At 41.9% G+C, this 108762-nt stretch overlaps 1 protein-coding gene across 1 annotated transcript; it reads left to right on the top strand.

Annotated features, from left to right (window-relative positions):
* Positions 1-23797: 23797 nt before the first annotated feature.
* LOC124594386 (circadian clock-controlled protein daywake-like) lies at positions 23798-90459 on the top strand. Its single transcript, XM_047132755.1, has 6 exons — positions 23798-23915; positions 33448-33540; positions 47090-47237; positions 57493-57626; positions 68587-68736; positions 90210-90459. The coding sequence occupies exons 1-6, from the start codon at positions 23798-23800 to the stop codon at positions 90359-90361; spliced, it is 795 nt and encodes a 264-aa protein (XP_046988711.1). The 3' UTR covers positions 90362-90459.
* The last annotated feature ends 18303 nt before the right edge of the window (positions 90460-108762 follow it).

The following is a 108762-nucleotide window of genomic DNA, read 5'->3' as shown; positions in this document are numbered from 1 at the left end:
CTAGTAGTTTAGATTTCTGTTTTCACTAGTGTTAGAGATTCACTTACACATCATAGATGGGATGACTATTCTCCAGAAATTTTTTAATAACGTTTCCAGCATTAACTTTCTATTAAGTAATAACTTAGTTTGTTACAACGGTTTCGCTGATGTATTTGTTTGTAACTACATTGTTTTAGGGTCATTACTCATTCGTAAAGAATATTTATTCTTTTACTTTACTGTTGTTCGATGTCATTGGCCTCGATGCTGACTCCTATCCCTCAAAAGCTGAGTAATTCACACAGGTGAACTTCGCCAGAAAATATTATAAGCATTCTATGTAAAAAAAAAAAAAGTTGCTTGTATGAGAGAAAACTGAATATAATGATTTCTAAAACTTTCTCTTCATGTAACATGTAGGGAAAAGCCGCCTAATTTGGGAAGGAATTTTCAGTAGATTATAGAAGAAAATAAAAACCATTTATGTTGGCACAAACACTAAAAATACTTTATTTAACACGTTAGAATGATGATGCATATTCAGTTTCTGCTTTCGTTACAGCTGTGAATTATATATGCTGTAAAACAAATAATGTTGCAAAACGGTCTCTCTTGAAAATAGGTTCCTATTTGGGGAGGCCTTATGAACGTTGTATATAAACCAAGAAGCACCTGCAGTACCTTCAAGACACCTATTATAAACACATGTCTTGCTTGTAGAGCCAGCACATGCTGCGTGTGCCCATTTCATGCATTTTGAGCATGGAATCCAGTTATTCCAAATTTGATCGTCCGAGAAGAGCCATGCACGATAGACGCACTCAACATCTTCACTGTAGTCGCTATCTTCGCTTTCATCAGACAGTTCAGTGTCATTTGCTTCAGACTCTGATGAAGATTCAATGATCCTCCGTTTCTTGCTAGTCGATTTATCACTGCCAGGTGCATGGTTTGATGCTCCGTGGTTACCATGTCCTGCATTCGTAATTTGCTTCGGTTTTACCATCATTTGTTTTGAGTTCACAAATTGACGCTTATGAGAAGACCCAGTGATAAGCTGAGCAGAACCAGTGCGGGATCTTCTGGAACCTATTTGGCTTCTAATTTTTGGAAGAGGGTGCAGATTCCAGTGTTTCAGGAACGGCTTTCTTTTAGATCCCCACGGAGTCCCTTGTTATGGATCCTCATTTGCAGATGGACTATTCTCAGGAAGATCAGCCAGTTCTTCTATAACAGCGGATCGGAAACTCTGATTATTGATTGGGAACAGAGGTGCGTTCCGGAAATAGTTTGGAAACATGCTTACACTGGCCAAATTAATCACGTCGATATTTCTGACATGGGTGAAGTGTTCATCCACCTTTCGCTGGTTTCACATGGAGCAAGAAGTGGCGAAAGTATTGCGAAAAAATGCCTGTTTGTATCCACCATGAAAGATAGCATGCAAAAATGGAAGAGCGCCGTACATTAATTCCATCTTCATTTTCTTCCGTGGGAAGATCATCAGAGGCGGTATGAAATGCCCCAAAGGGCTCATGCATGTGACTACAGTAATGAATGCACCCCTTTCAGCAGCCCGTAGAGAATCAGTCTGCTTTTGCCCCTTCAGTGCAACAATTTTAGTGTGCTTATGCTGCACAAATATGATGCCAGTGTCGTCAGAGTTAAACAATTTGGCTGGGTTGCTCTTGACTGAATGTAAGGTTGGCTCATAAATGTCAAAAAACTTGCTGACAACTTCAGCTGTGAAACCCTTAGCTTTGGCGAATGAAAGTCCTTGGGGAGACCTAACAGAGAGTTCGGGATTCCTTTTTAAGAAGTTGCGTAACCATTTTCTACCAGCTTGCTGTTTTCCTTTCAAAAATGGGATTTCAATGATATTTCTTATAGCAAGCTGATAGGCAACTCTATGGACATATTTCTAGAGAGACCACAGGATCGCCGCTCCATCAGGATGCGGTAATTCTTCAAGTCTTCTTCCAGTTGCAGAGGAGAAATAAGTTCCCTTCCTATTTTGGTATCTACAGATTCATCTGGGCATTTGTTGCCTTTAACACAGCGTTCCAGCGTTGTTTGAGGAACACCGAAGATGTGAGATGCTTTATAGCTCCCCATGTCTTTACTGAACATAGCTAAGCCAGAATGGCAGCCTTCATTTGTCTGTGATCAGAACGTTTTCTAGGCGCCATCTACAAAAGAAATGTAATTGCTAGGGACTCTTCCTCTGTTTAAATTAGAATATTTTCTTTGGTATGCCATTCAGAATATAAAATGAAAACATATTTACAGATATATAAGCAGGATTTATCTAAAACTAATTTTATAGAAAGGAAATGTGATTACACATACATGTAGACAAACGGAAAGCTACAGTGAATAATTTGGGATCCCAATTTGAGAAGCTCCATATTAGCAATTTTAGGCTTCTCTAAATTAAGGTACCTGCACATGCTACCAATACATGTTCCATTAATGTACTTCGCAGTTCGTGAACAACGAAACTGTTTATGTCATTGGAATCCTAAGGCGGTATAGATTTAATGTACGTATAATTATTTAATCATGTGCTCAACCTCTCATAACATATTTCCAGCTTTCTGACGACAAACAAAACATTCAGGATGTAAACAATGCTTTTCTTCTTGTAGCAGCGCAATACAAGGTCAATCTATTGAAAACGTCAGCTTCCAAAGTCACTCACATGCCTGTCCTCTTGTTCCAATGTTCGTTCCAAGATGGCACCGTTTACTTCACAGAAATACCTGACCTCGCAAACTGAGGAACCTCCCCAGAACAGGGGACTTTTCCCTACTTAGGTATTGTATTCTATTGCTGAGCAAAACTGACTGTTGTTTGGCCTTGTGTTACGCAAACGAAATGTGTCGTGAAATAAAATATTAAACTTTTTGAATACAAAATTTGAAAGAAAAAATTAATCTAATTAAATGCCAAGAGAAATGTACTCAATGAAAACTATGGAACTAAAACTCAGTACCGAAGCACATTTTGGACGATACGTAATATGAATTACAATGTTAGACTAAGAATATCCACAAAAGTAAATTACTGCTCTACTCGGAAAAAATAACTGTTTTCACTGAGAAGTAATGTACTTGCCAACGCGACAGCCAACAATCCTGTCTAGACACTGTTTGCTCGAGAATGCAAGGTCAGACCTGGGCTGAAATAAAACTGACTTACCTCTTGCTCAGCAAGTTGATTTTGTGTCTGGAGTACTAACGATCTCGAAAACAAATACAAATCAGCAGATGCAGAAGCTAAAGGTAAATAATCTGCTCCAAATTATTTTTTGTCAGAAAGAATCTATAACCTCGTGTGGCGTAAGGTGCAATGCACAAATAATAAAAATTCAAAACTGTTCTGTGAACCACGGAGGTGGGTTTTGCTTTAAAAAATCGTTTTTGCGAAATAAAACTTTGATTGTTGAGAAAAAGACAGCACAACATAAGAAGATTAACAATTTCAAAATTATTGCATTACAAAAATTGCAAACATACTTTTAAAATTCCTCCAAAATCTTCTCCATCAATATAAATAACAAGAAAGTGTTATAAATGTGTTTTCATCTCGATGATAAAGTATTTCAAATAATTTCTCCGAGATTCACAAATAATAAATCTCTTTCACTGAAACTCAACTTCTCGCTACTGTGGTCCAAATAAGAATTTTTCAGCGCCGCATAGCTGACTGATTAACAAGTCAGTCACAGATCGAAGTAAACACAAAGTCAAGGATCTCATTCACTGTTACTACAGTGATCTCATTCCTCTTTGTCCCAATACATTAAAGGTGAATTATTTACAACAGCAGAAAATTTATGAGAACCTTACAGTATTTCTCAATAAATATATTTAAATTACAGATACATCTATTCAATGATCTCACTGTTAACTACAATATATTGGACGTCAACGAAGACTGATATCATCAGAAAATTGATAGAGCTAAGATGATGAGTGCAGAAATGAGGTTCATTCGTAGGTTGGTTACAGGGAGGATTAAAGAAGCAAAGTACGAGGTCTTCAATCAGTCATTCATGAAGCAGATCAATGAAGAACCACGTTGCTAAACAGAAGCGAAACCCGTCTAGGGGCGGAATCACATAGTAAGTCACTCGCTTATCCGTTTATACAATGTCAGCAATGCAAAGCATCAACAACATACCGAATGCCAGATGTAATCCATGTCCGAACAGAATAACTCTCAATGATATAGAAAGTAAATTTTTTTTTGTTTGAATTATGTAGCGATATTTTAAACTTTTTTGGTTTTCTACGTCGAAAATTTTCGAGTAATCTAGGACATAAAAGAGCTTCCTATGTTTCGTTCAATGTTTCTCCTCATTCTGTCTCATTGCAGATGGTTTTTTTCTGCAGAAAAACTAGCTTTCATAAATTATAGTTTTGCTTTCGACAGAGTTCAAGTTTTGAGGGTGTTACTTCGGATCACATTTTGCATTATATTTGACAGAAATATATGCCTATATGCCTGAGATTACATCGAGTATTTCATGTACCTAATGTAAACAGACAACCGCTGTATGCAATGATACGAATGTTTCATTACCACTCAGACAGGTGTGCTAATGAGACGATATTACTTATTTACAGAAATGTTTTTGAAACACTTAGTGATGTAAGCGAGAGAGATGAGCAACATCATGGTGCATATTTGACGACACATAGCCTCTGGTTGCGTTCCGAGACGATTTTGTACAACGTCAGCCTTTTGGGTTAGGAAGTGTGAGGGAGGCCGCTAAGTCCAAACTGTGTCGAGAAAAGAAAAATGATGCCAGTCTCAGCCGTTCTGTAGAGATCTACTTTACCAGGAAGGATACCTAAGACAGAAGTTTTACTGTCTTCCCTGTGCTAAGGGCAGGGGAACAGCGTACCTACAGTGACCAATTGGGTTAGCAACATGAGAGAAGCCGAACAGGAGACAGTACCCACCTGACGAAAAGAAGACCAAACAAGCGGGTCTTCTACACCAGTAGTGTTGCATGTACGTATGTAACGACACACTTTGTGAAAGATGAGCACTTACAGGAAACCTTATTCACGGTAATTGTAACACAAAATGCGTAATCAACATCGATCAGAAGTATTTCCACGACGAGTCGTTAAAATGCCATACGCACTTGACAACATCCGCATAGCACCTGGCTCTGAAGCCTGCGCAATCGAGTTACACAGTCGCTACTGCAGACCACGTCACAGTGTTCAGGTAAATACTCTGTGTGTAGCAAAATCCTGGAGCAGTAGTTTTTCTGATTTCTTCCACATTCAATAGAATGTAGTGCATTTCTTTTTGCCACACTTTGTTCATACGAAATTCGAAAAGAATATATATAATTTTTACCAGGCTTCCCTTGTCGTTGTCCATAAGACCAAATACTATGCAGGGTCTCCCAGGAAGAATGGTCAATATTCAGGGACATGACAAAAACGATAGTTCGAAGCAGAAGGAGTCTAGCAAACAAGGAGTGTAAAATGCATACCTTAAGAGCTATGAGCACCTTTTGATACCCGATACTGTGAAACAAATCTCTTCCATCGCAAGCTTTTGCTTTACATATTTCGTGAAGCTGTTTCGTGAGGAGATGATGGTGGAATTTGAACTTGCTAAATGACAGAAGGAAAACTGACTTTTAAAAAATTGTATTGCAGAAACTGAAACTTATTGTCTAACTATCACATTCATCTTTACAATACTTATCTTGGCAATTTTACACTGCCAAGTGATTAATTACTGAAATGATAAAAGAGAGGTAAAATCTGTAACCTCTCAGTGCAAGACATGTGAACTGATAACTCTACTCACTGTCGTATGAACAACCAGCTAACTAACCAAAACCAGTTAAGAAAAAATTAAACTAAAGCTTCTCGTTCCAAACACAATTACACTCAAGCGAGGAATGCAGCGGCAACTTTACCTCACAATCTTCACTTGTCCAGTTAATCTTTGCCAAATCACATTTCACTATTCTTCATTGTATGGATCTTTATCTCTGTGCTCTGCAAGCTATTTGCAACCGCTCAGTAGCACAGCCTACAACTGACTCTCTCACTAGCTTAGCTTAGAATGCCAACTGTACTGCAGCGGCAATACTACAGATAGCCAAAGATCACAGTGCTTGTGCTCAGAACCTCTGTGGCGTCAAGTATCGACCATCGAAAACTATTGTTTCAAAAATGTTTAGCGTACAAATATGAAATATGTCAGATCCAACGAAAATATAAAGCTCACATTGCTTTCCTTGGATATCAAAAGTAAACTAGAAACATTACGCCGCCTAGCATCCATTTATGTCAATGGGGTAAACACGCACTGTCGTATGAAGTATTTTATGAAGAATGGACCATTTAATTAATCTCAGACGGAGATTGACGGAATGATAGAACAACTTGTCACCATGTTAGATTGTAGCTAACACCATGACCCATCACAAGACTTACAACGCAAGACTTATCTGTTAAAGATTGCGTGATATGTCGCCAATAGCTTCACTGTTTTATAAGGAATGAAGCGTTTCTACCCAGCCCCTGGCCCCAGTCTTTAGATGAGATCCAGATGAGACATTACTCAAAGGGGCGGCAAGAATTTAGCGGTTTACAATAGGAATAATTTAGGACAATCGAACTGTCGCGACATAGGGGATGGATGATTTTACTAAAAACTGCACACGACAATTTACCTTATTGAATTCCACCCTCTTTATATTTACCTGCAGATCTGCCTGGTGTTAGGCCATTGAGTAGGCTGGCAGACGTCATTGTTAGGAAACAGAATCCGATCAGACCGCGCAGTTTAATTGCAAAATATTGCATACAGCCGAGACATGATAGGAATGAATATGTCCTGCGGGTTCGGGAACTTAACTGAAAAGTAGTTAAAAAGGACATTAATTATTTCCGATCGTTCTTGTCCATTCGCCGCCGCCATCTCCTACGTTTGCCGCTAACATGTAGAGAAAACAGCACAAATGACTAAAAGACAAGGCAATGGCTTGAATTAATAACGTAGCGGACACAACACAGATTTAAACAACCTTTATCACACAATTATAGATACACTGATCAGTCAGAACATTACGATCACCGAGCTACTACCCGTCTAGGCAACAGCAGCGTTACAAGACTCCTAGTCAGGTACAAGCACGGAGCATGTTGTACCAGTGAGCGTGCTGTCCGTGTGTAAAATGGGGAAGGCGCGCGATCTATCTGCGTTTGACCGAGGGAAGATTGTGATGGCCCGGAGGCTCGACACAAGCATTTCGGAAACTACACGACTTGTCGGGTTTTCGAGGAGTGCTGTGGTGCCGTCAAGTGGCGAAACCAAGTAGAGACACGTGCATACGCCGTCGGTTTGGGCGGCCACACCTCATTACAGATTCGGACGTCGTAGTCTGGACAGATTGGTGTATCAAGATATGCAGCGAACTGTGGCGGAGCTAACATCATACTTTAATGCTGGGCAGAGCAAAGTGTGTCAGAACACTCAGTGCACCCAACACTCCCAATCATTGGCCTCCGCAGCCGACGACCCATACATGTGTCACTGTTAACACCACGACTTCGGCAGCTATGACTGATATAAGCACTTGACCATCGGCACTGGATGCTGGTACAATGGCAGAACGTTGCATGACGGCCAAGGAGTATCGTACACTGGTTGCAGACCACGTACACCCCTTCATGACGATCGTGTTTCCCGACAGAAGTGCTATTTTTCAGCAAGATAATGCGACATGTCACAAGGCCAAGAGTGTGATGGAGTGGTTTGAGGAACACAGTGACGAGATCCAATTGATGTACTGGTCCTCCAACTCGCCAGATCTGACCTCGATCGAACAAATATGCGATGTGATTGAACGTGGCGTCAGATCTCATCGCCTCCTTTCCCGGAATTTACCTGAATTAGGTGACTTTTGTGTGCCAATTCCCTCCATCGATCTATCAAGACGTCATTGCATCCCTTCACAACGCGTCGCTTCTGTTATCCGTGCCACGTGCCAGAGGTGGACCCACAGATCATTAGGTATGGTACGTGGACCCCTATTCGTACCACACTTACCCACCACATCTTAGATGCTATAAAAGAGGAAGCGGGATGGAATCATGGTTGGTAGTCACAATTTGTAATTAAGACAGTTTATTGACATTACATCTTTTAAGGAATTTGACAATTACAAATTGTGGACGAGCCACTAGATAAAGCTTTGCAAATAGAGTTAGAAACCCAGCGTACTCAGTACTCAAATAAACAGTCCCTTAAGAGAAAGTTATAAAATACTTAATGTGCCAGGCATTTATAGAAACCTTAAGCATAGCAATTATCAATTACTTCACATAGCCACTTCATCAAACTCCTTAAAACCAGTTATTACATTAATATGGCCACACTTAACATTCTTCACTAAAGTACCCCTATAAACTTACTATTTCAATCCGTTAAAGAAGCACTTGTTAAAAGGTCAGTTACAAACTTAACGTTGCCGCGCACTAATACCCCTCGCTTTATTTTCCCTTACTAAGAAAACAGAATTACTGACAAACTTCAGAAAATCAAACTCCCATATAGGATTTCCCATAAAATACATATAATGAAAACAGTTACCAATAAAGGATGACTTAATGACACTTCAACACTAGTGCCAAGCTAAGATCTAATTACATAACATCATAGAACCACTTACATAAAAAACTACAGCAGAAACACCGATCTTTAAAAATGGATGTTCACGTGCTCAGACATGTTAATAAAAGGCTACTAGAAAGAGCTGCGCAAGGAACCCAGCAGATGCTATGCAATTTAAAGTTTATTCAGTTGCCAGTCGCTAATATTTAAGGAAACAGGTTCGTATAAGAACAGGTTACATACAATATATATTTATATATCCATCAGGTTAACCTGCCTTGGTGGAAGGAAGATAAATACTAAACTTTAGAAGGCGGTATGTGAACAACTCCCGGTAGTGGCCAGGTTCTTAAACACTGCCAAGCCTAGACCTTCGATGACATTTCACTCCCCGCCAAGGAGCTAGCACAATTAAAGGTTTTTGCTCGAGTAACAAAGACATTCCAATAACTCTGAAACATAGAAACACTCGGGAGAACTTTTGACTCGATGTATGGGTAAGCGTGTAAAGGAACACGTTACACTACTGACAAATTCGCAACTTTGACCTTAAGCATTTTACACATGGACAACTGTATTGATAGAGTGCAGGCTTTGAAAATACCAACATAAAATCATTTGATTACAAGAAACACAGAGCACTAGTAAAACTTCTGAGAAAACTTTCAAATAACGGCCACCATTAAACTAGGCCAACTGAACTCTTCCACATCATCTTAAAGTTCGACTATGAAAGTCTCACCATAATGATAAAATTTAAATGCCTCTGAGTGCGTCGGTCAACAAAACAATTACGACCACTTACTTCATATCACGTACACAATACGAAGGAGCGGGTTCCGCAGCTTCACCGCTTCACTTCAAATTTTGTTCCCAGTGAAGTCACAGAACTTTTATCTCCAAGCTGCCCATGTCGCCAAAACGCCCGACCAATTTCACACCACAGCATATAACGGTCATCACGCTCGTTCGGCACCCGTTGACATTCGTCTCCCAGCGAATGTCACTAGTTCTCCAGGTTTACCCGTCGAAGGCTCACAACCCCCTCGCTTCGCCCGCCAACCCGAAAGATAAGACACGCGAAAAGCATATTATTTTCATGTTGCCTTTTAGTAAAGAAAGACAGATGTAAGATAAGAAATAGAAAACAAAATATTTGATGAATGAGTTGTTAACTAAACTTTACAAATACACTAATTTCTTAAAAAACATTCAGGATAGTTGCTTGACTGATAATTATGCAAATGAAAACAAAATAACTTTTGTGTTTCAGTATTTGGTGAGAAGTCAGTTTTTCTAATCTTCTTGGTTCATTTCTGGTTTTGAGTTATTTGCCTCTTCCCAAATGGGATCAGCTGAAGGGAAAAAAGAGCCAAGTAGAAAAAACCAACCGAGCAAGGGATGTCTTCATGCGTTCTATACATTTAGTCCTCCGACTCAAAGCTGTATATTTACTAACGTATTCATGAGGCATAATCGTGCTTACTGCACACGCAGAATCTCAGATTTTACACACTTTTCACTATTTACACACATAAAGAAATCGGCGCTTTGAGTGTTCAAAATTGTGTTCTATCTACACGGAACTATTTTTTTCGATAGTTTATTTCTCGAGAAACATTTTGTACATAACAATAAAATGATGTCGTCGGGGATTGAATAGAGGTCGGGTATCGTTGTGCGGCGGCGAGTGGCAAGCGAGCGTCGGGTGTTACAGGCGACAACAGGTGTCAGCTGGGGTGCGGGGGCGTGAACAGGTACGGCAGCCGCGGAAGACAGCTGCCGGTCGTTGCACAGGCCGGCTGGCCTGTTGTCCTTCAAACCGCTCGTCAAGGCGTACATGGAACATTCATAGTGGCAGTATCAGTTTTTCATTAAGACTTGGCACTCAGTGCTGCCCTGTGACGAATCTGATTAGAACATTGTTAGAAATAAAGTATAACTAACACACACACACACACACACACACACACACACACACACACACAAACATACACAGTGTGAACATAAATAAAACCGACTAACTGCGCGACGGATTCCTGACAGGAAATGGAGGGAAAAAGGTCCGGTGAACATGTCATGAAAGTTCCACTGACCACTTGCCGTGTGTTCCTTGTGTGTTACAAACCGCGTGACTGACGCAGCGTATTATAAGCGGCAGAGTGACCCGGTATTCATGTCGGGAACAAGCCTAGTGTGCGGCCAAGTAGATGGAAACGGTCGAGAGGCAGCACGGCCATACCAAAACAAGTATCCTCGCAGACGCCAATCACATCGCACAACATTTTTTCAAGTCCTTTCAGACAGACGAACGTGCGTACAGCAGATTTGGAGGACGGGATTCTACTACATATTGCGACGAACCCTAGTACAAGTTCCAGGCAATTGGACCGCCAACATGGTGTATGCCAAAGTACGATTATGTGCATCCTGCATGACAGCCGCAACTATTCCTGCCACCTGCAACGAGTGCAAGGATTATCAGCAACGGATTTCCCTCCCCGTGAAGGATTTTGTCGATGGTTTATGCACCAGACCATTACAATTATGGGACTTCTGTGATCAGTCCTCTTTGCCGACAAATCAATCTTTACCATAACAAGCATCATCAGTCTGCATAATCTCTGACCACGTGCCTTGTGTGTTACAGGCTGTGTGGTTGACGCAGAGTGCTGTAAGCGGCAAAATGATCCGGTATTTATGTTGGTAAAAAGCCGAGATGGTGTTTGTGTGCTGCCAGTCAGATGGAAACGGTGGAGATGCAGCACGGGTATACCAAAATTAGTACTCTCACAGACACCAACTACATCAAAATCTGCTCAAACTCGTCATGTGTAGGACATTAATCGGTAGCAGCAGTTGCCCATAGGCCTTCTTCGCCCTGACTACGTGTTGTGACTAACTGCATTTACTGCGCTTTGATCCACGATCCAGGCAAAGCTTCTCTAAAAGTCTCTAGAAAGACAGCGGGGTGTGGGGAGGATTTTCTCTCAGGCGAATATACCTGAAACTGGCGATGCTTAAAAAACTTTCTTCGAGAAGTATCTCCGTTTAAGTGGGTGCTGCTCCCATCAACTCATTCATATGTATGCTCTGAATGGAGAGTAACAGGTTTCACTTCATTGCGGTAAGGGGCAGCTGACTTCTACATTTCTTGAATGTAATTTGCTACGAGCGCGCTGTGCAAGTCATTGACTTGAGTGACCCGTGTTCGCGGCTCTCTGGAATATCATGCTCCAATACGCGCTTTATATCTGCTAGGTCAGTTTGAATGGTTTCACCCACAGCATCTGATTCGAATGTTGTCTCTGCATGAAGTCGCTGCACAGTATCTTCCCGCTCGGTATTTAACTTATCGTTGACCTCTTTGTTCTTCTCTTACAACCATTTAGTGAAATCGTTGGAGAATTTTTGACCTTGAGCGTCTAGGTGCTCCCCTACCACTTCTTCAGGTTCAAGCAATATTCGAGCAAACAAAGTTGACACTGGGCGCTGTGGTTCATGGGAGCGACTGTAAATGGGTCATCCCTTTACGGTCGCTCCCATCAGCCACCGCGTCCAGTGTCAACTTTGTTTGCGCGTGCAACGAAAATCAACTCTATGAGACAACTGGTGCACAGTGGTTTCTATGGTTGACTGCGCTGTCTATAGTGACTGTATATCACTTGTTAACTCTTCCACTGCCTTCTGTATGCTTTCGTAGGTTTCCTCAAGTTCCGAGACTTCGGTAGAAATACTTGACAAAAGGGAATCAATGCGAGAATTGCGTATGTCAATTCGTAAGAGTGCTATTAACTTGGGCAGCGAACTGTTAGTCACGCTCATCCTTACTCATTAACAGTTCCCTGTCATGTTCGGCAGCTGTTTGCTCGGAAAACTGTTTATCACGCTCTGCTATGGTATTGTCTATTTGCGTGAAAATTCGCGCAGTCATCTCTTTGTCACGTTCGACAAGAGTGCTATTAATTTGCTCGGACAACTGATTGCGACGCTTATTTATTCACGTGGCCATTTTCTGGTCCCGCTTATTTATAATAATTGCAATTATCTTAAATAACATTGTGAATGGATCTGCATTTTTACTCATTTCCTCACTAGATACTGCTTGTGGGTTTGACTCCGTTTCAGAAATCGCTGGGTTCATTTTCTCTGTTGGTGGATCAGTATTACTGCCGGCGTCGGCATTAGATTCAATACTCTTTTGATTTTCAGGATCCATTGGTACGTCTTTCCTTATTTTGGTCATTATATGGAAATATCAGTATTATTTGATACTGATTTATGTTTTGATAGAAATTGCAAGTGTTACAATCAAGAGCAGCTAAAATTATTTCTTCTTGCTGTTGGACAAGGCGGACGCTCCTTTTTAAAACAGTAGAAAGTCATCTACGGTCCATTTTACGCACACGCTGCCGAAATGCTGCCATATTGGCCATGATTTTTGCAATAATGCTACTAATAGAATTCAATGTCTCTTAACATAGAATATATTTAATATGAAGAAAGGAAAATATCGTGAGGGGCGAAACGCAACCAATAGAGAGCAGTATCCTCTACTTTTAAATTTTCCCTTTTATTTGGTGATGTGACACCGCTTTCAAATATCATGCAGTAAAATTTATTCTTTATGTGTTTTTCTTAATACATGTTTCATTCAATCGATCTTCCTTCATGTACTACAGCATATCGCTCCAGCATTCTTTTTGACGTGGAATAGAAAAGACACAATATGTGAATATAAACAATGATGGAAATTCTCAATTTCGTGCACCACACTTTGGGAATCTAATGAAGGGTCCTCCCCCCCTCCCCCCAGTCTTTACATGAGAGCCAATGAAGCAAAGGGGCGGCAAGGATTCAAAGACTTAACAGTTTACTATTGGGTCAATTTAGAACACTCGAACTACCGCGATATGGATTGAACCTTCATTGAGGATGGATAGTTTTACTAAAACGTGCGCAATGTAGTGCGTCGCAGGAGAATTCTCTGCTTTAACACAACAATTTATCTTACTGAATTCCACCCTCTTTATACACTCCTGGAAATGGAAAAAAGAACACATTGACACCGGTGTGTCAGACCCACCATACTTGCTCCGGACACTGCGAGAGGGCTGTACAAGCAATGATCACACGCACGGCACAGCGGACACACCAGGAACCGCGGTGCTGGCCGTCGAATGGCGCTGGCTGCGCAGCATTTGTGCACCGCCGCCGTTAGTGTCAGCCAGTTTGCCGTGGCATACGGAGCTCCATCGCAGTCTTTAACACTGGTAGCATGCCGCGACAGCGTGGACGTGAACCGTATGTGCAGTTGACGGACTTTGAGCGAGGGCGTATAGTGGGCATGCGGGAGGCCGGGTGGACGTACCGCCGAATCGCTCAACACGTGGGGCGTGAGGTCTCCACAGTACATCGATGTTGTCGCCAGTGGTCGGCGGAAGGTGCACGTGCCCGTCGACCTGGGACCGGACCGCAGCGACGCACGGATGCACGCCAAGACCGTAGGATCCTACGCAGTGCCGTAGGGGACCGCACCGCCACTTTCCAGCAAATTAGGGACACTGTTGCTCCTGGGGTATCGGCGAGGACCATTCGCAACCGTCTCCATGAAGCTGGGCTACGGTCCCGCACACCGTTAGGCCGTCTTCCGCTGACGCCCCAACATCGTGCAGCCCGCCTCCAGTGGTGTCGCGACAGGCGTGAATGGAGGGACGAATGGAGACGTGTCGTCTTAAGCGATGAGAGTCGCTTCTGCCTTGGTGCCAATGATGGTCGTATGCGTGTTTGGCGCCGTGCAGGTGAGCGCCACAATCAGGACTGCATACGACCGAGGCACACAGGGCCAACACCCGGCATCATGGTGTGGGGAGCGATCTCCTACACTGGCCGTACACCACTGGTGATCATCGAGGGGACACTGAATAGTGCACGGTACATCCAAACCGTCATCGAACCCATCGTTCTACTATTCCTAGACCGGCAAGGGAACTTGCTGTTCCAACAGGACAATGCACGTCCGCATGTATCCCGTGCCACCCAACGTGCTCTAGAAGGTGTAAGTCAACTACCCTGGCCAGCAAGATCTCCGGATCTGTCCCCCATTGAGCATGTTTGGGACTGGATGAAGCGTCGTCTCACGCGGTCTGCACGTCCAGCACGAACGCTGGTCCAACTGAGGCGCCAGGTGGAAATGGCATGGCAAGCCGTTCCACAGGACTACATCCAGCATCTCTACGATCGTCTCCATGGGAGAATAGCAGCCTGCATTGCTGCGAAAGGTGGATATACACTGTACTAGTGCCGACATTGTGCATGCTCTGTTGCCTGTGTCTATGTGCCTGTGGTTCTGTCAGTGTGATCATGTGATGTATCTGACCCCAGGAATGTGTCAATAAAGTTTCCCCTTCCTGGGACAATGAATTCACGGTGTTCTTATTTCAATTTCCAGGAGTGTATTTACTTTCACATCTGCGTGGTATTAAGCCACTGAATAGGCTGGCAGACGTCAGTGCTCGGAAACGAAATCCGATTAGACCCGCGCAGTTTTAATTACAAAATATATCTCAGGCAGGGTTCGGGTACTTAACTGAAAAGTCATTAAAAAGGGCGTTAATTATTTCCGATCGTTCGTCTTCTAACAGTTTGCCGCCAGCCTCGCCTATGTTTGCCTGTAACACGTAGAGAAAATAGCATAAATGATTAAGACAAGGTAATGGCTGGAATTCATAATGGAGCCGACACAACAGATAGATTTAAATAACCTTTGTCACACAAATATAGATATGTTTACAACACAGCTCGAGCTCCAACGAGAAAAAGGTGGTAGACCTGGACGAACATAAAAGAACAGCGCTCTTTTCTTTTCTCAGTAGCTTTGCATTCACCACTTTTACAAGTTGTGAAAGCTTTGGCATGTTAAATGCAAGCTTTGAACATATATCAAAATCATAGTTCCTTTTAGAGTTACAATATAGTTTTCCTTTTATACACGTCCTTACGTTATCCATTATTGGAATAAAAATTAGGGCAAAAAATAATGAAACATTTTGGGAGGTTGATCTCTTTGAACTTAACGTACTCTTCTTTCGGGATGTTCAGTGATTTACCTTTCCCGTTAGGGGACTTTATTCCTAGAATTGCAACCATGTCCTACGTAAAGAAAAGGTGTGTGAAATCTTAACTGCTAAGGTCATCAGTCCCTAAGCTTATTCACTACTTAACCTAAATTATCCTAAGGACAAACACACACACCCATCCCCGAGGGAGGATTCGAACCTCCGCCGGGACCAGCCGCACAGTCCATGACTGCAGCGGCGAAGACCGCTCAGCTAATCCCGCGCGGCCCTACGTAAAGAGATTGATGATTTGGTCAGTATCCTTCATCGGTGCTCTAGGCCCGTGCATCATCTCTTACGTTCCTCTAGTACCCCCTTCAGTAATTAACACACTACAGAAATGAAATGCATTATACCATGAAGTATCAGCTGGTTATAAATCACATATATATATATATATATATATATATATATATATATATATATATATATATATATGTATACGCAGACTGAAGCGACGAATGAAAATTGAGCGAATGCCATGATACCTGGGTCCGAATCCCGTCCTTGGTACAAATTTTCATTTGTCGCTTCAGTGTGCATATACAAACACCAAAGGGTGTTTCGCATCACCTCAGTTCTGAGAGTTCCAGAACTTGTACAGAAAACTGGAATAGAGACCAACATAAACATCATCTCCGCCCTTTTTGTTGCTCATGAAAACCACACATTGCATGTTGTACCAGCATACAGCGAGACGTTCAGAGGTGGTGGTCCAGATTGCTGTACACACCAGTACCTCTAATACCCAGTAGCACACCGGACCTCGACCCAAGTCCGCCGCGCGGATTCGTGCCGGGGACCAGGCGCTCCTTCCCGCCCGGAAAGCCGTGCGTGAGACTGCACGGATAACCGGGCAGGGACCTATTTATCTAAGTGGTCAGCATGATTGACTGTCACTTGTAAGACCAGGCATTAATCGCCGGTACTACCAAAAATGTTCACCACAGCGACTTGATGCATTAAGACTTCCAACAGCATCTGAAAAGTTACTTGAGGGAGAAACAGCGCCGCCGCATTGGAAAAGCCGACGTTAACGGGTATGAGAGCAGTGTGCGTTCGCTTGCCCCTTCATACATACGTTAAGTGACGCCCTAGCTAGAGGATCACAACGGTCGATCGACACCTCCTGCGCTTGGGCGTCGAATTACATTTTAGTATTAGTTTTGTTCCTACGTATTCAGTTCCTATGTTATCTCATTTGATTAATTTTCCACTCTTAACTGGTGCAACACAGTACCTTTGAACTGTTAGTCATTAGATAAAATTACGATCTGAATTTGGTAGGAATGGTGTTCGTGTAGAAATTACTTAGACTCACTTAATGCCCTCTTTGATATACTACTTGACAATAAAAAAAACCGCTTTAAAATAAATGCAGAGAAACATTCTATTACCATCCTCGATGTGTGGCAGCTTACGGCACTAGCCGTAAATGTGATGTTACAGTAATATGCGAAGTTATTCGGATCACAGTGGAACGTTACCCTGATCAACACTGCGCTGATAGTTAATAAGTGACTAAAATTTCCCCTCACATAATCCTGAATAATGATCAACGCAGCATTGACATACTGCTAATTTTAACGGTAATTTTGAGATACCACACAAGACAGGCAAGACAAATAATAATATGACGCTGTCACACACGGAACCTGCAACTGAGGTAAACTGGCGCGTACTGTACGCTCTCAATCGTCTGACCACAGTTATTCACTCAGTTATTCATTAAAACTATATAAGATAGAATAAGTACATTGGTTCGTATCACTGCTTCTGACAGCAGGTCACTTTTTTCTGCAATGTGGAAATATTTTTGGTTAAGCTGTATTATTTAATGATAGATACAAGGAAATTAAATTAATGACTAAATTATTTAAGCTTTCAGTAATTTTAATGAATGACATGTAATCTAATAGAGACAATTTTATTGCAACAGAGGTTGTTAAGCATACAATTAACAGAAACTTTTAAATCTAGCAACGTTTGGGAATTAGAAACTGATTATAGGATAATTATAAACCGGATACACGTCATTCTGCTCCACAGAATTTATTGTTGTACTCTTAGCAATGTTATTTCTCATTTGTTCTGTTTATCTGGCATTCTGATGGTGGCTGTGGCCAATACACATTAAGGTGCATATTTTTAAGAAATAAAATGTCAATAGCGATTAATACGCACGATTATATCGACTAATGACAACGATCGCGGCTCGTAAATGTCATTTATAGACAAGATTTGTGTTGCAAATCAAATTCATATCTGAACGTGTTGCATACGAAGCTGTCAAAACAACTGCAAACGTTGGAGTAAATATATGCTGCTTGCTTTCCTGTGTTCTGTTTGGCGCCTTGACATCATTATTCAATTCGACGGTATCCTTAGAAATGTTCTGGTGTTCCTTCGCAAATTTCAGCCTGCTGAAGAACGTGCAATACTGCCTGGCCTGCGAGATTTGTTTATTTACTTCTGTAGCTGTCATTTGAGCTGGTGAGCTAATGAAGATGCGGCCAAGAAGCTAGTGTTTGGCTTCGTTTCCTTTCGCTTTCATTCAAAACTCTGTTTAGCTTTCTACTCATTGTAAGATACTGCTATTGTTGTGTATAACAGTAATATTTTTTGCCTCGGATGCTTTGGCACCGGCAGATTTCTCAGACATTTACTGGACATTTTTTAAATATTTTCATTGTTTTTAGAAGTCTCCGGCTGTTGATATTTTCTTTCTTTTTGCGTTCGGAAGTTTCATTTGAGGTTTATGCAGTGGTGCGTGCTTGGCTCCCCAGGGACGAGATAGCTACTACTTCGTACTGCAACTCCTGCCTATTTAGTCAGTCACAAACCATTTTTCGTACTAACAGGAAATCGTCGTGTTCAGCAAGCTGATTTCGTCGAAGCTGAATGGACGGTGTCTTGAAGGGAGGGTATAGGATGAACATCAATAAAAGTAAAACGAGGATAATGGAATGTCGTCGAATTAAGTCGGGTGATGCTGAGGGAATTAGATTAGGAAATGAGACACTTAAAATAGTAAAGGAGTTTTGCTATTTGGGGAGCAAAATAACTGATGATGGTCGAAGTAGAGAGGATATAAAATGTAGACTGGCAATGGCAAGGAAAGCGTTTCTGAAAAAGAGAAATTTGTTAACATCGAGTATTGGTTTAAATGTCAGGAAGTCGTTTCTGAAAGTATTTGTATGGAGTGTAGCCATGTAGGGAAGTGAAACATGGACGATAAATAGTTTAGACAAGAAGAGAATAGAAGGTTTCGAAATGTGGTGCTACAGAAGAATACTCAAGATTAGATGGGTAGATCACATAACTAATGAGGGGGTATTGAATAGAATTGGGGAGAAGAGGAGTTTGTGGCACAACTTGATTAGAAGAAGGGGTCGGTTGGTAGGACATGTTCTGAGGCATCAAGGGATCACCAATTTAGTACTGGAGGCCAGCGTAGTGGGTAAAAATCGTAGAGGGAGAGCAAGAGATGAATACACTAAGCAGATTCAGAAGGATGTAGGTTGCAGGAGGTATTGGGAGATGAAGAGGCTTGCACAGGATAGAGTAGCATGGAGAGCTGCATCAAACCAGTCTCAGGACTGAAGACCACAACAACAACAACAACATATTTGGTGCAAATATCTTTCGAATAACTGAGAAGGTATTTATCCTATTATTTCTCTCCGCAGGTTTTGAAACAGGTATTAAACATGGACATAACTTCAAAAAATAAGCTGCACATCACCATGGCAAACTAAGTAACTTTTATCGTATGCGGCACTATACGTTGAAGTGACACATATACGTGGTCTTATTCTTCAGTACAGTCATCAAGCCTCTGGAAACAACGGTCGTCCAGTTTATCGAAGATGGAAATCCGCTCCTTGGTCCAGTAGCCATTTGATAACCGCTGTGTGAACGTACCCAGCGTCGGAAAATCTGCAGTTTCTGGAACTCAGTTTCTCGAATGCCTGGACATTGTTGTCTGTGGTTGACGTAGATGGTCTTCCTTCGCGATCAGCTTCGCCCTCTTTTATGCGGCTTGGGTCAAATTGTTGATACAAATTCACTACTGGTGGACGCAACGTTCATTTGGTCCATATACTATCAAAATTTCATTGTGAATCTACGTGCAATTTAGGCGTTTTGCCCACAAGAATCGTACTGTCCTACGTACTTAAACTTTGACTACGTTTCCGTTGCCAACTGCTTTTCTCACTGTGACGCATCATCCGTATAGCAGCAGAGCTGTGTCATCAGAAAACCCTGAACGTGTATTCTGTTCTGACAATACACCACTCTTTCCCTGCAACCGTGGGGCTGTATGTGTAACTGACTTTCTGAAGTCATACGTATGTAAAATAACCTATTTATAAACACTTGGCACTCGGTCTAGCTTTCCCCCAACCTGATTATATTATACTCGTTAGAGCTATAGCCATTTTTCCGATTTCAATCATTAAGATGATTATATTTGTAAAATACATACCGTGAAACGTGTTGATCATGTCTATAAATAGGAGGTAGATGTTTCAAACTGAAAAAGAAATTTCGAATACAAATTAACGAAACGGAAAAACGAAAGATCTTGGGATTCCTTGTATGCTCGTAGACAAATTCATAGCTAAAACGTGTTATTTTGCAAGTGGAATAGTCAAACACAAGCATAAGTTTATTTCCATAATTTATGCGGTGACAGCTATCCTTTTACCTTCCTTACTTTGTCTCGTGGTGTACATTCAAAAAGCTTGAAATTCACGGCACTAGATAGTTACTCATGTAAAAACAGTTAGCCTGAGGCGGTGGTAAACACTATAGTTGCAATATTTACCTGTATCTACCCAGAATTTCCTAGAAAGTGTGTTCTAGGAGACACACTGAACTCGAATTTACTTTTAATCTGATTCAGATGCAATGCCCCAAAAAAACATTGTGGCTATAACCATAAAATAACTGCTTACGCTGTTTCTTAAGTTTACAAGTACTGTATCTTGACATAATGTAATGTAACTCTACAATAACGTGGGTTAAAGCCAGTTTATTTTACAATGTTAGTATTGATGAAGATCGATAACAGGTAACTTTCTGCCACAGACGTTTTAGCGATAAACTTGAGAAGGAGCGTAATGAGAGAAGGCAAATGAAAGACTGCTCTAACATGAAGAATACGAATATGTAGCCTATGTAGTATCCACTACCATATGTAGATAACAAAAACAGCTAACAAAGTTGTCAGATCTTTCATAACTATGATTTTGAGCGTTAATGTAGGTTGGCATCAAAAAAAGTTTATGCTAAAGTAATGAAATTTGAGTATCGATTACGATAATCTAAACTTTGCGAAAGAAAAGCAACGAGTAAAACAAAGAAATTATGAAGCGAAATACCACCAAGTATATTTCCATTTGGCATATTTTATACGAAATGTGATAATTAGGGGAAGAAGACACTAAAATTATGTTCCTCAGACTTGATTATTTACAGTCTAAGAAACTATGTAGAAACATTTACGTTTGGGCAGGGCTGATTTTTTTTCATAAAAATACCCATTTGTTTCCAGTATGGATTTTTACTCTGCAGTGGAGTGTGAAGAAATGAGGTATTAGCAGAAGTAAAGTTGTGAGCGCGAATCGCAAGTCTTGTCTACATAGTTTGATCGGTGAAGCGTTTGTCAAGGGCAAAAGTTCTGGATTCGAATCCTTGTCCGGCGCACAGCCTTAACCTGCCAGAAAGTTACTATGTATTTGTTGTTCGGATGTTTAAAAATCGCTGTTAATAAGAAAAGAAGAAAAATAACAACAGCTACGCAACTTGCCGTGTATGAGTACAAATTACTCCTTAATGGCTGTACTTAACACATTGTCATTAAGAACTGTAGGTTGTTATGAGAGCGATCATGGGTGCTCTGTTTCGTGATTCTATACTAAAAACCGGACAAGTGAGAGCAGGACTCGCGCTTTAAGAGTTCAGTACAAACGTAATTGTGTATGTATATGATAATAATAATAATAATAATAGCAATAATGTCCGTCCCCGGCAGCTGAGTGGTTTGGTGTTGTGTTGTCCTAATCATCATCATTTCATCCCCATCGACGCGCAAGTCGCCGAAGTGGCGTCAAGTCGAAGGACTTGCACCCGTCGAACGGTCTACCCGACTGGAGGCTCTAGTCACACGACATTTACATAATAATATTTTCATGTGGCTCAATGCCTGGTGCAACTCTTTCGACTGGACGCCATTTCGGCGAATTGCGTGTCCCTAACTAATCCAAGTTGTCCAATTGGGGAAGGGGGACCTACAGTTTAATGTGGAACCCGAACCACGTTTTGTTACTGGTGACTTCTCACATCATTGAGAGATGAAGCCTAGGCTAAAACGAAAACTGAAAAATCCGTGGTCCGACCGAGATTCGATCCCTCAACCTCTCGGTTCTCAGGCACGCATTTAACAGCTTTCTTTTTTTGGATCCTTCTGATGTATGCGTTTCTTTGGCATCCTCTAACAGCTCTGTGCGCATGCCGCATGACACCTCTTTCATTCCAGCGATCAAAACTTCACTCTTTTTACTGCAGAGAATAGACAGATATCTGACTGAACACGTTGAACTACCACGCCGGCTTTTCTAGTGGACGAAACCGCTATATCACCAGGACTTTGCGAGTCTCAAAGTATGTGATTCATATGCCCATATCTCACTGCCTTGACTTAGAAGCTTCAATTATTTATACCTCCAAGGGAAGGTAAACTTAAGTATTGGACATAAATTTGAACTTGATATCTCTATCCCTTCTTAAGAAACAGGACTCTTAACAGACGGGCAACAAATGCTAAAAAGAAAAAAAATGATATAATTGCAAATTAATAATTTTTGGATTTTGTCCTTTACTTTTACAGTGGAAACTTGCTTCTTGTCAAATTTCAGCATTCTAGGTTAACAGGAAGTACTCTCTATGTTTTGATGAGTGAGTTTGCGATTATCGAAATATTACGTAGATTAGCTTAGATGTACTTTTGGTTCCAACTGATCCTTAGTGAGGAGATCCTCTAGAATGTAGGACATGTCAGGAGAATACACAATAAATATTTAAAACGAAAAAAAAATATGAGTATGGTAATGTATCTTCCACAGATTCCTAGTGGAACGATTGTCATGAATGTGGAATGAGTAAAAATTTTTAAATATATTTTCATTTATGAGGTGACAAAAACTGAATACAGGAATTATTTTACAACACTTTCTCACAGTGATCTCATTACTACACTGAATTTGTACAAAAGTCACATTATGCTAATATTAGCATTGTTTTGCATTATTGGTTACACACACAACGAGTGTTTCTTTAAATCAGTTCATCAATGGAGTAGAAGGAGCTGGCCACCAATAAATCTTTTAGGCTCCTCTTAAATTGAACTTTACTGGTAAATAAACTTTTTATGGCTGCTGGCACGATACAGAAAACGTGTATTTCTCAATAATGGACACCTTTTTGGACTAAAATAAGTTACTTTAAACCTTTGTGAAGATTAGTCTTATATGTAGTACTGATTCCATGAACTGAGCTGCTGGTTTGAAAAAGATAAAGCCTATAGTTTCGATAACAAATTTCTTTAAGGAATAAATATATTTATGCACCATACATGGCCGTAACTTTTGATTGTACTGCCTCAAAAGCTAAAATTTTTCACACCGCCAAGGGACCGTAGCCCTTAGTATGTGACAAATTTCATCAAGATACCTCCACCCATTCTTCAGAAAAAGGGGCTTAAACTTCGGACAAATAAACAGACAGACAGAGAAACGGAAGGCCAACAAAGAGTTCCGTTTTTACCGGTTGAGGCACTGAACCGTCAGTACCGGCCACGTACATTGCAGAATTACGATTGCCAGGGGCAGCCTGGCGAAGTGGAGCAACGCGAAGCAGCGGCACGGCGGGCCAGTGTGTTTGCCGCGGCTGAGGCTGGTATGTGTGTCGGTCCTGAGCCAGCAGCGGCGGGGGCGATAAGAGGGCCGGCTGTGGGGCGGCGCCGCCCACACGCCATGGCGCAGCCCCGACCGCGATCGCCACACCAGCTGCTGCAGCACGGCCGCCTCGCCGCCGCCCTGGCGGTCGCGTTTGCCGCTCTCGCCGCCGCCCATCACCTGCCGCCCACCATACGTAAGTCGTTGTCTGCACAGGCACGACTCGCCACTGCACGCTGCAGCTGCTATCAACGAAGCTTAGTCAGTGGTCGTGTTATCTCAGTATTTTCGCACAGTATGTTAAAAAACTCAGTCAATAATGTCAGACTTATGTAGTGATTGTATCAGTATACATCATACGCTGGGCTAGAGAAAGCGCGTAGGTCTATTTCAATAAACAAAGTTGATGTTTCCAGTTCGTTGGTTAAGAAGGTTGGGGAAACATGTCAATCATTCTAATTGCCGTTAGAAAGCAGTTCGTCTAATATCATATAACCGTCTACATATCTACATATATTCTCCGCTAGTCAGCAAGCGGTGTGTGGCGGATGGCACAATTCGCGTCAAAGTCATATTTCCCCCCTCTGTTCCACTCTCGGATCGCGAGAGGGAAAAACGGCTGTCTGAACGCCTCAGTACGAGCTCTTATTTCCCTTATCTTTGAATGATGATCATTACGCGATTTGAAAGTTGGTGGTAATAATATACGCTCTACATCCTCGGTGAAGATTGGATTTCGGAATTTAGTGAGCAGCTCCTTCTGTTTAACGCGTCGTCTATCTGCAAGTGTGTCCCACTTTAAACTTTCTATGAGATTTGTAACGCTCTCGCGATGGCTAAATGTACCAGTCACGAATCTTGCCGCTCTTCTTTGGACCTTGTCAGTCTCTTGAATCAGATCCAGCTGGTAAAGGTGCCATACAGACGAACACTACTCTTTAACAACATTGGAGAGGGGTAAGTGTGCTATATACAATTCTGATCCAACTAGTTTCGCGGCGTTAGTGCCACATCTTTAGGGTTACAGCTGTCTGCAAATAAGAGTAAAAAGAATAATGATCCTGTTCCGGTTAAAATTTACTTTTACTATACAAAAAACTATGTAGCAAAAATTATGTACTCACATTTATAATGTATTCAAAATGATAAGCAGTAGATGATGCACCATTCTTTGTCCAACTGTGTTAAAACTGTTTGACCGTCAAAAGGTCCGTAGTCCAATTTAAAACAGAGCAAGATGCAGGGAACACCATCCAGAAACAGGAAAACTAGAGTAAGAATAAAATGGTAAACCAACCGGATGTCGAAGATAAAACAGATGATATGTGTAGGTGGTGAAAGCTACATCCACAGAGGCAAAGTAAAATAAATCTCAAACCAGTCTTTATATGATTGTGCGATAAGTTAAGTTTAGATAAAATGCTGCGTACAAAATAGACTGTCATCTAAATAAACGAGCTGGAGAAAGGAAATGATAATATCTTGTGTAGACATACCTAAGGCTTAACATCGTCTCACAATACTTAACATTTCTAGAGGTCAAACACCGAACGGCGGATTAAACAAAGGCCATTTCATGGACGACTGTCAAATAACTGCCTGTAAAAATGATTTGGATTAGAAATAGGACGCTGTAGTAGGTTATTCTATCTATGCAGTCGAAGTTTGCTAAAACCTTGTGACGGCGCAACTGTAGTTGCCCCACTATGGATGGTTACTCCCTTGTTTTTAATAAATAAAATAGCGCTTGCATTTCAGGCTCTTCTGCCTTTCACATGTAAAATTACTTGTAAAGATGGTACCCAACTTTCTCTGCCACTGTTCACAACCTATTTCCACGCCACCTTCCGCGGCATAGGTTCTAATGCGCATGCGCCCGTTTTCTTTATCGGCTTATTAGTTTCTCTAGATGATCTCTGCGGACTTCATGTTGTCTCGATCTCTTCGAGAATGTTGAGATTATGTAGCTTTCTTTCCCGATGAACAATTTTTTAATTATTTTGCAAATTTGTAATGGTGTGTCCCTCCGCACGCAGATGATTACTTAAAGCTGCCTTCGAGGTAGCTAGATTAAAACGTTCTTTAAATGTCGTGTAGAAGGTTCTGCATGTTTATTCAATATATTTCATAGGACAATTGTTGCACGAAATGCAGTATATCCCAGTAGTATTTCCTACTGGCATAGTTTTCTTTGTGCCTATAGTTCATCCCAACGTTCTGTGATATAGAAATCGGCAGTTGCATCTTGCTCTCCCGTAATTGTAACCGAACTTCCTTTTCAACAAGCAGGATAACAAATGAGGTGGGAAAATGGGATTTTACTCTTATATATAGCGTCATAATATGAGCTCTATCTACAAATCAAAACAGGTCATTCAGTGGCGTCTGTTAATATGATTGAAGATTAGGAACCTATGGTCTCCAATTATGCGTTGTGGAGTAATCTGCAGCTCATGTATTACAAATGTTACGTATTACCACTAAGGGATGTGGATTTTGATACCACAGTACATCAATTAACAGACTATTATACTTTGATGAATGCAGAAAGAAGTTACAAGACCTACACTGTATGTGCAGTGCAACAACTGCCAGGCAAAGCACATTCACTTTTGTTGCAGATTTCTTGTATGCAGCTGTTGAAACTGGTCTGCATCATAACCACGTCAGACCGTGCAGCGGCACTACATGAAATGTCTCACACTTTCTAAATATCCGAGGATACTGGTGTAAAAAATCAACAGCTGCGACGTTCTACAGACCAGGTGCATCAAAGTGTCGATTGGAATCTCTGTTAAGAAGCTTTTTCAGTAACAGAGTAGATATTGAGTGACATTGCTGGAACTGGGCTGCAGCGTTATGTATGTAATTTTATTTGAACTCCTTGGCTGTTATTTACTTCTTAAACAATACTACAGTTATAAGTTGACAGGTTTATTTTTGATGTCAATATGCATCTGTTACGATTCCAGAAACATGTATAATACGCAAACATTCAATTATACTGCAATTAGACGTTAGATACCTTTCATTAATAAATACCTGCATTTACTTATTTCTCCATTACTGTATTACCTCTAGGTGACTGCTCAATATATAGAGCGAATTATTCACATGGGTCAACTAGTTCAGTTTTATTTAGTTATGCATTTACTTCAGGTTGCAAATATTATATACTTCAGGCTCTCACTTACATCTAGCCAGGCATCCTTAGTGAGTTAATACCGCGTTATGTACAATACATGCGCTGAACACACTGTTGCTGCTGCTGCTACTACTACTACTGCTACTACTACTACTAATAATAATAGTAATAATAATAATACCAATAGACATAGTACTGAATACATGATATTTCAATACTATCAGTCTTATTAATATTGTGAAGAGTAATTTTCTCTTTCCATTCCTATCGAATGGTAGGAATGACACACTAAAAGAAATGCATGACAACAGAATAAAAGCAATCAAATGTGGACAACAAGCTGACAGGTCCAGGGAAGAGAGAGAAATAATGGGATAAAGTTAGCAGCAAAAATATAGCGGAAAAGAAAAAATTAGGTATGGATGATAAAAGTTGAGGTAGTAATGACGATGCGGCAGAAATACCGACTCAGTGTTGGACAGAAGAAACACTGTCGGTATATTCCAAAAGAAAAGCTTGGCCGAAGACAGGAGTTAGAGCTTTAATCTCTTATTGAAAGCACCATATTTTTGAGTCAGTCACAAGTTACTGGGTAGTTTGTTCCATAGTTGTTGGGCTGAAATGGAGAAAGAGATGGAGAGAGACTTTGCGTTATGCAAAGATACAGCCAAGGTCCCAGACTTAACAGATCTTGTGCTGCATCCACGGAATAATGATAGGTATCAGATATGCGGAAGAAATGTCGAGTACGTAAATGCCTATCACGTAAAAGCATCAGAAAAACTAGCTTGAACAACACAGAAAACATTCCTGGTAAGGCATGTATAGTAGTTAATACTATCGCATTTCGTTTTCGCTACGTCCCCGATGGAGAAGCAGATAAAAAAAGAAAAAAAGTAGAACGTACGATATCTTGCGTGCCATAATTTTTCTGATTGTTTCCATTATCTTTGTTCGTTACATGGATTGTTATGAAGCATCAGAAGAGAACCAAAAGAGGTTACGTATTACATAAGCTCAGTAGAAAGTATAGCGAGAGACTTGAAGGGATGGCTGTTCCGGCAGTAAAAGTAACGAAAAAGATAATATCGATTTATGTAATAAATGTGTATTTCTTGTGGCTTACTTAAGATATATGTGTAACATTCGGTTGTCTGATAGCGTCCTATCTTCCGATGTTTAGTTTAGAGGAATGCTACATGATAGAAAACGTGGTTTTGAACGCTCTGTTATCTTCATCGTTTTGAAGGCATTTACGTCCTCAAAATTTCTTCCGTATATCTGATACCTATCATTATTCCATAGATGCAGCACAAGATCTGTTAAGTCTAGGACCTTGGCTGTATCTTTGCATAACGCAAAGTCTCTCTCCATCTCTTTCTCCATTTCAGCCCAACAACTATGGAACAAGCTACCCAGTAACTTGCGACTGACTCAAAAATATGCTGCTTTCAATAAGAGATTAAAGCTCTAACTCCTGTCTTCGGCCAAGCTTTTCTTGTGGAATATACCGACGGTGTTTCTTCTGTCCAACACTGAGTCGGTATTTCTGCCGCATCGTCATTACTACCTCAGCTTTTATCGTCCATATCTAATTTTTTCTTTTCCGCTATATTTTTGGTGCTAACTTTATCCCATTATTTCTCTCTCTTCCCTGGACCTGTCAGCTTGTTGTCCACATTTGATTGCTTTTATTCTGTTGTCATGCATTTCTTTTAGTGTGTCATTACTACCATTCGATAGGAATGGAAAGAGAAAATTACTCTTCACAATATTAATAAGACTGATAGTACTGAAATATCATGTATTCAGTACTATGTCTATTGATATTATTATTATTATTATTATTATTAGTAGTAGTAGTAGCAGCAGCAGCAACAGTGTGTTTAGCGCATGTATTGTGCATAACGTAGTATTAACTCACTAAAGATGCCTGGCTAGATGTAAGTGAGAGCCTGAAGGATATAATATTTGCAACCTGAAGTAAATCCATAACTAAATAAAACTGAACTGATTGACCCATGTGAATAATTCGCTCTATATATTGATCAGTCACCTACAGGTAGTACAGTAATGGAGAAATAAGTAAATGCAGGTATTTATTAATAAAAGGTATTATATTTTTAATAGAAGTAACAAATACTAGTCTCATAGTAAAAGAAATCGATGTCACTATATGAAATATGCTAAATTGTAAAACATATAAAAAGCAGATATTGTCTTTGACAGGTTTATTTTATTTTTGAAACTTTTGTTTTTTACAAAACTTCTTTGAAAACAACGTTAGCAGCTACAATGTGATCATCATTTATTTTTCGGCTGTATGTGTCTTTAGCACAAACATCAATATCACCGAATGTGTGAAAAATTTCATACGAAAATACAATCCTAACCTTTGAAGCGCCTGCCCTTGTGATTTATTAATGGTCATAGTGAAGGCTACTTTTGTTGGGAGTTGTTTTCTTATCTTTTGGAAATGCATGTCTGGATCAGAAGGTGTGAGGTCAATGCGCGGTATGAGCTCACTTTCCTCGGAGTCAATGACGTTAACAGTGATGATGTATTCGCCTAAGTGAGTTACCACTAACATTGTGCCAATAATTAATCCACCATTAGCGTTAATATTTCAAATTCAAATAATAACAGCATTTTTCTTTAAAAGAAATTAATGAGGTAGTAAACCGGACTGATTTAAAGAGTTCAAGAATCCAATGGGATACTTATCAAGTTGGACAGAATCAGAACTGAGGTAAACTTTTGTGTCTTTAGATAACAAACTGAAAATGGTATTAATTAATTCTGGTACAATCATCCATTTTTGGATATAGAATAGCCGTTGAATAGAACTGTGTAACATTTGTCATTGATTTCTGTGGCTTTGATTAGGATGATAATAAGACTTATCGTAACTACAGTAACAATGTCTAGGAATTTTGATCTCTTCATTAAAGCAATCCTATTTTCTAAATCACAGTTACCCAGCGTAAGTAACCATTCTGTGAAACAGGGATCGTAATTTGGCCTCATATTTTGAATCTACTTATGAATTTTAACACTGAGACCATAAGGGTGATCTTTTAACTGTAGTTTCGACAATGTTGTTCTATTGGCATGTCTAACAAAAGGTAATACTAGATGGAAATCTCCACCAACCGAGAAGTTGTGCAACCTTGGTGTCAGTGCGAATCTATGAGACCGATGTGTTCAACATGGGAACAGGCAGTTTGAAAGTCGAATGTGATGTGCGCTCCTAAGTAGAAGATTGGCAGCAAATGCCTACCCGTACAACTTTTAAAAGCAACCTTTTTTCATCTAATAAAATATGACACAAAGTTTTGTAAGCAAATGTCTTACCTGATCCTACCGGTCCGTCTATGAATTAACAATCAGGAGTCTTATTTTTTAGTGAATGTAAGACTTCTTCAGCAACCGCCTTCTGATTTTCGTTTAACCTTTCGTAAGCTGTCTTGCGTTCGTACGTTCTTCTTCTACGTTATAGATTTCTGTCGTGCTTTGTGTGATGATCACAACAGAGGTACTGTGCATAAGGTTATGCGTATCAAGCATTACTTGCAATGTATTCATTATTTCCCGGCCGCAGGTTCTACTAGATTTATGCTCTATACGCTGTTGTAGTGCAGTATCAAAATGTATCGCGAAGAGGACAGAATAAGTTGGTGCAAGTCCTGTAGGATGCTGCAAACTTCCTACCATATGATACACGTGGCCATATATTTTAAAACAATAGCGACCACTGCCAGGAATATCAACCGAGTTAAACTGAACGGAAGCAAATGAAAGAGGTTGTTAAACTGTCTATATTTTCTAAGTAGTTCTTAGTATAGTCAATATTCTGATCTGTGAGGTTTCGAATCTCTTCCATATTTAATTTTGATGGACCCAAAGTTAATCTTTACATTGTAGCAACACATCCTTTACACTGACGTGAGCGGCAGAGAACACAATCTAAAATGTAACAGCTGTCGTGCATGGTTAAACAGATCGTCGGTAGATGGCATCTTCTACATTGTTTTAATAAAAATGTTTTTAATGAAGATAACAACTTCAAACTCTTTGTGTAATTTTTGTCATTGTTGGTAAACAAAATGTTGAAAGTGATGTCTCAATCATTAATTTTGATTGAACAGTACGAGAGATGTGGCGCACCGACAAAAAAAACCGTTGATAAATAATATGTATGATGATAATGATTAGACCATGCAGTTGCAACTTACTCTATTTTGGATAATTACAAAGCTCACCACACCTCATTCCTGCCGAGCCCTTGCGGGCGTTCGTGGAATAACTTTTTTGTCTCTCATCTCAGAATTGTGTCCAGGTCGAAGCACTGTTCTTAGCAGTATCACAGCGCTTCTGTCCACATGTCATTCAACACCTTCACGTTAGATCGCTGCTATACGAGGGTATATACGAGGATGTTAGCATTGTTATGCAAGTTTCACTGAAGTGGATAACAACTGGGGCTACCGCGCCACTTTTCAAAAATCGGTATGTTTGTATACAATAAATCGTAAAAACCGAAATGCTAGATTTTTTAAACAAAAAACAAAGTCACCTCGGTGCATGGATTTTACTCCATTCGGTATTTCTATACATAACTTACCGAAATTTTAGATATTTTAAACAAAGAAATACGTGTATCTCGGTGCACGCAATAAGAAAACACTAGATCACGAGAAAAATGGCGGTAACTAATTAAAGAAAAAATTCGATATCGTGAATTTCATTATCATTAGTTTTAAGTCTCTTCATTCCTTTATATCTTAGTTTAATATTACCTTCTTCAAAACGTTCAACGGTTGCATTCAACGTTTTCGTTCAATGTTTAAGTTCGCAGAAATTTAAATGTTTAAAAAAAGTAGCTGAAACTGGGTAGCTGAAAACATAGTGATGTTATTTTCTTACCTATATGAAGACGAGATATGGAGAAAAAATTTTTGAGAAGCGGTGCGGTAACCGCGTTTTTAATCTAGTCGCTGCTCTATTGTGTGTGTTTTCGGCTGTGGGTCATGAGGACTAAAGATCAATAGTAATGCTCTGCGTAAGGCACTGGGCAGTCAGTTAGTTTTAGCTGTTTGTGCACACACTGAAACGCAACGTCCGAGTCTGCAAGTGAGAACATAATTAACAAGCATTGTACGTAACAGAAACATTGTTTACTATAGATGAAAATAGACGCTTGCGTCCATAATAATCGGAAGTAAAAATTATGAATATGTGTGGGATGTTTTATGCAGACAACTGAGAAATTTTCAGTGCCATTGGAGAGAAAGTTTTATTGTATTCGGTCGATCAGCTAGCGAGGTAGTTGTCAACATGCCGTTTCTTAACCTCAGTCTGGAAGAAGGATGAAACTGTGATGTATAGACGACAGTTTTGTCGCGAACGTACAAAGTTATTTTTAATTGCTAATTTAGTTATTATCTTGTGAGAGATACAAAGTAGACAATCAACAAAAGGAAATCTATCGTTGACATCAGTTTATAGGTTGATTGACAAGAAATTGGCCACTTCATCTGCATTCGGTGTCGGCCACATCAGGGTGCATGCGGCTGGAGACACTGTAGTAGACGGTTGTTAGTCTGCACAGCACCTAACTTGCAAAAAACTGACTCCACCGGAAGGCCCATTTTTGCAGGCTCGTATTGCATATGCTGACATTTCCACCGCCTCTGAGTCGATATACATCTAGGGCTGGCGGTGGTCTTTTGTGTGCTGATGGATACCATATACGAGAAGAGTAATGCTCGAGAGTACAGCGTGTAAGATAGGCAAGACTTCATTCGTTTTCTCCATCTCCGCCCCCCCCCCTCCTCAATCGCCTCGCAGTCTCTCTCTCTCTATCTCTTCTCTCTCTCTCCCCCATGCGCGGTCGGCCACAGTGGCCGTGCGGTTCTAGGCGCTTTAGTCCGGAACCACGCGGCTGCTACGGTCAGCTTCGAATCTTGCCTCGGGCATGGATGTGTGTGATGTCCTTAGGTTGGTTAGGTTTACGTAGTTCTAAGTATAGGGGACTGATGACCTCAGATGTTAAGTCCCATAGTGCTTAGAGCCATTTGAACCATTTTTGAACCTCTCCGTGCGCGAGCGCGCACGCTCGTGTGTTTCTATGTAACAGCTGATTACATATGGTATGCTTACCGTTTTATTTTTTTAGAAATTACCATTTTCTACAGCTAAAGGTATAGCAGACTGTTCTAGAAATGGCCGATTAGGATTCAGTGACTTTTCCAGCCAATTACCAGGAAAGCTGATAGAGAGGGAAAGGGAATATTTGCGGCGGGGTTACCAGTTCTAGCGCTTGCTGCAGAACCAAAGGAAACTTCCCGAAAACCTTTGTCAGAACTGGTGTATTAGAAATATTTTCAATTTAATTTTGGGTCTGTATGTCCCAGCCAAGAAATATGAAAGAGTAATGTACTAATATGTGTAAGGAGTATATGTTTATGTGTAGACAGAGTAAAGTCGATGACTTGCTCGACATGTCTGGTACCCCACCAATTGCACGCATATGCATACTTTTCAGACGCCAAAGGTGAACTATTACCCCTTTGTTTTCCAGCTGCGTTCCTGAAAGTGTGTCATCGCAACGATCCTCGACTCAACGACTGCGTGAGGAATTCGGTCGACGCTCTCAAACCATATCTTAAAACAGGTGAGTACTTTTCGTGCAGTTTTCATATCCTTCTGCACTCTGCAAGCATGACTAACTACAATAGAGAGTAGATGCTACCTTTCGAGATAAACTTAATTTCTCTGTACTCCAAATAAATAATTTGGGGTAGCTCCTTCTTTGTCTAAAACTTACGCGTGGTCAAGAACTGAGCCGATATTTTATTCATGGGATGTTGGAACGGCTGCAGGACAAAGTCAAGTTTAATCACATGAAATTTTGTATGCAAAAGGATCCCAAATTTGCAGATAAAACAAGTATGAAAGTATATAAATACATGTGTAAAGAAGTTACCTAAGTGGTGAAGTCTCTTCCACAAACACAAAACAGTTAATGGAATTTGGTCACCGTGAGCTAATAAATATGCTTAGCACCAACGTGCCGGATTCTCAGTGAAGTTATCCATGAGATCTATTGATAGTCGATGGTGTTATTACCCATACCTGTGCAGAATTACAGGGGTTCATGGTGGGAGAAGAGGCGCAGCAGTTCCTTTTGTCAGTGCGTCACAGTCTTGCTTTAAGGGACTCAGCCTTAGATGACCAGTATGATGTGTGAATGTCTCTATTACAAGAAGTTCTTTTAATGAAGCTGCTCTGCATTATGATATACGAATAGGATGTTGACACAACTGCAACTCTGAAATTTAACACCTATGATTGCAATACCTCTGTTTTTTCGGACTTTAACGGTATTCTTCCCACCAATTAAGCTACTTATAAACATCTAATATGAAGTCTTCTCACATCCTGACCCACACTATCAATTTCCTTAAGAACGCAAACCCCGGAAATAATTCCTGTCTATTCATAGAAAGAGAAATGCTAGTTTCACTTCTGGGCTTTCCCTTCCCAGTGCCGTGAACGCGGACAGGGGCATCCTAATTATTGAGCAGCTCGTTAATATTACGAACCAGCTGTATTCCCTTGAAATTATCTGTTCCTTTATTTCACCACGACTAGCTAGTTGCAGCCCTGTGTCTACCATCAGGTGTGTATTATAGCATCCGCCGTCTGTGCATCAATCTGTGTAGCTTTCTAACTTTCAAATCATTTCGTCGAACATTAGTGCTGTCGTGTATTCGTCGATTTTATTTTCTGATCTATAGACTTGCAATCCATCTACTCAATACCAGATCTTTTAAAAAATTTTGGTTCTGTTTATCGCATAAAAATATGAAAGTTGTGTGTTGTTGATTACCGGTTTCGGTTGACTAACAACGACTTTCGGATCATTCTTACCAAGGAATCAGTAGCTAATTAAAGTGCTGGCCATAGCACCATCGTTATTGAGAGTACATCAAACCATCCTTACTGAGGAATCTGTAATAAGCACGATCTGAGGAAACCGATAATCAGCAAACTAATTTTATATTTTTTATTGCAATCAAGACTATTAATTAAAAAGTATTGCATATCGCTGAGGGTCTTTCACCCGACGATGTCAGGTCTTACCAAGCCTAGATCAGCCTAATTTACTAAATTCCTTCAGATTTCAGAAATCTCGTTTCTGCTGCCTGAATTTTAATAAATGTTTTGCATAAAGAAAGTGATTTATATTTACCCGCTTTAGTCATTACCTAAAAGAAGAAGCAAGGGAATTCATTTAACGAATTAGGGACATGATTTTATAATGCAACACTTGGCTGAGAATCAAAGAGCTTAGCGTATTTTACTTGGCTTCAATACTTCTATTTGAGACGAATAACACATAAATTTACCAGTGATTTATGACCGTCAGTACTGGTGTAGTTCCCAGTTCTGCTGATTTAGTTTGGACTTAGCGAGGGAAATGATGCAGAGGTGACACACTGGAGTCGTCTTTGGCAGAACAGCTGTTCAAATATCCGTCTATCATTCCAGATATAGCTTTTCCACAACTCCCCGGAAGTGGTTGAGGCTAATCACCGAATGTAACCTTTGAAAGAACACAACCGATTTCCTTCTCGATCTTTCCAGAAATCGAACTGGTGTTCCATCTCTTATCACTTCGACGATGACGTTAAACAATGATGTACCTTCCTCCTTGAGGGGAGTCGTAAACTTTATAAAGCATCTTCAGTATCGAAGTAGATCTTTCGAAATTTGTTGGGTTAAGGAAGGCGAAAGATACGGATCACCTGTCACCTAAGCTCCTGTGCAACTTTTTTTCGTCATACTCGTGGCGTGCGTGCATTAAGAATTGCCGTGTTTCAGAGGCGATTAATACAGGTACCTCGGCTCCCTCTGAACAGTTACGGCTGTACTAGTCTCACTCGTTGATAGAACATGATAGATACGTAAATTCGGTTAAACTATTGGTAAAATATTCGTAGTACATGATGCCTTCTTCATCGTACAAGACGCATGATATGTGTTCTTGCGGATGTACGGAGTCTTGTGTGCTCTCCTTCTTTATGTTGGCATAAGGGCACAAATCAGATGGTCGACATCAATCTTCATACTTAATTCGTTCAGAACGTTTTTATCAAACTCTATCGGTCTTACTGGACTAGGAGACGTAAAAGTGACAGAATTTGAAATAACAGCAAATAGCATAAATTATTTCTGTTGTCTCCACTATCGTCACTCGCTTATTAACTAAAGAAAGAAGAGTAAGTGCGATCTTACTAATTTAATCAATTAACTCGACAAATTTCATGCTGTAATTGAAGAACAATGCAGCAGATGATGAGTGTGAGACATGACATCCCAAACAATGTCCTAGCAACGCGGTAGTGTGCTACATAACTATACTGTCCACTGCCAGAACACTTCAACGTCGCCACCGATGGTAATTCTTGAAGAAATTTCAGACAGTTATTTTTATGCCTGTAACGTCTGTTTCGTATTAGATGGTTTACAGGTTCGAACAGCGTTATGACGGGCGATATTTACAGGAATTATAGCAAAACATCACAGAGATATTTAAGAAACTCGGAAACTAGAGTGATCCAAATATTTGGAAATGATTGCAAATGTCATCATTTGTAGAATGTGATTAGGCTATAGGACCACAGAAATTGGGACACCAGCTGAGTAAAACAGAATTTGATGATACGTTCATTGAATTATAGAAACTTCCTGAACGGATAAATAAAAAGAGCGAGAAATCGTTACTGAAGTTGCGGGATCCAATGAAAACAATGGTATTTACCAAAGAGAAAACATTATAGCCAACAGTAGAATCGAAAATCACAGAAAGAATGGAATATTGTAGTGCAACGTTGCACTGACGCTCAAATGATTAAGGATGGAGCGCAAGCTCGGATTTCTCAACGATATGGAAGGAATATGGTCATGGTGTATTCAACGAAATCGTCTCAGCATTCGCCAAAAGCTACGAAAAATCTGGACAGGACTTTCAAAAACTCACCACCCAAAACACATACATGCTCTCCTAACCACAGCTTAGACTACTTTTGTGATGTTCAGAGGACGAGCACTGTTTTATGGTCACCTCCATCTCTAAGACAGCACACATCGACACAAAAAGCAAAATCGTAACTGATATGTAAGCACAACAGAAGACATCCAAACATTAAGCATCAAATTTTAAAATATCTTCCTCGCAGATTAATTCACAAAGAACTTGAACTGTTATCAAGAACCAACAATAAGACGATGTGCTCGTTGGACAGAAAAGCATGAGCGGACCTCGCATGCAGAACGACGGGAACTCAGGATACAAAAGGGGACGAAGTTCATTGTGAAATGCAGGAAGTCAAACGTAAGCCAGCGGACTACGAAATCATGGCGATAATAACACACAGACAGTAACAATAAAAATATCAACATTTAAAGCAAGGGGAGCACCCTAGATTAGTGCTTCTTCAAGAATTTTTTTGAAAACCTCTACTAACTCATGTTATTGTTTTTGTCGTTGTTGTGGTCTTCAGCCGAAGACTATTTGATGCAACTCTTCATGCTACTCTATCCTGTGCAAGCATCTTCATCGCCGAATAGCTACTGCAACCTACATCCTTCTGAAACTGCTTACTGTATTTATCTCTTGGTCTCTCTGTTTTTTTATGCCCCACACTTCCCTCCAGTGACTGGTGATTCCTTGATGTCTCAGAATGTGTCCTATCAACCGATCGCTTCTTCTAGTCAGGTTGTGCCACAAATTTCTTTTCTTCCCAGTTCTGTTTAGTACCTCCTCATTAGTTATGCGATCTGCCCATTTAATCTTCAGCATTCTTCTGTAGCGCCATATTTCTATTCTCTTCTTGTCTAAACTGTTCATCGTCCATACTTTATTTCCATACATGATTACATCCACACTATTACTTGCAGAAACGACGTCCTGACAAACCTTTGTTTCATGTTAACAAATTTCCCTTCTTCAGAAACGCTTTCCTTGGCATTGCCAGTTTACACTTTATATCCTCTCTACTTCAGCCATCATCATTTATTTTGTTGCTCAGACAGCAAAACTCATCTACAATTTTGTTTCATTTTCTAATCTAATTCCCTCAGTATCACTTGATTTAATTCGACTAGATTCCATTATCCCTGTTTTGTTTTTGTAGATGTTTGTCTTATATCCTCCTTTCAAGATACTGTCCATTCCGTTCAGCTGCTCTGGCACGTGCGTTGCTATATCTGACAGAATTACAATGTCGGCGGCAGACCGCAAAGTTTTTATTTCTTCTTCCTGGACATTAATTTTCAACCCCAAACTTTTCTTGTGTTTTCTTCACTGCTTGCTCAATGTGTAAGTTGCTCTCATGTATTAGTTCCAATAAGTAATTAAGCCCAACTTTACAGAACCTAATATGAACTGAACTGTAACTGATCTGAAAGCAGCTTGACTTTGTATTAAATGCGCAACGGAAGTAAAACAGTTATCTGCCCTTATAACAATTTGCATTTACCTAGCGTCTTGACAACATTGTTGCAGATTTCTCGAAAGCACAACAGTAAACAGCAAGCAGGGACCGGCTAAGCTAGATTTTTGTGTCTAAATTCATATTCAAACTGATGCATGTGATAATACGTGATGATAAACAATGGGACGTGGAGAGTGACTATTCCTATGAAATGATATTCCAAGACAAAGATTTTAGAAAGAAATACATATTCAAAAGACAGAGTGAAACTTCACGTGACATTCACACATAACATGGGTCTGAACAATACCATGCTTAATAAAGGGAACAATGATTTAAAAAAAGGGTTCAAAGTTAGCGGAGAATTTTTATAAAAATCAAACAGCTTAATAAATTAATATGTGAGTCAATGACTTAGGGAAGTGGGGCGTCATCCATGCCGTCCTTTCTTCGTCTAACAGATACAATCACAAGTCCACACAGCACTACTAAATACGTCCATCACCTACCACACTTTAACTAAGGAAGTATCAAATTGCACAAAGACGAAGACTGTGCCTTGACAAGACCAGAGATTGTTTAACAGTAAACAATAATGTAACTTGCTTGCGTACATAGATAATGACGTTTAAAAATGTACAGATTCAATAACATCGAGGATAATCTAGAGCCATGCGTTTTTAACCACTGCTTCCCTTTCACTTCCTTCGACTCTTATAATGGCCGCCGGCCGGTGTGGCCGTGCGGTTCTAGGCGCTTGAGTCCGGAACCGCGCTGCTGCTACGGTCGCAGGTTAGAATCCTGCCTCGGGCATGGATGTGTGTGACGTTCTTAGGTTAGTTAGGTTTAGGTAGTTCTAAGTTCTAGGGGACTGATGCCCACAGATGTTAAGTCCCACAGTGCTCAGAGACATTTATAATGGCCATCTTGTTTCTGTACACGTTGCAAATAGCCTTTAGGTTCCTGTGTTTTACCCTGCTACCTTAAGAATTTTTCAGTCAACAGTGTCGAGAGCTTTCTCGAAGTCTACAAATGCTATAAAGGTAGGTTGTGCCTTTCCTTAACCTATCTTTTGGAGAAGTCGTAGAGTCAGTATAGCTTCACGTGTTCGTACATTTCTCCGGAATCCGTATTTATCTGATGTGACTTTTCATGCTTTCCCGACAGATCCTGATGTCGAGCAGTTGCATCGATGAAATATTGTACGATCCGGCGGCAAACTGGAGAAGCGTATTTGCACACTTATCTCTTCCGAGGTCGGCTTCTACCAGTTTTCCCATGGTTGTCTAAAGAATTAATGTTATTATTTAGCAAACATGACTTACCAAATTGATAGTTCGGTAATATTCACACGTATAAGCACACGCTTTGTTCTGCAACTGTTATATGCTTCTTGAAATCTGATGGTATTTCGCCTATCCCATACGTCTTGCACACCAGATGAAATAGCTTTGCCTTGGCTGGCCCTTAAGAGGCGGTCAGTAGTTCCCGTGAAATATCGTCTACTCCCTCATATATTAAAGTATTATTTATGTCGCGAAATCACTGTCATTAATAGACGAACGCATTGCGCCGTTGGACATCTTACGTCAGAACGAACAAGAGCGAAAAATGCCTCGAGTATAGCGTAGGTGAATGCACCCGCATCGGAGCCTCGGCTTTTTCGTCCAGTATGCGCGAGACACGGGCTCGGCAGCTTCGGGAACCGGGGCGGAGGTGCCGCAATGCGCTGACCACGGGCGCGTCTGCTTCGTCGGCAGTCTGAGCCCGCAACGGACAATGGCTCTTACGACAACGCTGACTGCTCGCGACGGTATTTCGTAACGCCAAACTTTCAACCACAGCTTAAACTGCACTTCTGTTTCGGTCACAAGTGTGCGGGCGTGAGTGTTGTCTGATTGTCAACATGCTGTGAATGATCCATTTAAGTCGTTACACAATCATCACTTTTCCATATAGGGCCCGTAATTAGTTCGCTTTCTATACCACGCGACAGTTAGTAGAATACGAAAGCGGCGCCCATCTACAGGGAAGACTATGTGGCCAGCAACGCACATCAGCTGTCTGATAAATTTCCATTACAGGTTCACAGGATTCATTTACAGAGAGAGCATTCTTATTGGTAAAGGCGGAACCGAGTTAGTATTTCCGTCCGACTAGCTTGGCTGAGCATTTCCGTGGTTTTCTTAAATCACTTCAGTCGAATGTAAGGGTAAAGTCCTTTCGCACCTGAAACTATATTCTGCAAACGATTGGCTCTGAGCACTATGCGACTTAACTTCTCAGGTTGGTTCAAATGGCTCTGAGCACTATGGGACTTAACATCTGTGGTCATCAGTCCCCTAGAACTTAGAACTACTTAAACCTAACTAACCTAAGGACATCACACACATCCATGCCCGAGGCAGGATTCGAACCTGCGACCGTAGGAGTCGCGCGGTTCCGGACCGAGCGCCTTAACCGTGAGACCACTGCGGCCGGCAACTTCTCAGGTCATCAGTCCCCTAGAACTTAGAACTACGTAAACCGAGCTAACCTAAGAACGTCACACACATTCATGCCTGAGGCAGGATTCGAACCTGCGACCGTAGCGGTCGCGCGGTTCCAGACTGTAGCGCCTAGAACCGCTCAGCCACTTCGGCCGACGCAAACGATTGGAAAGTGCTAGGGAGTACTTCTTGCGGCACACTTTAGGGTTTCCTTTCGTCCCATTCACAGACAATGTGTAGAATGACTGTTCGTATGTATTAATGTACGCTTCACGAGAATGACATATAAGGGGGCTGGATAACATTCCCAGTTTCCATTAAAAGCTGCTGAACTGGTGCTCTCAATTTTCATAGAATACTGTCAACACGTCTAATGCATGTCTGTCATGGATAAGATACTGAACTGTCTGTCTTCACTAATTTCCCTTCCCTACTCCTCTTCCTCCTTAATCTGATGCTCTGTCTCCTGTGACCTCTATGGGACGTAAACACTACATTTCCTTCCTTATGGGGCATTTTGTATGAAAAGTAATCGATCTAGTAGGCTGTTCGGATGAATAATAGTGAACAGAAATCATTGTGATGCTTAGTAATGAAAACAGGATATTACAATCTGTACACACATTTTCACAAAGTGAATATAATAGTTTTTACTCGGCGTATGAATCAACATTTTCCTCTTTGTTTTACGCGTTCGTACAGAACGATGGTCTTTCAACATTTAGCATTAGTATGTGCTCGGGAGTGGAGGTGCAAACAGTTGGTTCAATGTACACTGTATACGTTCTTTTTATGTGTTTGACAAACGAACGTGATGTCGTTTCCTGTGAGTGGAATGTGTTTTCATTGTAGTGGTAGCATGTATGCGTATTAAAAAGAATTATCTGAAGATCCGATAACGACGGAAAGATTCTGTTAAGCCGTTCATTGTTAAACAAAATAAAATGCCAACTGGTCTTGACTGTAAAAGGTTTTCCTGTCCACCAATGAAAAATCGCTCTCTACGAACATGTACAACCTGTATTTAGTATTAAAATCATTCTTTTCTTTGTTGCCACAACAATACCGACATCTTATGTTCTTCTGCAGTAAGATGGAAATGCCGTTTGGCTAGGGCTTCCCGTCGGGTAGACCGTTCGCCTGGGGCAAGTCTTTCGAGTTGACGCCACTTCGGCGACTTGCGTGTCGATGGGAATGATGGGATGAAATAATGATAAGGACAACACAACACCCAGTCCCTGAGCGGAGAAAGTCTCAGACCCAGCCGGGAATCGAACCCGGGCCGCTAGGTGTGACATTCCGTCGCACTGACCACTCAGCTACCAGGGGCGGACTGTAGTAAGATAACATTGTGTCAGGCATGGATATGACGCTGTCATCTGATGTTCCTACACAGCATTTGCCATTTAATTTTAGTGTAGCACATTTACGGACAGATTCCTTTTAAATCCTCTAAACTGCTTAGTTCGAATAATAGCTCCAGTGAAAGACGTCGTACGTGTTCGAGACCAACCAATTTCACCTCTTTAGAAATTATTCGCCAACGTTTAAGTACGAGTAAAAGTTTTCATCCCAAGCTAAGATTATCTGGAATATATTATCTTAAAAAAATATGTAGAATTTATTAAAAACAAGAAAGACTAGTAACAAGTGAAATGGGACTTCTACTTTTGACTCATATTCCTCGACATTTTAAAAAATTGCTAAGGTCGAAACAATCATCATGGTTAAGATATCATACAGAAATTTCGGTTTGTTTTCCCAGAATATTCCAGAATGTTCCGATGGCAATGAAACTCGACAACTGTGAGGAAGACTTTTATTGCATCAAGTCACGGGACCATTTACAGATACTTCCAGCCTTGTGAATCTGAGCACTGTAATACTGGAGGACGCACTCCCCCGTTGGGAATAATTAGTTCCTTCAGTGATCAGTCACCATAGCTGATCTTACCACTTAACTTTCAAATTAAAATAGCACCCACTGAAAACTATCGTATTACAAAAACCGTTAAGGGATCTCAACACTCTTTCAAAATTGGAAGAAAACAATGTGTCCTTTACCCCTCTCCTTGTGTTTTTCGTAGGCAATCGCGTACTTCGGTAAGGATCATTGTGAAAGTAAACTCATTCGACGTTATATTGGTAGATTATTACTAACTGCACTGGTAGTCTGGAATACTTCCACCACCGAATCCGTTGCTTCCACCTGCTTCATAAAAGTTTCACAGAGGCAGTTCCACCATGTACGAGTACTTTTTTGTTTTTCCCGTTTCACTGGATTCATTGATAGATGTTCAAAGTCAAAAGACAAAAATGAATAATCTAATAAGTAAAAATGAATGAAACATACCATAAGAAAGGCGAGGCATTACAGTAACATGCCTGATGTGCAACCATAATGTATGTACAACTTAGAATTTGTGTGACATGAACAAAACAGTTAAATTCCGCATATTGTCGTCTCACAGTTGACAAACGTTGCAGCGTGAGTGTTTTGACCTAGACCTTGAGCTACATTGTAACAATACACTGAGTCAAGGTTATTAAAACCACAGTTCCACTACCATCCTTATCACAACATATATGGGCGATTCTCGCTAACCAATAGATTGTGAACCGAGCTGATGATACCATAGACTGCATATACAGCGTGTTGTGCACTCTAGTTACTTAGTTTGTCTACACTGTTTCAGGTATGGTAACGACATACGGTTGCTTCTTTATGTATGAAATCAATGCTCACCATTTTTCATGAATTTTCATCTTTACCGTTAGTATTCTTTTGGGATTTGATTTAGGACGTAGACCTCGAACTAAAGAGCATCACTCCGAATTCGTAAAATCGTTAGCAAGCCACAGGATGTACATTAGTAATAATAAAATATTCTCGCTGTGCATATGTCGCAGGTTTTATGAGAATAGCAGTAACACAATACCTGTAATGCATGATTGATAAGTGCTAAATATGTAACTCAAAAACCCAAGAGTACATGACAGATAACGCCATGAATACCGAATAAAAAATGTTTTGCTCATCATGCCAAATTATTCAGGACGTGAAAATAAAGTATCGCTACAGAAGTGTAACTTCTGGTAACTTCTCTCATATAGCTAGTAATACTGTGTGTTTTCAGGAATTGTGACTAATGGTTGTAAACCAATTACAGTTTTACTCATACAGTGATAGCACCTTGATCAAAGATGTAAGTTTAATAAATATATATTTTATATATATTTTGAGACTCATGCATGTTTCCTAAAAGGCTTTCATGTATGAAATTTATTTTATATTGCTATCCTATATTGCATGGTGGCTTGTTTTACAGTTTCCGTTTATAAAATAGTTAATTTTTGTCATAGTTCGCTTGCAGTGAAACCTTTCATAAAGTTAACCCCTATTTGGATTATCTGTAAATGATGACTACGTAGCTTTCCTTTTGAGGAAACCCTGTTGTATATCTTGTGTGACATAGTTCGTCTATATTGAATGTACTGTACTAAATAATCACTACGCAACTTTTTAACAATGAATTATTCGTATGTCGTGGGCTGCAGCACTTTGCACTACGCTTTGGCCCTTTACGTACAAGTTGTGTAATTTTGCCGTTATGATTACTTGTTGCACAGTACTTTTGATGTTAAATTACCTTTTGTTAATTCTAACGTTACCCAGACGTGGGACCTATTACATTATTTCTAACTGACGTCATGCAGAGCAGACTGTCATCTGGTAGTACCTCTCACCACTTAGCGTTTCCGTTGTGTTCTAGGTATAGTCGTCAATAACTTTGTAATAGCCAACATAGCCTTAAACCATGAAACGATAATCTGCAGCATGTATCTGTTCTGTTCATGCCATACAAACTCTAAGTTGTACAGACATAACGCTTAAACATCTGGCATGTTATCGTAATGTCTCAACTTTCTTATGATGTATTTTATTTAATTTTACTTATTAGATGTTTTCATTAATGTATTTTGACTCTGGATTGCATCAGTCTGTATGAACAAAATTTTATGACATTTATTTTCTTACATAACATGGTACGTTCTTCTTGTGACAGCGGTTTAAATCATCGTGTGGGGTAGCTACCACTGCCTTCTTTTATGGGTACGTAATTTTTTTTTGTCACTCACTTTTTGTTTGCCATTCTGTTTTCGTAGTGCTTGAAGCCTATAACCTCGGAAGAAGGCAATTTATATTCCCGAAACAATCCACTAATTTGTTAACATAGCGATCTTGGCAAATAAATAAGTCTTCAAAAGGAGACTACAGTATAAACCGAATAGGTCGTGTGTTACCGAAGGAATTTGAAACACCCCCCTTATGTCCTTTATTGGGTTTTGTGTAATTTACCGAAGCCGCCAAACAATTATTATAATTATATGACCGTGTGCTTAATGGATAAAGGCTATCGGTTTTCCTACTGTGGTTTCGAGGGTATTTCAACCGAGTGCGGCTGTTCCGAGGCGGACTAGTTAATGATTGAAAGTTTATCTATTATTAAAGACCATAAAGTTTGCGATGTACAAACTGATACATTATAGATTTTCTATAATAACACACAAATTCTGAGGCAGTTGCTACCTTCGCCTTACACGTCTAATAACGGTTATATCTTTTTATTGGTTGCCGATTTTAAGTACTTCGTCACACGCAATGATGATGGTTAACATCCACAACAATCCTCAGTGCAATCCATGGTTGTTGCTGGCCGACGCGGTTGACGCGAATCACGTAATTCGGCACTTGTCACTTTTGTTTTCATATCACTTGCGAATCGGTATCGATGAGGGTCCACCCAACGACGATCAGGGGGACGCGCTCATTTGTCATACTGCGGTGAATTTTACCGTTTACAACTCACTCCACCACCATTCTTGCCCGTCTCCCCAGTGCCACTTCTCACTCGACATTCTCCAGTACTACTTCTCACTCGACACTAGTCTCACTACCTCCTGCAGCGCTCGACAATCGATTCCTGTCTGATATCGACCTGGGCGTCGGATACTAGCATCTATGTTCGTGAGATCACGGATCCCTTACAGATTCTGCTGGGCCTTGTCCCTTTACATAGTTGTTCCCCTAAGAGTCAAAATTCCAAAGAGTGTATTCCAGTCAACAGTCAAGAATACCGTTTCTCCCTTTTTTTTTTAAAAAAAAGGCATGGGATTATTATTGACTGAAGCGTCTTGAGTAATGTAGTACTGTGAGGTAGCAACATTTCGAATATTATAAAGCCACGAGCAGTACTGGGTGCCTGGGCCAGTATGACTTGCTTCATTGACATCGCACCGAGTGAGGTGGCGCAGTGGTTACCACACTGGACTCGCATTCGGGGGACGACGGTTCAAAGCCACATCTGGCCATCCTAATTTAGGTTTTCCATGATTTCCTTAAATTGCTTCAGGCAAATGCCGGAATGGTTCCTTTGAAAGGGCACAGCATATTTCATTCCCCATTCTTCCCTAATCTGAGCTTGTGCTTCGTCTACATCTACATCCATACTCCGCAAGCAACCTGACGGTGTGTGGCGGAGGGTACCTTGAGTACCTCTATCGGTTCTCCCTTCTATTCCAGTCTCGTATTCTTCGTGGAAAGGAGGATTGTCGGTATGCCTCTGTGTGGGCTCTAATCTCTCCGATTTTATCCTCATGGTCTCTTCGCGAGATATTGGTAGGAGGGAGCAATATACTGCTTGACTACTCGGTGAAGGTATGTTCTCGAAACTTCAACAAAAGGCCGTACCGAGCTACTGAGCGTCTCTCTTGCAGAGTCTTCCACTGGAGTTTATCATCTCCGTAAAGCTTTCGCGATTACTAAATGATCCTGTAACGAAGCGCGCTGCTCTCCGTTCGATCTTCTCTATCTCTTCTATCCACCCTATCTGGTACGGATCCCACACTGCTGAGCAGTATTCAAGCAGTGGGCGAACAAGCGTACTGTAACCTACTTCCTTTGTTTTCGGATTGCATTTCCTTAGGACTCTTCCAATGAATCTCAGTCTGGCATCTGCTTTACCGACGATCAACTTTATATGATCATTCCAGTTTAAATCACTCCTAATGCGTATTCCCAGATAATTTATGGAATTAACTGCGTCTCTAATGGCCTCGTTGTCGATGGGACGTTAAACACTAATATCCTCCTCCTCCTCCTCTTCCTCTTCGCCATCGCCGACGTGCAGTGGAGGGGCTGCAGGTGAGAGTGTGACGTCACGTGTTGCAGGCATCCCGGAGCTGAGCATCCCGGCGTGCGAGCCGCTGCAGATCCAGCAGCTGGTGATCAACCAGGGCCGCGGGCCCGTGAGCGTGCGCTCCACCTACAGCGGCATCCGCGTGCGCGGGCCCGCCTCCTTCAACCTCAAGAGCGTCAAGTGAGTTCCTACTACTAGCAAACTCTATTTCGACCTGATCCTGAACTTCGTTCTCTCTTGTCTCGTGTCAGAACGATGTGCAGCGATAAGCAGTAATGACAAACACCTAAAATGTTAACAAGTTGTTTGTACATTGCCGGCAAAAAAGATAGTGAGCCAGATCGCTGGTCGATCATCAGCGATCGGCTTGTTATCTTTGGCGCGTCCCCGGGCATGAGCATCTTTGCTTTTTCGGCTGGGGCGCACGGGGTGGCGAGAGGCAGTCGGTTTGGGGCGGCCGGTGAGACTGGCGGAGTTGTGGCTCGGGCGTAAGCACACGTGTGATGTCTGTTACGCTGGGGCTGTCAGCTAATCGTGAAACCCCTGCGGCGGTTACTGGTTGCTTGGAAGGCATTTCATATAGACTGTGCCAAGCCTCGCAGTGAGAGGGGAGTCCGGAGTTGGTGTTGGCCTAGATGTTTATACAAATTGAGATGCCTGTGTGAGAAGCACGGCGTGCCCCTGTTGGTTTCTTCGTCCTTCTGGCAGCCACCGCAAGCGGATGTTCGGCCGGAATGTCTACAGTTTGTGGTGAGTATAGTGTGAACAAGTTCTCGTAGGATGTGCTCCCAGCCTGACTCTTAGCCTGTGTTATTTGTGGGTGCCGACCACTTGTCTGTAACTGCTTCCGGGTGTCCTGTAAGATTTCACAGCAAACAGTGTTTTTGTGGCATTCTGTGTTTCTGGCTCAGCCTCCGCCTAGAAATGGGAAAGATCTTTTGCAATTCCTTAATGCTGTGATTTAAACATATAAAAATTGTTCTTTCAGAATAGCGCCTGTTTCTTTGGGACACTGCAGTTCAAACAGGAGTGGCGTAATGTTAATGAGTATTTGTTATTCGTCAAATGAAGTGTATTTAATGTCTTTCAGTTTTCTGGGGCACGCAGCTGTGTTATTGAACTCATTTTGAAGTGTTCTGTCGGGTGAATGACTGCTCCCCACTTCAGTGTATTCTTTTGAATAGTATTGTAACGTTTTTTGGATATTTGTCAGTGGGGTGTATTGATTCAATTTTGTTTTTCTCTTTCTTTTGAATTACGGTGAATAGTTTAGTTTATCTGATTATTGGCTTAACCCGCGCTTCACGCGCTAAATCAGATGATATTGAAACTTTTTTTTATTCCAGTTTAATGTCAGATAGATTCAAATGCAACTTCATTTATGTTATTTGAAATAAATGTGTTGGATTGACCCTAATGAATTATGTGCAATCGAAGTAAGGGACCCAGTCCTTCGTAATGCTTAACAGTGGCGTGTGGTTCGGGTTGTGAGCCCCGTGCTTGGACCAAACAGTACGCCCTATTAGAGGCTTCCAATTCACTCAAGATTTGTTGCTGTAACAGTGCAAATGGAGTACATGAAATGATTACATTTGCAGATAAATAGCACAAGCGACTCTCAGGTACTAGGTGTCAACCCGTGCTGAAACACCCATATTAATACGTGGTGTAGCCTGCACAGGGGGCAGTGAAGGCGCGACTCTGGCATCCAGTCGAACGTGCAGATGGCGAATACTGTCCTGGGATACGTTATACCACGCCTGCTCGACCTGTTCACGTAGTTCTACAAGAATTGTTGGCTGAGGAGTCGCAAGAGTCACTTCTCGTCGCATCATATCCGACATGTGCTCGATTGGAAGCAAGTCTGGGCGTTGTGCCAGCCAGGGAAGTTGCTGCACATCTTGCAGAGCACGTTGAGTTTCTTAGACTGTGTGTGGGCAAGCACTGTCCTATTGAAATAACATAAATCTTCCCGTTACAAGAACGGCAAACCAACGGGTCTAACAACTTCCTGCAAGCACCGAGCGCTGGGTAGTGTCACCTCCACGAACGAGACCTGTAGCTTATCGCACCCCAGGTCAAAAGGCCTGGGACGGGGGCAGTGTGTCTCGGACAAACGCACTCTGCTAGAAAGTGCTCTCCAGGTCTACGTCGTACTCGCAAAAGACCATCACTTGCAAACGGCCAGAATCTGCTTTATCACTGAAGACCAAGACTCGCCATCCCGTCTTCCAAGTGATCCTGTAATGCCACCAGCTGACCCGTGGACTTCGATGCTGTGACGTTAGTGGGAGATGGGCTAGAGGTGTGTTTGCCAATAGTCCCACTGCTAACAGTTCATGTTAGCACGTATGGGTTCACAAGTCCTCTTATATAAGCTGTCGTAGCTACAAGATCTGCCACAGCTGCTGTCACACTAAGACGGTCCTGGGGTGCGTCTGCAGAGGTCGTCTACAGGTTTGAGAATGATCACATGACCAGTTACCAGCGTCGTTGCACAACTGACGCAGCCTTCCAACTTGTGTGGCAGTTCTCCCAAATGACTATCTCGCCACTCGGAAGGCCACAATTTGCCACTTTTCAAATTCGCTCAGCTGGTGTAGGAAGCACGAGTGCATCTCCATACTGTGGATACCTGCTTGTTTCACACGTTTGCAACAAACTGCACCTTCTGGCTGTGAGCGTTCCCTATTAAAGTATTGACACAGATGGCGCTTTGTTACCTATGCCGCTCCGCTATCTGTTGGCAGACAATGTTGAAGCTATTATCCGTGCATATGTTGTAATCGTATCGAAATCGACGTCGTGTTTCCAGGTGTACTAATTCTTTTCCTGCAGTGTATTTCCATTGAACTAGAATTAATTTATTTCTTTTCGATTTGTCATTTAATAATACGTTTCCTAGTGTTCTATGGGACGTCAAAACATAGCTATGCATTCATGTTTTCATCACTGTCATGCATGGTAACCGATTTATTACCTGTGAAATTTGAGCTTCCTGCCTTTCTCTCCCGGCGTCCTTCCTATGTCACTATCCATAACACAGATTCCTACACCTCTTTCCCCCTCCGCCGGTGTGCCCCAAGGCTCCATCCTCTCCCCCCTTCAGTAACTTTTGTACACGGCGGACATGCCGCCGCCGTCACCCCCCGTCCACCTTCTCCAGTTTGCCGATGACACCGCCTTCCTTGCCCTTGCCCCCACCCTGCAGCGCTCCCAACACCTTCTCCAATCCCATCTTGACCGGTTCACCGCTTGGTGCAACCAGTGGTTACTCAAGGTCAATTCCTACAAAACCCAGGCGATCATTGTAGGCAAAACCACCCCTTCCTTCCGCCTCCTTGATTTCTATCTCACCATCTATGGCCGTCCCATCGCCCTCACTCCCACCCTTAAGTACCTTGGCGTCACCCTCGACCGTCGCCTCTCCTGGACTCCCCATCTCCGGACAATCCAAGCCAAGGCACGCTCCCAACTCCGTCTCCTCAAGCTCCTTTCCGGCCGTACGTGGGGTCTGGACCCCTCTACCATCCTCCACACCTATAAATCCCTCATCCGCCCTATCCTTTGTTACGCCCATCCGGCCTGGATCTCCACCCCCCCCACCCTTCATAAATCCCTCCAAATCCTTCAACGCTATGCTCTCCGCCTTGCCTATCGCATCTGTCTCCCCTCCCCCACGCGGATCCTGTACGATCTCATTCCCTTCCCCCACCTCCTCCTTTTCCTTGAAAGGATACGGATCTTTTACACCTCCTGCAAACTCGATCCTCCTCATCCGCTTGTCTCACGCATCCTCTCCCACCCCCGCCTGTTGCCGCACCTGTATTCCCACGTATCACCCGGTCTCCATCTCTCCACCCTCCTTACCCTCTCCCAAGATGGCTTCCACCAGCTCCCCCTCCCTGATGATGTCCTCCTTCCCTCCATCTACCCCTCCTATCAAATTTGATCCTCCCCTGCCACTTCCCATGTCCTTTCCTTTAGGCACCCCCCTCCCTTCCTTTTCCTTTTCCCCCATCCCCTCCCTCCACCCCTCTTCCCCTGGGCTTCCCCTCCCCCTTCCTCCCTTCCCCCTGTCTCCCCTGCGCATGGCATCTGCTCTCCTCTCTCCCTCTTCCACCCCCCTCCTCCACTCTTGGCAGGTCCCCGGACTCGTACACGGTTAGTGAACATTCGCGCGCCAGAGATCAACGCCTCGTGTTCTGTGTGTGCCGTCGTTTTGTGTTTAAGTGGTTCAGTGTTATTCGTTTTGTGCACCTACGTTTACGTGTGACAATTTTCGTTTCTGTCTGTGTCCAAGTGTCTGAACAATTTTATCTTGGACTCTACGCCCGTGAATGGCACCTTGTATTTTAAAAAGTGTTTGTCTCCGTTTATATGTCTATCATCTTTTTTCTCTAATTGTCTTCATTGTATCTTTGTGTTTCTCTGCGGCCAAAGAGCGGCGTAGCATGCTGCTGCAGGCCTGCCTGTATACAGGTTAAAAAAAAAAAAAAAGGAAAGAAGAAAGAGCTTCCTACGACCTGTCCCTCAAAAGGATCCTATATGATATCATCCGCTACCTTTTCCTCGAATACATCCGAACCCTGTACATCGTCCGCAGACTTGATCTTTCTCTCATCCCCTGGTGTCTCCTATCTTCTCTACCCCTCACCTGTTGCTACACCTTCACCATTGTATCCCACCCTCTCTCCACCTCCACACCCTCTACCTCCTTTACCAACACAACTTCCAGTGCCTACCCCTCCCGGATGATGATCTTCATCCTGATATCTACTCCCCCCTACCATCTCTAATCCCACCTTCACCCATCACCCCTCTCCAGGGCTTCCCCTAAGCGGTTTTTCCTCCCTCCTATGCCTCCAACCTTTCTGGCGAACCCCTCCTGGCTTACTTTCCCTCTCCCACCCCTCCCGTCCCCTGTCCCTTGGTGCGCCTCACCAGCCCATTTATTCATCCCACGATTTCCGCCCCCCCTCTCCCGCTGCCCCCTCCTGTCTCTTCTCTTCCGTCCTCTCAGGGCTCCCCTACCTCAGAAGGTCCCTCCTGTTTCCTTTTTCATGGTTTCAATCTTTGTTGTGTGTGTTACGTCATGTGCAGTGTTTTTAAAATGCCGTCGTTTGGGTGCTGATTTTAATACTGTGGCATACTTTTATCTCGTGCTTGTGACTCCAATGTGTTTTAAGTGCATGCGCATCGTTAAATGTGCTTTTTATTTTCATGTGGGCCTTTTTAAAATTGTATCTCACAATGAACGTCTGTCAGATGCCGATATTTCAGAAGATTAACACACCCTGTCTTTTTCAAGGTAATAAACGAAACGTGAGATCGATGTGGTTGGCAACTTAATCCATTGGTGGAGAAGGCTACGTCAAACCTGAAACGGAAGACAGTGTTTGTCAAAAGATAACATACACCGAAAGCAATAATCGCCCCAACACAATAAAAGAAAACCAACACTAAATGTTGTCGTAGTTGTCACCGACGCCGTCTCTCGTTTCATTTGTGCCTTGGAAATGACAGTGTTTTCATCTGTCGAAATACCGGCGGTTTTCGATGACGTTATCTGACTGCATTCCCGTAAGTTATCTTACTTAGCTTAACAGTATCTACATGCCACATGGACAGGACGGTAGCCGATACGATACTACAAATGCGAAATGTCATTCATGAGGAGTACCAAGATTTTTATGAAATTTATACTTATGGTGGAAAATCTCAGCAGACAAACAATGTAGGTTGTGTTATTTTCTACCGAAACACTGCGTACCACCTACAATTTTCTCTCCTCAAACAAACGTCTCTGTCTTCTCAGCAAAACAATTTACCGTTCGCAGAACAAATATTTGTTCTAGAACAATCTCACGGAACAAGTTTATAATCGTATTAGATAGAGTATGCTTCAATTACGCAACATGATACAGCACCTTATATACTTCTGCATATCAGTTAAGAAGTGGAAGAAAACAAGGTAGTTGGCTAGCAGGCAGAATTTATGTTGTAGGAGCCCCACATGAGAATAATGTTCAATAAAAATATGATCAAACTAGAAAAAGAGCCAATGATCATGTCAAAAAAGTTATCGACGAATTGAAATTAAAAGTTTCGTTAAAAAATTAGACCTTCAAGAGTGGGAAAGTGGGTGGAAGCAGTCTAAAATTGGAAGCGCACAGGCAGATATTCCTCGAAAACGTTGATGTATTTAACGTAAAGGAAACAGAAAACAAACTTCGCCAATATGGACGAGATTCAGCTGCGGTAGTTTTCTTAGTCATTTACGTCGAATCTGTTTAACTGAGATCCCTTGATGTGAGCGTGATTCTACATTAACGGAGATTTAAATTATGTACTTTTCTACCGGCGTTAGGGCAATCACCAAAAAGATCTACTGATCCTTTTTGTGAAACATGGCCATCAGCTGCCTACTGCTGTCGACTATTTGTTTTCCATGGACATTACGAGTGTGTATAGATTATTAGCTTTACTTTTGAGGTAAAGTAAGACATTTATTTAAACAAAACTATAGTAAAGTATGGATAGAATATCTTCTATTAGTTTTTAAGAAACCCTTTAATACGTAGATGATTGGGTGGTAGTATGAAGAAATGCCGATGTAAGTAAATAACTACTAGGAGGGCTGTTCGGAAAGTGTGATACGATCGGTCGCGAAATGGAAACCACTGTGAAAATTAAAAACTTTTTGTTTGAAACAGCTCGTTGTCTGTGCCAAAATATTGTCTTTATAGCCGGCAGATCATGTGAGCAGAGATGAAACGCAGGAGGAGCCAATTACCGAGTGTATAATGGGCTATCAAACACTTCCTATCAAAACGCTGCAGGAGCATCTTCATTGCCTCTGCAGAGAGCGTCATTGAACTATAATGAAGAAGGAAACACATGACAGTTACGATGTGAGGCGTAGACTACATGACATCAGGCGAAATCTCTCATCAGGCCCTCAAAATTGTCGGGAGGAGCTACTTATCTAGGCATCTTTACGTGCCCACAATGCTCTCACAACTGAAAACTGTGGCGTGACGCGATCGACTAGAGACACAGCCCAACACATCTGTGCAAAGCTTCATCGGATTTTCACTGTTGTTTCCATTTCGCACGCAATCGGACCTTATCTGCCGAATAGCTCTCATACAGGCTTTGATTTTAGAGTTGTAGCCGGTTCATCATGAACAAAGCATGGCAAGCTATAAGGTTTTCCAAGTATATCTAATATCCATAACTTCTTGAGTATGAGAAAATACACTGGTATGTATAAGCTAGCGTAACTTTTACTTTTTGAGAGGTAATTGAACCAAATTTTGTACATGTTTTCATTATGGTATTGGCAATTATCCGGATTTTTTTAGATTTTTTTATTTTTTTTTGTAAAATAATTTGAACAGGACATTGCTGGATTCAAGAACACGTACTATCAGATAAGGAATATTTTCTCAAAGTTTACTTATCTCCTTCAAAATATTGTACGTGTTCTTAGTAATTGATAAACAGATCTGTGTACCAGTTTAAAAAATCAGTCTTGGAACACTCGCAACATTTTTTTTAAAATTTATATGTATGATACTAAGCAATTTTTATTTCGCAAAAAATTTAAATAAATCTGACAGTAATGAACTTTGAAAAATTTTGTACCACAGGATTTGTATTACATTATGCAGAAAGTCAGAAGCAAATTTCACCTCTGCAATGGTCCAATAGAAAATGTTCCTTACACATTGAAAAATGAATGTTGCGAGAAATGGAGGAACAAGATTTTTGTTAGTATCGTGCCAAAAACAGATACACAAAAGTTTATTTAATGGGAATCCACAGCTAAAAGCTTCATTTTGAATATAACTACCTTGCATCTGTTTGTTTACTTTATTTCGATAACACGACCGATTTCGTAACCTTAGTGACATCATCAGGTGAAGTCAATTATAATGTGATGCAGGAGTGCGTTTGATATTAAACCTTTCGCCCAATTTCTAGAATTTTATTTCAATCTACAAATCATGTCGTGCCCCATGCTAAACTAATGTAGAATGGAGGCCAGTAGTTGGAACCATGTTCTAGTGGATCGTTGTAATTGACTTGACTTGATGATGTAACTAACGTTACGAAACCGGTCGTGCTTTTGAAATAAAGTAACTACACAGATACAGCGGTGGTTTTATTCAAGAGAAACAAGTACGTTAATGTCGGTGATAACCATACATATGGTCTTTTCGGACTTTATGTAGCTCTTTTCTTCTGCAGTGCCATTTTGGCAATATCTTTCATCGACCGTCAGAGCTAGCAATACGCACGCCATCGAACTTCTTCAATAGCTTTTCAGTGGGGGAAACCTGTATCAAATACTAGTCTCGTAATGGTCTTGATTCTTATAGTCTTACCATCACTGAACATCAGACAAAGATGAGCAAAATTTTGTTTTTGTGCATCTCTTCTAAATGATGTTATTAAAGGTTTCTTTTGGACTTTGTGTTCCACCTGAGGCGCATATCTTCAATAAGTCGTAATTAATCACGTCGTAAATAGGCTGACAGCCTTCTATAGTCTACGTATGTCTTCTCTAATGGCAGGAAATAATAAAACATCGCAAACAAGGCCAGAGTCGTGTAGAAAAGAGGGGCTTGGTACTGCGCGTTGGTAGAAACAAGATGGCTTCTACATCATTCTAGCAGAATGAAATTCTGAGGATTAGAGACAATATTTTCATAATGCTACCAACAAACGTTTTTGAACAATTTTACATACATCCCCCCTTACGGTGAGATTCCGATTGGACTTGTGATAATTGTTTTTATAATTTAATTTTACATCAAAATGCATTACGTAACCCGGGGAAGGATCTCCATTTTTATTTGCAAGAAGAAGTTATACGAACGCTTACCATCAGTGATTCATGCAACGTGCCGTTCTCGAATGGAAGGGGCGGCAGTGGGACCTGATGTACCCTCCGTCACACATACATCAAAGAGGCTTACGTACACAGCTATAGATCTAATGTGAATATTAACTTCCTAGATCATTTAGAGATTGTCGATGTTCTTTCTTTTTGGCGTAACTTTTCGGGAGCCCTGTGTGTCCAGTAGTCCCAGTTCTGCTTCTCTATTTATTTAAGAGAGTTAAAGGTCTTTTTACTTTGATCAAAACACCAAACATTAACAGGGCCGTTGCAGCTTAAGAAAAGTGTGAAAAAATTATAATGAAGAAATGAAGTAATTAATTGGTGGGCTATCCGTTAGCCAGGAGCTGAGAGTTAACACCTCGTCTTGCAGTTCTCTACATGCACATATAAAAGATGACATTAGCAGGCTCTACACAGACGATCGTAGCGTAGGCAACACTCTTTCGCTGTACACTCTGGGATGATAATGGCGCTGAAACAGAGGATGACACGCGTAAAGCTGAAACACTAAACACCTTTTTCCAAAGCTGTTTCATAGAGGAAGACCGCACTGCAGTTCCTTCTTTAAATCCTCGCACGAACGAAAAAATGGCCGACATCGAAATACGTGTCCAAGGAATAGAAAACCAACTGAAATCACTCAACCGAGGAAAGTTCACTGGGCCTGACAGGATACCAATTCGATTCTACACAGAGCACGCGCAAGAACTTACCCCATTCTAACAGCCGTGTACCGCAAGTCTCTGGAGGAACGGAAGGTTCCAAATGATTGGAAAAGAGCACAGGTAGTTCCAGTTTTCAAGAAGGGTCGTCGAGCAGATGCGCAAAAATATAGGCCTATATCTCTGACATCGATCTGGTGTAGAATTTTAGAACATGTTTTTTGCTAGCGTATCATGTAATTTCTGGAAACCCAGAATCTACTCTGCATGAATCAACATGGATTCCGGAAACAGTGATCGTGTGAGACCCAACTCGCTTTATTTGTTCATGAGACCCAGAAAATATTAAATACTGGTTCCCAGGTAGATGACATTTTCCTTGACTTCCGGAAAGCGTTCGATACAGTTCCGCACTGTCGCCTGATAAACAAAGTAAGAGCCTACGGAATATCAGACCAGCTGTGTGGCTGAATTGAAGAGTTTTTTGCAGACAGAACACAGCATGTTGTTCTCAATGGAGAGACGTCTACAGACGTTAAAGTAACCTTTGGCGTGCCATAGGGGAGTGTTATGGGACCATTGCTTTTCACAATATATATAAATGACCTAGTGGATAGTGTCTGAAGTTCCATGCGGCTTTTCGCGGGTGATGCTATAGTATACAGAGAAGTTACAGCATTAGAAAATTGCAGCGAAACCCAGGAAGATCTGCAGTAGATAGGCACTTGGTGCAGGGAGTGGCAACTGATACTTAACATGGGCAAATTTAGTGTACTGCGAGTACATAGAAAGAAGGATCCTTTATTGTATGATTATATGATAGCGGAACATACACTGGTACCAGTTACTTCTGTCGTTGCAGGGTGGACCTGAACAAGGACCGGGCGAGGTTCAAGCTGCGCCTGCCGAAGCTCGAGATGACCAGCGACTACAAGATCGACGGCCGCATCCTGCTGATGCCCATCATCGGCAAGGGGCACTGCGAGGGAAACTTCAGTAAGTCCACTCACCCCTCCGACAGTTGTACTTCCTGCGTCTTGGTAAAGCTGCAGGGACAGATTATCCAACTTCGTTAAAAGCCTACTGGGTGCATTGCCACATCGTCTTGTAATGTCTTAAACGGTTAAAGTACTAAAATATTTGACGCTCCAGTCGTGTTGCAGCGGCCTTCAGAAGGCCATAGAATCAATTATTTTATAATATGATGTGGCAGTACATCGAGAGAGATTTAAACTAAACGAAGCTCGCCGCGGAAGTCTACGTTTGTTAGTCCTTCAACCTCCAGTCTCTCTGATAGAGACCTGATGATTGACATAGTAACTAATTTCTTCTTAGCTGGATGTGAGCACGTGGTCAGATTGCAAAATCTTGTTCGCTTGCGTAGGCTATGCTTGTGGAAACTAAAGCTCCAAGAGACACAAGCCTGGCTTTCAACTCTCTGGGATCATGCAGTTGGCACTTCAATTTGAAGCCAGGACGGAGGCGTAGAGCTAGTACGTGAAAGTACCGAGCAATGAAGCACACTGGAGTCGCATTCGAGAGGGCAGTGGCTCAAATCCCAGTACGGCCATGCACATTTATGTTTTCCATGATTTTCCTAAATTGTTTAAGGTAAATGCTGTGTTGATTCCTTCGAAAGAGCACGACCGATATTCTTCTCTTTCCTTCCAAATTTGAGCTTGTGCTTTGTCCGCAGTGACCTAATCGTTGACTTTGTTTCATTTTTCCTCGTATGTGATCGAAGATTTCAGAAACGTTTTTATTATTCTACCCATCTCTCCTAGTAACATGTCAGTCGAGTGTCTTTCAGAACTAGTATACTCTGATGTTAAGTAACACAGTATTTGATCTTCTTCAAGCTAGTTTGTCCTGCCTGCTGGTGAAGCGTCCAGCTTCCTGCCACGACCTTTCCTTGGCATCTAAGCACTGTGTAGCTTTTCCACTCACGCAAGTTCATTTAACGTTCAGACCGCAGACTGCTGTATCTGAAGCGGCAAGGCCAATTTTTATATTTTTTATTTTTGGTCACTGGGGACATTCCTATGAATTACTTCATTATGTACATATTGGTCATCTCATCAGTAAACATTCTCTTACTTCTTCAAATTTTATGTCTCCCACTAAGAGTGTAAGATGATCTATGTATTTGACTAACTTGGTCTGACAAGAAGGGATGCATTACAATTTCTGCTGAAATACTTGCGATGTAACAACCTGGCCTTTCTGCGCTTGCATCGGCGAACTGAATCTCGCGAATAGAGCTTCACCAAGCTGAGGAGCCAACATTTAAATTTGGCGCTTTACTACGACAATAAGTGTTTAGCGTTCAGAGTACCCTCCGTTTCAGATTATTGTTTATCGGAGAAATGAAGTCAGTTCACATGTCTGTAAGGAGCGATTCTCTCATACGACCCAAATAAACCAAGATAGTCGCGATATGTGCTCTTTAAGAATTCATAGTATACTTTTTGCCGTAATAACGGCTTTGATACGCCTGGGCATTGAGTCAAACAGAACCTGGATGGCGTGTACAGGTACAGCTGCCCATGCAGCTTCAACACGATATCACAGAATAACTTCCAATAACTGGTGGGTGTGGGAAAGACGTGCGAAATAATCTACAGTATTTGCAAACAACAAATGATTGTGCAGAAGACAAGTCCAAAAAGTTCGTCTTTAGAAAGGCAAAATGTAATCAATGGTGTGTAGCTTGTTTAGCGAAAAAGTCATAAGATTAACGGGAGAAATTCTAGCGACAGGATCGGGTGAAGTGGCTCAATGATTTAAGCACATTACCTCTTATTCAGAAAGAGCAGAGTTTAGATCCCCGTGCTACCATCCAGATACAGTTTTTCTATTGCTTCCCCAATCAGCTCAGACGATCCTGGAATGGCATAATTGAAAAGGACTATCCTACTAAGTTGGCTATCCCTGTACACCGCATCTTGTACTCCGTCTTAAATGACTTTGCTATGAACACATGATATACGGGCATTCATTGGACAAATATATTATACTAGAACTGACATGTGATTACATTTTCACGCAGTTTGAGTGCATAGATCCAGAGAAATCAGTACCCAGAATAACCACCTCTGGCCGTAATAACGGCCTTGATACGCCTGAGCATTGAGTCAAACAGAGATTGGATGGCGAGTACAGGTACAGCTGCCCATGCAGCTTCAACACGATACCACAGTTCATCAAGAATAGTGACTGGCGTATTGTGACGAGCCAGTTGCTCGGCCACCATTGACCAGACGTTTTCAATTGGTTAGAGATCTGGAGAATGTGCTGGCCAGGGCAGCAGTCGAACATTTTTTGCATCCAGAAAGGCCCGTACAGGACCTGCAACATGCGGTCGTGCATTATCCTGTTGAAATGTAGGGTTTCCAGGGATCGAACGAAGGGTGGAACCACGGGTCGTAAGATATCTGAAATGCAACGTCCACTGATCAAAGTGCCATCAATGCGAACAAGAGGTGACCGAGACGTGTAACCAATGGCACCGCATACCATCACGCCGGCTGATACGGCAGTATGGCGATGACGAATACACGTTTCTAATGTGCGTTCACCGCAATGTCGCTAAACACGGATGCGACCATCATGATGCTGTAAACAGAACCTGGATTCATCCGAAAAAACGACGTTTTGGCATTCGTGCACCCAGGTTCGTTGTTGAGTACACCATCGCAGGCACTCCTGTCATGGAGCGTCAAGGGTAACCGCAGCCATGGTCTCCGAGCTGATAGCGCATGCTGCTGCAAACGTCGTCGAACTGTTCGTGCAGATGGTTGCTGTGTTGCAAACGTCCCCATCTGTTGACTCAGGGATCGAGACGCTGCACGATCCGTTACTGCCAAGCGGATAGGAAGCCTGTCATCCCGACTGCTAGTGATACGAGGGCGTTGGGATCCAGCACGGCTTTCCATTTTACCCTTCTGAACCCACCGATTCCATATTCTGCTAACAGTAATTGGATCTCGACAAACGCGAGCAGCATTGTCGCGATACGATAAACCACAATCGAGGCAAGCTACAATCCGACCTTTATCAAAGTCGGAAACGTGATGGTATGCATTTCTCCTCCTTACACATCACAAGGACGTTTCACCAGGCAACGCCGGTCAACTGTTTGTGTATGAGAAATCGGTTGGAAACTTTCCTCATGTCCGCACTTTGTAGGTGTCGCCACCGGCGCCAACCTTGTGTGAACGCTCTGAAAAACTGATCGTTTGCATATTACAGCATCTTCTTCCTGTCGGTTAAATTTCGCGTCTGTAGCACGTCATCTTCGTGGTGTAGCAATTTTAATTGCCATTAGTGTAGTTTTATTTGCTTGTTTTTACGCGTCTTAAGGACTGGGAAAACATCTATTAAATTTTATTCATGCCTCTTTCACGTCATTTATGTTTCAAAGCACCCTCAGCAGCCTGTGCAATAACGTATACATATAGATAAATGAAACGTAATTCTGTAAGACTTTTTGCAACTTCGGGGACATTGCGCCATGTGGCAGGCAACCCTGATGACATCGCTGCCTGAGGGGTAGACGACACGTGAAAATCCGCCAGCGACAGCAGCAATGAACAAAAACCCGCTCCCTGGCTCTCTCCTAACTCATCATGGGATATGTCGTCTAGAATGAAATTTAGAGCTCCTACAAAAGTAGCGAAGATGCGGTACTTGAACACTGCATAAAGTGTAAAGCATTGCAATCACGAAATATAATTTAGTGACGAAATTTGTGTCTCATTCATCTTTACCAACTGCCAACTTCTTATTTCCATTTCTATGAGCTCCACTTAATCTTTTCCCTGTCATTTAAGAAGACTATAACTTCTGATAATTTCGTCAAAGCAGATGGAAGACTGTAATGAGTTAATGCAATTATGGCCCATTATCTCGCAAACGTCTTGCAGTGCATACTGTCTTGTCGACTCAAACTGAACAGTAGTTAACGAAGAAATATTCTGAACGTTGTAGTTCTTGTACTACGAAAGTAAAATTTGTTTATTTTACCTATATCTCTTGTTATGCAATTCTCCTCTTCGTTATTCTGCTACGTATTGTGGAATGCGGATTGCACGATTGTGAAGCTGAAGAGACGTTCTGCTGCAGTAGCGAGTTATTGATCTGCTAACATGTGTTAAACGAAAGCACGCGTATCCGAACAGAGGATAAAACAATGATCAACCGTCACTTTTCTGACCTTTATTTGACATTAAAGGCCTTCCTAATGTAGAGAATCTCGTTTTTTCATCAGCGTTAATTACTGTTTAGTTTATAAACTATGTTTGATGTAAAGGTAACAGAAATTAATAAAATTTAGAAGAACAAAGTAGAAATTTTCCGATATATGTTTACAACCTAAAACAGAGTAATTACGAAAACTAATCAGGTGTACGTTTCAAATTTACTAGCTATAGATTAAGAGTATCAAGAGACTAAGATGAGTGATAGGGAGAGGTAATCATGTGTAACTGTCCTAAATGAATTATCCGAAAATTATCTTGAGCAGCAAAGCAGAGAACTGACTCGCGACTCGTAGCCATCAATAGGCCCAAATTTTTTGACTCTGTTATCATAGAAAAAGGAATCAGTGATGAAAAAGCCATTACAGCATCACTTAACAAGGTTGTAAATAAGAATGTAAAGGAAGGTAGGAAGAGATCTCTACTTACCAACAGCAAAGAAAAATAGATTTCAGATTACCTGAGTGGTCAATATGAAAATTTCATCTCCAGCGCTGAGAATGTTAAGCATCAATGGACAAAATTTGCGAGTATTGTGCAACACACTATAGACAGATATGTACCTAGCAAAGCTGTAAGCGAATGGATAGACCAAGAGTGGTTCGACAGTCGTACTACAACGCTGCTACGAAATCAGAGATTCACTGCAGATTTAAACGCAGCAAATCTCAGCGACAAACAAAAACTGAACGAAGTCAATATTTACGTAAAGGCAGTGACACATGAAGTGTTGAGTGAATTCGAAAGTAAAAATCCGTCTAACGACTTGACAAGAAGTTCTAAGAAGTTCTGAACTTACGTTAAATCAGTAAACGGATCAAATCAATTTATTCACACTCTCTGTGACCATACTTTCATCGAAACGAAGGATGGCAGACAGAGGGCCGAGATACTGGACATATTTTTCCAAAGCGGTTTCACTGAGAAAGACAATGCTGTGGTTTCCGCTTTACATGGTCGCACCGGCGTCAAATGACAGATATCACGAAGAGTGACCACGAGTTAGAAAAACAACTGAAACAGTTCAACAGAGAAAAGGCCAAGTATTCTACATAGTGTATGGGAAGGAACATTCTTCTCTTTTAGCAGCTGTGTACCGCAGGTCGCTGGAGGAGCAAAGGGTTCGTATTTATTGGAAGAAACCTCAGCTCATTGCCGTTTTCAAGAAGCGTCGTGAAAATCTCCCCTGTGGAAATCAACGTGGGCGCCAAAAAGAACGATTGTGTGAAACATTGTTCGTCTACGAGACCCAGAAAGCAGTAGATGCCAGCTTCGTCGTTGATGCCGTGTTTTTGGCTTCCGGAAGCGGTTCGATTCTGTTTCGCACTGCCGGCTAATGAACAAAATCCTAACATACGGAATATCAGAACATCTGTGTGAGTGAATTGAATCTATACCAAAGAGAACACAGCATTTTGTTCTCAACGGAGGGAAATCTACAGACGTAAAAATAACTCAAAGATACTCCATGGGAGTGCTATAGTTCTATTTCTTTTAAACGTTACACAAGTAAACGACCTAGCGGATAACGTCAGAAGTCGCATGAGGCCTTTAGTGGATGATGTTACATACAAACAAGTCTCAACGCTAGAAAACTGTAGCGAAATGCAGGAAGACCTGCAGAGAATCGACGTTTGGTGGAGGGAGTGGCAGTTGACTCTCAACATAAACTAATGTAACGTACTGCACACAAACAGGCAGAAAGACGCACTGAAGTATGACTACACGACTGGAGAACAATTACTCCAATGTCACATCCATGCAATATCTAAGAGTAAGCGATTTAAAGTGGAGCGACCACATAAAACTGATAGCAGGTAAGGTATATGCCAGACTAAGGTTCATCTACCCCTATATCAATACTCCGCAAGCCACATGACAGTGTGTGACATCGGGTACTTCTGGTACCACTTTCTAATCCCTCCTCCCCTGTTCATTCGCGAATGGCGCGTGGGAAGAATGGTATACTTCGTTATTAGCTCTAATGTCTCGAATTTTCTTATTGTGATTATCTCACGAGATGTGTGTGGGAGGAAGTAATAGGTTGTCCTAATCTTCCTGGAGGGTATTGTCTCGGGATGCCAATAGTAAACCTCTCTGTGGAGCACAACGCCTCAGTTGTAGCGTCTGCCAACGGAGTTTGTTGAGCATCCCCGCAACGTTCTTGCGCCGTCTAAACAATCCTGAAAAGCGCTGCTCTTCGTTGGATACCTCAGGAATTGTACTTCATCAATAAAGGAAGTTCGATCAATACCTGAATCTTATTCGTCTGATATCCGTACCAAATGGGATTGATAGAGGAGATAGAGAAGAGCACCGTGTTTTTGGCGCAGCTTCATTTAGCAGGAGCGAAAGCGTTACGGAGATATTCACTCAACTCCAGTGGCAAACGGTGCATGAGAGGCGTTCTGGGTCTCGGTGTGTTTTACTGTTCCGAGAGCGTACGTTCATAGAGGAGTCAGCCAGTATGTTACCTTTCCAACGCGGGAAAACTCTGAAGCCAAACTGGAAAGATTCGAGCTCACACGAAGGCTTACCTGCGACCGTTTTTCCCTCCGACCATTCGTAGCTGGAACAAGAAAAGGCAGACGTGTCAGCAGCACACAAAATATCCCCCACCGCACATCATAAGGTGCCTTGCGAAGTGTAGATGTGGATGTAGATGTAGAAAACAACTTCACATTATCTCTCTGTGGATGTTCATTCCAGTCACGTTTTACTCCTTATTCAGGATATTTCAAGAATAAGTACTATGCAAGGAGTCTGGCTAATCTTTGAGCGTTTTTTATTCAGTCGCAAAAGAGAATCTTGCAAGTCAATGAAATCACAATTAATGAGATAAAATTTCCCTTGAAGAAATGAAATGATAGATGATTGTGTTTGTTAACTTAACGCACCACTGTTACTGTAGGGAAACGTGATTTAGTTGGAATTTTAGTGGCACAGTTGTGTAAATTAGACACAAATGCGAAAATTTTCGAGGAGGGTATCAATTTGAATAAAATTTAGTCCAAAAACCTGATAGGAGACTGCTGGGAAAGGGTCGAAACCTCGGCTAGTATTTTATGTCAGCTTCTGAAATACAATGTTTGTTTGCACGGGTATTTGCCGCAGCAGCTGTTTTAATCTAGTATTATTGCTTTTTCCGTCTTAATTTTACTGAAAGTGTATTTTTCATTATTTGTTATAAAAGACCGAAAATTGCAGAAAGTGAATGTCTAACCACATTTTTTTTTTAAATTTCAAATTCCGCTAACAACGAAGGAAAAAGTATAGATTTCAAAACATATAACATGAGGCAGAAAGGCCGTAAGTAACTTGTGCGGAAATTTTATAAAGAAATACTGTAAATATCGAAATGTAGACTTTTATTTATACGGTACCACATTTCCAGAATGACCACAGAAGATGCTTTATAATAAAAGCGAAACGCGTCTGGTGAAAAGTGCTCTTTAACTGTAGTAAGAATAAGACGGAAAAATCGATAATAATTACTAAAGAACAGTGTTGCACTACCTGCTTATCTGTGGGCGTATGTGGGCTTAGATTCAAGAAGAAAAGTACGGACACTCTCGTTATAGGTGATCAACGGATCACAATCAAACACCTCGCTGCACAAGTGGAAGTCTCTGTTGGTAGTGGTGACACACTAGTCCACCAGTCGGGGTACGCAGTGGTGTGCGTCCGTTGGTTTCCTCGCCGCCTAACGGAAGACCATAAAGAGCATGAAGGCCCATCTGCGCGATGTTCCTTGCACGCTTGAGGCTGATAGTACAATGTTTTGTCAAACATCGTCACGTGCGATGAAACATTCGTTCATTACGTCAAATCAGGAACAAAGAGACGAATGATATAACTTTATTTTGAAACAGAAACAAAACAAAAACCAAAATAAAGTCAATCTTCGGCATCTGTGAAATCAAAACCTGGTGCTGGGTTACTCTACTGCGTGCATAGCATCATGCTTAGATCCTCCTTCACAGGCTATTCACAAGATGGTCGACACGTTGTTGTCCAAGCCTGTCCACTCTTCAGACAGCGCCCCCTCTGAGGTCACTCGTCGTGTTAGGAGGCTTCCAAAGGCCCGGACGATAAGATGGAGGATCCTTTCTGGATATTACACAGACCTCAAACTGCCCGAAATCAGGTAACAAACCAACATCATGGGGCTGCGTTCTCGAGACGCGCAATGATATCTGAATGCCTACACATCCTTCTATGACGATCATCAGACGTCAGGTTAATCCTGTAATTTTCGGTGTAGAGAACCCGACACCAGTGATCGAGATTCCATTCCAGGTTTTTCCTTGCCAATCTTCTTCGTGGACCACGGCGTCGAGGAGAGCGGGATTAGGGGGAAGGGTTCTACAGTTGTTTTTGACGGACACCTTGAAGCGAAATTGATCGTGTAGAACTGACTGCGTGCTTATTCGTTGAGACGATCTTCTCACTTGTCTCAAAAAAGGCAACACGTAGTTATCGCTCTCTCGTTGGGATATCAAAGAGGCATTATCTGCACTGAGTGGTCAGCAGCTGGTGTTGGTGGCAACAAGCGAGTAGCAGCCTGGGGGATCACAAGGAGATAGTCGGAATGAGTCCTAGTTTCAGGTGGGAGAAATCCTTAGACGGTGCACTGAATCACACAAGTGTGTTGTCAACACTTCCAACGGCAAACAAATGCTCAATATTTTAATTCTCACGATAGCATTTGAATGTTTGAATTACTTCGTACGATGTTCACCATTTCTCTGGCAGTTGCCTTTTAAACTGTAAAGTGACAATGGTCGCACTGTATAAGCTGAAATGACTCTTAGAGGTAAACTACGAGCTCCTCGTCCAGGCGTTGAAAGTCCAAGAGATGTCGACCGGGCGCTGTGCCATCCTCTGCCATGCGGCGTCTTGTGGAAGCGGAATGGAGTGGCAAGTGGCCACCACACCACTCTTCCGGCCGTTTTTCCAACTTTCCGGATCTTCAGCCGCTGCTTCTCAATCAAGTAGCTCCTCAATTGGCATCACGAGGCTGTGTGCACTCCGCAAAGTCTTCTCACCAAGGAAAATCCTTGCCTATTTCGGGAATCGAAGACGTATCCTCCGCATGGGAGCAATCTGCGCTGACCACCCAACTACGGAAGCGGACCTTCATTTCGTTTCTTCCTCCATTTCTGGGTGCTCCAGGCATCGTATCTTCTATTTCGTTTCTTCCTCCTCTTCTAGCTGCTTTGGGCATTATATCTAAAGACGCGGTGATTACAAAATAGAGTCGAATTTACAAACTTGGCCGTATAAGTCCATTTGTCAGTATGACAAGTCACACCCTCTAGCGTGGATGTATGTTCTGATTCTGTTTTATGCTCTCCTGAGGCAGACTGGCGCACAACTATTGTATCCCGACTTTGATATCCTGGATACTGTCAGTGCGACTGTCAGTCTCCCATATTTTCTATCTGGGACAAGTTTGCAAACACATCAGAATCACACAGACAGTTCATATAGACACTTGCCTTGCTTGGACGAACATTGTCCTGTTGAAAAATGGCACCACGTTTCTCGCATAAGAGGTAACACATGAGGACGCAGGATGAGTTATGTACCGTCGTACCTTCAGTGTCCCCTCAGTCACTAATGGCGATGGCCTGAAGTCACACATGATGGCTTCCCAGCCCACGACGTCAGGAGTAACACCTGTGCCTCTCCAAACGACTAGATGAAAAGAACCTGTTCCTAGGTGCCCGACATTTTCGCCAATGATGGTCATACATGGCAATGCAGAATCGCGATTCATAGCTGAACACAGTGCGACTGCATTTATCAGGCAGGCGACCACGATTTCTAGCCACGGCAGCACTCCAAATGCAGCCGTTCATACTGTGATGGTAACGGCAGCCCAGGCACGGGTTGGCAGTTCCTTAGTGCAACTGCTGCTAGTCTCCGACAAATGGTGCCGAACCACAGAGAATGTTCCAGGTAGCTGGTTCTCGGGTGGCAGGAGCAGTTGTCAAGGAGTTGCGAGGACGCTGTTGCACAATCCGGCCGAACCTGTCGTCAGACGTGGTCGACCGGAACCATGACGACCAATGCGCTGTCCGCAGGTTCCCATGAAAGACGTGCGTACTACACGATTCGACCTGCTGGCCAAAAAGACACGCACAATAAGGTCACTTCCTAACTCTGTAAGGTACTGATAATGCCGTCTCACACGAGTGCGTGGCATATCCGTGTCCTTCAGTGATCACCCAACATGTCACTTGCACACCCTACCATTCCTCGTAATAACGGTAAACACGAACGACATTAACGCACTCGGGTAGCCGTAACACTTGTCACAGAGAACTGCAACTCTAATCAACTACGTAGCCACCAATGGTGTGTACGTGTTCGAAGTTACACTGACATCCGCCCATGTCTTGAGAGTGCTTCACTTCTTTTGTCCGGCAGTGTATGTTGTCAGACAGTGTAAACAAGCTGCACTGCCGAGCACACCGAGCCCTAGTGAACCGCACTGAGAAGGCAGATTTAGGTTTATCTCCATCATAGGGAAGACACGAGGAAGATGCAAGAAAGGGGTTTCCGATCGAAAAAACTTGTTAACTATACAAGTATGGGGCGGGAAAGTTTATTTATGTTACAGTACGACGAAGCACTGCACACAGGGTGCACTATTACTGGGCGACATTCTGAGTGACTTTCCCTCGTTGCAGCTGACGTGGACGCGACCTGCACGATGCAAGGGGAGCGGGTGGAGCGTGACGGCGCCACCTACCTGCACGTCAAGACGTTCAGCACTAGCTTCAGCATCGGTCACGCAAAGGTCAAGCTCAACAACCTGTTCGGCGGAGACAGGGAGCTGGGTGAGTCCACACAGCACAACTACCTTGTAACGGCCTTGGGGTTCGTTGCTTAAATGTGTATTTCTGAGATGCAGAATTATAGTTGCGGAATATTAGCTGTTTCAAGTTAATTATACGGTTCGAAATCACGCACCATTCATCAGAACAAGCATTGACGATGTGAAGTGAATTTTAAAACGTAACTGAGCAGTACAATACCTTCGGAATAACCACCTCGCTTCATAATAAACCACTCAATGTCAAATCAGTAACTTTCAAAATTCGAATACAAAAAAATGTTATGTTTAAGTAACAAGTTTTAATGAAGCAACCCTGGCCTGAAAGACTATCAAAATACCGTAGAATGTAACACAATTTGGTACTGCAGTTTCTGCAGTACTTTAATATGGGTATGTATACTGTGTACCTGTTTAATGCTACAATAGAATACTTCCTTTTCAAAACTGCAGTGCCGTTACTTATAATTGAGGCAGCGACGAGTTAAACCCGGTTTTGTAAATTTCATATGTAAATCTGCTATGTTTGATAACGGCTGCCAGTCCCATTAAAGCAATTACACATTTCATTCTTTAACCAAATGTTTACCTCGGTATATTTGTTTAGTGCAAATTATCTGTTTTCTATTAAGATAAAATTGAATGTTATATGTTGAAACTCGGAAATTATGCCTGACAAAACCTCTTACGAATTAAAAAACATTTTCATGTAACCCACCTCGGACGTGTTTTCAGAAGTTTTTAATTTATTATGTCTTGCACTACTGCCAGTTTCCGCCTTACAGGCCATTTTCAAGCGCAGTAGGTGTATATACGTTGTACATTTTTTTATTTACTTTTGTTTCATCCCCCGCGCGCTCCATACAGGCGGTGAGGAGGTGGGGAGGCGGGGGCAGGGCAATCAGCGGTAAAGGCAACCCGCCAATTGACGTAAAAATTTAATTAGTTGAAAAAGGGACAAGAAACAGGTAGGGGAGGTATTTACATTGAATTTAAAACTGTTTTGAGGGGAAAAATAAAATGGAAATTTTTTAGATATACGAGACAAGTGACCTCTGGTACTTAAAAACAGTAATAATGAACGGTAAAACGAAACAAAATCAGCGCACATTTAAAAATGTTTATAACCTGATGCTGAAACACTGATATTTAAAAGAATCACCTGTTTGTCGGTAAGAACCGGAAAGACCTGTCCTGCGACAGGGTGGCTCTTGTCGAAGGGTGAAATGTTGGCCAGTGATGAAGGTGGGAATGTGGTGGTATAGAGGACTGGTGCATAGCAGAGATGGGGTAGGAGTATTGGAGTATAGGGGGAGTTAGTGATGCTAATAGTTATTGGGATAAGGAGGCGCGGGGAAAGAAAGGCAGATGGGGAAAAAGCGGGTAAGAAAATGTGAGCAGAGAAATGAGAGGAAGCCCCGGTGAGGTGGAATGGTAGGAATGGGTGGGGCAGATTTATACCTGGCAAGATCTACATCTACATACATACTTTGCAATCCACCGTACGCTGCGTGGCGGAGGGTACCGTGTACCAACACTTCTTCTTTCCCGTTCCACTCAGAAATAAAGCGAGGCAAAAATGACTGTCTATGTGTCTCCATATGACCCCTAATTTCTCGTATCTTATCTTCATGATCTTTATGTGCAGTGTATACCGGCGGCGATAGAATCTTTCGGCGGTAAGCTTCAAATGTCGGTTCTCTAAATTTTCTCATTAGCATTTTTGAAAAGAACGTCGTCTTCCCTGCAGGGATTCCCATTTGATTCCCGTAGCATCTCCGTAACACTTACGCGTTGTCCGAACCTACTGGTAACAAATCTAGCAGCCCGCTCTGAATTGTTTCGATGTCTTCCGCCGATCCGACCTGGTATGGATCCCAAACACTCGAGCAGTGCTCAAGAACAGACCGCACCAGCGTCCTACATTCGGTCTCGTTTACTGACGGTCTACTCTCCCCTAAAATTCTCCCAATAAACCAAAGTCGACATTCACCTTCCCTACCACTTCTCATATGCTCATTCCACGTCATATCGCTTTTCAGCGTTACGCCCAGATATGTAAACGACTTGACTGTGTCAAGAAGGACACTAGTAATACTGTATCCGAACATTACAGGTTTGATCTTCCTACTTAACCGCATTAACTTACATTATTTTGACATTTAGGGCTAGCTGCCTACTGGAAATTTTGTCTAAGTCGCCTCGTATCTCCCTATAGTCACTCAACTTCGACAATTTACCTACACCACTGCATCGTCAGCAAACAACCACACATTGCTTCCCACCCTGTCCGCCAAATCATTTATGTATGTAGAGAACAACAGTGGTCCGATCACAGTTCCTTGGGGCACTCCCGACGATACCCTTGTCTCTTACGAACACTCGCCGTCGAGGACAACATACTGGGTTCCAGCCACTCACATATCTGTGAACTTATTATATATGCTCGTACCTTCGTTAACAGCCTGAAATGGGGCACCGTGTCAAATGCTTTCCGGAAATCTAGAAATATGGAATCTCCCTGTTGCTCTTCATTGATAGTCCTCAGGACAACATGTGAGAAAGGGGCAATCTGAGTTCTGCACAGACGATGCTATCTGAAACCATGCTGATTCGTGCACATGAGCTTCTCAGTATCAAGAAAGTTTGTTATGTTCGGTCTGCGAAAATGTTCAAGGAGTCTGCAACAAACCGAAGTAAGGGATATTGGTCTGTAATTTGGCGGGTCCGTTTTTTTACCCTTCTTATGTACTGGAGTCACCTGCGCTTTTTGACAGTCGCTTGGGACTTTGTGCTGGGCAAGAGATTTATGATAAATGCAAGCTAGGTTAGGGGCCAATGCCGTAGAGGTGTACTGTTCGTAAAATCGAACTGGGACTCCATCCGAATCTTTTGATCTATTTGCTTTCAAATCTTTCAGTTGTTTCTCTACGCAAGGTTTGCTTATTACTATGTCGTCCATACGAGAGTCTGTTCGATGGTCAAATGAAGATATGTTTGTACGATTCTACTGTGTGGACGATTTCTTGAACGAGAAATTTCGGCTTTCTCTTTGCTATCTTCAACCACCACACCAGGCTCGTCACCAAGGGACTGTATGGAAGACTTAGACCCACTTAACGGTTTTACGTAGGCCCAGAATTTTCTCGGGTTCCCTGCCAGATTTTTTGCTAAGGTGTGACGGTGGCAGTTGTTGAATGCATCACGCATAGATCTTTTCACAGACGCACGAATCTCTACTAATCTTCCCTTGTCGTCATTTATGCGTTTCCTTTGGTGGGTCTATCCCCTCCTTTATCCACTTACTAGGCACTTAACTCTCCAGACCATGATTTACAGCCTCCTTGAAGTCTGCCAGTAATTCCTCTACATCGTCCGCAGCTCGTGGTCGTGCGGTAGCGTTCTCGCTTCCCACGCCCGGGTTCCCGGGTTCGAATCCCGGCGGGGTCAGGGATTTTCTCTGCCTTGTGATGACTGGGTGTTGTGTGCTGTCCTTAGGTTAGTTAGGTTTAAGCAGTTCTAAGTTCTTGGGGACTGATGACCATAGATGTTAAGTCCCATAGTGCTCAGAGCTATTTGAACCAATTCCTCTACATCCATCTAAGTTTGTTTAGTCGTATGGCTAGGGTCCCCCCCCCCTCCCTCCCCCCCCCCCCCCCCCCCCGTCGGGCAGGCCGTTCGCCGGGTGCCGTTCTTTCAATTTGACGCCACTTCGGCGACCTGCAGTCGATGAGGAGGATGATGATGATGGCAGCACAACACCCAGTCCCTGGGCGAAAAAAATTCCCCGACCCAGCCGGGAATCTAACCCGGGCCCAGAGGATTGGCAATCCATCACACTGACCATTCAGCTACCGGGGGCGGACAACTGGAACTAAGTGATGCCAATTCACTGTCTAAGTGAGATGTTAATAACTGATCATCTGCTCCATCTAGCAGAAACACTCACCTAGCTTTCTTGACTGATTTATTAACTTCCGTAATCATAGTTGCTATTATGACATTATGCTCGCTAATTCCCTTTTCTATGAAGATATTGTCGATAAGGTCTGGTTTCGCATGACCCTCTATCTGTACCCCCCGCAATGAATCCATAGACATCTCAGTCTATACTCGGCAGGTTAAAGTCGCCTCCAGCTGGCATTGCATGATCTGGGTACATACGCGGCATTGATCGTAGACATTCTGTGAATGATTGTAGAACTGTCACAGCAGAATCGGGTCGCCGGTAAAAACGTCCAACAACTAACTTGATTTCACCTACACCTGTTACAAGCGGCCAGATGCCCTCACTGCCACATTCAACTTTGACCTCAATACAGACAGTTCTTTTATCAACTCTGGCCGCTAATCTGTCTTTTACTATATACGTTCCACATAAATGACGGGCGGAGTTCATCATCCGAGAGGGAGAGATGTCTGAAGTTTCTTTGGGAGTGTAGGTGGAGGGTGCGTAGGTGTACAGGTAGTGAAATGTGTTGGTAAAGGCGCAGCAGCATGCGAGGATTGCAAAGTAGAGGGGAAACGATAGTATTGTTGGAGTCCAGTTTCCAGATGGTTTAGATTGTTCGGTAATGTTAAATGTGAGTGAGAAGAGGCGGGAATTTGATAAAGTGACGAAGGATCATTATAGGGGAGAGTAAACGAATGCGGAGAGCGGAGCGGAATGCATGGTGTTAGAGGACTTGGAAGGACTTATGGAACTTGGGAGGGGCGGATATCCGTGCAACATTTTCATAGCAAAGGGTGGGACAAATCAGGGATTTGTACGTATGAAGGACAGTGGAGCGTTGTACAATTATTATCCTGTTAATAAACGGCGATGTAGTTGGCCCGAAAGCTAGAACATAACGTAAAAACGTCGGAATTAAAACTAGAAAGCTTACTGTGTGCAGTAATAGTCATGTTTATAACTAATACCCCGTTATAGGACCTTACACGCACTCGCTTCGTTGTCGAACACGTACTGTCACTTCTGTCCACTGTTTCCCGCGTTTCACTCATGATCTGAAGTGACAGTCGGTGCTCGACAGCGAATGCGAGCGCATGTTGTGTGCCACAACGTGGTATTAGTTATAAACATAACTACTACAGCACACAATAAGCTTTCTAGTTTTAATTCTGACGTCTGCACATATTGTGCCCGCTTTCAGATCGGCTCTATTTCCGTTTATCAGGATAATAACTGTAAAACACATCGGCGCCTAATATGCTTGAAAATGGTCTGTAAGGCTGAAACTGGTCAATTGTGCACGGTAAAATGAACCAACTACTTGTGAAAAACAGCCGAGGTGGAAAACTTGAAAATGGCTTTTAAGAAATACACGGCTGCGGTGCCCTGCATGAAGAAAATTCCCCTAAGAATGTTTCCATTACTGTATGGTTTGCACACTTTAGCGGTAGTGTGAACTTTTGTTTTTGTGGCTCTGCAAGTACAGGGTTTCTCAATTTACTGCTAACAATGTGAAAGCAAGTGTTCTACTTCCTATTACAGCGTTGCCCATTTGTACTCTTATCTAGCATAGCCTTTGCTACCCTACATTTGATTAGAGACATTGACTGTGCTAATTACTTTTGATTTGTGTGGTACCAATTACTCTAAGCTGAATCCGACTATTTGTGAATGAAATGGAATATAAGAATAGCCCTCTTCATTACACATAATGGCTTCCTCATCAATCACAACAAAATGGCTAACTGGCGCGTAATGAAACTATGCCCTGTTAAAAAAAAAAAAAAAAAAAAAAAAAATTATGCGTATACTGGATTATATCAAAATTTTACAAATGAAGATGCTTCCCTAATTTCATTTCAGAATGTTAGTTTAGGCCTATCGATTACTTCTTACGTGCTTAACAGGCGAATCAGCTCTGCTCTGTCTGCTTAAAACCATATCATTAATTGCTAGACGGCATATTCCTTAAATAAATCACTGCGCGGCAAACTGCCTTATCATTTACCTTAAACTACTTTGCCAAATGAGAATTTTGCTACATTTCCAAAAATGCAGCTAGCTGTCCACGGCATAGTGCAAGACGTGACAGTACTGTATTGTTACGATTTGCATTCAAACAGTGAAATATTTGGAAACTAATGAAAAGCTTGTTTTAAATTAAAATGGTATTACGATTCTTTAATAGCACAAAAATGGATCACGTTAACTTGAAGACTGTGTTCTTTCTTTGGCGTTATTATGCGAAATGTAAACTGATTCAGACAAGCGTTACACAAGTGACGAAACTTACACTTTACTTTTCTTACAAGATTTTTTTCAACTGGAAAGGGGGAGGGTGAAGAATAATCATAATTCTGAACACATGACCGATAATCTCTCTCTCTCTCTCTCTCTCTCTCTCTCTCTCTCTCTCTCTCTCTCTCTCTCTCTCTCCCTCCCCCCTCCTCTCCCTGTCATCCACTCTACTCCCAATACAACCTCTGGTAGCCAAAGAGTAACGTAAGTCATGTGTTCAGGTATTCAAAGACTCTCATAACGGTAAACATTCCAAACAAAACTGTCATTTCTTACCACATACAAATCTTTAAAGTATAACAGACATATTATTAGAACATAATTTGTTAAACTTTAATGTGCTGTTTGAATAATAAAAACATTTTACGCTTCCTAGATAAATCCTTTGCGAACTGTTAAAAGATAAAAATTCCATTCAGTAAAGCATTCAAGAAATTGTTTCCGAAGTTTGTGGCTTTATTATTTTAACATTAACTGCACATGAAGTAGATGAAAATAGTCCGTACTTCAGTTGCTACGCGAAATTTTGTAAGTTAAAGCATGACTGCCACGTGCACACACAACTAAAAGTATAGCATGTGGGTGTCGCAAACAAAGTTTTTTTTGTTAAACAGCACACTAGTGAACATTAAACGTGCAAAGGAAAGGATTACATTAATATTACAGTTTTTAATGACGACAAATACACTTTTAAGATTATAACAAGCACTTGCATTGTCGCGAGTCATATGTTACTTAATTTGTTTGTGAAGAGTCTCACCGAAGGCTCTTTTTTGCTGGTGACTTGGCCTCCTACATTGTCGCGTAGGAAACCCAAAGGGGAAAAAAATTTGTTCCTGGGTGTGAGTCATCTACTAATGGATTAACTTTGTGTCTTAATGCTTGTGTTGGCTACGAACAACCGTGGAGCGTAGAAAATTACGTAAGGAATGACAAGCGAGAAGTAGCAGGAGGAAATCCACTATGGCTGAGTCATGCCTGTACTTCGTTATGCGGGTAAGAGTGTCTTCCTTGTTACGACATGCCCGGCTAATGATTTCTGGCGAGAGATTACATCTTCATGAGCGATCAGCTTAATTTATTTCCTGTAAGGAATAAGAAGGGAAGTAACGTCCCATCGTCTACGAGGTACCACAGATGACATCGTAGTCAGCGATGGGAGAGGAATTCAAAGGTGCCTTTTTCAAAGGAACGATATCAAAATTATCCACAAATGACTTGGAGAAACCAAGGAAAGCATAAATGTATATGTCTGGGAGGCTACCAGAATCCCACACAGCCCCAAAACCACCGCGCCCCTCCTCGCCCTGTCGCTTCCTTCGCTGAGCTCCGTAAGTTAAACCGTTCACCACACAACGAACTCTCATTAGAATAAACTTCAGGTTTAACAAAACTTATCACCACCTTCTTAGCTGCGATTTGGCTCATATACTCTAAACATCAGCTATACAAGCGATACGACCCCCCATCGCCAGAACAGTCTAGAAATCTTCTATCGTAACAGTGTCGTAACCATTGGATGAATGAATTAGGGGACGGAAACAGATGGTTTCAGTAACTTGCAAATCCAGCTGTTCGATATTTTGATATTTCTAGTGCTGTCACGCCAGTAGAACTCTGTTGTTTTTGCACTGACAAATGCGAGGAATCTGAAAACTCATAGTACACACGGGTAAGAGATCGCAGAACTTAAATAGCACTTCATAGTAGAGCTTGGATTAGAAAAAAAGGACTAGAACAATTTTCTGCTTCGGATCACGTTATGATTTCGTCAAATGGTTTTGAACGGTCCCTAGCGGTTCCAGCCTGTACACGATGGCAAAAATAGCCTTCGCGCTGCGCTCCAATGGGATACTATCATGTTCAAAGGAGCTTCAGACCTTAGAGAAGGGTTGAAATATCCGGGCTGTCAGTAATGTCAAACGTTGTCAAGAACGTCGTCCTGCTGCTCAGTGCTCCGAGTATTGTCGTTTTCGACCACGAAATGTGTGGGAAGCAACTCCCCGCGGAAAGGGCTGGTTCCATTGATGCCATTTATGCCATCACCTGAAGCCTTTTCGGTGTGTCTGAAATGTCTTCCTCAGCCATCCATAAGAAAGCCACATAATTTTCATGGGGGGGGGGGGGGGGTGGTTGTAGCATTCTGACTTCCATCGCACAGAGGCGTCAAAAGAAGGAGTGATATGTCCACAAGAGTGGGTTGACGACCTTCTCATCGTGTGGGACGTCCACAGTGGCGTTAGGGCAGAATTGTGTGAAATTTAGTGCCAATGTAGATTATTAACCCACGTTACATGTCACAAGAGCTCCTGAGCTCTGGAGTTTTTTTCGCTTGGGTAGACCTCTCGTATTTGAGGCATCGTCAAGACCGAAGGCGAAGTTGCACGGAGTCACGCTTTTGCACCATTACGGCGGAAGGTGGTAGGCTTCTCCGAAACCAATTTAAAACTTCAGCTTCACAATGAGAAACAATTACAAGGTTTCGAGAAAGTGATCCTATAATTGTGTTGGGCAGCAATGTTCTACAAAATTCAGATCCAGTTACCTCGTTGGTCGAGCCATGCTGGAAATCCTCCTATAAGAAAAGCTCGATACAGACTGTCAAATTGCACCTTTGGAAATTCACATACAGGACAGGAGCGACTTTTCGCCGAACTCTTGAGCGCCAACAGCATTCCCACGATATCCAACGCTGCGACGCTACGTGCGCCCATCGACCATGATGTTTCATAACGCAAGGTCGTACAACCATCACCAAACTGGTCTGTTTCAACGTTATCCTGCGACTGTTGCAGTTTTCCTCCAGATGAATGATCCCTGAGATACATTCTGAACAGTGAGACGGTAATCATCTGTGAAGAGCTCATTTCTCCATTCATTTAGTTTTATAATGTATGACGCCAGCTTCATATAAGCAGAACTGTCTCTGTGCTTCTATGAACAACATAAACAATACCCTTCTCTGGGATACACCAGTTACTCTGAACTTTCGATATAGAGTTTGTTGGGGAACTGCCACTCCTGTGGCAACACAATATGAAGGCAGTTAGCTTGCCGACATCGGAAGATTGCATTTAAAGCCAGACAGTGGTCCTTTCCTGATCACTCTTTGGCGCCCTGCAGTTGTCTCGTAACTGTCACTGCTGAGACTATGGGCGCCACTGTATTTTGCCCTGCTTTATGTTGTGAATGCACAGCTCCAACCAAGGGCAAACACCACTATGAAGTAGTGGGGTGAATGATCTTCTGTTTGTTATCTTTGAATCACATCCTTGTTGGAAGCAAAGTGCGCTCCTTACGTAGACACAGTATTACTGCTGTTTGCGGCGAAATCTTGACATATAGTCACAATAATTTTTTCTCTTTTTCATTTTTGTATTTTGGCAATTATATTTAACTTTTGGACATCAACATATGGCTTATAAACAGACGGCGCCCATTTACAGATTTGCCGAAGAAGTTTAACAAACTTATATTCCTGAATATTGAAAGACTGTGGACCATGGTAACAACAGCCATAGGAGCTTATGAATGCTGTTCTACACTGAAGCGCCAAAGAAACTGGTATAGGCATGCGTATTCAAATACAGAGATATGTAAACAGGTAGAATGCGGCACTGATGTCGGTAACGCCCATATAAGACAACAATCATCTGATGCATTTGTTAGATCGGTTACTAGCGCTACTATGGCAGGTTATCAAGCTTTAGGTGAGTTTTAACGTGGTGTTACAGTCAGCGCACCGAGCGATAGGACACAGCTTCCCCGAGGTAGCGATGAAGTGCGTATTTTCCCGTACGATTATTTCACGAGTGTACCGTGAATATCAGGAATCCGGCAAAACATCAGATCTCCAACATCGCTGTGGCCGGAAAGGGACCAACGACGACTGAAGAGAATCGTTCAGTGTGACAGAAGTGCAAGCCTTCCGCAAATTGCTGCAGATTTCAATGCTGGGCCATCAACAAGTGTCAGCGTGCGAACCATTCAACGAAAATCATCGATGTGGGTTTTCGGAGCCGAAGGCCCACTGTGTATCCTTGATGACTGCACGACACAAGGCTTTATGCCTCACCTGGGCCCGTCGACACTGACATTGAACTGTTGATGACTGGAATCATGTTGTCTGGTCGGACGAGTCTCGCTTCAAAATGTTTAGAGCGGGTATGGAGGCAACCTCATGAATCCATGGACCCTGCATGTCAGCAGGGACTTTTCAAGCTGGCGGAGGCTCTGTAATGACGCGGGGCGTGTGCCGTTGGAATAATATGGGCCCTCTGATGCGTCTAGATACGACACTGACAGATGATACGGAAGTAATCATCGTGTCTGATCACCTGCATCCATTCATGTCCATCGTGCATTCAGACGGTTTTGGACAATTCCAGCGGGACACTGCTACACGCCACACATCCAGAATTTCTACATAGTGGATCCAGGAACACTCTTCTGAGTTAAAATACTTCCACTGGCCACCAAACTTCCCGGACGTGAACGTTATTGAGCAGATCTGGGATGCCTTGCAACGTGTTGTTCAGAATAGATCTCCATCGCCTAGTGCTCTTACGGATTTATGGACAGCCCTGCAGGATTCATGGTGTCACTTCCCTCCAGCACTACTTCAGACATTAGTCGAGTCCACGCCACGTCGTGCTGCGGGAATTCTTCGTGCCGCGGGGCCGTACACGATATTAGGCAGTTGTACCAGTTTCTTTGTCTCTTCAGTGTAAATACCGCTGGTCATGGGTATTATGCCATATAGCGGGGAACCCTAATGACGTCACTACCTGAAGGGTAGACGTCACGTGAACTGCCGCCAGCACCAGTAGCAATGAACAAACAGCCGTCCTCTGCCACTCTTACCACTCATCATGGGATTTGTGTCCGTCCACTATCGCCTGGAGCGAATTTCGGAGCTCTTGCTACAGCGGCGAACACAGGATAATTGAACATTTATTACAACTGCAAAGAGTTTTACTCACGAAGTATGACATAGCGACGATCACTGTGTCTCATTCGTCGTTGTTGACTGCCAATTATCTTTACTAAAAAGAGCCAACCGCTTATTTCCATTTGGATGAGCTCCACTGAAATTTTTCTCCGTCATTTAGGAAGACTGTAATCTCTGAGAATTTCGTTGCAGCAGCGGGTAATTTATAATGAGTCACAGTAAAGTGCGCTGCATTGCCTCACGAGCGATCTGTAGCGCGTACAGTCTTGTTCTCTCAGAACGAATTCCAGTTATCGAAACAGTATTCTTAACCAAGTAGTTCTTCTGTACAAAGTTAGCCTGTTTGTGTTACGTAAGTCTGTTTCTTTCCGCTTTTTCGTAATTCTAGTATCTATTGTAGTCTGCAGAATGTCCGTTCGTGAAATTCGAGATATCGTAAGCTTTCTATTGTAAATCTCTATCTTTTAAAATATTGACTGTTCTTTTTCAAAAACATTTTCCTCATGCACTGTTTATTTAGATTTCATATTCAACTGCTCAGCAATACCAACTGTTAGTTGACAATGTTTTGCGCTTGTGAACAGTGTCTTGAAACAAAACAGAAATCTAAATGAAATACTGATTTTCAAATAATGAAAATGAATATAACTAGATCCCTAAGAAACTAATTGTGTACATGGTGAAAACTGTTTAACTGGAACTGAATACTGAAGTAGGTTATTAATGTTACGTAACATGAAGTGCAATGTCTGAATTGAAATATTCACGAACTAAAATAGTGCTCAACTAGGACTAAAATAACTGTTATAGATCACTTACACTGTTCACTGTACTTAGCTCAACACCTGGTAACTCGGACTACGTACTGTTTGACCACGAGAATGCAAAGTGAGATCTGCCCTCAAAGAAAAGTAACTTACATGCTCAGCATGATTTTTTGTATCTGTTGTCTAAAGAAAAAAATGTAGTCACTATCAAACTTTTCTTTCCTTGTCAGAACAATCTGTGGCTGCGTATGGCGCGAGGTGCAATGCACACTACAAAATATTTAAAACTTTACTAACAAGGAAAGCTCCCCATTGTACACCCCTCAGATTTAATGATAAGATGGTTCATTGGATAGCCTATCAAAAACAGAACACGAACCAAATATGAAAGCAAGAAGAAGGTGTATTAAACAGTGGCAAAAAGAAACAAAATAGAAACAGTGAATGGTCAAAGATTATCATGTGCAACATCGAGCAACGTTGAATTGCCATGGCTTCGCGGTCATGTGGTCACTGTCTTGGAGTTTGATGGGGAGATCCGGGTTCAAATCTCCCTCACGCACCACCCCTTTTTTTCCACAAAATTGTCAACTGTCCATCCGGTCACTGACGTGTCTGTCAGCTGTACTCAAATTTGTGTCTGTGTCTTAGTGTAAAGTCGTTTGCGACAGCGATGTGTAACGAAGGGCTCCAGGCGTATGTGCCTCCTATTTGTTCTACACAAGTACCACTTGTTACGTATTCTGTTTTGGAAGTTTTCAGTCTTGAATTCCTTCACGGTAACATGGTTCACACCACTTTATTTGTTGTTTTTATTTCTGTGAGAGCTCTGTGAAGCATCTCGCCTGCTTTCACTCTTCATCACATTTACTTGCGACGCTAATATATTCTTACCACATGACTCATCTGTAACCAATGTATTGCCAAGACGACGGAAGGAGACCAGACATGCCAATGACCGGACGGACAATTCATAAATATATGAAGAAAAAATGGGCACGAGAGAGATTGGAACACGGATCTCCCGCTTTGCAGTCCAGCACCGTGACCAAACAATCATGACGCTGTGAGTCGCTCGATGTTGCGCATGTTGAGCTTGGACCGTTCACTGTTTCCATCTTGCGTCTTTTTTCACAGTCCAGTACACCTTTTCCTGTTTTCCTGATTGACCCGTGTTACGTTTTTGACGGCCTGTCCACTGGTCCCCTCCATGAACTATGGACCTTGCCGCTGCTGGGGAGGCTTGCGTGCCTCAGAGATACAGATAGCCGTATCGTAGGTGCAACAACTGTATGGTTAAATGATGACGACGTCCTCTTGGGTAAAATATTCCGGAGGTAAAATAGCCCCCGTTCGATCTCCTGGCGGGGACTACTCAGGAGGACTTCGTTATCAGGAGAGAGAAAACTGGCATTCTACGGATCGCAACGTGGAATGTCAGATCCCTTAATCGGGTAGGTAGGTTAGAAAATTTAAAAAGGGAAATGGATAGGATAAAGTTAGATACAATGCGAATTAGTGAAGTTCGGTGGCAAGATGAACAAAACTTCTGGTCAGGTGAATACAGGGTTATAAATAGAAAATAAAATAGGGGTAATGCAGGAGTAGGTTAATTAATGACTAACAAAATAGGAATGCGAGTAAGCTACTACAAACAGCATAGTGAACGCATTATTGTGGCCAAGATAGACATGAAGCCCATGTCTACTACAGTAGTACAAGTTTATATGCCAACTAGCTCTGCAGATGATGAAGAAATTGATGAAATGTATGATGAGATATAGAAATTATTCAGATAGTGACGAAAGACGAAAATTTAATAGTCGTGGGTGACTGGAATTCGATAGTAGGAAAAGGAAGAGAAGGAAACGTAGTATGTGAATATGGAATGGGGCTAAAGAATGAAAGAGGAAGCCGCCTGGTAGAATTTTGCACAGAGCATAAACTTAATCAGAGCTAACAATTGGTTCAAGAATCATGAAAGAAGGTTGTGTACATGGAAGAGGCCTGGAGACACTGGAATGTTTCAGACAGATTATATAATGGTAAGACAGAGATTTAGGTTCAAATGGTTCAAATGGCTCTGAGCACTATGGGACTCAACTGCTGAGGTCATTAGTCCCCTAGAACTTAGAACTAGTTGAACCTAACTAACCTAAGGACATCACACACATCCATGCCCGAGGCAGAATTCGAACCTGCGACCGTAGCGGTCTCGCGGATCCAGACTGCAGCGCCTAGAACCGCACGGCCACTTCGGCCGGCAGAGATTTAGGAACCAGGTTTTAAATTTTAAGACATTTCCAGGCGCAGATGTGGATTCTGACCACTATCTATTGGTTATGACCTGCAGATTAAAACTGAAAAAACTGCAAAAAGGTAGGAATTCAAAGAGATGGGACCTGGGTGAACTGAAAGATCCAGAGGTTGTAGAGAGTTTCAGAGAGAGCATTAGGGAACGTTTGACAAGAATGGGAGAAAGAAATACAGTAGAAGAATAATTGGTAGTTTTGAGAGATGAAATAGTGAGGGCAGCAGAGGATCAAGCAGGTAAAAAGACGAGGGCTAGTAGGAATCCTTGGGTAACAGATTTTGAATTTAATTGATGAAAAGAGAATATATAAAAATGCAATAAATGAAGCAGGCAAAAAGGAATACCAATGTCTCAAAAAGGAGATCGACAGGAAGTGAAAAATGACTACGCAGGGGTGGCTAGAGGACAAATGTAAGGATGTAGAGGCTTATTTCACTAGGGGTAAGATAGATACTGCCTACAGAAAAAGTAAAGAGCTCTTTGGAGAAAAGAGAACCACTTGTATGAATATGAAGAGCACAGTTGGAAACCCAGTTCTGAGCAAAGAAGGGAAAGCAGAAAGGTGGAGGGAGTATATTGAGAGTCTATACAAGGGCGACGTACTTGAGGACAATATTATGGAAATGGAAGAGGATGTAGATGAAGGTGAAATGTAAGATATGATACTGCGTGAAGAGTTTGACAGAGCACTGAAAGACCTAAGCCATAACAAGGCCCGGGAGTAGACTACATTTCATTAGAACTACTGATAGCCTTGGGAGAGCAAGCCCTGACAAAAGCCGGCGTGAGTGGCCGAGCGGTTCTAGGCGCTACATGCTGGAACCGCGCGACCGCCACGGTCACAGGTTCCAATCCTGCCTCGGGCATGGATGTGTGTGATGTCCTTAGGTTGGTTAGGTTTAAGTAGTTCTAAGTTCTAGGGGACTGATGACCTCAGATGATAAGTGCTTAGAGCCATTTGAACCATTTGAACCCTGACAAAACTCTACCATCTGGTGAGCAAGATGTAGGAGACAAGCGAAATACGCCCAGACTTCAAGAAGAAAAAAATAATTCCAATCCCAATGAAAGCAGGTGTTGACAGATTACCGAACTATCAGTTTAATAAGTCACGTCTGCAAAATACTAACACGAATTCTTTACAGACGAATGGGAAAACTGATAGATGACGACCTCGGGGAAGATCAGTTTGGATCCAGTAGAAATGTTGGGACACGTGAGGCAATACTGATCCTACGACGCATCTTAGAAGATAGATAAGGAAAGGCAAACCTACGTTTCTATCATTTGTAGACTTGGAGAAAGCTTCTGACAATGGTGACTGGAATACTCTCTTTCAAATTCTGAAGGTGGCAGGGGTAAAATACAGGGAGGGGAAGGCTATATCCAATTTTTACAGAGACCAGATGGCAGTTGTAAGAGTCGAGGGACATGAAAGGGAAGCAGTGGTTGGGAAGGGAGTGAGACAGAATTGTAGCTATCCCCAATGTTATTCAATCTGAATATTGAGCAATCAGTGAAGGAAAGAAAAAGAAAAATGCGGAGTAGAATTTAAAATCCATGGACAAGAAATAAAAACTTTGAGGTTTTCCGATGACATTGTAATCCTGTCAGAGACAGCAAAGGACATGGAAGAGCAGCTGAACGGAATGGATAGTGTCTTGAAATGAGGATATAAGATGAACATCAACAAAAGCGAACCAAGGATAATGGAATGTAGTCGAATTAAATCGGGTGAAGCTGAGGGAATTAGATAAGGAAATAAGGCACTTAATGTAGTAAATGAGTTTTGCTGTTCCGGGAGCAAAATAACTGGAAATGGAAAGGAAAGCATTTCTGAAGAAGAGAAATTTGTTAACATCGAGTATAGATTTAAGTGTCAAGAAGTCGTTTCTGAAAGTATTTGTATGGAGGGTAGCCATGTATGGAAGTGAAACGTGGACGATAAATAGTTTGGACAAGAAGAGAATATAAGCTTTCGAAATGTGGTGTTACAGAGAATGCTGAAGATTAGATGAGTAGATCACATAACTAATGAGGAGGTATTGAATAGAATTGGGGAGAAGAGAAATTTGTGGCACAACTTGACTAGAAGGAGGGATCGGTTGATAGGGCATGTTCTGAAGCATCAAGGGATCACCAACTTCGTACTGGAGGACAGCGTGGAGCGTAAAAATTGTAGAGGGAGCCCAAGAAATTAATACACTAAGCAGATTCAGAAGGATGTAGGTTGCAGTAGGTACTGGGAGAAGAAGCAGCTTGCACAGCATAGAGTAGCTTGGAGAGCTGCATCAAACCAGTCTCTGGACTGAAGAACACAACAAAAACAACAACATCCACTGGGCCATTTTACCACTAAATTTGAAGGGGTTACGATGGGGATTTTCTCTTGTAAGAATGGCGGAAGATGGTTTTACACAAGGAAAAGAGTTCTTGAAAAATTAAACCCTGATTATTGTCAAAAAAGACTGTAAAACATAAGAAGACACTGAAAATTACGAAATTCTCTCATTACAAAAACTGCACACATTTAATGCTATTAGTTATCTAAGGGACAATTATTTTATTCAGTTAACGGAAATGGTCACATTGAAATATTCATCCAAAAATCTTCTCTATCCCACAATCATGAAAGCATCTCTACAAACAAGTTTTCATCTTCATAATAAAGTATTCCAGATAATGTCTTCCTCAAAATCAGATCTCCTTCTCTAAAACTCAACTGCTTGCTGCCATACCTCTAATGAGAATGTCCCAGCTCTGCACAACTGATTCGCGACCAAACTCTCCACCCATCACAATATTAATACGCTAACACGAAAATATAAGTACCGATTTTTAATACTAGTTGTACAAGGAGGCCAATGAAGCTTATATAATTCGAAATGTACTCTGCCAGATACATGCAGAAAGAAAAAAACCATGTTTGTATGTAGCAGTTAAGACTGGTAATAGGAAGTAGATGCTTTCAAGTTCATAACTCTGGTGATACCTTCTCTATCACGTATTAAAATCTTCAATACGTGAACATCGAAAATAAAATAATTTGTGATGATGAATAAGAAATTAACTACTATCTAGAAGAGTTTTTTATTCTCTGTCTGTAAATGGTTTACCACTACACAAATTACAATTGAAAATTAGCTGCATTGTTCTTCTTATTAGAAATATAAACACGAAAGAATGATTAGTTAATAGAACCAGAATGCGTGTCAAATGTTTATATAATAATGCTACTGCTTGGCAAGTTTCAACTAAAATCGCAGAAAATAAGGGAATTTTGATTCTGGGTGTACATATGACTCATTTGGGTACTATTTTCGAAGAATACAATTCCCAATAATTCCTGCATTTTTTATTATCATAATGATTAATGAGTCACATTCAAAAAAGTTGGGAGTTGATCAAGACAACCAATTTATACACAATGTTAGTTATATGTAACAACTAATGTTCAATCTTTCGATGGTTTGAAAGCACATGTTTTTGAACATAGCGATCAAGAACATTTAGCGAATAATTAAAGAATAATTACCAAAAATGCTTTTTCTACTGAGGTTTTGTATCGTTAAATAGTAGAATACAACAATCATTTTCCTCATTTGTATCTTTCAATGTGTCATACTTCCTCATCGCCCTTTCTTGTTCGTTTCCTCATAGCATTCAGATAAGACCTAAACCTCTGCGACCACAGGCGATACTACTTACGTTCAACACAGAGTCAAGGATATTATCCACTACTCGTGCAGCGCGCTCGTGCGTCTTTGTCGCTTTACAGTAAAGATGAAATATTTACAATGGCAGAAAAAAATATGGAAACCTTACAAGGCGTACTGCTGGAGTGGCGAGTCGCTGATCTGTTAAGAAAAACAAAAATAAGTTACGTTTGTCGGAATAGACTGTCTGTTTTGTTGTACTGACGATTATTTGGCGTAAAACGTCATCTCAGTACAACAGCACAGAAAAAAATCATCCTTCCATGAATCAACTAATGGGAGAACCTGCCTCCATGTATCCAGACTACATTAAAAACAATTATTCTCTCAAAAGTTAAAACTGTGCTCCGTGAGGCAACTAAGGTTAGCTTAGCTTAATTGTGTGCTTTTTTGTGTACGGCCTAGCCGGTTTGCTGATTCGATTTTATGCACAATATTTCGAGAAATAACCCAGTGAACATCTTCAGGTGCTGTGAGTTGTACTGCTAGGCGCACTCGCTGCCCAGATTACAACTCCTGCTTGACGTCCAGGCCGGATCCGGCGGCAAACCCGAAGAAACTACCAAGAATTATTATGCCGGGAAATTCTATATTGTCAAAAACATATAAGTCCTAACACAAAATGTAAAAATTTTTTTATCCTCATGGATACAAGTTTTACTAGCAGACGATCACCTAATTCGGCATTTAATTCCGAATGTGAGCGAATTCAGGGTCTTACCACTGCGCCATCTTACCAGATCCCTGTAAAGAAAACGCAAAAATAGAAGAGAGTAATTATCACAAGAGGGTATAGCTCCAATAAGAATGCTGTTGAGACAAACTCTAATCGTGACGTAAATACTGTGACGATGTCAAATTTTCGTGACCTGTCTCGACTCGAGGAATGGGGGAACTGTACATGGGGTTCTCCAGAGTGAATTTGGCGACCTTTCCAGTCACACACGACGCAAATTTTTCGTCTGTAAGTGTGTCGTACACTTCGGTGGCAGCGGTGAGGTAGGTGTTAGAGCTAATAGATAATAGGAGAAATTTTTGCTTGATGGGACAAATTAGGCTGGCGATAGTTGTTTATTTAGAAAGTAACACCTTGACAGTATTGAGGTTGAAATCTTCCTTCTTTTGAGACTTTAATCTCCAGTTATTCGAGGAAGCAGACTGAAAGCATTAGAGTATTGAGTGGAAACAGTAAGCAGCGTATTACATCTGATCCAACCACCGGCTATTTTCTTTTTCTTTTTTTCTTTTTTTTTTGGGGGGGGGGGGGGGGAAGCTGTATACCAGAGGGTTCGAACTGCCACTGCATGAACAGAGACAAGTTAGCTCTTCGTAGATGGTGAAATGGAGGCTAGTGAGTCTCATCAAAACGGTTTGGTTGACATAAGGGTGACGGACGTTGAGTTGGGTCTGCCAACAAAAAGATTTAACTCTTCAGGCTTTCCCGGCGATCTAATGACATCTTGGGTTGTCTGGTGTTCTGCCGGATATCAGCGTCGTACTTGCACGATATTTCGGCCACGTAGCTCGTAACCTTCATCAGGTGCGACCTGAGACAGGTCCGGCAGAACACCAGACAACCCAAGATGTAACAAAAAGATTGTTTGCTGATCGTGCGATAATGAAGAGGCGTATCTGAACCGTATATGTCGATAATCGTATTGACCTAGCGAGCGGCCGTTCTTCTTCGTGCAAACCTGTGCAATGTGAGGAACATGAAGACAAGATTCAATGATTTACTATGACTCGATCAGCACTGTCGAAAATACTTGGCGTACTTAGTAACTTTCAGACTTAGTTCGACAAAGAAAGTGTGAGAAAAAACTTCATTACTAGCATTAAAGGGATTATTACTGATAAAGACGGAACTATTATGTGTTACGTGTCATTAACTCTGTCAAATGGTCGAACTCTTACTTGTTCAATTATTTGTTCATCTATAACAGTTTTGGCTCTGATGTGTTGCAAGTCTTGAAATACCATCACTATTGTTTTATCAGTCGATATTCACATTTCGTATTTATCGGCAGTTTGGCTGAACCTATGTAACACAATTTGGAACTTTTCTTCAGATACTCCTGTTACAAGCAGTTCAACAGAAAAGAGCACCATCATGAAATTAAAATAATCAGTTCTTAATTTGTCTATCAATATCATCAACCATGTATGAATGATATCGTCAATATAAATATTGAAAAGGATAGGCGACATTTGGCAGCCTTGTCTAACTGTTTGATTAATATCGGTAGATTCTATCCCTTTCCTTATTTTTTATTTTTATATAATGATTGATTTGCCGCAATCAGATGTGCTGGAACTCCCATATCCTTTATTGATACCCAAAGCATTTTCAGTTTTAGTTTGTCTAACGCATTTTTATATGCGAGAAAACATAAGAAGTTGGTAATATAAATTATTCTTTTCTTTTCTCAATTACTTGTGCCAAAATGAAAAAGAGAATGAGAACAATATCTACCTTCTCTAAAACAATGTTGCACCTCTGACTTAGTGGTCCCACTATTGCTATTAATGTTTTGCTTATAATTTTAGCATACTGCTTGTAACAGGAATTTAGCAGACTCATTCCTCTGTAATTTGCGATTGCGCATTATGATTCATCGCCTTTCTTGAAAAAATAGGCCATACAATTCATCTGACACATGTCCGGTCAGCCAAGAAACATTTATAAAATTTAACTCAATGCTTTAGTTGATAAGATGCTAATGTAATAACCTTCATGTTAATATTATCAGTGCTCTTGGAATGAGAGGATATCCGGTGAACGGACTAGCCTGCCCTATCTTCCTAGCACGTGTGCGATGCATATGGAATACGTATTACAGCACGTCCATATGCATCAATGATCAGCCGGCAGCTGTCAACAGCGCTGGTGGAGGTATGCCCCATCACAAGAGCTCTTTGCCAATACTGCGGCTAGCATGGAAGCACGTTACCGCGTGTGAACTGCCGCCTTTTGTAATGTCCAGAGCGCCGTCTTAAATCTTAGTGACCTCACTGTAATGAGTATGTTTTAATAACAGTGTCGTTTCTGTCGCCTCATTGCGTATTTCTTTCAGTTACGTACTGTACGATACTGTAGCAGTCCCTCCTATGCATGGTCGAAGTTGGCAGTGAGAGGTCATCCGAAAATTGCTTTTGTCCTTAAGTTTTGAACATCGCTGCAGCATGTAAACTGACTTGCTGAACGTCATTCTGATTTATCATACAAAATACCTGTGAAATTCTAATTCTAAACTAAAATGTTGTACCACAAAATATTAAGTGACCTGAAGAACACGAGAAGCGAGACTTTGCTGTAACTTACAGAAACTGATAAGTTCTTGAGTGAGGGATGATCGCTATAAGGAGAGAATCTCCTGCGAATAGCTTTAAGGCAAAATGGTTGTATAGTGTTAGCATCTGGAGCATCAAAAGTATCTCTGTGCAGTTATAATGATTTGAATTGTTTGCGTGGTTCACAGGTGATGCCATGAATCAGTTCCTGAATGAGAACTGGCGCAATGTGGCGACAGAGATCAAGCCCGTGCTCGAGGAGACCATCAGCGACCTGTTCAAGAAATTCTCCAACAAGATCTTCAGCAAGTTCCCCATGGAGCAGCTGCTGCCACCCTAGGCAACACCACATCGTGTTCCATACGTACTGCACAACGGAATTAAACGTATGCTGTCGAGCAGCGTATCGCACTTGTCAGATGTCATCGTTTCATAAACAACGTGTACATAGTAGGTTTTTTGCTTTGAGTAATGGCAAGCGTCAATAGTATAAGAGCGGAATCACCATATTGCTAAGTATGTTACTGTAATTGCTTTTGTATATTTATTAATAAAGTGAAATTTTTCACTATTTAGTATAGTGATGTTTGATTTAAAAACTCATTCGTTCTTAGTTTTCGTATATGTTTCAAGAACCATTTGAGTTAATTCGGAAAGATTATTTTCTCGTGTGCCCTTCTGCTATTTTCTTTTGTGTTCGACAGTTTTCTTCCTGTTAAATTCTGGAAAAATAAATCATTTGACATACATAACGTTCCAAAAGTCCTGCACTTCCTCTTCTTTTATTCTTCTTCGTCTTCTTCTTCCTCATGTTTTCCTTGACTTTCGAGAGTCTTTTTCCCTTTTGTTTTAAACCTTCTTAGCTTGAGTGAAAATCTCTATGGATCTGTAGGGAACCTTACCCTCTTCTTACGTCACAATTTGCCTTGCACGTTCTCCATAAACAGTACTTTCCTGGTGTCAGAATTTCTAATTCTTTCGTTCCTGTTACACTCGTAAAGAAATAAGTGTCCAAGAGAAGGACGATAAGCCAATTTTCTCCGAGGTGTGAATTATAATAGTAAATGCTAGGACTTGGGGCAATCTATAGCAGAAAAGTGTCTGTAATGAATGCTGTCTATCATCTTTCAGTAACCTGAATACAATGATAAGTGATTTTTCGATACACATTTTAGTTATCCTGTATTTGCCATACACGACGCTGAAGAACTTTTGATACTGAAGTAATAACGCATTACACAAACTGTCATCAAAGAGATCTACACGATATAGTTACACATATAACATCGAATGGTCGCACCTGACCAAAAGAAAAATGTGAACTTTCAGCACGTTCAGCGGTTAATGCAAGCTGCATTCAGTCGCCTTCATTTACGTCAAAGCTTTTAATTCCTTATAGTGCACGAAATTTCAGATCGTTACGATTACTTATTTTCCACTTATCTCTTACCATGTTTTAATTCTGCGATGTAGTGAGTTGCAAACCTTTGGTAAACTTCTTTCGTAACTTCAGTGCAAGGCATGTGACCGAGAATCGTTGGGTCTCAAACCTTGGACTGGGATTGATTACCTTACAGAGGTGAATGCTTACTGGTGAATGCTACGCATTTCTTTTGGACTAATTGGGTAGAACAGTATTCCACAAAAGTAATAGTTCTCGGTCAGAAGTCGTCATCTTTCATCAGGACAATATACCTGAGCAGAAAAAATGTTTGGTTCTGGGGAAAAAAGGATTTCAATGACAAATGCTAGTAAAGCCATCCTATTCACCATATTATAGACACACGTAGCTCCTTCCTCTCGTGCAAAGAAAGTTTTAGCTGGAAAAGCTTTGGAGTCCAATGAAGACATGAAAAGATCATGCCAACGGCAGGTGGGTAGATTGCAGGTGTCCCGGAATCTCACTTCAAGGATGGTAAAAAGTCAAAGGACCCAATCCATTGACTTAAAGCGGTTTACGTCGAAAGATACGTGCATTTTTGGCCTGAAAATTGCACCGTTAAACTACAGACCGCAAACTTTTCACTTTATTCTCACAGTAGAGATGCAAACATCAACAGATTGAAGAAGGCAGAAAAGAACGTTGATAGAAATGTACAGTGTATGATCAAAAGTATGCGGACACCTATCAGTGGATATTAGTATGTGTTAGTATTGAAACCTACTGCGCACACTTTCAGTAAGGTGCTCGAATGTCTGTGGAGGAATGACCGGCCATTTTTCCTCAAAAGCCAATTGCAAAGGAGGTAGGAAATTGGTTGATGGGTTCTGGACGAAGCCGATGGTGTAACGCATCTCAAGTGTTTCACTGGGCAGATCAGTAGTCTGGATAGGCCAATCTATTTCATTCCATATTGTCCATGAACTATAGTCTCATACTTGTTCCATTATGACAGGAGGACTGTAATGCTGGTATAAACAATCATCGTCCCAAAATTGTTCCTCTACTGTGCGCATAACAGAATGCTTCCGAATGTAGGGTTTTTTAAAGCGCAATAAGTGGACCACACCCTAACCATGAAAACACCCCCCTACCGTAACACCACTTCCTCTGTACTTCATTGCTGACATTACACATGATGGCAGATAAACGTTTTCCAGGCATTCGATAAACCCAAATCCTTCTATCGCATTGCCACACGTTGTTTCATCACTCCTAATCAATCGTTTCCACTCACCCAACATTCAGTGGTGTTACTCTGTACACCACCTCAAGTGTCATATAGCACTGACCACAGAGCTGCTCGACCGTTTACCCCATTACTTTTAACTCCTTATGCACAGTCAGTGTGACAGCTTGACTGCTGGCAGTACTTTGGAGTTCACGAGTAATTCCTTCCGCTGATTTCATGCCATTTTTTAAGCCATCTACACAATGCCCAATGGTCCATGTCCGTACACTTGGTCTTGGATGGGCTGTGATTGTTCCTTCGAGTTTCCGCTACAGGATCACATCACCAACCAAAGATTCTAGAATATGACGGTAGGGATCACGAAGTGTACACGCTGTGGTAAGCCGCACAGCTGACGTCAGAGTGAACCCAACCAGCGCTCAGTAGCCTGCAATTGCCATAACATATTGTGTCGTAATTGCGTTTATGAACGAAAACAAGGTTGTTTACGGGAATGTGAATTTGTATTAATGACTGGCGGTTGAGTACAGAGTTACACCATAATTTCCGGCCGCGGTGGCCGAGCGGTTCCAGGCGCTTCAGTCCGGAGCCGCGTTGCTGCTACAGTCGCAGGTTCGAATCCTGCCTCGGGCATGGACGTGTGTGATGTCCTTAGGTTGGTTAGGTTTAAGTAGTTCTAGGCCTAGGGAACTGATGATCTCAGATATTAAGTCCCATAGTGCTAGGAGCTATTTTTTTTGAACACCATAATTACTCGTATCAGGTTACTGAGGGACATTTTGGAGTAAGTTCTTAACTGAAAAATAATGGTTTGCTGCGCGATCGCCAATTGTACCAATCACTGCAGACAAGTATGTCACGACTTCAAGATGGATTCAAGATATTCTTGAGAGCTACTTTTCCACAGTGAGAGGACTGGGAAGATTCTATGACAAACCTTTTGTGCACCACGGTCTCCCAAAGATTTAAGTCTTTGGTTTCGAGCTGTGAAGTCACTGAAATCCTATGTGGTAGTATATGCAAGAAAGAGAGAGAGATTGATAGTTTAAGTGCTACTAGATTGGTGGAAACTCGACATACGACTGTCATCTTCTGAGAAGTAAGACACTTAGCGTCTGCAGGAAAGTGAACGCAACAAAGAAATTAAAGACTGTTTCAGAGTTGGCAGAAATTTTTAAGAACTGCACCGAATGTGAGGGGGAAAATGTTCCGATTTGAAGGAAGATGTTGAGCTGTTAGAGACAAATGTTCCGATTTGAAGGAAGATGTTGAGCTGTTAGAGACAAAAATGGTTCAAATGGCTCTGAACACTATGGGACTTAACTGCTGAGGTCATCAGTCCCGTAGAACTTAGAACTACTTAAACCTAACTAACCTAAGGACATTACACACATCCATGCCCGAGGCAGGATTCGAACCTGCGACCGTAGCGGTCGTGCGGTTCCAGACTGTAGCGCCTAGAACCGCTCGTCAACTCTGGCCGGCGAGCTGTTAGAGACGATTACGGTATTGTTGCGTATAGAGTCAAACGCAAACATCACGAATTAGCACATTGTATTGATTCTATACGTCAGATGAGTGATGATTGCCAAGAAACATTTTCTTCGTTGCTCACTAGAGTAATTTTCGTGAATAAATGGTAACATGCAGTGTACACCGCCGAATATAAAGGAGGTATATTCCTTGAGAGGACAACCAAGGACTGTGACATTCATTTTTCTTAAGCATCTTTTCTTCTTCTGTATGGGCACTGTTCAGAGAGTTGGGAAAATATGCAAATAGAGTGGTTTTGATCAATTAATGGACATTTATTTTAACTTATTTTACTACGTGGATGTATTGTAATATCTGGAGACAAAGTCTGATAACACGGATGAAATAACTGCAAATAAAAGGAGGTTATTACTTAACGACCACTATAGGTGTTCAGAAGAAGTTTTATTGGTAAAAATGCACTGGTGTCCGAATTTATAGCAAAATATGGAAATTTTTCAAGATTGTGTTTATTTTGGCATAAAACAACATAATCAGTAGATAGTAAAGTAAAAACAAAATAAAGAATACAGAATGTAAAAAACTGCAACATGCATAACATGCACAACGGTAGACAAAAATTTCTTCTTTTCTTTCCAACTTAACGGATTTACACGCACATTCTGACAACTGATTAATGCGCTCGGTATGGGGTGTGACCACCTCTGGCAGCAACACAGGCCTGACAGACCGCGAGGCATGCCGTGAATGATGCTATCAATCTCGGTTGAGGCAATAACGCCCATTCTTCCTGCAGCGCCACTCACAAGTCTTGGAGAGTGGTTGGTGGATGCTGAAGTGATGCAGCCCATATATTTAGTGCACCCCAGACGTGCTATATGGGATTCGAATCGAGAGAGCGAGCAGACCACGTAATGCATGCAATGTCTTCCGTTTCTAAGAAAACATCAACCACGCGTGCTCTATGAGGTCGAGCATTATCGTCCATCAGTACGAAGTCTGGACCCACAACTCCTCGCAACAACCGCACATGAGGTACCAAGATCTCGTCACGGTACCCTGACAGCATTTAAGCCTTGCCGATTTAATAGTACAATTTCCCGAAGATGTGTTCGAGTGGTCAACATAATCCCTGCCCACCATTAGGGATCATCCTCGATATCAGTATCTTTCCATCTCCCCCCCCCCCCCCCCCCCCCCCTCAATTGCGAATCCTTCGAGAATCACTGTCTAGACCAAATCCAGACTTGTCTACGTAAAGAACGTTGGCCCACTATTCGATCTTCTGTACGCCGTTTGCTACTTCAGAACACGTCCAGCGGACGCTGCGAGGTCAGATACCAGTTGTCGTGCGGTACTAAGGCGGTACCGTCGTGCCCTTACACCAAATAACAGTTCTCTCTTTCGGATGTTGCCCGTGGTGGGCCTAGCCCTGGTCTTCGGGATACAGTTTCGATCTCCATAAAGTGTCGCCACATGCGAAAAACAACAGAAGGACTCACGTTAAGCCATCGGACCACATGAGTTTACGACTGTCTTGCTTCCATTCTTCGTATGGTCCTCCACCGAAGAGAGGCTGGTACGTGCCTTATCTGTGTCATACTACACCATCTGTGACAGTGCACACAGCGATTGTGGATGTGAGTCTATTCGCCAAACACTACTCCATTTAATAAGTGCCTTGACGTCATCGATGGCGTGGTTTTCCGTTATCCAGAATGCCGTCTTCCGTGCAGAACACGATCGTACGGACATCTGTTGACAGTTTGTATGATTATATCGTGAATTAAACACAGGACGGGAAAATAGTGATTTGTTGCTTTAATTTGCCCACCAGTGTATTATAAAAATTGTCCACAGGTATGCTCTGTCTTGGAAAATATTTCAGAGAAGAAAACAGAATATGCATTACGAACACCTAGGGAACTGACCAACAGCCGTTAATTGTTGTGTTCATCAGAAGTGGAAACCATCACAAAAATTAATTTCCCTCTTTCCACGCTATTATTCAAGAACAAAACACTACACCATTTGTATGGTAAACTGGTCACGAAAATGCTTTAGGAAACAAATGGGTTCAAACAGTTTCAAGAGAATCTTTAATGTAATCAACTGAAAGTTTTACGCCAGTAGCTTTAAACATGGAAAGAAAAGACATTGTAAATGAGAAATATCGTGAAGACACCCACTTTCATCAGAATGAGAGCTATCAACAAGAAAAACAATGCAAAGGTAGCAAGCGAGCTGAGAGTCGACAAATACGGAAACTGAAGAAAATGAAAAAAAACTGTTTACATAACTTTCCGCAATTGAAAAAGAAAACCTTTTAATAAACTTTTATATGACGTTGTAGGAGATTTCTTCGCACTACAGGTCTATGTGGTCTAATCCTGTGTAAGCCTCTCCCCTCAGAAAAAAGCGGTGCCCACCGAGATGGCTGAAGAGGTTAACGTCCTAGCATTTGACAGACCATAGAAAAAAATAGCCTTAACTAATATAAAGCTTAATAATAATAATAATAATAATAATAATAATAGGCTGAAAAGAATGGGCCTCCGGTATGTTCTGCCAGTCGTAAAAGGCGACGAAAAGAACAAACCACTAATAGGGCTAACCCCCCTTTTAGTGTGATTAGTTGGTTCAGGACAGAACTTTTGAAGCCTTGAACAAGCGCTGTCATGGTCGGGACGACGCTTGAACCCTATGCCCGTCAACGATGGTAATTACACTGCTAGCCACACGGAAAGTGATTTAAACCCAAATAGAGGTGTTTTGCAGGATATGCTTCCTGCAACCACTCTAGAAGGAAAACAAAGACAGAGGATGAGATGGTCAGATGAAGTTAACCGACACCTCATGTTCTGTTATTACCAAGCAACAAACTTAGGAACCAAAACAATTGGATACAGATCACAAGTATACACAACATTTATTACCAGATACCCAGAATTAAAACTTTTAACAGAACAACGGCTAGCTGATCAGATCCGTGTAGTAATAAAAAATAACAGGATACCCCAGTAAGAATTAGAAAACATCAAACAGCAAGTACAACAAATACTGGAAAAAATAATGTGCAATCAGAAAAAGAAGAAGAAGAAAATACAGTAATGGACTCAAACATCCCAGAGCAAACAAGCAAAGAACAACACGCATCAATTAAACAATCAGAGGAAAACGAAATCTTAAGACAGCCACCAGAACAAGCACAAATAGAACACGAAGTGACACACTTGTTAGATATAGAAGAAAAATTTCAGCTGACATATATAGAATACAAAGACACAAATACAGACATTAGACCATTCTTGCATAGACCCCCAAATAACCCGCAAGTCGAAACAACAATAACAACTATCAACACAATCATACACAACAAAATAAATGAAAATACAACTATGGAAGAGTTACAACTACTGGTTTACATAGGAACACTCACTACACTAAATATACACACTAGGCAGAGATCAGAACCAACCAACACACAGAAGAAACCCACAAAACCAGCATGACAACACAGGCTACAGATCAGAATAGAAAAACTGAGAAAAGACATCAGGCAGCTAACACAATTTATAAGAAATGAAATATCAGACAAAAAACGAAAAAGGTTAGGTAAAATCTCACAACAAGAAGCGATAGAGCAATTAGATGAAAAGAAGCAGAAATTACAAGCATTGGCCAAACGACTTAGAAGATACAAAAAAAGTGATAATAGAAGGAAACAAAACCAAACATTCAACACAAATCAAAAGAAATTCTATCAGACAATAGATAACACACACATTACAATAGACAATCCACCAAACATAACAGACATGGAACACTTCTGGAGCAACATATGGTCAAATCCGGTACAACATAACAGGCATGCACGGTGGATACAAGCAGAAACAGACGCATACAAGATGATACCACAAATGCCTGAAGTGATAATTTTGCAACATGAAGTCACTCGAGCAATTAATTCTACTCACAAATGGAAAGCCCCTGGAAATGATCAAATAGCAAATTTCTGGCTAAAGAAGTTCACCTCAACACATTAACATCTAACTAAATTATTTAATAGCTACATTGCAGACCAATACACAGTCCCTGATACACTTAGACAAGGAATAACGTATCTGAAACCTAAAGATCAAGCAGACACAGCAAACCCAGCAAAATATCACCCCGTAACATGCCTACCAACAATATAGAAAATATTAACTTCAGTCATCACACAGAAATTAATGACACATACAACATAGAACAAAATTATAAATGAAGAACAAAAAGGCTGCTGCAAAGGACCACGAGGATGTGAAGAGCAACTGATAATAGATGCAGAGGTGACATATCAAGCTAAAACTAAACAAAGGTCGCTACACTATGCGTACATTGATTACCAAAAAGCTTTTGATAGTGTACCTCATTATTGGTTACTACAAATATTGAAAATATACAAAGTAGATCCTAAATTGATACAGTTCCTAAACATAGTAATGAAAAACTGGAAAACCACACTTAATATCCAAACAAATTCATATAATATCACATCACAGCCAATACAGATTAAGCGTGGAATATACCAAAGAAACTCATTAAATCCTTTCTGGTTCTGCCTTGCTCTGAACCCACTATCCAACATGCTAAATAATACAAATCATGGATATAATATTACTGGAACATACCAACACATAATCACATATTTGCTATACATGGATGATCTAAAACTACTGGCAGCAACAAATCAACAACGCAACCAATTGCTAAAGATAACAGAATTATTCAGCAACAATATAAATATGGCTTTCGGAACAGACAAATGTAAGAAAAATAGCATAGTCAAGGGAAAACACACTAAACAAGAAGATTACTTATTGGATAACCACAGCGACTACATAGAAGCGATGGAAAAAACAGATGCCTATAAATATCTAGGATACAGGCAAAAAATAGAAATTTATAATACGAATATTAAAGAAGAAATAAAAGAAAAATATAGACAAAGACTAACAAAAATACTGAAATCAGAATTGACAGCAAGAAACAAGACAAAAGCTATAAATACTTATGCTATACCAATATTGACCTATTCATTTGAAGTAGTGAAATGGAGTAACACAGAACTAGAAGCACTCAATACACTTACACGATCACAGTGCCACAAATATAGAATACATCACACACATTCAGCAACAGAAAGATTCACATTAAGCAGAAAGGAAGGAGGAAGGGGATTTATCGACATAAAAAACCTACTTTATGGACAGATAGACAATTTAAGAAAATTCTTTCTAGAACGAGCAGAAACGAGCAAAATACACAAAGCAATCACTCATATAAATACATCGGCCACACCATTGCAATTTCATAAACACTTCTACAACCCTTTAGATCACATAACATCAACAGATACGAAGAAAGTAAATTGGAAAAAGAAAACACTACATGGCAAGCACCCGTATCATCTAACACAGCCACACATCGATCAAGACGCATCCAACACATAGCTAAGAAAAGTCAATATATACAGTGAGACCGAAGGATTCATGATCGCAATACAGGATCAAACAATAAACACCAGATATTACAGCAAGAATATTATTAAAGATTCCAATACCACAACAGATAAATGCAGACTTTGCAAACAACAAACAGAAACAGTAGATCACATCACAAGCGGATGTACAATACTAGAAAATACAGAATACACCAGAAGACATGACAATGTAGCAAAAACAATACATGAACAACTTGCCATACAACATAAACTAATAAAACATCACGTTCCCACATACAAGTATGCACCACAAAATGTACTGGAGAATGATGAATACAAATTATACCGGAACAGAACCATTATAACAGATAAAATAACACCTCATAACAAACCTGACATCATACTCACCAATAAAAATAAGAAATTAACACAAGTAATCGAAGTATCCGTACCCAACACAACAAATATACAGAAGAAAACAGGAGAGAAAATTGAAAAATACATCCAACTGGCTGAGGAAGTCAAGGACATGTGGCATCAGGATAAAGTTGACATTATACCAATTATACTATCAACTACAGGAGTCATACCACACAATATTCACTAGTACATCAACGCAATACAGCTACATCGAAACGTATATACACAACTACAGAACTCTGTTATTATTGATACATGTTCAACTACCCGAAAGTTCCTAAATGCAATGTAACATATACCGTACAGGTAAAAGGAAGTCACGCTTGATCAAGGTCCGCGTCACTTTCCATTTTTAATCAGACATAACGACTGAGAAAGGAAAGAAATAATAATAATAATACACTGAAATATGGAAAACCGGTTATTTTCATATCTGCGTATGAGTTAAATACGTGTGAATCGTGTGCCTATAAGCCTCAGTGCAGCGCGGGGTGGCGAGTGGGTTCACGGTACCGTCAAGAGCTTACAGCCCCAGGCCAAAGCGATATACTGATCAGACAGAACATTACGACCACCGCCCAGGGCGGCGTTGGATGGCGCCTCGTGGCGTTGCGGGTGCCTGACGCGGTAACAGAAGTATGTAAGTGGAGCAGACACGGACAGGGGATCACCTTAGCGAAGGTATGGGGAATGCATTGCGGTAAGGTATTTTGAAAAAGGGCAGATTATTACTATGCAGAGCCTGTGAGCGGGTATTTCGAAAACGGCGAAGATGATCGAATGTTCACGTGCTACTGTCGTGAGTATCTACAGAAAGAGATAGAGGGACAGTGAAACTATCTCTAGGTGTTAATCGGTTGGATGTCGACGACTCTTCATAGAACGTAGGGTTCGGGGGCCTGTCTGCTCTGTAAAGTAGGATAGATAGTGATCTGCGGCATCTCTGCCGAAAGAGAACAATGATGGAGCACGCACAAGTGTTTAGAAGCACACTGTTCATCGTACATTGTTGAACATGGAGCTCCGCGGCAGACCACCCGTATGTGCTCATATGTTGACCTAACAACACTGTCAGTTACGATTGCAGTGGGCACGGGACCAACAGGATTCGACCGTCGATCAATGGAAACTTGTCAGCTCTTCGGATGAACCACATTTTTGTTACATTGGGTCGATGGCCGTCTCCACAAACACCGTCTTCGAGGTGAACGGTGACTCTATGTCAGTGCAGCGCGCCACGGACGCAGGATGGTGAGAGCAGTATTATGGTATGGGAAATATTCTCCTGCACTTGCGTGGTACCTGTGGTAGTAATCGAAGACACGCTGACAACTGGGAACCGACTGCATCCCTACATGCTTGATGTCTTCCCCGACGGCGACGTCATCTTTCACCAGCGTAATTGGCCGTGTCTCCGAGCTAGAACTGTGCTACAGTGGTTTGAGGAGCATTGTAGTGAACTCACGTTGATGTCTCGGCGAGCAAATTCACCTGATGTAAATCCTACGGAACCTATCTGGGTCGCTATCGGGCACCATCATCGGGTATGCAAATTAGCGGCCCGTTATTTACGCGAATTACATGACTTGTGCGTAGACACCTAATCCCACATACCGTCACGAACCTACCAACAAACTCTCAGATCCATGATACGCAGAATCAGTGATGCATTTCGTTCCAAAGACGGACAAACAAGCTCTTAAGCAGGTGGTGATGATGTTTTGGCTTATCAGTGTACACGGGCCCTGTAACGAATTTGTGATGTCACACTAGTCGGCCTGTCCGTCACATTTGGCGAACGCGCGAAGGCTCGACTCCGTGCAGGGCACACGGGAAATGAATAGTTTATTGAAAAGATGCTCGCTAAAGGTCTTATGTTTGCCGTGCGATACCGAGAACTTACATCCATTTAAACACGCAATCAAGAATTATTAAACTCGTCTGAAATAGTTAAATAGTTATTCGCTCCCTTACCCCCCCTCCCCCCCCTCCCCTCCCTCCCCCCCCTCCTCACGAGAGGACTGTTGGCACTCGTAAGACCTGCAGTGTCACGTGCTGTGACGTACGGGCCACGGCCTGTCTTTTCTTGTGGTTTTCGTGGGCTTCGTCACAGGCCGACTGCGCGTGACCCGTACCGTGTATAGTGTGTGTGTGTGTGTGAAATCTTACGGGACTTAACTGCTGAGGTCATCAGTCCCTACGCTTACACACTACTTAACCTAAATTATCCTAAGGACAAACACATACACCCATGCCCGAGCGAGGACTCGAACCTCCGCCGGGACCAGCCACACAGTCCAGGACTGCAGCGCCTTGACCGCTCGGCTAATTCCGCGCGGCGTGCCGTGTATTCTACACTGAAGCGCCTAAGAAACTCGAATAGCTATGCGCATTCAAATACAGAGATATGTAAATAGGCAGAATACGGCGCTGCGGTCGGCAATGCCTATAGGAGACAGCAAGTGTCCGGCATAGTTGTTAGGTCGGTTACTGTTGCTACAGTGGCAGGTTATCAAGATTTAAGTGAGCTAGAGCGTGGTGTTATAGTCAGCGCAAGAGCGATGGGACACAACATCTCCGAGATAGCGATGAAGTAGGGATTTTCCCGTACGACCATTTCACGAGTGTACCGCGAATACCAGGAATCGGGTAAAACATCAAATCTTCGACATCGCTGCGGCCGGAAAAAGAACCTGCAGAACGGGACCAACGAAGACTGAAGATTTCAGTGTTGGGCCATCAACAAGTGTCAGCGTGCGAATCATTCAACGAAACATCATCGATATGGGCTTTCAGAGCCGAAGGCCCACTCGCGTACCCTTGATGATTGCACGGCACAAAGCTTTACGCCTGGCCTGGGCCCGTTAATACCGACATAGGACTGCTGATGACTGGAAACATGTTATATTAAGCGAATGGACGTGTACGGGTATGGAGACAACCTCATGAACCTATGGGCCCTGCATGTTAGCAGGGGACTGTTCAAGCTGGTGGACGCTCTGTAATGGTGTGGGACATGCGCAGTTGGAATGATATGGGACCCGTGGTACGTCTAGATACGACTTTGACAAGTAACACGTACGTAAGCATACTGTCTGATCACTTGCATCCTTTAATGTCCACTGTGCATTTCGACGGACTTCGGCAATTCCAGCAGGACAATGTGACAGCCCACGTGTCCAGAATTGCTACATAGTTGATCTAGGAACACTCTTCTGAGTTCAAACATTTCCGCTGGTCACCAAACTCCCCAGACATGAACATTATTGAACATATCTGGGATGCCTTACAACTTGGTGTTCAGAAGAGATCTCCATCCCCTCTTAATCGTACGGACTTATGGACATCTCTGCAGGATTCATGGTGTCAATTCTCTTCAGCACTACTTCAGACTTAAGTCGAGTCTATGTCACGTCGTGTTCCGGCACTTCTGCGTGCTCGCCGGGCCCTACTCGGTATTAGGCAGGTGTACCAGTACCTTTGGCTCTTCAGTGTAGTATCCGTGTCACCAACAGTCACCGCCCACCTGGGCAGCTTTATTGTTGAAATTTTTGTTACTCAGGTGACTTCGAACATGTCCTAGCACTGTATGTCACCTGAGTAACATACAGTGCTAGGACATGTTCGAAGTCGCTAAGGTCTCCTGACCGATGCATTCTACTGTCGCTGCCTCTGTAATGACAACACTTCCATATTGATGGGTTCTCCTCCCGTGACATCCAGAGGACAATTCTGGGTTGCATAGGGGTGTCCGGATACTTTTGAGGAGGTAGTGAATCAGTAGGTGCGCAAAACGTTGGTCTTCGCCGCAGTTGGAGCGTGCAGACGCAGACGTTGTGAACGGCGCGGAGGCAACGCGCCGCCCACGCGTTCAAGGCAGGCGGCGTCTAATAGTTTTCTGATAACGAGTCCAGCAGTGGCGCCGGTTTCTCAAGATATACTTTCATCTCCTGTTCCACTTACTTATCACGTAGTTGCAAAATTTCGTTAATGCGGACGAATTTTATTTGTTACCTTTGGTTTTCCGTCCCGTCAATCCCTTCAGTTCCTCATGCCATTCGTTATATACTAGATCTTTTCAACTAATCGTCTCATCTTGTCTTGCAAGATGTGTTCTTGACTGCTCTTTCCTAACAAAATGTTATTTATATTAGCAGGTGTAACACTGAGATACCACAAATAGTACTTAATCGCCGTATTTTCAGGTTCTTACCTGTAAGTACTGGGGATAGTAACATACAGAGATGTCAAATTAATTGAGTGACGGGAGTAAACGTAGCGTTTTTCGTCAACAAGCATGGGTTCGCAATAGCAACCACGCAGTAACGTACTGACTTTTATCTTTTCAAATTGTACAGCAGGCGGACAAAAATATGGAAACATCAGAAATGCAGCAGATTACCATGCTTAATATGGTATAGTAAACCCGTTCACATTCAATACAGAGTCCAGTCCTCTCTTAAACGATAAGGCCTTCGTAATGTCCAAGGGAATCTCATACCATTTTTCATGCAAAATAGTGTCAAGTTCAGGTAACGGTCACGGAGGAGGACAGCGATCACACACCATTCTCTCCAAAGTAGACCAAAAATACCCAGTAATACTGGAATATGGCGACAGTGGCGGCCAATGTAGAAGCGAGAATCATCCTTGAGTTCAGAAAACCAGTCCTGGACGATGGGAGCTGTGTGAACAGGGGCCCTCCCCTCTTATAGCACAGCGTCTCCACTGGGGAACAGACACCGTATCATCGGACGGATATGGTCAGCCCAAATAGTCACATAACCGTTGCCACTAACACGACGTTGCTGAGTAACCATGGTGCTCATGAAATACCACGACATGGCTGCCCGAATTATCACTGTTTCACTCTTGGGACGTCAACTCGTCAAGAAATGGGAAACACTGTGAAATTACAATCACTCGACCGAATGACTCTTTCCCACTGCTCAGTAATCCAGGTTTTATGACTTCGGCGCCACGCTTTCTTGTAACGGCCGTTTACATCACTGATGGGCGGATTTGGAATTCGAGTTCGCTTTGCAAATCCCTACTTATGGAGATGGCTTCGTGTTGATGCTGATTGGCTTCACGAGTGCGACATTTAGTTCTGCAGTTCATCTTTCATCTGTCGTCCTCTTATTTTTTGTCACAATATTCTCCAATAGCCGTCCATCACAAGCACTCAACATACATTTTCATCCGCGTTGTGACTTAGCGAATAGTGGTTTCCCGCTTTCTCTGTATGTGGTATAAGTCCTCGATAAGGTATCTGTTCAAACGTATGACCCTTCGGCTACCGTTGTTACGAAAGCACTTATCATACAACCACGAACAATTTGCCCACGTTCAAATTCACTTAGCTCCCACATAATGCACTTGCAACCACACAGAACACTGTCCTGACCACTACTGATACTTGAAACGTACTGCACAGGTCTTTTTCGTAGTCAAATACAGCAGCGCTATCTGAAGATTTGGGTAAGATATGCATTTATGTTTGCGCTTGCATTTCTCTATATTTTTGTCCAGCCCGTCTACATTAGACATTCTTCAAGATTTCTTACCGAGATTCATAATCAATGTAAAAGGATAAATTAAAGATAATCCCCAGACTTTCAAGTTTGCAGTGGAGTTGAAGTTGACATTACTCTCGATATTTTTATAACTTCTTTATCTTACGTCTCCAAGGGTCTCTATTACGGAACTTGCTTGCTGGACACGTCTGAGCAAGGTAGATAGGGAACCCATAGACATGCGATGTGACATGAAAATGTTAAGTATACTGCAGTCTCGAAAACCGTGGGATTATCTACGAAATTTTATTCAGAATACGTGAATTTTTTTTAAATATTTTGTCCCACGTGCTTTTAAACTACGCTATGTGATCGAAAGTATCCGGACACCCCCCAAAAAATACGTTTTTCGTGTTAGGTGTATTGTGCTGCTATCTACTGCCAGGTACTCCATATCAGCGACCTCAGTAGTTATTAGACATCGTGAGAGAGCAGAATGGGGCGCTCCGCGGAACTCACGAACTTCGAACGTTGTCAGATGATTGGGTGTCACTTGTGTCATACGTCTGTAAGCGAGATTTCCACACGCCTAAAAATCCCTAGGTCCACTGTTTCCGATGTGATAGTGAAGTGAAAACGTGAAGGGACACGTACAGCACAAAAGCGTACAGGCCGACCTCATCTGTTAACTGACAGAGACCGCCGACAATTGAAGATGGCCGTAATGCGTAATAAGTAGACATCTATCCACACCATCACATAGGAATTCCAAACTGCATCAGGATCCATTGCAAGTACTATGACAGTTAGGCAAGATGTGAGAAAACTTGGATTTCTTGGTCGAGTGGCTGCTCATAAGCCACACATCACTCCGGTAAATGCCAAACGTCGCCTAGCTTGGTGTAAGGAGCGTAAACATTGGACGATTGAACAGTGGGAAAACGTTGTGTGGAGTGACGAATCACGGTGCACAATGTGGCGATCCGATGGAGGGTGTGTGTATGGCGAATGCCCTGTGAGCGTCATCTGACAGTGTGTGTAGTGCCAACAGTAAAATTCGGAGGCGGCGTTGTTATGGTGTGGTCGTGTTTCTCATGGAGGGATCTTGCACCCATTGTTGTTTTGCATTGCACTATCACAGCACAGGCCTACATTGATGTTTTAAGCACCCTATTGCCTCCCACTGTTGAAGAGCAATTCGGGGATGGCGACTGCATCTTTCAACAAGATCAAGCACCTGTTCATAATGCACGGCCTGTGGCGGAGTGGTTACACGACAGTAACATTCCTGTAATGGACTGGCCTCCACAGAGTCCTGACCTGAATCCTATAGAATACCTCTGGGACGCTTTGGAACGCCGACTTCGTGCCAGGCCTCACCGATCGACATCACCGGAGTAGGATCTAGAAAACGATGGATTTAGAGTTCTAGACGTAGATAATCGGACAATCCTACCCATAACGATACCTGTCCTCAGTGGAGCAGTCCGTGAAGAATGGGCTGTCATTTCCCAAGTAACCTTCCAGCATCTGATTGAACGTATGCCTGCGAGAGTGGAAGCTGTAGTCAAGGCTAAGGGTGGGCCAACACCATATTGAAGTCCAGCATTACCGACGGAGGGCGCCACGAACTTGTAAGTCATTTGCAGCCACGTGTCCGGATACTTTTCATCACATAGTGCATTTCAGGTGGTTTTGCCTAGCTTTAATTTAGCACTCATAGAATTAATGTTTTCGTTATGTCAGTATTTGACAGTGAAAAATTTATTGATATAACAGTAATCTGCGTCTGTTGCGTCTGTTTAGTATGTGTAGCAGACGCGAGTGTTGAGTCTGCTGCAGGTACGTTGGCACTTGTGGTCGCTATGCGTCAGCATTCTAGTTTATTTTCCTCCGATACGAATACATCCACTTGATCCACTCCACTACCTGCTACCTTTTTTCAACCCAGAAGCTCCTCTGTCTTTTTACACTTCCATGAAATAGACATCTTGTCATCTTTGAAAAGAATGCAGATTCTTATATCACAGTTGATTCAGTGGATTTGACTGGGCGTGATGTAATGACACCATAGTTATTTGGTATTCCCACTCACGTTTTGCTTCGCTAGTCAGCATCTTCTTCTGATAACAAGCCCCGCAGTGGCCGAACACTCCCGGTATAAGAAGCCACTCTCGTTCTGCCAACAGCGTTGTCAGAGAGGACGGAAGAGTGGACAGAGGTTCAGGGCATTCTTTCGTTCCCCATGGTGTGCGAAACTGCATCTAAAAGACGTAAGAGTCAACAATGATCACCTGCATGAGGATGCAGAAGGCAATGGAAACCACTGCATTAAAGACACGTACGGAATATCCAATCGACATATGTCATGATGATCTCCATTGGCAAAAGATTCCGAACTAGTCACCCATTCGGATCTCCGGGGAGGTACTGCCAAAGAGGAGGTGACCATGAGAAAGAGATTCAATAACCAACGAAAGGACAAAATTCTACGAGTCGAGCATGGAATGTCAAAGGTTTGAACGTGGTAGGGAAGCTAGAAAATCTGAAAAGGGAAATACAAAGGTTCAGTCTTGACATAGTGGCATCAGTGAAGTTAAGTACAAAGAACATAAGAATTTCTGGGCAGACGACTATAAGGTGATATCAGGAGCAACAGAAAATGATGTAACAGAAGTAGGATTCGTTATGAATAAGAACGTAGGACTAAGAGTGAGTTACTGCGAACAGTTCAGTGATAGCGCCGTTCTCATCAGATTCGACAGCAATAGTTGAGGTGTACACACCAACGTGACAAGCACCAGGTGAGGAGATGGAGGAAGTGTGAAGGTATTGAAATGGTAATTCAGTATGTAAAGGGAGATGAAATTTAATAATTAAGTAGGGTTGGAATGCGGTTTTAGGTGTAGGAATAGAAGACTGAAGGACTAATCTGGAATCTTTTGCGAATGGAGAAACCTCATGTCACTTTTTCTATTCCTTCACGTTATATTTCAGTTGATAAGGAGAGCACGTTTCTGAAAAGAGTGTCACACAAACATACGTGTAAGGGAAGGCATCTGCGAATAAACATTGGGTAACAGATCGACGAAAGTAGGAAGTATAATACTGTTCAGCGAAAGACGGGAATACAGCAGTATAAATAACTTAGTACTGAAATAAATAGGAGGTTCACGGAAGCCAAGGAGAAATG

Source organism: Schistocerca americana, chromosome 2, assembly GCF_021461395.2.
Source record: "Schistocerca americana isolate TAMUIC-IGC-003095 chromosome 2, iqSchAmer2.1, whole genome shotgun sequence".
NCBI lineage: Eukaryota > Metazoa > Arthropoda > Insecta > Orthoptera > Acrididae > Schistocerca > Schistocerca americana.
The sequence above is the reverse complement of the archived record's forward strand: the minus strand, read 5'-3'. Positions and strand labels throughout refer to the sequence as shown.

Coding starts and splice junctions, on each gene's coding strand:
- LOC124594386 (XM_047132755.1), top strand. CDS start 23,798: ATGGCGCAGCCCCGACCGCGATCGCCACACCAGCTGCTGCAGCACGGC. Junction 23,916..33,447: donor TCACCTGCCGCCCACCATAC/GTAAGTCGTTGT, acceptor TTTGTTTTCCAG/CTGCGTTCCTGAAAGTGTGT. Junction 57,627..68,586: donor GCACTGCGAGGGAAACTTCA/GTAAGTCCACTC, acceptor CCCTCGTTGCAG/CTGACGTGGACGCGACCTGC.